Source organism: Mustela erminea, chromosome 7 (genome assembly GCF_009829155.1).
Source record: "Mustela erminea isolate mMusErm1 chromosome 7, mMusErm1.Pri, whole genome shotgun sequence".
Taxonomy (NCBI): Eukaryota; Metazoa; Chordata; class Mammalia; order Carnivora; family Mustelidae; genus Mustela; species Mustela erminea.
The window spans coordinates 35,480,424-35,624,602 of record NC_045620.1 but is presented as its reverse complement, the minus strand read 5'-3'; the positions used below and the strand labels follow the sequence as shown (position 1 = coordinate 35,624,602).

Below are 144,179 nucleotides of genomic sequence, written 5' to 3'. Positions count from 1 at the left end.
TCATTAGCAGATGGGAGGAGGGCAGGTCCTCATCAAGGAAACCCCAAGTGGGTGTGTGTTCAGGCTCCATGGGCCTCTCTTTCCCATTAGGTTACATTCCCATTGGCTCAATTCATTTTTGTGATTTCAAGAATGTAAATAATTCACACTTTTCTTCTCATTTTTACTTCTCCATAAAGTCTTGGTGACCTGAATACATTCCCCAGAATTCACTGACTTCATACGTTCCATTTCTACAACTGACTTCAATAGCTTTCCCTCCTTGGATAAAATAAACTCCCTGACAGATCTACATAGGCTCCTCCTAGTGAAAAGTTCATGAATAGACATGAGACCCTTTATAAGCCTGGTATTGCTGTTGTTAGATTTGTGTTGCTTGTTTCCAACCTAAAACATCGGTAAGGGTAAACCTAAAACATCGTTAAGTTGGAACAATAGTTAGGACTACATTTCATCTTTCTTGTCTCTAGGCTTTTGCTACTGCTCTTCCGCCTCTTTCCATGCCCTCCTAGCATCTGACCCCAAAAGGTTGAAATTCTACCAACCCTGGTATTGAAACTTACCTGTAAACAGTTCTTCAATCTCCTAAACCTGGAATCATTATTCACTGGCATTTGTTAGTGAAACACATTTAGCGATCTGCTCAAGAACTACTCTGCAATATTACTTTGCTTGCTCTCTTTACTGCGTACCTATCTTCCAGTTTAATTTCATGTTAATGTCACTTCTCCTCACCTAGAATTTTAACTCCTTACAGCAAGCACCTGTTAACTTCTAGGTAATCCCACCCTATTCTATCTGATGTCTTCATTTAGGAGGCCCAACCGAGAATGATTGGTTGTATTTGTTGCTTTAAACATATGATTCCTACATTTTGCCAAAGGAAATTAAATTAAGCTGGTGGTCCTTTGACTATTACCACCTCTTCTACCCTGAATTTTTTTTTAGATTTACTTTATCTGAAAAGCTAACAGAGCAGAGTTTTTTGTTGTTGTTGTTGTTGTTTAACACAGAGAGAGATCATGAGTAGGCAAAGAGGCAGACAGAGAAAGAAGGGGAAGCAGGCTCCCCGCAGAACAGAGAGCCCAATGTGGAACTTCATCCCAGGACCCCGAAACCATAATCTGAGCCGAAGGCAGAAACCTATCCCACGGAACCACCCAGGAGCCCCTGAGCAGAGTTTTTATGGGGATTAGATAGCTTCAGGGTGAGGGCCTGGTGGCCTGAAAAACCAAACATGTGATTGGATGGTTGAAACTTTCAGCCTCACCCCCCAACCACTGAGGCAAGGAGAGGGGCTAGAGACCAAGTTTAATCCCCTGGCCTACTGATTTAATCAACCATACATACAACATGAAACCTCAGTAAGAACTCTGAAGAACTAGGCTCGGGAAGTTTCCTTTGAGTGAAAACGATGTACTAGGAGTAGGGAATCTGAGTCCATGGGAACAGAAGCTCCTGTGTTCAGAACGCTTCCACATCTCACATCCTATGTATCTCTTCACCTGGTTTTTCATTCGTATCCTTTCTCATAAAATGGCAATGTATATATAGTGTTTTCCTGAGTTCTGGGAGTTGTTCCAGTGAATGAATAAACTTGCAGGAGTGGGAGAGGCCCTGAATTTGTCGCTTGCCAGGCAGAAGTGGGTGGCTTACATTCACCCAGGACTTGTCGCTGGCGTCGGAAGTGAGGGGCAGTCCTGTGGGACTAAGCAGTTAACCTTGGAGTCTGTGCTAACTCCAGGAACCAGTGTCAGAATTGAGTTGAACCAATTCTGGTTCTGGTGTCAGAAGACTGGTATCAGAATGTACACTGACTGGGCCACGCACTTTCTATTATCTCATCTTGGCCTCACAGTAAACCCTAAAGGTCAGAGTGGCTATCATTATCCTTTGTGCAGATCAGAAGGTTGAAGCACACAGAGAGTGATTTCTCCAAGATCAGAAGCATGGTATTTTGATGTCAAAATCCAATGTTGTGACTTACTAAGTTATACCGCCCCCACGTCTGCCAGGTCTCATAAGCTAAAGAGAACTCCCTTGGCAGTGGGGGACTGAAAATATACTGGGCATCTTTTTTGCTCATCTACAAATCTTCCTGGACCCTCCTCTTACTGGACCTACTTACTGTGGTAACTGGTTCCAGACAGCTTCATGGGGCTACATCTCATTCAGACTAGCCATGCTCCTTTTGCGCAAACACCCTTGGTTTCCCTCAGCCTCTCTACACATGTGCTCCCAGATGAGTGGCAGTGCAGACCACTGACCAATGGGCAAAGGAAGCCAACAGGTACGTAAACACTCTCCTCTTTTGTCTCTGAGACATGTATTATAAAACTCTTCAAACACCAGTTACCACACAGTAGAGCCTCACCTGGCAGTGTAATCCTGTGCTGTTTCTCTCTCTCGCCCTGATGTCCTCCTCCTGTCCTACACTCCTGCTTCCTCACATTATTTCCCAAATAAACTACCGACATTTTTGTGGGCTTGCTTTCTGTGGAACCAGATGAAGACAAAATATGGTTAACTTCAGCCAAAGGTATGTTGATGATACCCTAATGACAAAATGACCCAAAGAAATGGGCTCTCCCTGAATTGAAAGCCCCTGCACAACTCTGGTTTGTGGCAAGACAAAATATGGTGAAACTAATTAAAAGTGTTTCACATCATGGAATTTTTTGAACGGGATGACTTTGAACTAATAACATCTGAAATGATGGATAGTATGGTAAATGAAAAATTAACATCAATGAAGAGTGTTCATTAGAATTTATGGAAAAATTAACATGAAGAGATTTCAGAGTAGATATCTGTTTACGTGAGTTTAAAATTTATTTTTTAAAAAAATTTCAATTTTGTTTTGAATCTGAGGGATTTAGAATAAAAATTTTTATAAGTTACTATCTGCCTCAGAAACTCAGTGGTCATAGCATACTGTTTGTATCCTCACTGTTTAGTGTCAGGCACATAATCAAGACTTAGTAAACATGTGTTGGATGGATAGAATCTGGAAACAGAATCAGAGGTTGTAGTAGGTTGAACTGTGGCCACTAAGGAGATGTGTCTTCATTCTAACCTTGGTACCCATGAATGTTAACTTACTTGGAAATAGGGTCTTCATGGATAGAATTAAGTGAAGGATCTTGAGAGGAGCTCATCTGGGATTGACAGGGTAGACCTTAAGTCCGGGGATAAATGTCCTTAGAAGAGAAGAAGAAACAGACACAGGGGGAAGGCCATGTGACTACAGAGGCAGAAATTGGACTGATGCTGCCAGAAACCAAGGAAGACTTGGAGCCATCAGAAACTAAAAGAGGCAAAGAGGGATTCTCTCCTAAAGGCTTTGGAGTGATAGCCAACATAGAATTTTGTCCTCAAGTATTATTTTTATGATTGGAATAAAACATCCTTCACCATATTCTGCAAAATGTACTTTGGTTTCCAAGTGCTCTAATATTTAACAATTCTGAGTCCTGCTGGGTTAGCATCAGTCAACAAGCACAGCAAAGTTCTGAAATGCTAGAAGGACAAAGCATAAAGTGAGCAATCAAATCCTACAAAACTAATAATTTGGTGCTTACAGATGAACTTAAACAAATTCCACTTGGCAACCCACACACAAGGCACCCCAGGTCTCAGGAAGCTAGCTGAGGAACAAAAATTCTCATCTCACACTGACCATGACACTCACCCTCAATCAGCGGAATGGCAGGCACCATTTTTGTTTTCTTAGCCTCCTAAATTCTGGAATGCCTTGTGTGTATGTGAGTTTCTATAAAACTGAGTTGAATATAATTCTTGTGTTTAAAAGTACGTAACTTTCCATTCAGTATGTCCTCTGATTCCAAGCCAATTAATGTTAATAGCCAGACCTTTGATTTCATTAAATTTCTTGTAAGCAATACAGACGTTAGAGGTAATTTGAAGGGTTTTTCAAAAGAAATTTTATCTCATATAGAACCTAAACTCAAAAAAAAAAAAAAAAAGTGACAGAGAGAGAAAGAGAATCTGTTAAGCATTATATTGAACAAAGACAACAATATGAGAAATGGATGACTGTAGCCCCAGCAAACAGCTTGACTCCAATCTCATGAGAGATTCTGAGCTAGAACCACGCAGGCTATGCTACTTCTGGAGCAATCTGAGAAAATAAATGTTCGTTGTTGTAAGCTGCTCAATTTTGGGATAACTTGTTATGCAAAGCAACAGATTACTAATACATCTAGGCATCATAGATTTGAAGAAGAAAATGTAGGGCTGTTGTTTTTTACTATTTTGAATCGGAGAGATTCATATGCAAAAAGAAACTATGTTTTTAAAACAATGTGAGAAATGCCTTAATTGAAGCAGGTCATTTGTGAGCTAAATAATTTCCAGCAACAAAAATGGAACACTGGGGACTAGTATTAGATAAAAAATCATCTAGTATTAGATAAAGAATCATCCACTCCTCCCCCCCAGATTTCCCTACTTGAAGTCCAAAGCAATGAAAGGAAGAATGGGGGTGGGGTGGGGAGGGAAGCACAAAGGAAAGCTGCTTTTATTAATGATCTACTATGCCTTGTGTACTTTATATAAATGATCTTACTCAGTCTTCACACCAATTGCATGAGCTAGGTATAATTCTCTTCATCTTGGGACACCTGTTATGCCCCAATAATGGGTCCGTAATTAAAGGAGCGTGACTGATATAAAGCAAAGGTCAAGCAAAGTTTTATTTCGCAGCAAGCATCAAGAATCTAACCGAACGTTCAGGGACGCACCTCTTACAAGAGAGGGCGACCCTTCTGTTTCACAGACTAGCTTTTAAGGGCAAAGGCCATGCAGTTGGGCCTGGCCATGCACAGGTGACCAATGAGACTGTAACACACACAGGAAACTCCACAGTGATGCTAGGTGACCAACTGAATTACAATTTACCCTAGTAGACATTTGAACCAGTCTATTACACCTTGATTAGGATTGGTGCCAAAAAGCTCCCAAAGGGCGGGGCCCATGCTCCTTGGTAGCTAGGGAGACAGTATGCAACCCCCCACTGATCGGATGTCTCCACCTGGCCTGACTGGGCTTTGTTACCTGGAGCTGGTTTCTGGGACTTGTTTTTAAGTGAATCCCCTGGGGGAAGGGGAGCAGGGACAGTTTAAGGGTTAAACAACAAGGTTTTTGTTTAACCTCAATGAAAGCCTCTTGCTAAAATATAAAAATATAAAATAGGTCTTTACACACCTAAGGCCCAGTAAGTGGTAGAGCTGAAATGTGAACACATGGGCTGCTGGCTCCCAAAGCGTATTTTTGTTCTACTGCATCAGATTGTTCTCCCTTCCCCCTCAAGTTCTTGTGATGCCCCAGGGAATATCAAAGCATATAAAGCCTTTCCTTTTGGAATATTCCACAGCATTTGGCAAAGTTGAACACGAAGGCTAGGCTGAAAGTCAGACTCTCTGGCCTATCATAGATGGTGACCTAGATCTCCTCCTTAGTCAACTGCCATCAGACCTCTGTTACAATTTCATAGGGTTTGGCAGACAGTTCAGGAAAGGGGAGAATTAAGCAGTAAGTTAAAGTAACTTAACCTAAGATAGATTGTTTTCTTCTCAGTTCCCTAACTTTATAGACAAATACTATTTTCTAATCTTTTTTTTTGAAGAATTTATTTATTTGAGAGAAAGAGAGTGCACGAGTGGGGGAGGGGCAATCTGCTCTGCTGAGCAGAGAGCCCAACATGGGGCTTGATTCCAGGACCCTGAGATCATAACCTGAGCTGAAGGCAAATGCTTAACCGACTGAGCCACCCAGGCACCCCACTACTTTCTAATCTTATTTAACTTTCCCAAAACACTTCAAATGGAAATGTTCACCGAATGTCATCTTTACCTTGAGAGTTATGATTATGCCTAAATTTTTAAAATCTTTTGAATAATCAAGAATAAGCACAAGACATTTATCTCCCAAGAAATCTGTACTGATGGCTGAAATTTCTTTGAGAATATAAACTTCAGCATCACTCTTACTGCTAATGATCTATAATTCTGTGAAATCAGATTTGTAAAACTGAGCAGGAATGAAAATCATTATTACTAAATGAGACATGGTTAGAAGCTGGCCCAGATAATTATCTAGCCAAAGTGGAGAGCCATCTACCTCTGTATTTGGAGAGGTGATGAAAAGGTGACCCTGCCAGTGATTAGTTCATTGTTTTGTTAAAACACCTACAATTCCTGTGGTTAGCTTCACTCTTTTTGTGTTCTGCAAAGCTTAATAAATGTGCATGGGTAAGGGTTACAGGATCAACAAAACAACAACAAAACAGGGGCCTTCAATATAAACAAACCTTTATAAATCAGCCTCCCTTCTTCAATTCCTGAAAACTATGCCAAATCTTCAAGGAAAATGAAAAAGCACCTTCTCGCAGTGATGAGGGAGCAGGAGGCTGGCTGAAGACAGAGCAAAAGCTGGCGCCTTGCACCCCGTCTTCACCCGCTCCCCTCCGTAATATGTGTAGCATTCCTCAGACACCCCTGACTGCCATAAAACGATAAATAATTAACTTGCAGGGATTGCAATCCTGCAGAACAGGAATCTCCCTTGCTCTACAGATGTCCTAGAGATCTAAACAGGGAGGTTACCTTATCAATAGCACAAATTTCCAGAGGCAAATAACTCTCAGTTCCTGAAGCCCTAATGTCTCCCTCCCCACCATAAACTGGAGGAGGCTGAGGTAGAAGGGAATGTAAATGATAGTAGGATCATAACACCCCACCAAGAATCTCCCAGCTATCTTGATGTTAATGCCTGACCTAAAGACGACATTGATCAAGCCATAAGGGCAAGGCCTCCCCTCGCCCCCCTTGTAGGCCCTCCTTAACCTGTGAAAACTCCCCTGGAAACCTACCTTCTCCTCACCTTCCCCCAACCGCAAGGTATATAACGTGCCTACCCTCTTCCTGCCCACGGGTCCTGTCCCCGTGCTTTAATAAACCACCATTTTGCACCAAAGATGTCTCAAGAATTCGTTCTTGGTCATCGGCTCTGGACCTCAGCCCACCGAACCTCACCTAGGTTCTAGAACTTCATCAGCAGATTCCATCTATGTGAAAGAAGGAGGCAAATATGATCCATAAACTGTAAAATCAATAAAGCAGTGGAGTGCAGCAGCAGCTGCAAAAAGAAAGGGAAGGAAAAAAGCAAGAGATTCGTGGAAGAATCCAGGAGAAAAACAGAGTTAAGAAAGCACTGTAAGAAGGCACTTGCTGAAAGGTTACAGGCTGGCCTTGAAGTGACCAGGGACAATATAGAAATGTTACAACTTACACACTGGAGTGAAGGAGGTAAGAGTTAGAAAAGATATGTTGATTATCTCATCTACAATAACTCTGATTTAAATGACATCGTTAACTAATGACTAATCAAGGAACAGACATGTACCTAATTCTTAACGGTATAAAGACAACATTAAGAAAGGCGCTATTAATGATTTAAATTGGGTGGTGGAGAAAAAGGGAATGGAGAAGAAAGAGGAAATGTTATTTTTATTATTTCTCATAGCAGAGGACTATAATGCATTGACTGAATGCATTAATAAAGGTAATCACCAGGACTGAACTTCAAAGCTTCCTAAAACTCAGAGCAAAATATAGAAAACAAACCAAAGGAAATAGACCACATAGAAAAAGGACTTAAAATATATAGACAGAAAATGTGCAACAATATGACGGAACCAAGATCAAACATATATATCATTTTAGTAAATACAAATGAGTTTAACCTCCATATTTAAAGGATTTTGGATTAGACTGGAAGATAAAGAAAACGAAAACTATGCTATATCTAAGGATCACACTGAAGTAACTGAGGATAGTCAAAAATAGAAAGATGGGCAAAGTCTACTAGGAAAAAATATATTTTGAAAAAAATTCTTTTTTAGATTTTTTTTTTTTTAAGTGATCTCTGCTTGCAATGTGAGGCTCAAATTTACAATCCTGAGATCAAGAGTCGCACGCTCCACCAACTGAGCTATCCCGGACCGGGCGCCGTGGAAAAGGTACATTTTTAAACAACCAGGAATTATTAACATAATATCCACAAAGGAATAATTCAGCCCAAACAGCAGTGGGCACTTCATGTTTTCTAAAGGTGCAATGCATGCAGAAATAATATCCCTTACCATTATCTATGCATCGAATTACATAGCAACAACAACCAGAAAGCAGAAATTACAGAAGATAAAAAGACAAAGAGAAGCACTCTGGTAATAGAGGACTTCAAATCAACTCTTTCAGTCTGTGATAGTTTGAGCGGATGAATAGTCAGAAAGCATATGAAAGGTCTATATGACATAATTTAAAAGCAGAACTGATCAATATATACCCGGCTGCACCCTGAAAACAGAGTATATGCATTCTTCCCAGCTGCCCATGAAATACTCATGAAAATTGGCCATATTGAAAAAATTAGGGTGCACAAAGAAGCCTCAATAATTTTCAAAAAGTAGACATACTTAAAAGCTTAGATGAGTGAATGAATGTTTCTGGAACACCTACTGTGTTTTGGGGGGGTACTCCTAGGAAACAGATCCCAAGACAATGATTTGACTATAATTTGGGAGGTGCAGGAAACATAAGGGGCGGGGAGGGGGGTGATGGGGATGATCTAAGAGAGACGGGGGAAGGGAAAGGAGCCAGGGATCATGTGCCTTATTGTGCCAGCTACTGTAATGGATGACTGGAACCCAGTTTTGCTGGGAAACTCTGAAAGCTAATGTAGAACATATCAGGCTTACCCTACCTGAGGATCAAAGGAACCGGGACATTTTACACCAACTAGCAGAGGGTACAAAGCTCTCAGGGAAAAAAATGTGGAGGCTGGCTGCTGAAGTTGAGCCCTTGTACACTGTACTATAAAGAGGAGTGGAAGGGTGCATATGGGACACCAGCAGGATCTGATCTTCAGTGTGCGAGCATAGCTTTTAATAATCGGGGAGAGCTAAAACCAGAAGGGATGAGTTTTTCTGGGCACACAAGTTGGACAGAGCAGAAGTATGAAATCAGAGCTTTTTCTAAAGCTCCGTTATGTTTTTCTATGTTCTTTGTTCTTTCCTACAAGATCCACTTGCCAATGAGTGTATAAATGCCCCAGTTCTTTTGCCTGGGCTAGGCTGTACAGTTCTTCCATAACGTCTTGTCTTGATTATGCCTAGAGACCATTGTTAGAATGGTTTGCACAACCTTTCCTCATTCAGGTAACAGTGATGTCCCGTTCTAGGTTTGTTCCTCCTGTTTTTCCTTCTAGTTTGCCCCTGCTGCTTTTAAAGAGATTTGCATTGGTTTTGTGTGGTGGCTGGTGGGTGTTGGTAGAAACTGGAAAGGGACTGTAAACAATTTGGTAAGATGGAAAACATTACATGGGGTGTGAAATGTAAAACGTTTAGCATACAACATGGTGAGGACACCAGCCAACTGTCCTGAACTCTTGACTGAATGTTGGCTCTCCACTCTGTTCTAGAGTTAACCCTTCAGTAGCTGGTTGATTCTAGGACTTTAAGTGGGGAGAGGCTGGGGATGACTGAGATAACCAGTGGATTCCCTAAGGGTACTGGCTAAAACTTAGCCCTAAATGCAATCTAGGTTAAAACTTTGTCAATATTTACTTTTTTTGAGTTAGATTTAAGACGGCATTTTTCCCTCACCTGCTTTGCAGATGGGGACCAGAGAGTCTATAAATATAATCTCCCAGATTTCTGTAATTCACAATGGTTGTGGTCTAATGATGCAGGAAGACCTCTAAAGAGGCCACATGAACTTGATTAGTCTAGACACGTATCTTAAAATCCTTGCTCCAGTACCATTTCCAAACAATAATCAATTATGTGAGTGTATTTATTTTTGTAAATAAGGTTACCAAGGTGAAATCAGAAGTTACTTTTTTTTTTTTGAAAGTGCAGTCCCCTTATGTGGGCCACATATAACAAATTCCTGAAGGAAAACCAGGATATGGATGAGTTGGCTAGAAAGATCTGGGTTGATTTTTTTAATCAAAGAGAAGTGAGTAATTTGAAACACTGAGGACTTAAATGGGTCATGGCTTTCTTCTTAGAAATAAAGAACTCAGTATTTCTCTGCTTTCAATGTGTGTAATTGATTCTGAAGGAGTTTTTGAGAATCTATAATGCTGTCAAGCAGAATTCATTGTGCAGTGTAGCTGCAAAGCACGCAATTTTCAGGCATATGTCCATGAGCAGAAGGCACATACTTTTCTGATGTGATTTTGCCCTGAAGAAGGTATTCTGATTTCACGCTCATCCTTCCTTTTTTTTTTTTAAAGATTTTATTTATTTATTTGACAGAGAGAGAGATTACAGGGAGGTAGGAAGGCAGGCAGAGAGAGAGGTGGAAGTAGGCTCCCCGCTGAGCAGAGAGCCCAATGCAGGGCTTGATCCCAGGACCCTGAGATCATGACCCAAGCCGAAGGCAGAAGCTTAATCCACTGAGTCACCCAGGTGCTGCTCGCTCTCATGCTTTTTTATTAACATGATTGCAATGAAAAATATCATCCAAAACTTAAAAGGGGAATAAAATGATTGTGCCACTCTTATTTCTGTTGTTAGAAAATGCCTTGTTCCTAGTGTTCCTAAATGAAAGGTTAGCAAGTTGTTTTGTTTTGTTTTCTGTAAAGGGATTGATGGTAAATATTTTAGATTGTCTGACTATCTAGTGTCTGTTGCAGCTATTCAACTCTGCTTGTAGAGAGACCATCTAATACATAAGCAAATGGCTGTGGCAGTGTTCCTATAAAACTTTATTTACAAAAACAGGTGGTAAGCTAGGCCTAGCTATAATTTGTTGACTCCTGCTTTAGAGTCACATGATATACAAATTTGTTTGATTTACCATTACTGTTGATTAGGGCTCATACAATTGTCAACTCTGTAAAGCTAGATGTTCCTTCATTATTAACTGATAAGATCTAAATTATTTTTGCCCAATATTATGCAAATAATTTTGTCCAGGAGCAGTGAAAATTATTTTTGTCTGATAGTAATATAATGATTTTCCTTGTGTCAAAAAGTTAACCCCAAAGGCTATGGACATATTATTGATACAACAATAGGACAATAACCAGTTTTGCAACTAACCTTGTGACTTATTGCTGCATTCTTCCTTTCTTTCACTGACAATATAATCATTAATTACATGTATTCTTTCTTGAACTAACTTCCTTCACTGATGAGTTTAATAAAACTTCAGAGCAACCATTCAACCTAAATGCCAGGATGTAGCTACAGGCTTTACAACAGAAAGTGCAGGAGACCAGAATGTACCACCCCCCAAAAAATGCCTTTTTGGTATAAGTACAATTTAGAGCTGGTTGTTATTGTTGTTATTTAGAGCTGATTATTTTAAGAAACAGCAGATGCAGAAAAAGTTCTGCAGACAGAGTAGAAGTTACTCTTGTGTAAGAGAAATTTGCATTTATAAAGGAAATCTTCGTTTGTAAAGGTGTCTCTCTCTTTGTACCAAAAGTGAAGTCTGACTCCAAATCCCAAGAGTCTCTTATTAGCAGAGAAGGTACAGACTCAAATCTGCATAACAGACCTTACCCTTCTTTCCTATACTTTTTCTGTTCACCTTCCCATCCTTCTTCATTTGTTTTAGCTAAAGACAGTGTTTAGGCTCAAGTTCTAGCCACCTCTTTGAGTTACTCATTCCTGAGTTTTTCCCATGTGATGGAAGATATACTTTTTAATAAACTTCTGTTTCCCTTGTTATTCTCTGTTGTTACAGGTGCCCAGTGGAGAACCTGGAAGAGTAGAAGGAATTTTTTTCCTCCCCTCTGAAAATATGGCATGTACTTCTAATTCTGATAGGTTAAGGTGCACAGGGCAGACCTCTTGTATCATTTTCTATTTTCCAGCAACATTTGTCTCAGTTGGCAGATACTTTACCCACTGGAAGTTGTCAGCACACTTTTCTAATACTACTTTTACTCTGATACATAAAAATGAAGCAAAACTAAAGTAACGTTTCAGTGTAAGCTAAAACCATTTGCCAAATACATTCTCCCCCACCAAACCAAAACCCCCACCAACCCAAAAACAATCCTCAGGGGAATCTGAGAATTTTAATTCTTGTTCTCCCTTCGGCTCACAGCAATGCCTGGACCTGTGTACAAGAGGATAAAACTTTGAAGGACAGTTGAGTTCATGCCAATCAGCAGGCAGTGGCAAAATGAAATGGATTTTCTTTCACACTAGACTAGATGGTATAGTGGAAAGCTGAAAACTATTCTGTTTCATTTTGGATTCATGGCTTTTTTTTTTTTTTCCCTACTCTATGATACTTGAAAGTCAAACTGAATGTCAGAGATAAAAATGTCATGCAGATCATGGCTCAGTTCCCCTGGGTTCACTAGAGATGTATGCAATCGAGACTTTTGACAGAGGTATAGAGAGGTCAGTTCAGCTACACTGCTTCTCAGCCATCCCCTGCTATTCCTCACTCCAAAAGAGTAATTCAGTATTGTGTCCAGTTGAAACTCAGGTAAGACTAATATTCAGCTGGGCTTCTGGAGGCTGAAAGACAGTCAATTTATAAAATTATTAAAGAATAATTTTTTTAGAAAAGATAAATCCACATCTCTCATACATATATAAAATGGCATGTCAAAGATTTTACTTAACTCAGAAAAAAAATATTAGAAATTTTGCAATGAATTTGAATTTGCTTAATTTGTGCCATAATGGCTTCTTCTACAGAGAGGGAGGTAAATTAATCAGACCTCCTCCAAATTCATTTGCATATTTTTAGACAAGAATCATTTGCATCTCTTTCACACATTTGTGAACATCAATATAATGAAAACTGCAAAGATGCCATAGAACCAGGTAACCTGGAGAGGGATATTAGACAATGTCTAGCTTTCCTTTGAAAACGTCCAGTAATTTTTTTTCCTGATGTATTTCAGTACTTTTCAATTTTTCCCTACAAAAGAAAACCTGACTAACGTTTTGTTTTTATCGCTAGGGTTATATAAAACACAAAAATGCAATAGTGTTCTCCTCCTGCATCTGTTTGCCAAAAACAATCAAAATAGGACAACAGATGGGCTGAGTAGCAAATACTTGAAAGCTGGAGAAATCAAGTGGAAAGAAAAGTAAACTTTAAAATATCCTTTGCTTAATCATGCCTTTATAGCACATTACTTTGTGTTTCACAATGGGGAAAATTTTAAGGGAAACATACTAAATGGATGAGCTATCTTTTAAGTTACCCTGTTTTCATTTCACAATTTTTTCAACATTTTGGAATGTCAGGAAAAGCCCCATGAATTCTGGGGCCTTGAATCAAAAGCCCTGAAGAATAATGTGAAAGTCTAATGACAATTGTTCTTTGAAGAACAAGGAGACACACCTCTTCTCCCACCCAAATCTCCTCTTTCTTGCTTGTTCTTCCAGAGTCTCCACTTGTGCTAGGTTTCCTCCCTACCTCCTCTATCTTCTCTTTTTCAGTTTTCATGAAAAATAATTTCATCATCTCAACTCTTCAGGTCTTCTTTTCTTCCACCTCTCAGCATAAAGTTCTGAAAACCTAAGCAAATACTATGTCCTTTATTCTTTGAATGGAGTGGAGAGAGCTATCACAAAAGCATAATTTGATACATTCCTCCATGCCACAGTTTATTTTAAACTTAAAAGGAAAATATTGGGGGTGCCTGGGTGGCTCAGTGGGTTAAAGCTTCTGCCTTTGACTCCGGTCATGATCCCAGGGTCCTGGGATCGAGCCCTGCATTGGGCTCCCTGCTCAGCAGTGAGCCTGCTTCCCCCCCTCCCCTGCCTGCCTCTCTGCCTCCTTGTGATCTCTGTTAAATAAATACATAAAATATTTTTTAAAAAAGGAAAATATTGTTGCTATATATCTTGGAATATAAGTAGCTTCCATGTCATAATTTTAAGTATAGGTACACCATGGATGATAATAATTTTATCAGATCTTTGTAAAAAAAGATTTCACAGCTTTTTTTACATGTCATTCAGTTCTTTCCAACACCTCAAATTCAGACAGGCAAAAAGACTGTATTTGTTTGCTAGGGCTGCCATAACAGAGTACTCTAGATTGGATAACTTAAACAACAGAAATTTATTTTCTCACAATTCTGAAGTCTGGTGTCCAAGGTCAAAGTGTCAGTAGGGTTGGTTTCTTCTAAAGTTTCTCTCTTTGACTTGCAGGTGGCCATCTTCTCCCTGTGACTCACATGGTCTTCCCTTTGTTTATGTTTATGTCCTAGTCTCTCTCTCTCTCTCTTTTTATATTTTATTTATTTATTTGACACAGAGAGAGAGATCACAAGTAGGCAGAGAGGCAGGCAGAGAGAGAGAGGTGGAAGCAGGCTCCCTGTTGAGCAGAGAGCCGGACGCAGGGCTCCATCCCAGGATCCTGAGACCACTACCCAAGCCGAAGGCAGAGTCTTAACCCACAGAGCCACCCAGGTGCCCCTCTTTTTTTTTTTTTTTAAATAAGGATACCAGTCATATTGGATTAGGGCCCACTCTAATGACCTCATTTTAACTTAATTACCTCTTCAAAGACCCTATCTCTAAATAACAGTCACATTCTAAGGTCCTGAAGGTTAAGATTTCAACATATAAATTGGGGGAGGGGCAGATATAATTCATTTCATAATAAGGGCCATTCTTTTTATTTCAGTAGCAGAAAAATGTCAGGTGTTCAGGGATAAAGTGATCTCTGAAAAATCCATCAAGGAACAGAGCCAGCACCTATAATTGATAGCTTATACTATTGATTTCTTTAAGTCATTCTTAGAAGAAAGCATTGTTAGAATGCAGATCTTGGGATGTCTGAGTGGCTCAGTGGGTTAAGTGTCTGCCTTATCCCAGGTGGTGATCCCAGGGTTCTGAGATGAGCCCTCATCAGGCTCCTTCCTCAGCAGGAAGCCTGCATCTCTCTCTGCCTGCTTTTCTCTCTCTCTCTTTCTCTCTGACAAAAAAAAAAAATGCAGATCTTCTTGGAATTTCAGTTGGCATTATGGAACAAGCTTGAAGAAAGTAAAACTTTCTTTTTTTTTTTTTCTTTTTCTTAAGATTTTATTTATTTATTTGAGAGAGAGTATACATGAGAGCAGGGTGAGGGGCAGAGGGAGTAGCCCATGGATCCTGTCCCTGTGCTTTAATAAAACCACCTTTTCTGCACCAAAAATAAATAAAAAATTTAAAAAATATAGTGTAAAATTATCATAAGTATCTGAGTGTGTAATTACGTGGCAAACTACTCTGCACTCTTTATGTAGATTAATTATAATCTCTATAACTCTACAAAGTTGACATGATTGGCACTTACAGACAAAGACATAAGGCTTAGAAATGTAAATGACTTTCTCAAATTCACCCATCATATAAGTCAAAGTGCTAGTAATTCACACCCAGGTCGATGTGCATCTAACACCCAGGTCTATATAGCATACCACTTTCATCTCTCCTTCCCCATTTTCCCACAGGTAATATGTTCTCGTTGCATGGAAATTAAAGAGCACAGGTAAATAAAAAGAAAATAAGAATCACTTATAATCCCATCACTCAAAATTCACCACCTGTCCTTACTTTGGCATGTACTCTTTAGTTGTTTTCCATTTTTATGTATCAAAAATATATATGACTTCCTACACATAAACTCAGTTTTCTAAGGAATATCACACGTCTACATTTTCTTCAAATCAAATTAAATTTGCCTCTGACCTTCGTCCCCCCAGGTTGCCAGAAGTCTCTTATAAGTACTGGGGCTTCTGATCTTTCTTGGGGTCAAAGAGAAAAATGGGAGGCTTATACACTGCTAGTAAAGTGGGGCGATGCCTTTGATTTTCAACCCAACGTGGCAGGCTTTATCACTATCTAATGTCCAGCAATTTGGGAGGGAAGGGACTCCACAGCTTCAGGGCCCAGAAGAGCGGAGTCTTGCTGTGGATCGGAGGCTAAGTAGCAGACTGAGATTCCCTCTCAGGACTCACCACCACCTACAGGTACTAAGAGGCATGAGTCCTGGGACCTCCAGCTCCTGTGCACCTCCCCCCAACCCCTGGAACTTTAAGGAATGCTCCCTTCTATCTGTCCATCTCTCCTGCAATTCCTTCTCCCACTATATGTATAATCCCTTTTGTTCAGTTAAAAAAACTAAGAGCTGAGAAAGGAAATGTTTATAGTTAACAACTCCCTTTCCAAAAAAAGGGAGAATAAAATATGTGACTATTGAGGAATTATTTATTCATTCATTTATTATGATTACTGCTTACCAAATCAAAGTCACATTCTACCTGCTGTTTTTTAAATCTAATTTGACAATCTTTACCATTTTTTTAGCTCATTTTTGTCTTACTATTGAGTTTTAAGAATTCTTTGTATATTTTGGATACAAGTGCTTTATCAAATACATGTTTTGCAATTAGTTCCTCCTGTTCTCTCATTTTCTTAACTGTCTTTTGCAGGAAAGATGTTTGAAATTTTAACAAAACCCAATATCAATTTTTCCTTCTTTAGACTGTGTTTTCAGTATTGTATCTAAAAATTCATCTCTCAATCCAAGGTTATATTTGATTTTCTCCTATATTTTCTTCCTAAGCTTTTATAGTTTTACACTTTACATTTAGGTCTATGATTCATTTTGGGTTAATTTTTGTGAAAAGTATACGGTATGTATCCCAAGGTCCAGGACCATTTATTTAAAAAATTGTCTTTTCTCCACTGAATTGCCTTTGAGTCTTTGTCAAAGATAAATTGACTATATTTGTGTGGGTCTATTTCTAGGCTCTCTATTCTGTTCCAATGTTCTTCTCCACCCCCCTCCCCATTCTATGCGGTCTTGATCATTGCTGCTTTATAATAAAACTTGACATTCGGTAGTATAAGTCTCCCAACTCCATTCTTCATTTTAGTATTGTGCTAGTTTTCTAGGTCTTCTGCTTTTCAATATACACATTAGAATCAGTTTGTTGGTATCTACGAAATAACTGCTGGGCTTTTGACTGGGATTGCACTGAGTCTGTAGGGGAAGCTAGAAAGAACTGACATCTCTCATCAGGACTGTCAAGCAATGACAGATGGGAGGGAGTTGATTGATAGTACCCAAGCTTTCCCAACCTTCAGGTAGACATGTCTGTGCATGTTCTGCAGCATTTCCCAGAGTCCTCAGCAGGACCAAGCACCTACTTGATTGCCCACCATGGCAACTTCTCATTAAAACACCGTTTATGGGCTTTTTCTCTCCTCTGCTGACTTCCACATCTTCTCAGTGTCACTAGCTAGACCCTAAGACCCAACCTTTACTTGTCTTGCTTGTACTCACTAACCTTTGCCTTACATTCTTCCTTAAGCTCTTCTTTACAGGGTTTACCTTTTAACTCAGGCAAATGAAACCCGGAACTACCCCTCAGTGGTGGCAACAGCCCTGACAAGACCTTCCACTGGCCCAGACCACCCAGATCATCTAAAAGTCTCACCCCTGCACAGGTGGGCCATGATGTGACCTCCTGGAAGGCCTGGTAATTGTCTGTACCTCATTGTAACACTGAAATCTCCACCCAAAGAGAAGCCTCAGCCTCATTTACATAACATACAATTTATGTAGAGGAAGTTTCCCTAAGGCACATGGGCGAGCTTATGCCCACCTCTACATATAATGACATGGCTTCCCTATCTGAATAGTCATCATAACCTAAACAAAAGGAACCCATTAACCCTCTCTTGGGGAGTCATGGCTTTGGAAGCCATTTTTCCGGGATCTCCTTATTTGCTACAAATGCGACTCACCTGGTGCAGTTTTCCAGACTAACCAGGGAACGAACTCACATGGTTCAGTTACATGACCAGTGGTTCCTGGAATCATTTACCGGAGAAAATATGTTCCCTCAAAACCTCATCTGAGGGTTTGCCTCTGGAGAGATCCAAACTAACAGCTGTGACAACACAGGATACTAAACGGCAGGCTCAAGTAGGACAACTCCCATTTCCTAAATGCATCCAGGTTCCAAAGTAGTACCAGCTTTATCCGATCTAGACAGAAAATGTACAGATTTAGGTAACTTAATACCTAACTCTGGGTATTCAAATTTAGTCTTTAATTTAAGATGCAGAAAGCAAGCGCCTCTCAAACCTGCTATCTATCTCCAGAAGGAAAAAAAGATACAAATGAAACACATTTAATTTCAACAAGCATGCCCGTGCATGAAAATCTACCTTAAAATAGCTAAAATGGTAAAAGATGTGTTGCTATTTTAAAGCCAGATTTGGATTTGCCTCAGGCAGCTTTTAGCTTCTAGAGTTTTATGGCTCACTAGTTTCAGGTTAGAAAAGTGGAGTTGCAAAGGCATGCTGTGGTTTGTCTCCACCATTCTTTCACAATTTCGTGGCATGAGGGTTTTTCCAGGGAAGGAGAGAAGGATGGGGTGGAGAGGTACCAAGAGAATGGATCCAACTATTTGTCTTTATTTTTAACAGTCTTCAAAGCAAGTCATGCACGGTGAGCACTGCAGAAGCACCAGACATTTGTTAGGGGGAAAAAAAAATCTCTGCGGATGCGCTCCTTGATGGGAGAAAATGGCTTCATAAAGAAAGGATACAAACCCTGGGCTCTCTTTATTTGCAATTGCAGAAGGAAATAGCCACTATACCCAATCCTCTGTCAGCTGCAAAAACAATGTGTTGTAATTGGATATTTATTTTTGCTGAAATGGAGCTGCAGCTCTGCCATTCTCTATCCTGCAGCCTTGCAAAGAGCCCAGAGAGCCTTTGTGGGCCTTGGGGAGTGAAGAGAATGAAACATTCTCACTTCTGCAATGTGATTTTTCTTTTTCCTCAAGAACCCAAGGCAAAGTTGGAGGAGTTTCTCTCCAGCTTCTGGAGCAAAAAACAAAAATGAATTAATTAAGCTTATCAGACGGCCTTTAGCAAATGTAGTATCAGCCCTCTATTGTGATACAGTATCGGCCATCATTTGCTTCATTTTTCCTGGGAGGAACTGGATTGGGGCTGGTGATCATGAAAGAAGCCCTTCATTGTCTCAGTCCACACACTCGAGCGAATTCAATCTGGTCTCCAGGAGACTTGACATCATAAAGGGAAATTGTATTCAGACCTTCGAATCTATGAAACATTACCTCAACGCTGCTTGATTTCTGTCACTACCACTGTTTCTCTCCCCATATCTCCAAACTTCATGGGAAAGAAATCATTGCCTTATTACTTCACCATCTATTATTTCCTTAACTCTAAGATCCGTTGCCATAGAACCCTTGAATGACGCTATTCTTTTGAAGGTCACCAAGGACTTTACCTTCTCCAATCCCATAAGCATGTTTCAGTCCTCATGGCTGCACCATTGGATGCTGCCCACCCACTTCTCCTTCCATCCAAGCCTTGTGTTTCCTTGCCTTTTGTTGACATGGTCCTTCCCTCTTCCTTATGCCTCCTCCTGGCCCTTCCTTGTGGTCTTTCTCCAAGTTTCTTTCTTGCAGCCTCCTATTCTTTACATTTACTCTCTCAAAAAGCATCCATTCCCATACTTTCAAACATCACCTCCTTGGTGGCTGGAGCTTCAGCAGCAATCTTGAATGATGAAGTACCTGGAAGAAGGAATTCCCCAGGGGAGGATGCTAAAGCAGGACATTAGAAGGAATCTGGTCCCCTGATGATTTTGCTGAAACCACCGTATTTATCCTGCCCTGCCTACTTCCCGATTCCTTCTACATGCTAGAATAAACCCTGTGTGTTTAAGCCATTGTTATTTTGGATTTTCTATTATATGCAACAGAATCTAGTTTTCTTTTATTTGACAGAGGGAGAGATCACAAGTAGGCACAGAGGCAGGCAGAGAGATTGGGGGAAGCAGGCTTCCTGATGAGCAGAGAGCCCTATGTGGGGCTTGATCCCAGGACCCTGATATTATGACCACATCTGAAGGCAAAGCCACCCAGGCACCCAACAGTATCTAATTTAAATAATAAAAATGGGTATAACGATGCCATCTCATAAAGGTAGTGTAAGCTTTACATGATATAAGGCATGTGCCTAGCTCGTGTCCCTAGCCAGGCATGGCCTCTTTGGTCAAATATTATAGATATTGTTATAAACTCTATGCTTGTGTTCCCAACTTCATGGTGCATTGTATCACAGAATGTCGACTATGCTGAAAACAAATCCCTCCCCAAACCAACTCTTCCTCTGATTGTCTTATTCTTTGGTTTATGACATGACTAATCTAATGACTAAAAGAATCAAAGTTTTGATTCTTTTTTTTTTTTTTGCTCCAAATATTGAGTCAATCACTGAATGCTATTGATCTAGTCCTTCAAATTTCCTCCAAATAATTCCCTTACATTTTCCCTGTAAACTCCCTAGCTGAAACTTTCATTACTTATTCAAACTATTATAATCATCGACTCAATTGATTCCCCACTTCCTATATATCTTCCTACTCCAAGTTATCCTACTGAAACGTTGAGATAAGTTTTCCAAAAGCACAGCTCTAATTTCCTTATTCCTCTGATTAAAAACCTTAGTGGCTGCCCACAGAGTTAGACAACATGCTCTTCAACTTGGTGCCTGAGACCCCAGTCTGTATCTTCTGATTCTCATCTCTTATCTCCTTCCATGTCCATCAGTCTAGACTCTTTGATTTGCCTTCTGCTTTCTTAATTCTGCTGCCTGGCTCACATTTCACTCACCTAGAGCGTCCTCTTATTACTCCGCTCCCTACATTTCAATATTTCAGCTAACATTCAAAGCTTCATGGAAGAACTATCACTCCTAGAAGGAAGTTCAACTTTCAAATCAAATGTGATTTTCCCTTTACACAAAGCACTTTGTGCTCAATTGCTTTAGCGTAGTAGTGCTCAAATTTTAGAGGGTCTGGGGAGGGGTCTGATATCTGCATTTCTTCCTTCCTTCCTTCCTCTTCTTTTTCTTTCTTTTCTTCAGATTTTTGTTTATTCATTTGACAGTGAGAGAGCACAAGCAGGGAGAGCAGAAGAGAGGGAGAGGGAGAAGCAGGCTCCCTATTGAGCAGGGAGTCCAATGTGGGTTTCCATCCTAGGACCCCAGACTCATGACCTGAACTGAAGGCAGACACCTAACTGACTGAGCCACCCAAGCCTCCCAGAGATCTGCATTTCTAACAAAGCCCCCAGTGATGCTGCTGCTGCTGGTCTGGGGATCACATATTGAACACTGCTTTCTAGTTATCTGGATCTCATTCTCTCATTTGCAGTATAAACTTCTTGAGATCAGACAACATGGCTCATTCCAATCTTTGTATCTCCTGATGCTCCCAACACACAGTAGATAATAAGTATTTATTAAAATGGACCTGGGGCGCCTAAATGGCTCAGTGGGTTAAAGCCTCTGCCTTCGGCTCAGGTCATGATCTCAGGGTCCTGGGATTGAGACCCGCATCGGGCTCTCTGCTCAGCAGGGAGCCTGCTTCCTCCTCTCTCTCTCTCTCTCTCTGCCTGCCTCTCTGCCTACTTGTGATCTCTGTCTGTCAAATAAATAAATAAAATCTTTAAAATAAAATAAAATGGAACTGAATAGAACAAGAAGCCAAGCAAAGCAGGCAAGGACCCTTTGAAGCTATGTTCAGATGTTGATTTCCATCATACAGAAAGAAAGCATTTAAGTGCTTTTGCTAAGAGCATAACCAAATTCTTCCTGGTCTCAGTTGTTGTTCTTGGTCTGGGGAAGTGAGCTCACAGCATGTGCTTAGAAGAATGTTAGATATTAAAGGCAAGAACACGACATGAATTCAGGGAAAGCAGGAGCCGAAGGGCTCCCCCAAGGAATAGGACAACAAAAGTTCAACATTTGGGAAATTAAGTATGAAGGTTGCCATGGTAAGGTGATTTCAAATCTGTAATTGTACCTGGAGAGAGGCATGTTAGAGTCCCTTCCATATACCTTTGTTTCCTTCTTATGCTTTTAATGTTTCAGAAACAAGTCACTCTTAATTCAAGTTGTGCTTCTAATTGCCCTTATTATTATTCTCAGAATGTTCTTCAGAACCAATGTGAGTTTTGGGGAAAGCGAATTAATTGCAGCTTTTCTTGATTTGGAAATGTGGGCAACTGGGTATTCTGGTGGCTCCGTGTCCTGTTTTCCTTCTGTGTGTGGATAACAGACTGATACTCACCTTCTGCCTGTCTATCCAGTTCTCACGTCGTGGCTTTTTTTCACGAGGGTGAGAGGATATTTTGCATATGGAAAGTGTTTTTGAAATGACGAGAAAATGAAGAACAAGTCAGCCAAGAAAATAAAACGCGCCGCAGTCATCCCCCAAAGACCTTTGTTCTTACTTTTTTTTGTATTTCATGTCATACCTCTCACGAAATAAATCCTACAGAAATAACAAAAGATAGATGGAGACCATTACAAGAAAGGATGTATATCCAGTATGGATATTTTTTATTTTAAAGAGGCAATTCAATTAGACCCAGATGGAACATTAAAAAAGTCACATCTATGCATCATCGTCTCTCAGCAGCGGCACAGATGGTCCCTCTCCATTTGCACCACATGCCAACACGGTCCGTGTGTTCAGCTGTCTGCCCCACCCCCATTGCGATTCCAAGTTTACATGTAAGAGGACATGTTGCTTGAGTTAACTCAGAGACCCTTGGGAAACTGCCTTGCCTGGAGCCCTGACATTACTATTTTATAATATTTCCTTCTTCAAGGAAGCAGATGGGATTGCCAGACCGTGACTTTTATCTACTGTTCTTGAGTAAGGAGCCCTAAGGCTTCCTGCCCCTTCCCAGAGACAGGCCACAGATCTCCAGTGATGAAGAGAAGCAGGCAACAGCTGTGGACCTTCTGTTAAAAGCCCTTATTTGTTTAAACATCCTGTTTCCTCGCTGTTTATGTTTCTAGAAATTAGGGAGATGCTTATCCCTTCTTGTCCCAATACCGTTAAAAATTACAACCGATGTCATCAAGGGTCCACAATTTCTGTCCTGAGTGAAGACACAAAACAAAACAAAAAACCAGAAAACAAAAACAGAGTGAAAATACACCACCACTCTCACCGCCACCATCACCACCCACATCTGAGTGCTGGAATGGTTTGCCTGGGGACGGTAGCAGATTTCTGCCTTCTCTCGGGAAATGACTATGGTGTTCTAGGGGAATATACCAGCTCAGGGCTTGCAGGAGAAACCCACTCAGGGAAGATCCTGCATCACTAATGTCTGAGAAGAACTTACAATTAAACTAAAGGGAGAGTGAAATTGTCTGTCCGTCTATCTCAAGCTGTCCCACAATGTCAGCTTCACTGAGATAAAACAGAGCCGGCCAGAGAGCAGAAAACCCCTCATCTGGGCATATATTGAGGCCCTAGCACATTTCACAGTCTAGCATTTAGGTATCACTTAAATTCTTAGCTTTCTGAGCTCACTGATTTCACAGACAGTGAAAGGCATTTCTCATTTTCAACATTTCACAACTGTGTTAACTTCTGCTGTATCCAGTCCCCGGTTGGCAATGGAGAGCTGCCCGTCCTTCTGCAAAGCCCTGTCTTCCCATTCTTCAGCCCCTCCTGTATCTGTACCCTTTGCCACGTGGCCTTAGAGTGTTCCGTTTGTCCTGGGTAAAGACAGTCTGGATCAACCAACAGTCAACTGACTCCTGTACCAATTCTCTACCATTCAATTCACTGTTGAAATCTGGTTTTATGTTTTCTCATCTCTCTCCACCTCCACTGTCATTGCCTTAGTCCGTATACACCTGTACCATATTTCACCAGGATTCTGTAATGTCCTCTTAGATGGGGCCCTGGCGTTCCCTCATGTTCCCCTGGAAGCATATTCCCACCCAGCAGCCAAGGAACCTTTTAAAGACATAAATCGGATGGTGTTAGTCTCATGGATAAACCTTGTGATGGGTTCTCTTTGCTCTTGCAATAAAATCCAGTATGTCCACATAGTTCTCAAGGTTCGCATACCGGGCTTCCTCACTGGAATGGATACCAGTCTTCCTATTCTCCTACTGCAGTGGTCTGCTCTTTGTCTCCTCAGATAAGCCAAGCCCACTTCCATCTTAGAGCCTTCATCCCAGTTACTCCCTCTGCTGGGGACCCCCTTTCCCCAGCGATGTGGATCATCAGCTCCATGTCCTCTGTCAGTGGTTGCTTCAATATCACCTCCTCCTGGAGCTCCTTTCGGAGCTTCTCCTTGTCCTCTGCTAACAGGTCTCTTCCAAGTTGCAATCAGAGCAGCTAGAGGGTTTCTTCCCTAACATTAATCACAATCTGTAATTATCCTATTTATTTCCTTTTTTGTTGGCAGCCTTCCTAGTTAGAATATAAGTTTCCCATAGACAAGATCTTATTTTCTTATTTTCACCGATCTTTCTAGTACCTCACCCATAGTCAGTGCTCTGTGTATGTGTATGAGAGATTAAAACCGGAGGACTCTTACATACACACACACACATATATATATATTATAATATATATACACATATTTGTTTCCTATGGGAAACTCATATATTATACATACATATGTAATGACTACCTGCACATATATGTTAATGGGCCCTTTATCTGTAAGTTCATAGAACATACTAATGCATATTTGAAACACACATGTTTGTAATCTATGTATATGTATAATGTACACATATATGTAATGAGTCTTTTATTTTTAACCTGACACAGATCTATGCAATTTACTCTTTAGAGTCCTGCATTACAGACAAAACTGGAACATTTTTTTATAACAGCAGATACAAGCCTACCTCATTAAATTTTCAGAGTATTCCTTTGTATGAATGTACCATAATTTATTTAGTCAATAAGACTGTTCCCATTCTAGGGTTGAGGAAACAAAGGCTGAGGGAAAGAAATCCTTGACCCAAGCCAGCCAGGGCTGGACCTGCTGGCTGAGTCCCCGTGGTGGGATGGGGTAGGATGGGCCTGACCTTGCACTTGCAAGGCACATGCATGAATGGAGGCAAGTCTGTGGGGGCTCGGTTTCTGCTGATGTTGCACTTCTTTGTCTATGGCTTTCTGTCGACCTTCCTCCCTCCCATGAATCCTTCTTCCAACAAGTTGAATGAGATGACACACATTAGTGGTTTTCAAATATTAGTGCCCATAAAATCACCCAGGTATCTTGTTAAAACACAGATTTCTGGACCCTGCCCCCAGAGATTCTCACCCAGCAGATCTGTCTGGGGGCTGAAATTCTGCATTTCTAACAAATTCTTAGATGATGCAGATGCTACCAGTCCACTGAGCCCGCTGTAGGTACGCGAGGTGCTCCACAAACAGCAAAGCCCATGCAAACTCCGGACAACATGAACTTTAAGTTTTTAGTAAGCCCCTACCGAATGCCAGCTATGGTGACAGACGTTTTGGCGAAAACCCCGTAACGTGGGGCCTCGTCCGTGAAGATTTAAGAATTCAGTTGGTGAAAACAAAATATGTGTCACAAAAACATAAACTTTCAGTGCCTTAAAGAGTGAGATAAGTGACAAAGGCATAGTCTTTAATTAGAAACCAGCTCTGGGCGTACAAAACACTCAGCGCCGACCACTGGGTTTGGGCACGTACTTATCAAACAGCCATTCTGCTGATAAGCCTTCTTCCCTCATTTTAGCTGTGTGCCAAATTAGCTTCCTCACAGAACTCATCCACGACTGGTTTGAACCTCTGCTTGCTGCCCCCTAGCTTAGCTAAGCCGGTCCTAAGAGGTGCAGCATTTTAGAAAGGGCGGCTGTGTTCGGTTGGGTTCCCTAGAGCAAGAGCGTGAGATGAGGGTTCTTGTGCATGTGAGTTATTTACAGAGAACTCTGGGGACGACCCTGTGGCCAGGTGAGGTGGGTAGGGCAGGATGGAAAAGGGATGTGGTCTCACCTGAAACCTCACCGGACTCCACAGGGCACCCGACTCCAAGGCACCAAGAACTGTCTCACTTTAGGGGGCTGGCCTTTGTATCCCAATATTAGTCACTGTGGCCTGGGCCTCTGTGGCATCATCTCCCATGTGCTGTGCCTCCCATCAGCACTGGCACGTTCAGTAGGCCCTTGCAGGCCAAGGGGTCCTAATCCGGGGGTTCACAGAACCCCAGCCTTTCCCCCATTTCCACACAGATGCCCATAATCTTTGTAGAAATTCACTTTTCTTATTTTATTTAACAAGCATGCATGGCCTATTGTAGGCACCAGGTGTTTGTAAGGTCAGGGCCTTCACTGGTAGGGCCTGAACTTCTGTCTCACAGCCCACAGTGATGTCATTTAATACCGAAATCTGACCTCATGCCTGCAGATAGAGCTCAGGTGCACTCTCACTCGGGACTGCACATATGGAACTCACCCGGCAGAAAAGGGAATGGCCTGCCTTTAATGTAGTCCTCTTCTACCCTGCTTCCTACGGCAGCCTGAGGAGCCTCCAGTAAAGCCAGTCTGTTACTGCCCTCTCACAGAAAATCTTTAATGGGTGCCCTATTGCCCTCAGAGTAAAATCCAGACTCACTGTTCTGGTCTGCAGGGTCCTTCATCCTCTCTTAACTGCCTGCCTCACCTCTCATCTTTCCGTTAAACCTGAGGAATGCTGAAATACCTGCTCACCAGGATGTCCACCGTCCAGGTCTTAGGCTGTGGTAATACAATGAGTATCCCCAAGATATCAGTTCCTAATCCCTGAAAACTATTGATCTTACTTTATATGGAAGGGTGCCTGGGTGGCTCAATCGGGTAAGCATCTGCCTTTGCCTCAGGTCATGGTCCTGGTGTCCTGGGATCGAGTCCTGCATTAGGCTCCCTGCCCAGCAGGGAGATCCAAGCTCGTGCTCTCTGTCTTTCATGGTCTCCCTCTCTTTCTCTCTCAAATAAATAAATAAAATCTTTGAAAAAAAAATCTTACTTTATACAAAAAAATCTTTGCAGATCGGATTAAGAATCTTGAGAAGGAGAGATTATTCTAGACTATCTAAATGGGCCTTAAATGCAATCACAAGTGCCTTATAAGACAAAGGCAAAGGACAATCTGACAGGGCAGTAGGTGATATGAAGACAGAGGCAGAGACTGAGTGATGTAGCCACACCAAAGCATGCCAGCAGACCCCAGAAGCTGGAAGAGGCAAGAACAGATTCTCCCCTTGAGTCTCCACAGGGAGAATGGCTCTGTCGGCCCCTTGATTTCAGACTTCTAACCCCCAGAGCTGTGAGAGAATAAAACTCTGTTGTTTAAAGACGCCCAGTTGTGGTAATTTGTGGGAGTGGCCCTAGAAAACAAGTACAATTATGATATTACCCGTTTCTGGAATTACCTGGGCGCCCTACTCTCTCCCACAAGACATACTTCATCAGGATGACTGTTTCTGCAGCTCACGGGTTGCCCTCTCCAGGCAGCCTGCTAGGTCTTTCCGCTTACCACCTCCAGGCTCTGGTCTGAGTAGACACCCCTCCTCTTCTCCCACGTTCCAGTGAACAATACTCTTCCTTGCTTTTTGCCTCATTCTTTTGTATGACCTTCCAGGGTCAATCTCCCTGTGAAATGCTAAATCCCTCGGGCCTTATTCCTTTTTATAGTTCCTAGACCTGGCACAGTGCTGAGGGCAAAGTGACTTTTTGGTATTTGTTTCTTGACAGGAAGAGGGGGTGGATGCTGCTGTTCAGTGGCTGAAGGGGTCTCACATCACTGGCTAAATCTCACTGGATGTGGGTAGATGGTGGCTCCATGCACAGGCTTCTCCCCTGTGAAGCCCTGTCACTGCAGCCTTCCAGGTTTCCCCACCCGAAGCTTTCTGAGGTCTCAGGCCTGGGTGCTCCCTTCAGCTTTGCGTCTGCAGAGCTCGGCGTTTACTTTCTGCTTGGCTCTTCCTATGTTCTTCTCCTCTCTCTGCTCTCACTCTCCTGGCTCCCAATCAGCCGTGACTCACCACCTCAGACACTGCTCCCTTTTGTCATTATTTTGAGGAGTAGCATGATTTTGCTCATTATCGCCTTCGGGCTAGAACAGGAGCTGGCCTGCAGTGTTTTAATTCCCAGGGCCAAGCTGGGGGGTGTAAAGCAACTGACAAGTTCAATAAGCTGGGGGTCACATCAGGGTTCTGGTAATCTAGTTGCTCCGAAGAGGTGGCGGCTAAACCTGGACTCAGAAAATCAGCGACGGGGCTTCAGTCAAGAAGACGATGTTAGAGTCTTTTGAATTCTTCATCTATAAATTTGCTTTCCAACTTCCTGGACAATATTTATAGTCAAATTTTAATCTCTCCCAAAACCTGACAGTTTTGTCTCTTTTAGCCTCCAAGGAAGACAGATAATGATTTTGTCCTTTTTTTTTTTTTTTTTTTTAAACATTAGGTAGGGGGACTCCCAAATACAGGGGTGGTGTGTGTGTGGTTTTATTCTCTCTTTTTTATGCTGTTGAGAAGCCACTATGGTGTTGTAACTATGGAACCTGTGCTCTGGGGGAGGTTTTAATAATTTATTCAAAAAATGGCTCAATTATTTATTTATTGTTGCTTAACAAAATATCCCAAAACTTAGATGCTTAACACAACAAGCATGTGTTAATTCACAGAGTTTCTGAGAATTAGGATAAAGCAGCAGCATGTTCTGGCTCAGGGTGTCTCATGAAGTTGCAGTCACAATGTTGGTTGAGGCTCCTACAATTTTCAGAAGGGCCTGGAGTAGCTGCTTCCAGAAAGTCTTATTCATACACCAGTTGGCTGGAGACCTCAGTTCCTTGTCACACAGACCTCTCTACAGGGTTGTTTGAGTGCCTTTATGATAGCATAGCTGGCTTCTCCCAGAGCAAGTGATCCCAGAGAAAGAAAGGAAGAAGGCACAAGGCCTTTGATTACCTCGTCTCAGAAGTTACACACTGTCTTTCTACCTTATTCTATTCCTTAGAAGTGAGTCACTGTGCCCACACTTAAGAGGAAGAGAATTAGGCTTCACCTGTTGGAGGAAGTGTTAAAGAATCTGCAGGTATGTTTTAAACCACTTGGGGAGCCTTTCCTTCGAATAGCTCCCGAGAATGCAAACAAATCATTGTTACCACCTGGTATTTGAATGTTTTGCTGGGAGGTTGCAAGAAACATAATCATCTTACATTATAATCATTAGAATAGGGAAAAAATAATAGCATTAATAGTGAAAAAATAATGTTTATGAGGATCTGTGAGAGGATACTGTACTATCTTATCTTAGATCTGGATAGGTGATAGGATTTGAGAAGAATAGTGGATACCACTGGCTTTGATCTCAAACTTTCTGTTTAATATATACAATATTAACTACCTATCTAATTGTGTTCTTTGATTCAACAATTCAACACCAAGTACCATGATAAATGAGCCAAAATCCTTGCTTTCAAGGCTGAGAGATGGAAGAGAACTATCCTAGAAACAGCCAAGCCCAGCACCGATAGAAAACCCCACCTGACCACAGATGAACCTAGCAGAGACCAGGAGAACCACAGGGCTCAGATATGTTGAACTCTACAGAAACACGAGACATTAATATTTATTGTTGTATACCTCTGAGCTTATGTGACTATTTGTTACATAGCAGTAGTAACCGATACAAGTTCTCTGTCTAGTGGAAAAGACCAACAGAAAGGCAGATTTTATAATGTAATATGATATTTATCATACTCTAAGACTGGATAGTGTCTTCTGACAAGAGTGAGAGGGGAGGGCCTACATCTACCTCAGGGTGATCAGGGAAGCTGAAGACTTCTGGTGTGCCTGAATGAAGTCCTAAGGATGATTGCCAGTGTGGGCTAGAAGACTAAGGCTGGAGTGTGGGCCCCATCCTTTTCAGGTAAGTGCAAGGTCTTAGTATGCTAGTAAATAGTTGTAAAGGATGGGTCCGAACTGCTGGCAGCCACTGGATCATGAATCACTTCATATGTCCTGCTGAAGAGTTTGCTCTTCATCCCAAAGGTAACCACTGAAGGACTAAAGAGGCATAACATAATCAGATTGATGGTTTATTAAGCCCATTCTGGGAGTTGTGTGGACCCAGGCGGGAACTGGGGTGGCTGGTCTTGAATCTGTGCTCCTCCAGATATGGCCATGGGAAAGAAGGGGGCAGAGGAGGGAAATATTAGGAGGTGGTTCACACAAGGCTTGGCAACTGGCAGAGTGAGGGGGTGGTACTTGGCTTCAGCTCCAAGGCAGAGAAGTTTGGAAGGGGGCGGTGGTAAGCATTTCCATGTGGGTCATGATGTGTTTGAAATGCCTGTGGGTGAGCTGAAAGGAGGTGTTTAGTAGGCAGGGGAAAAGCAGTTCTGTGCCTCGGAAGAGGTGCCTGCATCAGGCAGCAGGCATAGACTCTGGAGCATCAGCCACAGGGAGGCAGTAACCAAAGCTATTATAGGCAAGGTTGGGTTTACATAGCATGAGAAGCAAACCAAATTTAATACCTTAGGGAAACACTGACACCTAAATGATGGGCAGAGGAAGAGAAACCAAAGGAGACTGAGAAAGAGAAGCCAGAGAGTGCGAGAAGACACAGAGGAAAGTGGGTGCACATAAAACAAAGGGTTTTGAAGTTGAAGGTTAACAGTATTACATATCACCATATCATGGGGAGGTAGGAGCATTGAGGACTGAAGAGTGTTTTGTTTGTTTGTTTTGTACCCAGAAACTATGATGAGTTTCATGGCGACTTGAGCAAGGAGTGAATCAAAAGTCAAGAGGGATGAGAGATGTATCGCCACAAGTACACAAGGACATGCAGACAACAATGGATATTAACTACTGCTCAATAGGAAAACCATCCGTGGTCTCTTGGCTGCAGCTCTAACGTCAGCCATGGATAGGGAGAGAGTTCTGTGCAGGCAGGCTTTGACTCACTTCGAGCGGACAGCATCTTGCCTCTGGTATGTCCTCTGAATTTTCCTTTCTGTCCCAGGCTTTTCCAATACCATGGACACTAGTGAGAGCTGGCTCGGCCCCATATATCTAAGCTTGGAAGTATGGGGGAATTAACACTTCTGTGGGAGAATTAATAATTACCCACCCATGGGGATGCAAGCTAGTGAATAAACTCTTCTACCTTGCATTTATTGACAACAGTCAAGATATGGAAATAACCAAAATGTCCACTGACGGACAAAAGGATAAAGAAAATGTGGTATATGTATGCAATGAAATATTATTCAGCCATAAAAAAGAAGGAAATTCTGCCCATTTGTGACAACGGGCAAGGAGCTTGAGAACATTATGTCAAGTGAAATAAATCAGACAGAGGAAAACAAATACTGTATGATCTCATTTATATGTAGAATCTGAAAAAAGCCAAATTCAGAGTAACAGGGAGGAGTAAAATGATGGTTGCCAAGGGGTGTGGGAAATGGGGAAATCTGGTCAAGGGTACAAATTTCCAGTTATAAAATGGGTAAGTTCTGTGGATCTAACATTCAGCCTATAGTTAATGATTCCTCATTTTCTATCTGAAAGTTGCTAAAGAAGCAAATCCTAAACGTTCTTACTGTAACAGCACTCCAACTGATCTTAAGGGTTAACTTGCTTTAAGCTATGGACTCCTTGCATTGAGTCACTAAGACTGAAATTCCTTGATCTATGTCAGAACTGACCTTCTTTCCTCAAAGCTTCATTCCTTGAAGCCTAGAGGAGTGAAGAACCAACTTTCCCAGAAGATGAGGTCTGACCACATTCAGAAACAGCTGCCCCAGAGGCCAGCAGGTCTGTGTGGAGTCTGATCAACTTATGACTAATGACCTGGGCACCTGTTTCTCTTACATGTAGCTCCCCTCCCTTTTCCTGTGCCTTCCCCCTTTAAAACCCTTGGTCTTTTGAGATGTTGGTCCACCGTCTTCCCAGGTGGCCACCTTCCTGAATCAAGCAACCTCTTCTTTCCCACCCTCACTAGTCTCTCGAGTACTGATTTTTTTTTCTTAAAGATTTTATTTATTTATTTGACAGAGAGAGAGAGATCACAAGTAGGCAGAGAGTGAGAGAAGCAGGTTCCCCGCTGAGCAAAGAGCCTGATGCGGGGCTCGATCCCAGGACACTGAGATCATGACCTGAGCTGAAGGCAGTGGCTTAATCCATTGAGCCACCCAGGCACCCCACGAGTACTGATTTTTAAGCATTGAGCAGCGGAACCTGAGTTCAGAGCCAGTTCTCTGGTAACATTACCACACACACAAAAACTGTAATTATGAGAGGGGACAATGTTAACTAACCGTATTGTGGTAATCATTCTGCAATATAAATATGCAGCAAATCATCTCCTTGTGTGCTTTAACACAGTGTTTTATGTTAATTATGATTGAATAAAGTTGGGGGAAAAAATGCCTGCCTCTTATCTTTAAAGTGGACAGTTCTGAGAGGGATTCTGTAAACTTCTCACAGCTCACATGGAACTGAGCTCAATCACAAGAGCAGTGCTACTGACAACACATGCTCATATTGGCCTCTCCTCCTCAGCTCCTTCACTTAGGCTCCCTGGCATCACCACTCAAATAAACTACTTGAATCTAAGCTCATATCTCAGGCTCTGTTTGGGGTACAATCTAAATTAAGAATAAAATTTTTTACACTAAAGATGTAAGATAACTACATAGGTATCAACAGGTACTCAGCCACTGCACTCTCTCTCCTTTGCTGCTTTAAGTGGCCATGTTTTGCATCACATGACCTTACTCTCCAAAAATAGCTAATTGAACCAGGAGCAGGTGACTCAGTCCAGCCAATCCAAAAACACTCTGGTCAGTAACCTATGATGTTGCTGTTGTGAACATGGGGGAGGAGCTATTGACTAAAAAGAAAATGTCTTCAGCATGCAGATGTAAGCAATGAGAGCGAAGCTGAAAGGTGGAGATGGGTAGAGGGAATGGAGGAAATACCATAGCCACATTATGAGAGAACAAAAGCAGTGAGTTAGGGCTGCTTCGGTGGCTCAGTCGGCTAAAGGTCCGTCTCCTGGTTTTGGCTCAGGTCATGAACTTAAAGTCATGTGGTGGAGCCCCGCTCTCTCGGGTGTCTGCTTATCTCTGTCTCCCTCTGACCCTTCCCCACCTCCCTTTCAATGCTCACTCTATCTCTAAAATAAATAAATAAGTAAATAAATAAATCTATCTTAAGAAAAAAAAAAGGCAGTGAGTGAGTTACCAAAAGAATGTAAAGAGACAGGGTGCCTGGTATAGATATGCAATGAAATATTATTTCATTGACTGTGGATCAGTCCCTAAGCCTCTGCTTTCAGCTCAGGTCATGATCTCAGGGTCCTGGGGTGGAGCCCCACATCAGGCTCACTGCTCTTTGGAGAGCCTGCTTCTCCCTTTCCCTCTGCTATTGCCTCTGCTGTGCTCTCTCTGTCTCTCTCTATCAAAGAAATTAATTAATTAAATCTTAAAAAAAAAAAAGAATATAAAGAGACAAGTGGAATTTCTATGGGGCTCATAAACAAGAAGAAGAGAGGAGTCCTGCATGCTCCTTGCCTTTTTTTTTTTTTTTTTGGATTTATTTATTGATTTGAGACAGAGAGCAATAGTGAGTGCATGTGCAAGTGCAAGGACAGAGGAAGAGGGAGAAGAGGACTCCCCACTGAGCAGACACGAGGCTTGATCCCAGGACCCCAAGACTGTGACCTAAGCTGAAGGTCGATGCATACCAGAGCCACCCAGGAACCCCTGTCTCCTTGATTTTTAATTCCATTTCCAGCCTTGTGACTCTGAACCCCTTCCCCCCTCCTTTTGTCCACAGGACTGTTAATGAGACCATTCCCTGCAGCCACAACAGCCTCCATAGTCAGAGTGGCCAGAGGGAGATGCCTGAGGGGAGAAAATTGATGTCATCATTTCCTCCTCCAAACCAATGCCCTTCCCTTCTCTGCCCTTGTGTTTCATGGGGGCTTTTGGTACCAAAGGGGGGTTTTATTAAAGCACAGGGATGAGACCACTGGGCAGAAAGTGCTGTCTCGCAGGGCAGCTTGTGTGAACTTCACCTCCTCCCTTCTGCTGGCTTCTGGTGAGGTTCAGCATATGGGAAACATCAGAAAGGCCAGGGTTGGGAAGGTGGGAGGGGAGGGAAACTCTGGTGTTTTATCTCCTGTTTCCTTCTACCACGTTGATGTAAGTTAGCGCCATCTTCACCCCGGCAGTCTTCTCTATCTAATCCAGCCACCCTTTCCAGATTCAGGGAACTGGTCCCTCCCCTCCTATCTTTGGAACTAGGGTTGGGAAGGACCCCTTACTGATGCTAGCCCCAGGGGGCTGCACTCTCCCTCCTCGTTTCCCTAAACCTGCTCACACCTTCATAAATAGTCCCTGTTATTAATATTCCCTCTAGGATCCTGACTGTTGTGGGAAGACAGTACACCAGAAGAGAGGGATGATCTTGAACCCTGAACTGGAAGGACAGGAACTGCAAATTTGTGCCTGATAATTACAGACTGCCAAGCTCCACTACTCCCAAAAACATTTTTCACATCGGGATGGAATTGTGTGAACTATGCTCCCACTGACAACTGCACTTTTCCCCTTAAAATATAAGGTAAAGTCATGCTAAGAGAGATGGAGATAAAAGGGTGGTGTAGGAGGAGTTCTTTTAGATCTGAAAGACCCCAGCAGTGAAAGGGAGAGCCTGATGAAGCTGGGGACTATAGCTGGTTGTTTTTACAATCATTTCAAAACTTCTTGTTGTGGTACAACGTATATGCCGTAAAGTGCACACATATCCTATTACATAGTTCTGTGAATTTTTGCAAACTGAACACACTCGTGTAATCAGTACGCATGTCAAGAAACAGGACATTTCCCATGCCCTAGAAACTTCCCTCGTGTCCTGGTTAACTCACTAACCCTTAACCCCACGGTTAAGGTAACCACTATCCTAAACTCCAACACTATTGATTAATTTATCCTGTCCTTAAATTTTATATTCATGGAATCAAATAATACAGTCTTCGTATTTCACTTCTTGCATTCTACATTGAATTGGTAAGGTTTACACATGTTATTTCAGCATGTAGTTGTGGTTTCCTCATTTTTTTTTTTTTTAAGGATTTTATTCATTTATTTGACAGACACAGCGAGAGAGGGGACAGAGCAGGGGAAGTGGGAGAGAGAGATGCATGTTTCCCTCGGAGCAGGAAGCCCTATGTGAGGCTCGATCCCAGGACCCTGGAATCATAACCTGAGCCGAAGGCAGATGCTTAATGACTGAGCTACCCAGGCGCCCCAGTTTCCTCCTGCTTGTTGCTGTATGTACTACATGTATAAGCAACCATAATAGATTTCTTCATTCTATTGGTAATGGGGATTTACCTAAATTTCAGTTTGGAACTATAATGAATATTTCCACTGTGAACATCCTAGTACGTATGTGTCTTTTGGTGAACAAAAATGCACATTTCTGTTAGGTAGATACTTAGGAACAGAACCGTAAGTCTGTACACATTGAGTTTTGTAGATGCTGCCAAATGGTTTTCCAGAATGGTAGTACCAATATACATTGTCACCTGCTGGGCATGAGAGTTCCAATGGGACCATATGTTTTTATTGGTGACAGTCCAAGTAATTGTGTGATTTTTAAGCTGTGTTCCCAAGAATCCCAGGTACGGGGGTAATCAGGCAGTTTGGGGTTTATAGTCCAAGGCTGAAAGGTAGAAAATTGAAGCTGCCAACATGAGAGTGGAAAGAGTCATGCCCTGGGGCTCTTGCCAATCTTGGAAGCTGGAGTTATTTCTAGAGAGCTTAGAAGAGGGAACTAGAAGTTTAGATGAATTTGAAGGACACAGGGAGAGATGTAAGCCCGAGAGAGAAGAGAGGTGTGAAATATTCTGTTCAAAGAATGAGTTTAGAGAAATGTTGGATGAGTTGAGACTGAAGATGAACAGCTTGAAAGAGAGTAGCCTCAGGCTGGAGGAACTTGTAATCAAGGTCACCTTGATGCCAGCCATGAGAGAAGAGAGGAGGGCCAAGGAACACAGGTAGGATTATTTCGAGATGATGAAAGAGAAGGAGCCTGCAAGTGGCTTGCCCCATGTCCTCCAGTCTTTTCAGTCACTATTTCTATTTAAAAGTTTCCTTTTATATTTCTTTCTTGTTCCCTTTTAACTAGTTGTGTCAATTCCGCCTGCATTTTCTTCTGTTACGACTTTGCTGGAATTGCTCAACCTTATCTTCTTTGGTGTTCCTTTTTCCCTTTCTTTCTCCTCATGCTGAACTTTCTAGCCCTCTGCCTCTGGGTCTTCAGGACTCAAAACGACAACAACAAAAAATGAAAACAAGTCTTCCTTATTACTCTTCTGCTATCATCTGAAACCTTGGCTCTGCCACCAGTATTTAGAACTTTATCTTTTCCATCTATTCTACAGTTGGCCTTAGCTATTTGTCCTCCAACTTATTCTGAAATGGTGGCTTTTAAAGGTTTTATTTTATTTTTTGTTGTTTTGTTTTGTATTTTCTTTTTTATCATTGGAAGGTCTTTCAAACAAAATCTCAGTTGAAACCCTATATAGGGAGCAGGAGAATGTGGAACTGTTTTTATGATGTGAATGATGCTCCCTAGGGTTGAGCAGTATGCAATCTGTACAACTGTATGCAGTGCATGTAAGACATTTCTTTCTTCTCTTTTTTTTTTTTTAAAGATTTTATTTATTTATTTTTCAGACAGAGATCACAAATAGGCAGAGAGACAGGCAGAGAGAGAGAGAGGAGGAAGCAGGCTCCCTATGGAGCAGAAAGCCCAATATGGGGCTCGATTCCAGGACCCTGGAATCGTGACCCGAGCCGAAGGCAGAGGCTTTAACCTGCTGATTGGGAACCAGTTTTATGCAGACTTCAGCCAGCTTCATACAAGTGTGAACTGATGGTGCCTTACCTCAGCCCCACTTCTCACTTCTGCCCTAGAACTTCTTTTTCCTTGAGAAGAACCCCTTGACTTATGTGTGCACAACCCAGAAATACAGGGCTGTCCCATGACTGAGCTTGACCAAAGGGAGATGAAAGTGGCTGGGTAAATCTCCCTTTTTTGCCCCCTGGAAAATTGTCCTGATGTGCATTTCTCAAGATTTATCAGTTGCTTCACAGGAATTAATCACCCAGGTGCCTATAACATTGGCTAATTCATGCATTCTTGCATTAGCTCTCCCTCCTTCGGCACTTCCCTCTCCTGCCACTCATTCCTGCTCCCTGAAATCACACTCTCAAATTAACTCCTTTGACTTCTTCCTCTGTCTGAGGCTTTGTTTTCTGAGGAACCAGCTGGTAACACCTCCTAACTCAACCTGCTGGGGGAGGAGAAAAGTACTTCCAAGGCACTCTGGTGATTCTTCTTCGTTTGAAATGAGTGTTCTGGAAGAAAGTTATATTGAGACAGTTAGTAGGGATATCCTGACTGAAGAACTGCTCATTATTCTTGGAGCTGGACACATTATTTATATTTAGGTGCATACATGAAAGTTCAGCAGGCAGAAATGGAAATGGGCCATTGTCATGGTCAGATCAATAGGTGTGGAAAACAAAGTGGATTTATAGTGGGAAGGTATAAAAGCTCTAGTCCCTTAGAGAATCTGCTTGGCCTAGATTGGAATTTTGCCTTTAATAACAGATGAGAATAAGGGTTTAGGTCTCTAGGGCTTTCTATCTGCACAGCCTCTGAAAGTTTAAAAACACACACCATTAGCACTTGCCTCATCTTTCCTAAACTGGCGGTTGTCACAGTTCCTTTAAAGAAGTAAGACAGTGCCTCGGAAGACAGCAGTCACCTCCCACACCCCCACTCCCCCAGACACCCAGGATACATCTTGTGTATACTTAAGCTGTCTCTGACACACATAATTTCTTTTTCATCCCTGAGTAATCAGTCTTCTTTATCCTCTTAGCAAAGAGAATGGTGTATTTTTGTATAGAAAAGATTGGGAGGAAAGGAAAATAAAAGAAAGCCCTTTCCCCCAAGAAACACCAGTATAAATTCCCATAAGGTAGCAACAAATAAAAGATGGCAAGGAAAAGCCACAGAAGCTTCTCGAATGAGGGTGTTTGTCAAGTGCTGGTTGAGGATCCAGTTCTATTTTGAACATTTTGAAATTGTTTTTTTCAAATTCTGTTGTTTAGGGGTTAATGACGGTACTGAAACCCTACTGCTGTGAATAGGAGGGATTAGTTTCTCTATTTCAGGATTAAGGTCAGTCTTATCATCCACAGGCTGCCACATCCTGTCAGCAATCCTCAATCCTACGATCATTCTGCTCACAGTTCTCAAATCCTCCCTTGGGCTGCTGGCCTTGCAGGGCCCTAGACTTTTTCTTTTGAATATTACTAAAAGGGAAGATTATTGGCATGAGTCCACTCTAAGACACATGGGGGGCTCACCCTAACCTTTCATTTCCATGAGATTCTTCTTCTTCTTCTTCTTCTTCTTTTTTTTTTTAATATTTATTTATTTATTTCAGAGAGAGAGAGAGAAAGAGAGCACACAAGCAGGAGGGGTAGAGGGAGAGGGAGAATCTCCAGCAGACTTTGCACTGAGAGCAGAGACCGATGTGGCGCTCGATCTCATGACCCTGAGATCATGACCTGAAAGGAATCCAAAAGTCTGATGCTTAACTGACAGCCCCACTCAGATGCCCCATTTCCATGAGATTCTAAAGACGCAGAGGAGAGTAGAATTTCACAGGCCTCTTTGAGATAGCGGTTGATTGACCGTGAAGATAGCCATATTATTCACCCTTCTCTTTGCACTAGGACTTTGAAAATTTCCCCAATAAGAAGTGGAGTATATTTCCCTATATCTTGAATTTGAACTGGTCCTGTCACCAGCTTTGGCCGACAGACTGTGGTAGAAGCAATAACCATTTCCACTCTTTCTGACTTTGTCATGCGAAAAAGTCCCAGCTGACCTCCTGGAGAACATGATACTACACCATCTGCCAACTTCCAGAGGCTGAGCTGCCCAGGTGACCTGTAGTTGACCGTAGTCATGTGCAGAACCCAGCCAAGACCAGAAGAACTCAGAGCCAAACCTAGCTCAAAATGCCAAACTGCAGAACTGCAAACTAAATAAATATTTATTTTAAGTCATCATGTTCTGGGGGCAGTCAGTTACAAAGCAGTAGAAAACTACTACGGAGGGGTCCACCATATTTTATGGATCCTTTGTCCAGTTTGCCTTATTATCATTAATGGTATTGGCAGCCATGAAAACAATACATAATATGAGGAGTAAAACTGTAGCGTGTACAACTCATTTGGGAATAATTCCCATTTTGGACATGAGCAATTGCAAAATCAGTATTAATGTTCTTGACTTTAATGACCTACTAGATGTCAGAAAGACTGGTTGAACTTCAGTTGTGAAAAATTTAAAGCACATTTATCTACAGCAGCATCTTGGGGGAGACACTCAGAAGCTGGCATGTATCATAATGAGAATATATTGCCTGAGGTAGGGCTTCCCCAGGAGCAGACCTGAGACAAGGATTTCAGGGGAAGTAGTTTATTTGAGAAGAGATTCCAGGAAACATAGGTGGTGAGGTGGGAAAGAGAGAAGAAAAGACAGCCAATAAAGAGTGATAAGTACCAGGCAAGGTATCACGTGAAGAACTGGAGATTGAGTCTGCTGGGGAACTCTGGTAGATAGGGTAGAACACACAGCTCAAGGCTACCCCAATCTGGGGCCAAGGAAACTGGGCATCCATCTACTCACCAATCCCCATCCACCCTTGGTTAAGGACTGCTTCCCAGGGCATTAAAACTTTAGTGGTTCTGATGTTCTCTGCCCCAAGACAGAGAATTTGCTGTGTTCTTCACTGCAAACAACCTTTTGTGAGTAGAGGTAAGTGCTCAAGGGGATATGGGCAAGGCACAAGCAGTGTCTAGTAGAAGGACGATGGGCCACATTTTTCTGAATTGCTTGTGGAGAGAGGATCATGAACTTAAGACAGGAAGTCCGCTGAACAGAGTGGTCTTGAAGCTGTGTTATGGCAAGCAGCTGCAGGAGCTAAGGATGGTGAGATGGTGGGTGGGAAACATCAGTTAGGGCTCCCCACCTGGGATTGGGACTCCTGAGTAGATACCTGGAGCTTTGGTAACTCATCCTGGAAGTAGCTGTGGGCATTGGAGTTCATTGACTTGTTAATGGTTTACTTTTCTTTAGTTTCCTTGTTTCCCAAAGTCTCCTACATTCTAGGAGATGGATTTGAGTTTCAAATCCTAGATGGACAACTTGAGATATATGACTAACTTGCTTGAAGGTAAACTAGTATGTCAATGACTGTATGAAGAGCACCCAGAGCAAGGACCTTAAAGTCAACAATTTCTCCTCTCCTAAGAGAAATTAACTTGATGTTCATCCCTTGTACACTGTTTGCTACATCCTCTGGTTTGCATCCTTCCTCTCTGAGCCAAGGATTTTTCAAGTTTCTTCCAGACAGTGTGGGAAATAGTTAAAACTGGTGTTGACTGAGTTGCAGAGGAGGAACTCCAGGATTATTAAATGACTAGGTATAGTCTTTATGTTTGTTTTCTCACTCCCAACCCCTGCCTCTCAAATGAGTTCACTCTGGACATATTGCTCTGGTTACTCCAAACCTTGAAGAATTCTCTACTTAAACTTCACTTATCTGTGAGGTCTTCCCCAATCATTCCATCTTAAAATAACACCCTGTACACCTTCTGCCCTCTTTTTACCCTTCACTGCTTACATTTCTGTGTGACACGTACCATCTGATACACTTCATACTTGATTTGTTGGTTTATCTATCTCCCTTAGCTTGAATATAAATTCAATGAATGCTTGAGAATTTTCCCTGTTGCTTCTGCTGCCTCTTCCCCTCCCACTGCCCTGTGTACTCCCACATACTCAGAACAGGATCTGGCCTAAAATATCAATAAATATTACATGAATGAATGAAGGAATGAATCAAAGGTGTTCGCTATGACTTTTGACTAAGAAATCCAGCTTATTTGTCTTTGCTGCTCTTTGTGAAGTCAAATAACTCCTGAAGTTCCCTGGCTGGTTGAATTGAGAGAGGCACAATCCTGGATTTCTCTTCCAAGCTTCCCTATAGCTTTGAAAGTACACATCTGGTTTGAGTCACATCTACATCACTTACTAGCTGAAAGGTCTTGTTCAAATAAACTATTAATTTCTTCTTCCACACAATGGGCTAATAATCCCCACTTTGCAACATTTTTAGGAGTGTTTAATTAAGTTGACATAAATAAGGCACTTAACACAGTACCTGGGATGTAGTAGATGATCACCAAGTATGAATCTTCTTCCTTTTCTCTTAATTTCAAGGGCAGTCATCAATTGGCTGCCCAATCAGTGACACAAAGATTGGTAAAGTTGATCAAAGGAGAGGATGAGGGAGGATGTGAAAGAAGGAAAACAAATTAGAAATGGGAGAGGCTCCATCCTAGGCTGCTCCTAGGATCTGGGACCACCTTTTTCCTTTCGGTTGTTTGTAGAAGGGCCATGGATGAGGAGGGCAGATTTAGCCTTTCCCTAATATGTTTCTAATGTACTTCCTGAGTTGGTTCCTACCCAGAGCAGATTCATTCCCAGGGAGTATGTCCTCTTTTAGCCAAAAGGAACTGACTGCATAAGAGTTGAGGCTAGACAAACACAATTATTCAAGGAAATGGTTTTCAGAATGAATTATGTGATGGGCCTTAAAGCAAAATGCTTATATCTCAACTTTCATGTATCCAGTAGGGGGTTTTCATTACTCATACAATGTGGGAAGACACCTGAGAGGAGAAGAAATTTAGGACAGGATTTTCTAATATGACTCATACATTGACCCCTTAGCAGCTCTGACATATGTAAAGAATACTTATCTACTTTATCTTCTAGCAGTCTCTCTCTGACTTTAATTTTCAGCAAGAAATGTATTGTTATAGTCGTTCCTCAGAATAACTTCCCTGAGCATCTGGTTATGTCTAGAACTTCTTCTGAGACTTGAGAAGAGGGTGAGGAACTGCAAACAGTTATTGAGAGTGATGAGTTTGTCATCACTGTTTCCACTAACTTTTCTAGCAACCCCCCAGAACTGCTTTCAAGGGTGAAATTATCTGGTGGCCGATCAAGGCAACCAGAACAAATTCATCTGTATCACTATTATGGGGTAAAAGAGGGAGGCAGAGGAGGAGATGGAGGTGAGGGAGATGAAGGTGGTGATGGTGAAGGTGGTGGAGAAGGTGGAGGTGAGGGCATTGGTGGTGGTGGCAGGTGATGAGGTGATGCTGGTGACTGGGAAGATGGCAGTGATAAAGATGAAGATGCTGAAGATATTAGGTAAGATGAGGTAGAGGAAGTGGAGATGGTAATCGAGGTAATCGAGGTAGTAGTGGCAGTGGTGTTGGTAGGGCTGGTACAGGTACTGGTGGAGATGATGGCAGGGGAAATAGTGACAGAGGCAGTGATGGAAAAAATGGTGATGTCAAAAGAATTGAAAACATGCCTGTACAAAAACTTGCACATGAATGTTCACAGCAGCGTAACTCATAATAGCTAAAGAGTGGAAACCATCCAAATGTCCATCAATGGATGAATAGATAAATAAAATATGGCATCCACACCATGGACATTATTTTGCCATAAAAGGGAATGAAGCTCTGTTACACGCTACAACATGGATGGCCCTTGAAAACAGGCTAAGTAAAAGAAGCCAGACACAAATCCATCACATACTGTATAATTCCATTTTTATGAAATGCTCAAGAAGACAAATCTATAGACAGACATAAATGAGTGGTTGCCTATGGCTGGAGGAAGTGGGATGGGAGTGACTGCTAATTGGTATGGGGTTTCTTTTGGAGGTATTAGAAATATTCTAAAATTTGATCACACAACTCTGCCAGTATACTAACAACCATTTAAGTGGGTGAATTATATGGTACATCAATAAAGCTGTCAAACAAGTGGGGGCAGCAGTGGTGTGGTTGTGAAGGGTTCACTTTTGGTGCTGGGATTGGATTTTGGAGAGAGGAAGGAAGAGTTGATCGATACCTGATAAACCTAAATCTATGTAGGGTCAAGCCTGAGTACCACAGATTTTTTTCCATAGCTGTTTTCTTCTATCTTCTGGAAAACTATATTTTCTCCCATAGCCAAAACTGAATCCACACACAGATATTTCTGAATGAAGCCAAGTGTCACCTGCCATTGGACTTGTGTCTAAAAGAGACATCTTTTGTTTTTTCCACACAGTGTTCTTAGCACACAGAACTGGCTTCTCAGGAGCAATGGGAGGGAGTGGCCAGACTTCCTCTTTTCACGTGAATGCGAAATCAGACGGAGTCCATGAAGAAATTAAAGCAGACATCTGGGGTCTATAATTTTTAATAATTTTAAACTAGCTACAAAATGTCAATCACTTCACAAACCGACAGAGGAGACAGGAGGAATTTAATATTACATGCTGTAATGATATTTATCTCAGAGTTTATCTATATTTCATTCATTTATATTATTTTTTTTTAAAGATTTCTTTATCAGCTACTAAATATCTCAGCAATTTGGTGTGCATAGCTCTAGATTAAGCAACAGAGAATTGTACTGATAACAAACCACAGGGGGAAATGGTGATTAGTAAGAGTCAGCCTTATAAAATTTACATCTCCACACGGTTTCACAGCAAGATTGCTTTCTCTGAAACATAGCCTTCAAAAGCAGCAAACAAACCCTGTATTACATTCATTTGACATAGTTCAGCCAAACGTCTACTTTGCTGGAAATGATTAAATGGTGAGTGTGTCAAATCCATCTTTTTTTTAAAATTCTTTTTTTTAAAAAAAGGATGATCATGATTAGTAAGTCTATATATTGACAGAAAGAAAGTGACACTACTTCAGTTTTGCTGGTAGAACTTAATCTTGACAGTGTCTCAATACTGAGCATGCTTTGTTGTTGTTTTGTTGTTTCTGTTGTTGTTGTTGTTGTTGTTGTGTGTGTGTGTGTTTTCTCATCAGTATGCTACTGTCATGGAAAGATTTTGTTAAAGTAGGAATCTAAAAATCTATTTAGTTCTCATGCATAAATGCATAAATCACATCACTTTTAGTGCAATGCCTGTAATGTAATTCCACATTGTCTAATCATGAAATCATAAAGACAGATGACAGCCATGAGGAACCAAGGACAGCAAATTTTGGGAGTTTCAGAGCCTGACACCCAAAGAAAGGACAGTGGCAGTAGCTCTGTGGAATGTCACAGTTTTACAAGAAAAATACTGTGTATTGAAAGAATCAACAGCACATTGAGCATTCCTAAATTGTTGTCATTCAGCAAACAACACTGAGGAGAGAAAAGGAAAAATGAAACCCAAGACATCTTATGTAGGGAGTTAGAGCCACCAAATGACTATTATATATAACTTTTGGAAAGAAAGAGACTCAGAAGGAACAAAAGACACATAATAGTTTGGGGAAGCTGATAATGACACAAGACAACATTCACAATGGGGGTGAACTGATGTGTGTATGTGTGCAGACCTACTAGGTAATACGATGAGAAAAGCCTGAAGGTGCTATCTTGCCCAACAGCATTTGGAAGAGAACACAGGTGGACACATTTAACCACTCCCCAGCATCTTTGTTGCACGTTGGTTGGCCTCATCAATTCTGGTTTTGTTGGAATCAGCCTAGAAAAAAGGGAAGAAAACAGAACTCAGGTTACCTTTGGACATTCTGTTCTTCCTTCTGGGTCTGTTCAAATGCCCCCTTCTTGAGTGAAGGTATCTTTAAACTTCTGCCAGAATTGACACTCTCTTCTTCTGTGATCCCAGAAACATTGCTTGTGGTTCTATTTGGACATGGTCCTACATCTCAGTACTCATGACTGTTTCACCCTACCAGAGAGCACCCTTTTGAGGACAGGGTTATATCATTTACCCTTCTGTCCTGGAATGACACCCAGTGATGTCTCTGGAAGGCATTCACATCTGTGGATTGAGTTGAATTACCACCATTTATGCAGTTGGGTTTGAGTCATGGCTAACTTATTACCAGTGTCACGTTGGGTCATTTACATAACATCTTGGGGCCTTGGCTTGCTTTTCTCGTGGCTGGGACAAAAAAGAATCCTGCTAACAAGCACAAATGTCTATTATATCCCATTCAATCAACCTTGACATCAAGATTGATATTAACTATGCGGTGTATATTATTATTAATTCCTTTGTCCAAATGAGGAAACCAGGCAGTATGGAGTCAGAGTCCACCTAGTAATCACAATGTTAATTATTATAGTATTGACGTCTGCTGTGAAAATGAAATGAGTCTGTACAAATAATGTGCTTGGAATATTTTTTTGCAAAGATTAAGTGCTCAATATATTTTAAGTTGCAATTACTGTTATTGAGTGAAAACTCGACTTGTTTTCAGGATGTTTAATAATTTTAAGCTCCATTTCTAAAGACTCACTCCCATGAGTTTGAGAATTGGCTTATTTGTTTGCTTACTTACTTGCTTGCTTATTTAGTTTTAAGGAGGCTCCATAACGAACTGGGGGCTTGAACTCACAAATCCAAGATCAAGAGCCACATGCCCTACTGACAGAGCCAGCCAGGTGCCACTTACCATTTGCACTTTTACCATAATTTTGTGCCTTGACTGATCTCACTCTTTCAGTCACCTTTTTCTGTATATGCAGCGTGAAACCCAGAGCTGCTACCAGGATAGACTTTCAAACCCCAGAAAATGAACTATTCCCAACACCACTGAGAAAGGTATGAGTGAGCAAGCAGAGACAAAGATGAAGATTCTGTGTATGCTGTTGTTTTTGTCTTATCAAGACTTGTAATGGTGTCTGCCCCTCTCTAGCCTGGAAAGAGGAACACGAAGCTGAGAGCCAGGACAGGGAAACTGAACTGCTTTTTTATCCACCTGCATTTGTTAATGATTACTGATTTTGCATTTACTAGGGTGCTTGGTGCTTTCCAATCTCCACCAAGCTGGATATACTTTATTTAGTTTAATTGTGAATTCCCAGCACATTTAGAATTATCTATATTCAACTAGAAATTTGCCAAGTTAAAATAGAAATATTGCTATATTATTCATTATTCTGAATTATCTGGCAATGGTTTCCTACCATCTGTTTGGATAATCAAAAGTTGACTTTCAAAACAAGTTAAGATAGAGCATAATTTTCCTTGATTGTTTTGATCTATGGATTCATATTTTGGACTCTAGGTTCCTGATTTGGAAAATAAGTATTCTCTCCAATTTTATGTGGTTCTTAAATCTTCCCTCTTTAGCTATAAAGTCTATCAGAAATAAGGATACTTTGGTGCAAAGGAAAATTCTAGGCTCAGACCAATGTGAAATGTTTCTGCAGATTTAATTATGCTATTTTTCCAGGCTGACTACTAAGGAAAGTTCAAATGGGAAGAAATCATTAATTTAAAAATGGATGGCACATCTAGAAATGAGAATTCTAGAAACTTTTGCATTAAGAATACACTGGTGAGCATTCACCTGGTGGTAGAAGGGGATATTTTGAAGCAGAGCACGAGATTATTCTCTGGACATCGTCAAAGGATCTAAAACAGACCTATGTCCACTGAAGATCTGTGATTTCCACCTAAATTTTCTCTGAAGCATATAAAAACTCAAGCCCATATACCTTATGCAATAGGTACTACATCTTTATTATGTAACAGAAATCGCATCTTTTAGGAAAGAATCCTGAGGTAAGCTCCTTTTAGATGTCTCCCTGGTATTTGGAGAATGCCACTGTGTTCATTCTTTTTATATGCTTTAGGACTGTATTTATGGAATATACCCCACCCCAGTTTCCATATTTCTATTTGGAGAATCTTAAGCTCATTGGCATACCCGAGATATGCCACATGATTTGCCCTTGTGAGAAAGCAAGGATGATCCCCACAGAGCCACTAAGAGAGTTAGAAGGAGATCATTAGCCCATCCTTCTGAACACTCTGGAAATCTCAACTTCAGACCATTGCAGTTAGCTTTTAGGCCCCTGCTCAGAATTCCAGAAGTGGCTGCTTGTTACCCTACATAGTAGCCCCATTCTCATCTGAGGTTTGAATTGTTCCCTTATTATCTTTCAGATGAAGAAATCAGGTCATGAAGCTCGTAACCAGGAGGAAATGCCACTGGAACTGAAGACCTTGGTTTTCAGACGCTAGGTTTCCTCATTGATAGAATTCAAAGGAAGGCTAAATCTTCAGCCTCACTGTATTTCAACATGTGTGTGGCATCTACCACTGACAGCTTTAAAATTGAAGTTTGAACATGACTACTTCCTGAACAACATAAAGCAGCTAATACAACTTTCCCCATTTTAGTTTTCTGAAATTATACCATTTCAACCTTAGAAGACTGTACATATATACACCTTAAAGCAGAAAGCAAGACTTTTAAATAGACAAAGTAATTTCTGGACAGTCCATGGGGATGTATTAAAAATTACATTGTTTTGGACTTACAAAACTTTACTATCAATCCAAGTGATGAGAGAGGATGATGATTGATGAGGTAGGTTGAAGATTATTGTCGGGGGCCATGAGAGAATATGGGAGAAACATCAGAACATTTGCTTTCTTTGGTTTTGTTTTTTAATTTTTTAGTCATTTATTTATTTTAGAGAGAGAGAGACAGACAGAGAGAGAGAGAGACAGAGATGATGGCCTGAGCTGAAACCAAGAGTTGGATACTCAACAGACTGAGCCACCCAGGTGCCCCAAGATTCTTTTTATTCTTAGACTGTAAGCCTAATTTACTGTTAGAGATGCAAGAGAAGTTTTATCACTGTTTCCTATTATCACAAGTGAGAACCTACATGAGAAGTTCGAAATCTATTAAAAACTGGGCAGCTCATAGGACATGTATCATTTGGGCCAATGCTGGGTTGAAACTGACTCTATCCAATCATGTTCAGATTCTGATTTTGGAGCTACGACAAAGGCTAGTTATTCAAAGGCAACTAGACCCCCCTCTCTCACTTCTTAAACAATTCAGCACTTAAAGAATGACACAAACCATAACGGCTATTTCCAAACCACTTGCCTGACTTCCAATTACACATCATAGCTGCATACGTTTTTGCCCTTGTCGTAAATTGGGCCCCTCTAAAAGCTCTCTTCCCCAGAGAAGAGAAGTAGAAATGCGAAGTGGCAGAATTAAGATGCCACTTGCCTTTCCAGGAACACTTTTTTGTGCTGAAAGTCCTACTCTATCAATAAAGATTTGACCCCTCTCTCTTAGTAAAATTACTCCTTCTGGAACTCTAATTGAGTTAGAGGTACATTATCTTTCTACATCTGTGAGTAAATTGGGTTCATTGACAGAAAGTGAGTACTTCTTGTTTTTTCAGATCATTTTCCTGATGGAAGATGGTTCTCCCATTGTTTCTTAGCTCATTTTTCTGGGCCGTAATGGGTTAGGTCAGCTTGTGTTGGCTCCAGCCCTTTTTGAAACTCTCAATACTGTCCTACAATCTATTGATTTGTACAGCTTTAAAAGCTTTAGCATATCAAAGGCTCTTAACAATGATAAGTGTGTCATGACTTGTAAAAGTAAGCAAAGCACAAGCTTTTTGCCAGCAAACACTGACATTTGTGTAACTCCGTATCGATCAGGCAAAATATTATGCGATCAGATATTTTTAATAGGGAGCACATAGAACACAATAGGGCAAAGCGTTTCCTTTATGTTTGCTCTTTCTGTTTTCAACTCAGTGGAGCATTCTTGGGTACCAAGAAACCCAGTGTTTGCCCTTAGGATTCAAAGCATCCTTCTCTGCTTACTAAAGTGGAATGAATTGTTAAAAAAGAAACTCAGGGTTTTAGGCTCAGAACTTCAGTATCTCCCAGGGCATAAACTCATACAATGTAAGATTAGCCAACTAGAATTGATTATAGATGCATAATTACCAATAAAGCTATAATGTATCTATTTCTTCCTGTTAGCATTTTGACATCTTAGATTATAAGCAATATTCAGGACTCTACTGATTGGGGAGGTGGCAGAATACAAGATCATAGCAAGTATGTCAGATTTGTATAATGTGGAATATTGGGTTTTGGTGTCCCAAATCTTTTTATAAAGGCTATCCAGTGTTTCTTTCGGTTCCCTTCCAGTCTCAAGCCCCTAAACCCACCCCTTCGCATTCTGTCCTCTTCACTTTTCCTTGTGCCTCTTGTTGACACCAGGGGGTTTTGTCTTCGAGCCACATCTGGTGTCCTTGTGTGAACTCAACTTCATCAGACTACGCTTTCTATTTTGAGATCTGGACATGTGAACTGTTGAACTGGAAATGGAATCCGGGCCTTTTTGAACTATCATTAAAGCGCTGGCATTTATAAAATCAAAGCTTATATTCATCTTCTGGTGAAACTAAAATAAGTATTCTTTCCCTTATTTCCTGATTCTATTCCTACATCATCTCTTGACAAGCTCCTAACCGATCTTCAAGACTGGATTTGATTTTTTTGGGAGATTTTCCCATTGCTTAACTCTTGAAATCTTTCCTCCTCTAACCCTACTTAGATTTTGTGTGTGGCTCTCTTGGCAAATTATCTTTCGTGTGGTAGTAAATTCAGCTGGAGGCTCACTGCCTCCTGTAGGCTGTGAGTTTCTTAGCAGTGGGGATGATGTCTTTCTCATCTTCATGTCCTTTGGAGCCTAGCACCAGTCCCGAAACAGAGGTGCCTCTGAAGAAAACCTGCTAGATTAAATTCTACCTTCTTACGTACTTATATGTTGTAAATTTTTGTCTAAAAAAATAAAGGGGGAAATTTCCACCTATCAGGATGCCTGAATCCCATGTCACAGTTTGAGGGACTTACTATGCTGTTTATCCCAGTGGTATTTCAGAAGAAGTAAGGAACAATGGAAGCTTACTGACTGCCACAAGCTTACCTTCTCCATGATCCTGTCGATCTGGCGATTCTGTGTATCGATCTCATTGCCCATGTCCAGGGCCATGTGACGGAGGTTTCCAATGATACCGCTCACCTGCTCCAGATTCTCATCCATTTCATTTTCTCGGGCATCATTTGTTACCCTGGTAGTCAAAATGCAATTTTTTAGCAGATAGAAAATGTGAAAAAATTAAAATACTATGGACCCAAAGCTCAGGGAAACTCTAGAGACTCATAGGTATCAATCCCATGCACCTTTAATTTCTGTTCAAAATGAGTACATTTTGGCTTTTATACATTAGAAAATAATTTTTATTTATTTAATCATTTATTTAGTAGGCTCCAACACAGTACTTGAAGTCATGACCCTAACATCAAGACCTGAACTGAGATCAAGTCAAACCCTTAACTGACTGAGCCAACCAGGTGCCCCTAGAATATAATTTTAATATCTATCTATCTATCCATTTATTTATTTATTTTTGGTAGGCAGTGAAGCAAAATTTACTGAGAGATAGCAAAATAATAGTACAGAGTTCCCAGGGAGGAATGGGACCTGAAGGGGTTTGCCCTTGGAAAAGAATTTTTAAATATCATTTCTGAACCCTTGCCTTTCTATTTTTAAAGAAGGTGGATTAAATAGATTAATTTATCTATTTCTCTCACTTGCACCAGCATGTCATTTCCTCTCTGTGATCATATGTTTATCCCAATTTTCATTTTTTAAGAAAAAAATTATTTTAGTTGAGAGGATTGGGTCAGAGAATGAAGATGGGACTACTTAGAAACTGTATTTTTCTTTCTGAAATGTCAACCAAAGTCTCCAAGAGTTAAATTGAGAATCAAAGAAAAGGCTTCCTGTGTTAAGTCAGAGAATTTCTCTGCTCATTTTCTTTCCCATTTGAGACCAAAATCGCTGGGAAGAGTAAGGATAATTACAGTCTGCCCCTTAATCCTGCTTGCTCCCAAGAAACCCAAATGGAGCTATTTATTCAAGATGATTTCTACTTGCTCCAATTTCATTGCAGTGGGGGTGGGTTGGTGGCATTGTGAATAGGTGATTTTGTAGGGAAAAAAAAATGTGACGATTATTTTTCCAGTTTGGCAAGGAAGGGGTGGGCTCTCGAAGTGCCTTACCACCTCGCCATTTTTTTCACAGCTCAGCTTAAAAGTTAAGAAGGTAGTGACCCTTTATTGCAAATAGTAAGTATTCATTCTAGGATGTTCTGGCTAAGTGACGTTTCCCACTGCAGATGGTGATAGGCTAAAAATGTTCAGAGGGGTTAAATCCCATCCCCCATGGTAACTCCCAGTGTAGACTGGCCCACAAAGGTTTTAAAGCAGCCTAAACCAGGAGAAATTAAACGGGAACTTCCTAGCTTGCTTACCTGCAAAAGAAGCTTATTTAAATGACTATCAACAGCTAAGGCATACTTCTGGTTCCATGATTCTCAATGCTGATTATATATTAGAATCACCTGAGAAGCTTAAAGAGCCCAGATGCTTGGGTCTCACTTTTTTTTTTTTTAAAGATTTTATTTTTTATTTACGAGAGGGAGAGAGAGAGAGCAAGCGAGCAAGTGAGTGGGAGGAGGAACAGAGGGAGAGGGAGAAGCAGACTCCCCACTGAGCAGGGAGCCCAATGTGGGATTGTGGGGCACGCCAGGACCTCTGGATCCCAGGATTATGACCTGAGCCAAAGGCAGACATTTAATTGACCAAGCCACCCAGGTGCCCCCTCAGTACTGATGTTTTTTTAAAAACAGCCTCAGGTCATTCTAATGTGCATCCAGGATTGAGAACCCTTGGTCTAGTTTCCCTGGGAGCAGATAGAAACAAGAATAGAATTGTCATCTGTGAGGCTTTATGTAGCTATCTGGACTTAATACCTAAGTGACCATGATCTGTTACTTGAATCTGGCTTATTGGCTCGTAACATCAGCTACAATGACCCAGGCATAGATAGATATACATCTCTGTACTACTCAAGCCACTAGGCACCCTAATCACTGCTGAGCCATAGTAGTGGCCTCGAAAAAAAGAGGTTTTTTACATTTTCTTTTCTTTTTAACAGGAATATTTGTCATTATTTCCTCTGTTTTCTAGTTTCCCGAAAGCTGATTTTTAGAAAGGCAGATTTGTGTAATTTGAGATTTTTAAATAGGTCCTTAAGTTGGGTTTTGCTTCCAGGTCCCACAGGAAATCAGAAGTCAGGGATGCTTGTTATTCTGTATTTGTCTTTGCAGGTCCATTCTCTGACCTGTTTTGCTCTCTGCCAAAAGATGCTGACCTCTCTCAACTGCATCACTCAGATTCTCTTGATGCTCAGGCTTCCAGTAGGCTTTGGCAGATGTCCAGTGACATATTGGAGGGCAAGAGGAAAGAGGAATGGGGGCATTTATTTCCCTTTCTCATTTCCTGCTATTTTGCAACAGCTGCATTTCTCTGTAGTGGTAACTACTGTTGGGTTCTGATAACAGAAACTTCAAGAGTTTTCCTGCTATTGCTAGTCCACAAATGCTTTACCATCGCTTGTTATCAACCTGGCCCACACCTCTGTAAACAATGTCTTTAATAAGTTCTGTTCAATTCCATCTGTGGAACGAGACACCTGTTTACTGCCACATTGATGCCGGTCACGGTCATGTGACTCCCTTTGTCTGATGAAACTGCCAAACCCGACAAGGCTTGATAAGTGCTTGTACGTTGGAGCCTGCCCCTTTGGAATGCTGCCACCAACATGGAAGCCAGGGTTCTGCTGGAGGAACCACACGGGGGAGAGTGGAGGCGCCCTGCCCTAGAGACGAGTGCCTGAGACCATCTAGTGCCATCGTGCACCCACCTGCATGAAATGAGGGAGCCCAGGAGGGGCTCGTGGCAGAACTGCTCATCCAACATACACATTCATAAGTGACCAGTAAAATGGTTGTTGCTTTAAGAACCACCCAGCTAGGGGTGATTTGTTACTTAACCATGGACAACGGCTATGGAGCTGGCTGCATGTGGCTCACCTCCGAATGAAGCCACCACTGATGGCCATCTGCTCCCGTTCATCCACCACACGAGCAGGCTGGCTGGCCACCACGCCGTCCTGATTGTTGCCCCAGGCTTTTTTGTAAGCATCACTTGATTTAAGCCTATGCAAAAAAGAGGGTGAGTGACAAGGCAAGGGAGTGGAGCATCAAGCTCACAACAATGGTCACCTCTTCAAGCGAAGAACCGAACCAAGCAAATGGGTTTTAATTCGAGGCATCAGAGAATACCGATATATCATGATCTGGACCCAAACAGTTGGCCACCACCATGCCTCAGCTACTTAGCATTTCATTTCCAATCGAGCCAATTGCAATTGTCAAGACTGCAACCTTTGCCCAAAGGTTGTTCTTGTTTTGGTCTGTTTTTGCAGTTTAGTTGGATTTAAGACAAGGATTAAGGTAGCTGGAGGACATTCAGTTCTATTTCAGTGACATGGTTATATTTTGAGACACAAAACACACAGAAAAACATACTGGCAGACAGACACATAACAAGACTGCCAAGTAGAGTGTGTACATCACACCACAGCAACACACTGTTACCAAGAAAAACATACTCGACCAAGTTTTGACACACCATCATGCAAAGATTCCCTGTTTTAATTCTTCCCCCAAAGCATGTGTGGAACTAACTCTTCCAACTCTGCATGAAGGACATAAAGGGTTGGCGGTTGGCCAAGGGTGGTGGTCTTTGAGTTGCCTCGAGAGTGATTTGAATTAGATAATATATCGGTACTTCCAAACAGTTACCATACATCTAGTTGATGTACAAACCTTTGTCCACAGAGACAAAAAGTAAAAGAGGCATAGTGAAATGAATGCAGGAAAATAGAAGAGAGAACAAGCCATCTAGCACCAGAAAAGGAAATCCCTCTACGTCTTCTTCATGCACCAGCTACAGGCATGAGTAGAAAGTGAAGCATTCTCATTTAAGCCAAACTACTCCAGAAGTTGGCCATTCTTGAGAAAGGCACTAGCAGGACAGTAATAGCCTTCATGTGGGTTTGAAACGCAGTTCAATAGCTTCTTTGTCAGGCTGGGGGACGGGGTGGGAGCGTTTACCAACTCCTATTTCAAGCTATCCTGGGATGTGGCAGGGGAGAGTGGTCTGGAACTGCTGTGGTCTCCACGGGCCATATTTCACTGAGCTGCCTTGGAGACAAACTTAAAATCCAGGCATACCTGTTGTGCCCAATAGAAACATGTGCAGCATATTTTGGTGGGTGTGTTGTAATTTAAGGCAATCAAAGATGTTTTTAGGTTCTTTGCATAGTAGAAACCACATGCTTTTCAGTCCAAAAACAAGAGAACTTCCTGTGGTCCCATTTTCCTATTTTCTCTTATAAGACACCAGAATTTATGCCCACCCCCCCTCTCCTTTTTTTTTCTTACACCGGAGGATCACAGCCATCTATTATAAACTGGCTCTAATACTAATATTTGCAGATTGGGGACCAAGTAACCCTGGAATAAGCCGGAAAATTGTACAAATGGAATTTCAGCAACTCCCACAATCTAGTGTATTATGCCATAGCCCTTGGAGCTGTCAGAAGTGACTCTGCTAAAGAGCCACAGGGCCACTCCGTGGGACAGGATCCAAAAACTAATTTAATAGAGCTTAGAGTCTGGCTTTGTTTTCTTTCCGACTCCCCATTCCCTCCCTTCTCACATTACAAGAAGTTATATGGACCTCGTGAGGTTTTCTGCTATGTAAGATATCTGGTATACCATCTTTGGCAAAGTCAAGGGGGGTGGGAAAGTTTGCGTTTCTGAAAGAAGGCGAATCACTGCACCCACAATGCTGCACATAGACTCACAGAACTGCCGTACATCTACCATAGTCCTTTGAAACATGCCGAGACAGGGCGAAGCCCTCACAGAGTCTGGGGCACCACCAGCCACTGCATTGTGACACATGGTTTTTAAAGCATTATTTACACACAATAGGGAACACTTCACTCAAGCTTTGAAGCTCAGTTAGGGTCTCTTGTGCCAACTACTATGTGGAATGCACAGGGGCCATGATTTCATCTGAACTTTAGAATTCATCCTGGGGCGGGGCCTGCCTCCATGCTTTCTCCACACAGTAGATGAATGGGGAAATCGTGTCTGTGGGAATTCATCACAAGACAGGTGGAAATCTCACCTGGGGGGCAAGAGGCCACGGAAAAGGATATACAGTTAAGTCTTGACTAACTGGAATGTGTAGCCATGAGTCATTTTGGTGAATGGCACGACTTTCTTAATTAACAGGGGGCCATGGAAGAAAATTAGGTTTCAGGGGTGATTGTTGAACATCTGTTAGATTCTCAAGACACTTTCTTGCCTTAGAGTCTTAGGGTAGTGAACATGACCGAATTTTTCCTTGATTATGGTTTCACTTGATGTGCCCGATGGCCTTTCCTCTGAGGATCAACCCTTATTGTTTGGTCCCCATAGGTGTGGAAGTTACAGGATGTAGACTGAGTGATAGAAAGTGAACTGCCTAGATTGCCCTTCAAGAGAAACCATTTTAAGTCCCCGACATGATCCCCAGCCATTTGTTCAACTGTCTCTTTTTACTAACCGTGGAAGGAAGCAAACGTATAAATACGTTTGAGAGTTTCAGTCAGCTGGATTCCAGTTAATCAGGCTTTACTGTAGATCATTCTTTTAAAACAGTTTTAAATTTATTTGTACATCGAGCCCCTCCCCCTCCTAAACAGGAAGTGGGATATTTTAAATCAGCCTCAAAGTTTCAAGGATGTGAACGGTCGTATAATCAGCTAGAAATGACATCAGTTGCTGTTCTAAAAGCTAGGATCAGGAGAGCTTTTAGGAAAAAGGCTTCTGTTCAAAGGGAAGTGGGAGGGGTGAGGGAGGCTGGGTAACGGGTTTAATTTTCCAAATGCATGTTGGACAATCCACTCATGCATTTTTTTTTTTTCCACTGCTAGTCAAATAAGACTATCTTCCAGAACCTACATTTTCAGGTTCCTTCTGTTGTAAACCTTTATAACCACATGTCACATTTCTGCTACATTCCAAAAAAGCGTTGCAGAACCTTGAGAACAGTTGAATGTTTTGTGATGTTCGTGCATGCAAAATCTACACATTTCAACATTTTGGTCAGTGTACAGGTAGATCTTCCAAGAGGAAGAATTTCAGAGGGATGGGTCCAATTTGAGTAAGGCTTGAGCACCTCTTGTTGAAGTGCTCACGGCCTCTGTGCTGGGTGCAGTTGGGGCATCTACAGTCTAATCGCTGGGCAGATTTGGCAACTGGTGGGGCAATCTCTGTCATACTCTCTGTCTTAAGGATGCTCGCTTAGGCCAAATTACCTGTCTCTTTTGCTTCTGGAAAAATCCAATCTTGAACATAGGTGTTTCTCGACTTCCAAACTTACCCCCACAATCTTTTCTAGCTCTGCAATTTTGGCTTTTGGGATGGTAGGAAAATAAAATTTCCTGGGTGCCTCTTTCTTGAGGCTCATCTCTGTCTCAAGGTACACTTTCTGGAAAATGTTGAAACGTTTGTCAATAAAAGTTGCTGACAGTGAAGCTTTCACTGTAGTATGCCTGATTTTTAATGCATCAACAGTAACTCCCACTAATATCATCTATGCTATGAGATGAATGCATTGGATACGGTATTGATCTGTTGTTCTGCATGCCACATACTCATCCTGCCTTTGTGCTTGGCAGGAATGAGCTTGTCAAGGCTTGGAGATGGGCCTTGGGAAACCAAAGCTTCAGGCAGGCAGGCAGCACCTACTTGTTACAGGGACACACACAAAGCCCGCAGAATTTTCCTAGGTCCGTCAAATTCTTTTCTGCTTCTTTCATGTCCTTATTGATTTGGTCCATCCCTTCCTCAATGCGTTCCAGTTGTTCTGATTAAACACAAGTATTTTATCCCCACAGAATGAAGCAGATGGAAAAGGACAAAGAAAAAAAAGACAAAACTTCAGACATTCACTTTGACATTAAAAAAGAAAAAAATCAAAAGAAAGAAGAAAAGAAAGAAAACTGGACGCCACAGATTAGAGCTGGTACCCAGTACCTACTTGTTACAAGGACATATGAAAAGGCCACAGCATTTCCCTAAATCTTTTAAATTTTTCTCGGCCTCCTTCATGTCTTGGTTGATATGGTTCATGCCTTCTTCGACACGATCGAGTTGTTCTGGTTAGGACAAAGGGATGACAGTGTGGAATGAATTTTTTGGGGGTTTCCAACAGAACATGAGAAATGACTATGTGGAGCAGAATTTGAAAGAGAAAGATTTTACAATGCATGGTCCCAGAGGATGCATTGCTGGAACCTGCTGCCGCCCTACCAGGCACAGGTGGAAGGAAATGAACAAAAACAATGCTTGAAATAGTTTGTAATTCAGACATGATGGGATGGGGTACGTGAGCCTGTTGGATTCTGAGTGTCCAGGAAAGCAACACAACCTATTCACTTATTCAGACACCAGCGAAACCCAAGAGAAAGAAAAACATGGTGTTAGTGTTTTAGGAATTCAAGATGTCATGTTACTAGAGAAGGTACCTGCTTCAACTTTAAATATCTCTGTCTTTTGGTTTTAAGTATCCTCCACCAGGTAAGGGTAGTAAATAGAGTCAATCTTCTTTGGGGAAAATAACAACAATTAAGGTGATAATTAGCAATGGGTACCAGATCTTTTTTTTTTTTTTTTCCCCCTAGCGGTGGGCTGTTCCCTAGCCCAGGGACAGTTCTTGGTTTTGAATCCTTAACTCATAGACACTGCTTTAAAAAAAAAACAGGAAAAAAAAAAAAAAAGCAACATCAGCAGAGTCATGTTACAAGCACTGGGACATTTAAATTCCTCTCTTCATCCTATGATTTACTTGTTATGAAAGTTCTGGAAGGCATTTCACTTCTCTGCTCTCTGATTTCCCAGGCTCTACAGTGGAGGAGGGGGGCGTGTTAGATTCCAACCCCAGGCAGACAGCAGGGAGAACAAACACATGGGTGTCTGGAGGAGGGGTGACAGGCTGGAACACAGAACAGTTACCGAGTCATCTCTTCCAGCAAAGAGTGCATCTGAGACGTAGATCGATAGCCATAAAACCAGCTCATGCTTCTACGTTGCCATGGTTACGTTCACTAACTTGATTAATTTTTCAAAAGTTATGGCACCACATTGAGTAAATTACAAGTTCAATGAAGGGGTTTTTAGAATAGGTTTTAAGACCCTTAAAGGAAAGCAGCAATGTGATGTGTTGGCTGTCAAGTTACAGAACCTAATTACACTTCCATCCCTCTTTTCATCTACATTTCTATGCACACCTGCCTGTGCCTCTGGGAATAAAGTCTTGATTGGAATAAAACTGATAAATCTATTTCCAGTCTAAGGGCAGACATAATCACTTAGAAGAATTTCACATTAAATTGTCCAGTGGAAATTATCATTACAAACTAAGATAGGTTCCTTATTGACCCAAACTGGGGAGACTGTCCATTTGGAAAACAAGAGCCCACTGTGTTTCTCTTTAAGGGGGCTAAAGAATAGAATCCAGTTTAGAGAATCTGCTACCAGTGCTGTGCCCTTCAAATAATGGATGAAGGCAAGATTTAAGTGTCTCTCCAGCATTGGATAGCTGGGGAGAAAAACGGTGTTGTGCCAGTGAACTTCTGCTGGGTAAGCATAGTAATGTCTTTAAGAAAATCTTTAAAAGGACAAAATAAAATAAAATAGAAAGGATGGCAAGTCTTTACATCCCAGAAGATTTTGTGTCTTTATGAAGACTTCTTTCCAGTTCCCTTTAAAGAATGTAATAAATTAGCCTGCAGATAAAATTAACTATTGACTAGGGGGACTGATAGAGAGAGAAGGAGCTCAACATCGTCAAAAGGAAGAACCATGTTAAGTACAGACCGAAATCCCAATGGAATAATTGCTAATAGCTTCCTGGAGTGCTGGGTGGAGATGGGATTGAAGGAGCATCTGGAGTCAGGGAAAACACGCTGCACTCCACTAATGACCGCTGAAATACACAGAATATGGCATGGGGGTACATATTCAGGCCTTTGTCCTTTCTGGGGAATTTTTCTGACAACATTTCAGGAGCACCACCTACTGTAGGCCCAGGGATTAGGAGGTAATAAAAATAAAATAAAAAATGTAAATTGATCCACAAGTGCTGTGTTTCTGAACCAGTGAATTCAAATTAAAATATAAAAACAAACAAGCTGGTTGCAATCGGAATTTCTGTGAGCTGGGTTCTATCACAGGTTGACAGACTATTAGGCAAAGGTCATAGCTAAGAAAGGGATGCTGAAGCTCTTTCAGAAAACAATTTTATAGCTACCAATATTGGTTGAATTTATCACTTCAACACAATTATGAGCCAAGCCCTTAATATAAAAACTATTGTGGCGCCATTTTGTCATTGGTATTCTCACTATTCATCTTTAGAGGATACCGTGTTAGGTTTGTGGGTGTTTGGTACATGGAGACTTCATGGCTTTTCAATGGAATTCTGTGAGGACATCTCTCAGGAAATGCTTGAAAATAACCAATATCTTCATTCCGTCCTGGTGTGACCAGCAGCATCTCACCGGCTGATGCAATGTACTGCCCATAGTTGACTGCTTCTTACCTCTCTAGGGTGGTTTCTGGCTGTTTTCTGTCTATCCTTGGAGACTCAGGAGGACAATAATATTTTGAGTTAGGAGAGGCATTCCAGTATGATGATGACACTATATGTTGAGGCAAGAGATTGTACTTTCTTTTGCCGTGTTTGGATGACTGGTTATTTATGAGAGATCCACCAATGTGAGGATAGTAAGGGATCTAAGTTTAGACATTTTTTTTCCTACTAATCTTACTTAAGGAAGACAACATGAGGCCCTTAGAATCCCCAACCTGGCTAAAAAACAAACAGTAAAAGAGTAGCAAGATGTCAAAGTTAATGACCCAGTGTACAAGACTTCATGAGTATAGTCAGTTACCAGATGCCACCTGTGTGATAGCCATTATCCTTAGCATTATTGAACATTTGGAAATTCATTATATAAATTTAAATAGTCACATGTGGCTAGTGGCTATCACACTGGACATTGCAGCTTTCATCATTTGTAACAGATACTAGTGTGTAGACTTTAGCAAGAGGAATGTTTTCTCAAATGCTACCTTGCAGTGCCATGAACCTTTTAAGAAAGTCAGCAGGCACTCTGGAAGAGGCCTTACTTTGCCCTTCCTCTGTAGAAGTCAAAGCTTTCACTGTTTAGCTTGAAGTAGATCCCATGGGATTTTCCCAAGGGCTGCATCTTCAGCATTGAAACAAACACATAACCCAGTAAAGACCAAAAGGAACAAGAGATATGGAGATGAAAGATTAAATCATCCCACATTAGTGATAAGGTGGTTTCATGGTGATTTCACTTCGAAACAAATTTTCTGGAAGGAATAAAAGTCCCAGGACTCAGTACATTTCCAGGGCCATCTGTCATGCTCAGTGCTCCTTGGTGTCTCCTGATACCTGGGTATAAAACAAGAATCCCATAAAGAATTTCTGAATGCAACCATTTAGCTGGACAACCTGGAATGGTTCTTTGGAAGGATGTCTGTTTCTTGAAACTCCTGTGCAGCTGCAGGAGAGAAGCAATCAACATTTTTGGTGCTGAGGCATAGACAAAATTAGGAGAGCATAACTGGAGAGAAATTTTAAAGCATCTAAACACAGCATATGCAGAATGAAAATGCATTTATCATGACAATGAAGACAGTTGTTGACTTAGGCTCATCCATCATTTTAAAAGGTCCTAATCACCTTATAGTATAAATGGAACATGTACCACTTAAGACCAGGCAGAAGCCACTCACTTTGTGGGGTTTTCCAGTTGTGTGTTTTTTCTCAGTATCATTGGGATCACCATGAATCTGGTAAAACCAAGGCTAGCCTACAAAATACGTTTACTGAGGGATTCAGCATTTACCGTGGTGTGGCCACAAATGAAATGTTTTAGCTGAGAATATTAACTATCTTTTGGGGGAAATCTATTCTTTTGCTTCCTTTCTCGGAAAAATAATATATAGATGTTCCTGAGAATCATTTGCGCTTAAGAATATATTTTTGTATGGAGATTCTGACAAATTTTATCTCGAGATTCTCTTCATCAAAGTGCAATGAAATTTGCAACTCAATTTAAGCATGTTATTCACTTTCTCTCTTTTTCATTCCACATTTGTATATATTATTTTCCAAGTCTTTATGTCAATGTTTTATGGTATTGGGAAGAAAGCATTACTTTGAATCTTTCTCAGAACTTTCCTGCAATTACCTTTCTCCCTTTTCTGTCCCCTTCACATGAAAATTAATAAGGTGGAATTCCTAATTATTTGAGTGTATATGTATCAGTTTAACTCTGGAAATGAGGTACTACTCTTCCACACGGGCACCTGTGGGTTAATTTTCAAAAGTTATTTGCTATGTCCACAGTTTCAAAATCTGGGACATTGTTACATGGATCAAACCAGCAACTATTACAACATAGCAAATTTATTTGGGGAGTTCTGAAGACTGCCACTGCTATTATAATTCCTTCAAAACACAACTACGTCACTAGGCTCAGTTATTTGTGTCTAAATCGTTAACAATTTGTATTTTAAAAATTGTGGGTAAGTGTTGGGGTTGATGTTCAATTATTTAAAAAAGCTTTTTTCTCTTGATTTTTTAATTGGTTGGCATATATTTATGGACAAAGCTCAATACAAATAAATAATACAGAAACAAAAGTCTATATATGACAGCCATGATGATGTTCCCCTTTAAGAGGGAATTTGTAGTTACCTCACATGTCCAGTTGCTACACCTAAGGGATCCACCAAAGTATTTTCATGGAGACCATGCTGTCACTGGGATGCTTCTAGCCATGAGCTCAGCCATATGGCTCAGCCATAGCCATAAGCACAATGGCATCACTACATTCCTTTCTATGGTGGGGCTGCTCCATTGGGTTTTCTTAGCCCCTGGACTCCCCATCAGCAAGGCTGACATATTCTCAGAGCAGGACTGGAGTCTGAGGCACTTCCTCCCAAATCCTCTCTGCTCTGTTCCTCTTAACAAGTTGTTAGACCTGCATCAGTCAACAGCTTTCCCCACCTACTCCTACTCCTCTTCCCTTAACCCATCACAGGCATCCAAAAGAGATCTCATACACTTCTGACTCAGCATTTACTCCCAGAGGACCCCAAATGACACCTTTTCCCAGTTCCTCCCTGCCTTGCCCTAACTCATCAGAAGGTGGTAAAGATTTATCTCATTTAGTGTAATGGTTGAAGAATATTTCTTTTATGGCTAGTCCATAATTCATTTGGTTGGTCTCCCCACTGACAGATATTTAGGCTGTTTCCAGTTTTACACTCTTAAACATAATAGCTGTCAATATATTTCTGCAGCATATAATTCCAGGAGTAGAATGTCTTGGTTAAAGATGGGTGCATATCATAATTTGAAAATATTAACCAATCATTCTTCAAACATACATATCAGTCTAAAGAGCCTATCTGTACATTGAAGATCTCTGTTTTCCCAAAATACTCACAGCATTGGTGATTATCAATTTAAAAATTTTGTATTGGTCTGCTAAAGACATTATTGTCAGTTGAAACATGGTTTCATATGTCTGTTTATAAACTGATGATTTATATCTTACATCAATTTGCTTGTAGGTTGTTGCCCTTTTCTCTGATCACTTGCAAGGTCTCTCTGTATTTTAGGAAAATGCCTTATGTCTGTTATCTGTATGGCAATTCCCATGCCCCCACCACATTTGAGGTGTCTTTATTTTTGAAGTTTGTTTGTGGTATCCTATGTTGTGAATACATTTTACATTTTTATCTTTGACATTAAAAATTTCTGATGACTTCTAAGAATTTTCTAAAGTTTTCAACAACATAAATAAAGAGAAAAAATTCTCAACAATTTGCTTGTTATGATAAGAATTCAGAATAGAATCAGCTAGCTAACTTGTGGCTAGAATTAAATAAGCATCACCATACCACAAGATATACTGAGACAGAAAATATGATCCTTCTAGATTCCACTTCAGAGTATAAAGATGCTTTTCATGGGTTTTCTGATTTTCGTTGCTTTTAGCAGTTCCATAATAATTACAAAACAATTTAAATATTTTAAATGGTTCAATTCCCCATTTTCCAATGATCTCCCTCAGCTTATATCCTGTTGAAGACCTAAAAGGACCTAGTTTGGTTACTTAAGGAATCCTCATGATGACTTAGAAATTGAAACTGTCAGATACTGAAATAGGATGGTCACAAGAAATGGAAGTGATATATTATTCTCTCATTCTATCTAGGAATTACTATAAGAAGACTAATTTTATGGGGAAAATTAGGGGAAAGGAGGATCAGAGAATTCTCAAACTGTCCAAAATACTATCATTAAAAGAAAAAAAATGACTTTTGCCTTAAAAATTCTCTTACTCGAACATATTTAACAGGGAGAGTAGTGACATTCAATCAGTCATGAAGGCTTTAACATTCCCAAACATCTATCAATCTTTTCAAGAGAAAGGGAAAAAGCAAGATGGTGAAAACTCTAGTACCCTTATACTCATACTCATATATGCATATAAATATGTTCGAAGGACTACCTGTGTGTACACAAATAATTTTTTTAAATGCACTTTATTCAGATGAAGAATTGTTCTTACTGAAGAAATCTCAACTTACCTCCTTGTTCATCCAACATAACCAAAGTCCTGATACCAGCATCTTTACTCTACATTCCAATAATGGTAGCAAAGTTGAATAAAGAGTTAGAGAGAGAAAAGAGAGAAAGAGAAATCAGTAAGGGGACAATTAGCCCTAGAAATGGAAAATGAAGAAGGACCAAAGGAAAAAGAGGGAGGAAACAGGGCAAGCGTACTAAGGGTACAGGAGGGACTCAGAGGAAGTGGTCATCTGTGGACTTGCCCTATCAGTGAATCTTAGGATAGATGAGGGGGATGTGGCTCAATTTCCATGGGGGTAGGGCTGGGGTTGGGGCTTGGCATGGAATTGGAACACACAACTTAATATTATAGTGTGGTTTTATATTTGCAAAACAAAAATGCCCTGTAGTTTCTATAACACCAACTATAAAAAGCAAACCTTTCAAAATCTTCTAAACTAAATCTTTGCTGGCATGATGGATCAGGAAGTTTCCCTTAGTGAATTGGGACTGGATGCCCCATTGGTAAGTAAAAAACTTTGGGGGTGAGGTGACTGCCTCAAAATGGTTGAGAAATACAGCCCCAAACCGAACTCACCCTCCCATTTTCCCTCTACGCGGAAAAGTTCTGTGAGATTTAGAAAACCAATGGCCAGATGAGAAATAAAGGCTCTCTATTCTGAAATCTAAAATTCTGCACAATAATAGAGTACGAGAAAATAATTCACCCACAAGCTTTACTGCACTTCTTTTATGCAGAAGTCTGGAAAAGGCAATCCTCATCTCACGCCACATGATCTAAACAAACCAAACACCACCTGAAATATTTGGTGATCGGAGTAGGATGTGGTGGGTAGGGGAAAAGATATTTGAATGGCTCATTCTTAAAAATCATCATTGCTGGGAGCTCAAACTGGTGAAGTAAAGACTTTTCATTTTACAGGGTGATTGTTACTAAGTATGAATTGGTATTGCTAACAGTTTGGATTAATTGGTTTTTCAAGGAATACTCATGGTGGTCCCTAGAATAAACTTGAATGGAAGACATTTCTCATGGCCCCATATATTTTCCACTGACTTATTTTAAACTGAGAAAGAAAGAGAGAGATGTTAGTGGAAGTCCCCAGAAAGATTTAGCTTTGTTTTGTTCTGTTTTGAAATAGTATTTTAACAACTCAATAGAGCTTCTAAAATACAGAGCACTGAAAATGTTTTCTGTGAGTTTTATAAACTCACTATTTCAGAGAATGGTCCAGAAAGGAAAAACCAAGTTTCCTCTGAACACATTTTGATAGGCTTCAGTTAGTGAAATTAGGAAGTCGTTTGGAGAGCTTAGGTTGGCTTCCAGAGTTACCAACAGTACAAATTCTGGAGCCAGACTCTGCCCTGGGATCCTGATGATTTCATTTCCTAGCTGTGGAACCTCAGGTAAATGTCTTAATTATTCTGTGCCTCAGTTCCCTCATTTGTAAGACAGCAATAATAATAGTTAATACCTCAGGAGTTGTCATGGGAATTAAATGAAATAGTATGTGGCACATGCTAGAATGGTGCCTGGCCTAGAGTTAGAATGACATAAGGGTTTATAAAATAAATATCTTCAGAAAATGCATCTATAGCAGGATATTTGGCAAATGAAAAATATTGTCATTACCTACTATGGTCAGAAGCTTCCAGAACACTATCTCCCAAACCTTAATATGCAGGCAAATCCCCTGCACAGGAAACATCTTATTAAAATGTGGACCCTGATTCAGTAGGATTGAGACAGACCCTGAGTTTTTGCTTTCTGAATAAGCTCTACCATCTAATGATATTGCTGGTGCCGGGATACCTCTGGAGCAGCAAGATTCCAGACCCCAGGACACGTTTCAAAATCTTTTCTTTACGTGTGCTGTAAATAGACATTTGTTTACACTGGCCTGTGTTTCAACCATTTCTGTGCCCAGACAGACACAGAAACAGCTCCCTCACTTCCCAGAGTATGTATAAGGACAAAACGAACTACAGAATGTAAAGACTTCTAAAAGTTCAATTCCAGGGGAGGCTATGGTTCCAAAAAGCAATTAAGATAAAGGATTTAATTTGTATAAAATCTCGATCAGTTTGGAATGGGCTGCTGTGTTTGCTTCCTCAGAGCCTTCCGCTTTTTGCAGAATTCTCAAATAAAAAGGAAATATGGTAGGAGTTGCTGAGGTTAGGGAAGTGTTACGCATAAGTTCACACTCTGGGATCAGGAACACCTGGGTTTTAAGTTCATCTCTGCCATTTGTAGCTGAGAGTCTCAAGCAAGTTCCTTAATCACTGTGTACTTCAATTTCCCCCTTGGTAAGATGGAGATCAGAGTAGTAGTAAAAGGTAGGGACCTACAAGGGTTAAGTTAGGTTATATATGTTTGACGAAGATAGCTCTGGGTATAGTACCCAGCATATAGTAGGCTCTTGATAAATATTAGAACTTACATTCAATTCCATTGTGTTGCTGACAGTTTTTATCAAAATAACTGGACTGTTCTTTGGGGAAACTAGAAATGTAAGGGAGGAGAAGGGCGGGGATGAGGACAGTATTTCCGGGAAGGCAGAATCTTACTTTCTCTTATCTTAAGTATTATGTTTTAATGGCTGGAAATGAGAGGAGGTGGTTCCATTTTTGTCTTAGCTTAATTGTTTGAGATGTTTAATTCTGTTTGAGATTGCTGGGAAAACGGTCACCTAAAAACCAGAGGATTGGTTTCATTTCTTTCTTTTTTCTTTTCATTTCTCTCTTTTTATTTTTCCTTCCTTGCAGATGAATCAAGACCATATCTAGAACATTTTTAAGTCTTTCTTTTGTCATTCTGAGATGCTTTCCCCCAAGTCCAACACATCTGAACTAAAACCAGGACTCTTCCGGCATTTCCTTAACTGAGAGAATTCCCAAAGGCTCCACATCTACCTATGTGAAAAGAACTACCCTGCTTCAAGTTTCCAGTTTTAGTAGAAAGTCTGGCATAACAAAGGCATGGCTTTAGAATGCTTATTCTCTTCTCATCGCCAAGGTGCCTTGAAAGATAAGTTGGGATGAAAAGAAAATACGCTTATAACATCCATGCAATGTTGAAGAACCTCAGTAACTATTACTCCGTGAAAGCTCTAGGTGGTGCTTCTGGTCTGGCCTGCCCTCAAGCAGTGAGGCTTTCTGGGGTGACTTTCCATAGCCCAAGACATTCATGTGTAGACTTCATTCCCAGTATGTAGTGTCCACAAAGTCAACTTTTTTGCCTGGACCAAATATTCCCTTCTTGAGGAAACATTCATGACTCTGTTACCAGAATTAATTACATGCTCCAAGGACAGGACTTGACTTTGGAGAGCTATGTTCATTCCTGTTTTCCCACATGATACCAATTTATATCTTCCCTCCCGCTCCCAAAGGGAGGCCTTCCATACACGTTTGTTGAAGTGCAGCCATCAAAAGAGCCAACGGGAAACTCGAAACTGGGAACCAAGTACTATATGATTTCTAATCTTTTTGCCTATGTGTGGTATCCAGTTTTTCTGATCTTTCCCAACTAACTTCTGTAAAACCTTACATTATCCTTGAGATGCCAATAATGGCACCTATTAAAAAGCAAGTTTCTACACCTGCCACTCTGTTACACCCTAATGTCTGTGAGGACTGGCACAAAGTCCTATACTGAGCTGAAAGTAGTATTGTCTGCCTTAGGGAGACTCTACAAATTTAGTATACTTTCCCGTCTTTGAGACTAAATTTCAGTAAGAATTCAACTCAATTCAAATGATATAGCACTGATATAGCACTTGGGATCCTGAGCAAGATCCTGGTATTTCAGTGCTCATATTTGCCAAATGATTTCTGCCCTTAATGAATATTTAATGCTGATTCCTTTAAAGAGAATTTCTTTTTTGATTGAAAATCAGACTACCTTCTGAATAACCAATGCCCTAGACCTAAGGGGTATTTGACCATCAATATAAAATAACCCAGGGGGAAGTAAAAGCAATCAACCTATGCTAATAATGCCTTGCTCATAAGTTCCGAAGGCTACAAAGTCTAATAGCGTCTTCTCATTTATGAGAGGTAGGAACTAGCTTCCATCTGTTTCACCCCTTGTTCTAAGATGCAACCTCATGCTTGATCAAGAAATCCTTCAGGAGAAACAAAAATGTATGATTCAAGTATCTTACTTCAATAAATAGAGCTTTTGAGAGTTTCTCCTCCCCCAGAATAAATTAGAACAAACACCACTTACTCAAGACTGGTCGACACTGTCTGCCATTTAAGAAGAGGCAAAAAAGAAGTTCATTGGCCCACTGACTCTGATGGATGAGGAACCAGTTCAAAGTAATGCATCCTAATGCATTTGTTCCACCACTTCGCACATTCTAAGCAGGGTTTCAACACTGCACGGGTGGACCAAATGGTGATAGTTCTGATATTTTAGAAATTTACTTCACGTGGGCACACACATAAATGAAAATGAAAAATGAGCCTGGAGTCTATGGTTGAAGGTCATAAAGACATATAACATGTCAGTTGACATGTGAGTTCCCTTCAGGTCAATGTGAGAACTCACGTGGGAATGTTAAGAAGATCTGCCCCTTTTGTTTGTTCTCATTATGGGCTGAGGGACAATAAGCCAACTCTGAAAGCCTCGCCAGCACTCAGATTTTGAATACCTGCCTTCTCTTTGGGGGTCCTCAAGTATTTCTGCATGAGTGTTCCCAGAATAGAGCAACAACAACATTTCTCTTCATTTAGAGAAGGAAAGCTGCTTTCTGTGCTGCCAAGGGCTGCTGTGTTGGCCTGCCTTCCTGTGGGAGCCAATTTGTGCTACATGGCAGGCTCAAGTACTCATTTTTTGTGATAACAGGTTTCAGTAAGTGTACCTCCCACCTTTCCCTTGTGTCCTGGGGAGCTTACGGTGCCCCTTCTCCCCACTCCTCTTGTGGCAAGTCACATTTAGCCAATATTTCATTTCTGGATATGAAGCTGAAGCTGCAGAAATAAAGGAAGATGTTGACTTCCCCCGCTTGAGGGACAGCCGAACTTCCTGTTAGCCTTATAACAGTGATCTTTCTTTCCTTTCATGTCATTGCATAAGCAATTTACAGTAGCATGAGGCAAGTAGACTCATTTAATCATTCTGCTCGAGAACACGCAAGATCTCTAAAAATGATAACCACACATGAATTGATAAGCAGTTTTAAAGCATACCTAAAATAGCATTTCACTGAATAAAAACTATTAGGCTTGTTTTATTCAGTTAAGATAAATATAGCCCATCCCATTCTTTTTCCACTTCATCTCTCCCAATGGGCAAGTTCAATTAATCCACTTATTCCTCCTGGTTGACTACTGCTCTCCCCAACTGGAATGAGCAAGCTTTATTGTAAATGCCCTTTTGATTCCATTATTGCTATCTGCCCTATTTTACCCATTTAAGAGTAGTTTGGGATTCATTAACGATGCCTTGCAAATGGATGTTCAATCCAGAGTCGGGAATATAAAAGAGCTTCTATATTTGTGTTATGGCCTTGAAATTCCTTTTATCAAAGAATTTTCCCATTACTTCATGAATTTTAGTGCCTGACTCTCAATATTACAATTTCTGAAAACATTGTGTCTACGGGGATATATATTTTTAAAAGTCATATGTGTGGCTAAGTCAAAACAGAATGTCAAGATTAGATGTGACTTAGAGGCATCAAAAGCATTACAAATGAAGTTTTTATGTAAGTAATGACTTTATATTAGCTTAAAGTGATTCAATGTTCTACGATTTCTTAGGAGCATTTACTTGGAAATACCATCCTTCTCTACTTCCCCGACTATAAAGGTAGCCAGGGCTGGGAGGGAGAGAGGATCCTTTGATGGTTTTCTGACATCTCCTTCATTAATGTGAATTCCAGGTAGGCTATAATGGAATCAATGGAATCAATAGGATCATGGCCTAGGAAAAGGCAGTAGGGTCTAGGAAAAGAATATGCCAGCAAAAGGGATTAGTTTATTTTGAAACATGGCCACTCCTTACCTCTTCAACCAGTTGCAGCATACGACGGGTGCTTTCCAGTGACTGAGATTTAAAAAAAAAAAAAAAAAAAATTATGAATGCAGGAATCAGAGGTCTGGGAAAATCTAAACTATTTTCTTCACTTGAGAGACACAAAGGGTTACTATCACATATTCTTTTAAGTTTGTAACTGAACACATTTTCAATCTATTTCCTATCAGTCTTTCTACATAATAAGATTCCCTAAAGCAATTACATTAAAGCTGATCTTCTAAAATCAAAACCATATGATGAAGCTGATCTTGATATCAAAGACAAAGTAATCTGGAAAAGATAATTTTGCATGTGCAGGATGCATGAAAAATTATCTCAAATACTCAGAGGATTAATTTGGCCTCCTTGGACCAGGAATATTGAATTTTAAACACAAACATAATTTCTCATGAATTGAGATGAATCTAACATCAAGTTTCTTATAAGGCTCCTAGAAACACAATTGGAAGTTCTTATTAATACAAATTAAGCTGTCGCCTTAGGGTGAAAAAAAAAAATCAAGCATGTTTGAAATAACCAGCCTATAGGAGACAGCTACAATCATTATCTTCAGCCTTAGATAAGACAAAGTGAGATGGAAAGTCTGAAGTCAGCACTGGTCCCTCAGGCACATCATTGTCACTTTTTTCTCAGTTCCTTTGAAGCTAACTACTAGACTCCAGAACGAGTGTGATTTCTCAAGGCTTTGTTTTTAAGTGACAAACTTATTTTGGACAAGATTCTGCAGGAGCAGGAAGAATGTTAAGTTTCCAGGAAGAGCTGTCAGGAGGCTGCTTGTTGAAATAAGATGGCGATAAGCCGTGGTAGGCTGGTAAATGCTAAAATAAATGAATATGAATATGTGAATATAAAACAGATATGAATATACATATATGTATAGTTGTTATTTTTTTATTTTTTTTTTTGAAGATTTTATTTATTTATTTGTCAGAGAGAGAGAGAGGAGTGAGAGTGAGCACAAGCAGACAGAGTGGCAGGCAGAGGCAGAGGGAGAAGCAGGCTCCCTGCTGAGCAAGGAGCCCGATGTGGGACTCGATCCCAGGACGCTGGGATCATGACCTGAGCCGAAGGCAGCCGCTTAACCAGCTGAGCCACCCAGGCGTCCCTATAGTTGTTATTTAAACTTATTATTTTCCTGATAGAAGGGATTGAGATCATAAAATTTATAGATAATACAATACACAAAGCCCTTTATTATAAATTTCAAGTAGCAAATTGATTCTCACAGAAAGCTTTTGTCAAGTTTTGCTGAACTCTTGTGTCCACTGCTAAGCAGGCAAAGAACAAGTATAGTTCTGACATGAATGTCATTTGCATTAATGAGTAAGAGAAAAGTGAGACAATAAAGAAATGTTGGGACTTTGCTACTTTGTCAATGATGCAAGTGACTTCTTTGCTGAAGAGAAAAAATTTTTCAAATACTAGATTTTCTCCATTTTTTGGTGTTAATTAAAGAATAATGGCTAGAGACATGCACACTTTGAAGTTCAATCTATGTTATTAATATTTTCTCCACTTAAGTCTAGACAGTCAACAAAACAGTAAATCAAATCCTGATTGGGAGCATTTGCAGATTCCTGTGCTATAAACATCCTTAACCTGTCTGATTTTTGACTACAGCATGGCATCCCTGAAGGTGAATTTGGGAAGATGTACAGTAACACGCTGTTATATGGTATTCCTGCACTATAGTTGTAACACAAATCAAAAACTTTGAGAACATAGGTAATAGGGAAATATTTAAAAACTGATTGAGTTTTGAGTATTTATTGCCCTTGGTTTTTAATATAATCTATTTAATTATCAATTTGTATAAGTCAATTTTAACACCAGCTTGAAAGATTCTGGAAAATGTAACAATCAGCTCTCAGAATCAGGCCAGCTCCAGACAGCCAAAGACAGCTTTTCTTAGGGGATCTTGACTTCTCTAGATTTCTAGGAATTGGGAGTTTCGGCTAAGATATTAGTTATATGTAGGTTTATCCACCCATTCCTATCTGTAGAGGTGTTAGGTGTATAGAAAATCAAAGTCCTACTCCTCCGTTTTTAAAATTGAGATGTTAGTAGACATTTTCCACCTGAACCTGAATAAGACAAACTACTCAGCTCCCCATGTTTTGCTCCTTTCTCACGTCCCATTCCTCACCTCATCAGCCAGCTGGTCAGCCCGTCGCTGCATCTCCTCCAGCTCATTGCGCATGTCCGCGTCTTCGGCCATGGTAGTGGTTGGGGGGTGGCTGGGTCCTTGGCCTGGGGGTCAGTGATGGCTTTGGACACAGAACCTAGAAAAAGCAGATTTGAACATGTGAGAGTTTATGTAAGTGCGTGTCGTATGTGCAAATAGGAGAGCTAAATAGCCTATACTCTGTCTCCATGACTCAGTCATCTTCTGAAAGACAGAAGCCATACTCAGGGTTCAGTAGAATCTTGCCATTTCTCTAAAAGGTGCATTATACATACATACTTGCCAGCTTTACAAAGGAGACAGATACCTGTCTACATATGAAGCATTTTTAAGGCACACCACCCAAGAGTTTGGAATGGTGGTGTCGAGGGATGTGGTTCTGGGTTAGTATACTTTTTAAAAAAATATTTTATTTATTATTTGACAGAGAGAGACACAGTGAAAGAGGGAACACAAGCAGGAGGAGTGGGAGAGGAAGAAGCAGGCCCCCCACCCAGCAGGGAGCCTGATGTGAGGCTCGATCCCAGGACCCTGGGATCATAACCCGAGCCAAAGGCAGATGCCTAATGACTGAGCCACCTAGGTGCCCCTGGGTTAGTATACTTTTAACCTCACATTTATTTTCTATTTTTATTTTATTTTTAAGACCTTTATTGAGGTATGATTGACATATAATAAATCCCACATATTTGAAGTGTATAGTTTGAAAAATTTTGACATATGTACACACACAGGAAAACCATGACCACAATTAGGAAAACATATTCATCACACCCAAAGTTTTTACAGACTCTTTGTAATCCTACACACCCAGTCTTCGCATCTCATCTTACCCCTGTGTTGAGACTACTGCTTATCTGCTTTCTGTTACTATAAATTAGTTTGCATTTCCTACAATTTTATATAACTGGATGATACAGTCTCTACTATTTTTTGTCTCTTTTTTTTTTACTTAGCATAATGATTTTGAGATTTATTGTGTTGTAGCATGTATTAATAGTTAGTTCCTTTTTGATGTTGAGTCGTACTTCACCGCATTTAGAAGCATTTAGACTGTAGAGGCTAAGGGCAGGCCCTAAGTGCCTACAAGAATTTAGATAGAGAAACTCCTCCAGGAAAGGAGCAAGCGCCATAGATAACTACAGTATAACAAGAATTTGGGATGGGAGACACAGAAGGATTTAGCAAAGTCTGATTATTACAATTCCTCCCTATGTTGCATTGTTTCTCTACAGTCCAGCAAACATTTGTTTACCAACCATTTACTCTTTCTTAATCTTTCTGTGAATTTTTTTCCTTTCCTTTGAAGTTCCAGACTCCTACCCTCTTCTCCTTAGTCCAGGATGACATATAGACCTCATTTTGCCTGACTGCCTTTGGCACTCATATCTATGTGGATTCCCCATTTACATGTAATTAAATTTGATTTTTCTCCTGTTAATCTGTCTCATGTCAGTTTAAGTCTAAGACCAGCTAAAAGAATCTTAAAGGATAGAGGTAAATTTTCTCTCCCCAGCAAGGAAGCTAAAGGTAGAAAATTTTTAGTCTCCTTCAGTTGTTATCAGAGGTTGCCGAGAAGGCTTATGTGAGTATGCATAGCTATTTTTCCAGAAAGGGATGGATTCTTGTTTCTGAAATGTGACCAGCCCTTTCTTGGTTATACACCTGAAATTCCATATGATGCAAATTACAGGTAGCTCCCTCTGGAGCCAACCAGCCCCGTTCCCCTCTTCCTTTTTCCTTTCTTTCTTTCTCCTGTCTTCCCTTCTTTCGCAAATATTTATTGAGTATTTTTAAGATGCCAGGGCAGTGTTAGGCACTAAGGATACAGTGATGCATGAGACCGGTAAATTCACTGTTGTCATGGAGCAACAGCTTAATTAGGAATTTGGGAGTCAAATAAGGAAATTCAATTATTCAGGATGAAGCTAATTTTTTGGGTCACACCATACCTGCCTATGGGTCATAGCAGGCCTCCCTGAGGAAGTCATGTCCCCAGGAAAGGCCATCAGAGGTAACAAGATAAAGAGCCCAAGGAAGGGTTGGAGATGATAAATATTTGATACACTAAAACCTTCTCTGTGAGTAGCACAACTGTAGAAGGCCTGGGCTCTTGCTTTGTGGCTGAGATGGTTAAGTGGGCACTGGAATTCTCCCTCCCTCTTCCATGGTAGTGCACGGTCACAGGGAAATGGCTGCCCAGGTGGAATTAAATTTCCAGTTCTCCCTGCATGGAGGTGGTACAGTTGGTAGAGATGGCACATGAGTTACAGTGGAAATGATGTGCATCCCTGCCACGCGAAGGCCGTTCAGAAGCAGGCATTCTTTCTGTGTCCTCTCTTTCCCTCTCTACCAAAAAAGCCAGAGCCCTAGAGGATGGCCAGGCCATGAGACAGCAAGAACTTGGGCCTTGGAAGCCCTGCAAGGAGGCAAGTTGAGAGTTAACCACAAAGACCTGAACCTTCATATGAAAGGACAGTGCACTTCTACTGTACTGCACTACTGAAAAGGTGAGCACTTTATTTTGTTACAGCAGTGGGTGTTACAATAACAAAGGCAGGCCAGAAGAAACATAGATCGGAATAAAAATACTGCGCAGGAGCATGAATTCCCAACTGAAAAACATATCTGTGTATGTTCTTCTATTTAAAATTGAAGATGGGATGGGACGCCTGGGTGACTCAATTGGTTAAGCAGCTGCCTTCGGCTCAGGTCACGATCCCAGCCTCCTGGGATCGAGTCCCACATCGGGCTCCTTGCTCAGCAGGGAGCCTGCTTCTCCCTCTGCCTCTGTCTGCCACTCTGTCTGCCTGTGCTTGCTCTCTCCCCCCTCTCTGATAAATAAATAAAATCTTTAAAAATAAATAAATAAATAAAATTGAAGATGGGAAAGGAACTTAGACTGAGGGCCTTGGAGCAATACCATGTTTAATTATTATTCATTTTTTAAAGACTTTATTTATTTGAGAGAAAGAGAGAGCATGAGAGAGAGCATGGGCAGGGGAGAGGAGCAGAGGGAGAAGGAGAAACAGACTCCCCATGGGAGCAGGGAGCCCCTGATGTGGGGCTCGATCCCAGGATCCCCAGATCATGACCTGACCCGAAGGCAGATGCTTAACTGACTGAGCCCCCAGGTGCCCCCATATTTAGTTATTATTCTAATAATTATTGTTATTATTACTTGTAGGAGAAGGTTTTTTTTTTTCCCCAAAAATAAAATGAAAAGTCTTCATCAAATATAATCAGGTTCTGAGTCAGGCCCTCAATGAACTCATCTCCTAGGTCCGCTGCTATACTGCTTTCTCAACAGTTAAGGTTAAAGTCCTCTGGGATTTTAATTTGGCACATATTATTAGACTCTTCCACATGTATTACTCTTATGAAGTAACTCAGACTATTCAGGGTTCCTCAATAGGAGGAGTCCTAGAGTGAACCTTCTTTGGAGATAATAGATTTCACAGTTCTTTTATACCCAGTGGTTCTTGGGCAAAGTGACAAATGTGGAATCACAGTAAAAAAAAAAAAAAAAAAAAAAAAGAAGAAGGAAAAAGCTTCAGAACTACCTTCTACTTACCAGCATTTTTTAAAAAAAGGTAGTAAGCTTATATTAGGTTAGTTCTGTGTGCAGCCATTTAAAATGTCAGCAGAGCATCATACCATGAGCCTGCTGATTTTTATTTTTATTTTTTAAAAGACTTTTATTTATTTATTTGACAGAGAGAGAGAGAGAGAGATGGAATACAAGCAAGGGGAGCTAGAGAGGGAGAAGCAGGCTTCCCGCTGAGTAGGGAGTCCCATGTGGGGCTCCATCCCAGAACCCTGGGATCATGACCTGAGTTGAAGGCAGATACTTAATGACTGAGCCACCCAGGTGCCCCAAGCTGAGTGGGGGAAGGGGGAGACAGAGGGAGAGAATCTCAAGCAGACTTCCCTCTGAGTATGGAGCCCAACATGGAGCTCAATCCCATGACCCTGAGATCATGACCTGAGCTGAAATCAAGAGTGCCATGCTTAACCAACTGAGCCACCCAGGTGCCCTGAGCCAGGTAATTTTTGAACACCAGATCTGGCCACCATAATATGTACTCATGATATAGAGCTCTATATGCTTCGTGTTTTATTTAAATACATGTCTGCACTTTGGAAATTAGGGATCTAGAAAGCAGAAACTGGAAGGAATTTACATTAAGCCGTTTCTGAACCTTGAACTAGGCAGAAACAAAATTCCTGTGTTCTTCTGGGTGGCTGGGATCTACACTTCAGAATAAATGGTGCATCCACGGAAATGTGGAGTAGATTGTGAGCCCTAGCTTAGTGGAGTGGATAAGAGCTTGCATAGATGGTTGACTTGAGCACTAGGTTGCAGGCTCACTCTGGGTAAGTTTATCACCATCTCTGAGCCTCAGTTTTTTTCAACAGGGCACATAATCCTAGTGTCATAGGCTTTCTGAGAGGAATTTAGTATATATTTTTTTACTTTTATTTAAAAAAAGTTTTTTCCCTTGGGGAGAGACTTTTATTTTTAAATTTTTACTTTTTACTAACATATAATGTATCATTTGCTTCAGGGGTACAGATCTGTGAATTGTCAGACTTACACAATTCACAAAACTTACCATGGCACATCCTCTCCCCGATGTCCATAACCCAGCCACCCTATCCCTCCCATCCCATTTACCTCCAGCAACCCTCGGTTTGTTTCCTGAGATTAAGAGTCTTACGGTTTGCCTCCCTCCCTGGTCCCATCTTGTTCCATTTTTTCCCTCCCTTCCCCCCACAACCCCCTGCCCTGACTCTCAAATCCTTCATATCAGAGAGATCATATGATAATTGTCTTTGATTGACTTATTTTGCTTAGCATAATACCCTTTAGTTCCATCCATGTCATTGTAAATGGCAAGATTTGGGGTTTTTTGATGGCTGCATAGTATTCCATTGTATGTATATATATATATATATATATATATATATATATATATATATATATATATATATATACCACATCTTATTATCCATTTATCTAGGAAGGAACCTAGATCCTTTCCATAGTTTGACTATTGTGGACATTGTCACCAAAAACATTTGGGTGCACGTGACCCTTCAGATCACTACACTTGTATCTTTAGGGTAAATACCCAGCAGTGTGATTGCTGGGTTGTAGGGTAGCTCCATTTTCAGCTTTTGGAGGAACCTCCACACTGTTTTCCAGAGTGGCTGCACCAGCTTGCATTCCTACCAACAGTGTAGGAGAGATGAGGGGAATATATCATAGAAAGTTCTGATCAACCTTGTTCGTAACGACCTGGGGGCTTCATATTTGGAAAGCCTTGCTTGTTTGGGATACGCCTGTACCCTTTGCAAAGAGTGGAGGAAATCCAGTATTTGTTAACTAGGTTTCCTTTCTAACGGCTGGCCAGGAGACACGTTGCTGAGGTGCTGAGCCCTACAGCAGCCTGAAACCAGGGAAACCAGCAGAGTGCCCGAGCCTGCAGTCCTGAAGCAACACCTCTCACAGGATTGCCATGTGGAGACAAATAAAAGCATCTTCTCTCCCTGTTCTCTATCTTTGTATTTTGCTGCTGGGTTCCTTGGGGGATCATCTTCGTTCACTCTAAGCAAGCAACTGACCTTTCCTCCTAATAAGTTAGTTTATTAGAAGGCGGGTCCTGTTTTTTCCAAACTAGAGTCTGATTGTTAGTTCTCTCTTCCAGGTCTATTTCCCGAAGGTGCTCTCCCTTTGTCTCTCTTTGTTTCTGTCTCTTTATCTTTCTCTGTCTCTGTCTTTCTCTCTCTCTCTCTCTCTCTCTCTCTCACACACACACACACACACACACACACACTCAGGTCTCATGGGTTTCCTTGGCAATTTCCTCCCAAAGTTGCTATTCTCAACCCCTGAAAAACAGCTGTAGGGCCCTCCCCACCCCCCACCCTGCCCCAGCTTCAAGTTGACAGCAGCTGACAAGGATCTGGCTGATGGGCTGTTGGTGTGATGGCAGAGAAGCCATCCGGTGGATATCTTTGTTTTCAGCCCTTCCACGGTCTCCCCAGGAGCTCCCGCACCTTAGTCCTGCTCTAAGAGGTGAGGGATGTCTGATCTGGGAGGAGGGCCAAGGCACGTAACGATCTCAAGTGCACAGCATTTTCAAGCTGAAAAAGCAGCGTCCACACCCCTGAAAAGACTAGAGGGAGAGAAGGCATTGGGTATGTCTCCAGATCTTCTGTTGGGATACGTAATGCTAGTGTTGGATAAATTTGCCCCACAAGCCCCAAACCCAGGCACACTAACCTTCTAAGAGATAGCACCTGCAGAGGCCTACTGATGTTGATGAACCCCAAACAGATCAGCTGAAAGGATGGTCCTAGAGAAATGGTTTTTTGTGTCCAGGTGGGATAGCACAGTCACTCATATTATTAGCACATTGAATCTTCATCATGCATGTAGCTTGGGCTAATGGTGCGGTCCAGGCCAACAAAGCCTGCTGCTCAGTTAAATGAATTAGGAACAGAGCCACTCCAAACTATTCCCTGGGCCTCTGCTATAAGATAATCTCCCATTCTATTAAGGGTCCAACCGTATCCTATTATCTCAAACCACCGGTGTTTAGTAAAGGATCTGCCCCCTAGTAGGTGTTTAATTCATGTTAATTGATTCATTGAGTGAATGAACACACTGTTCTGATGCACACTCCCCCCCCCCCCACCCAACACACAGGTGGCATTTAATGTTCCCAAGTCAGCAGTTTTCCAGGTATGGTCTAGAGCAGTGCTTCTAACACTTCAGCGGGCTTCAGAGTCTCTCAAAACCTGGTTAAAACGGACTGCTAGGTCCCACGCTCAGAAATTTTGAATCAGTTGGTCCGAGATGCCTTCCCAGATTCTGCATTCCCAACAAGTCCCAGGCGATGCTGCTGTCACTGGCCCACAGACAGCACTTTTGCACAGCTCTGATACCTAGGACGCTATCTCCTGGAGTGTTAGCGAGTGTCACTGGGTGAGCGGCGAGCGGGCAGGTTCTGCAGGTAACCAGACTCTGGGGGAGACCAGAGGCTCAACCAGGGGCTTCAGGGAATTATGGCTAAATCCAGTTCATTGTCTATTTTTGTACTGGCTGTATGCAAGGATAATTTTATATTTTAAATGGTTAAAAAGACTCAAAGAAGCATAACTTACACATGTAAAAAGAGTATGAAATTCAAGTTTTAGGGCACCTGGGTGGCTCAAATGGTTAAGCGTCTGCCTTTGGCTAAGGTCATGATCCCGGGGTCCTGGGATCAAGTCTCGCATCGGTTGCCTGCTCAGTAGGGAGCTTGCTTCTCCCTCTGCCTCTCTCTCTGTGTCTCTCTCTTCAATAAATAAATAAAATCTTGTAATTTTTAAAAAATGTTTTATTTATTTATTTGAAAGAGAGAAACAGTGAGAGAAGGAACACAAGTAGAGGAAGCAAGAGAGGGAGAAGCAGGCTTCCAGCTGAGGAGGGAGCCCAATTTGGGGATCGATCACAGGACCCTAGGATCATGACCTGAGCCGAAGGCAGACCCTTAACCACTGGCTACCCAGGTTCCCCATTAAATAAATAAAATCTTTTTTTTTAAAATTCAAGTTTTAGGGTCTATAAATACGGTTTTATGGACACACCCATGCCCACTGGGTTCCCTGATGTCAATGGTCCTTTCAGGGTACAAAGGCAGAGCTGGATGGTGGCAAGAGACCATGTGTCTCTCACTGTTGAAAATATTTATTCTCTGGTGCTATACAGAAAACATGGGCTGATCCCTGGGTTAAATCAAGTTAAACAAAAAATCCTTAAAGCATTCCCTCTCAGTCTTTATACCCACAGAGCACTGTACATTTCTTGTAGAAAGACACATTGTCTATATTTGTCTGAAGAAGCCCCTTCTTGTGCAATTGGTTTGTATTTCCTGGACCATTTATTTTTTTATTTTTTGTTTGTTTCTTTATTTTTTAAAGATTTATTTATTTGAGAGACACAGAGAGAGACAAAGAGAGCACATAGGGGCAGAGAGAGAGAGAGTTCCAAACAGACTGCACCAAGCACAGAGCCCAATGCAGGGCTCAATTCCAGGACCCCGAGATCATGACCTGAGCCAAAGCCAAAAGTCGGACGCTCAACCGACTGGCGCCCCTGGACCATTTTTTAATTTAACATGTAACATGAATTTGCTTTTGACTGATGATTTCTACAGGGTTTTAGGACTACAAATTAGAGTTAATCCATGTAATTCACACAAGGTCCTGGGATGCCTGTGCAGACCTCACAGAGATTCCTAACTCCCATGACCACCTGCAGGCCAAGGTTCCCGGCCCCAGCAACAGCACTGGACTGCATTAGAGACAGAAACACCTGAGAAGCTGTTGCTGTCACTGTACATGGTACAAAGTAAGCAGGGTGCTGCTATTCCTTGATGTCAAGTATAATTTGGAAAGTTCTGTTTTCTCATGTGGCACATAAGTCTATAAGACTAGCATTAGACATGGGGCAAGTAAAAGGCAGAGACAACCCTTACTTCCTTGTCAAGAGGGTTACTTATTTTCATGCACTAGGCTAAAGCTGTTCTCTCCATGCAGAGTCTGGGACTCAAAAATGGGATTAGGACCCAGGAAAAGAGATGAGCGTGGAAATAAGGGATGTGTGTTTTTAGCACATTTGGCTATTAGAGATATGGATAGCTATTATTCTGGGGACACTGGCCATTAACCTAAGCATGATAGGGCAGGAACATATTGGAAAAAAATGTAATGAGAGTATGAACATATTGGAAAAAAATGTAATGAGAGTATGCCATTAGCTGACATCTATTTCTCTTCATGCTTTATCTTTTAATTAATACAACAAATCAACAAACCCACACACATCAACACCTACTGGCTGAAATCATCCCCAAGCTGAAACCTACAACTTGGTGTCTTCTCACACTGCTGATAATTGGAATGAAGCCTCTTCGGGGTCATCTCTTTCTCCTCCTGCAGAACCTGCCTGCTTTCTAATGGAGATACACTTTAAAATTCAACAAAAGTTTACCGAAGACTCACTGTGTTCAACCAAGCCCAGAGAAGAACAAAGGGACTTTATAAATTAAATTGGACAACTCTCTTTAGTTATCGATAAAATTGCACTAACCGGTACTGAGGGCTCTTCGCTGGACCCTGTTTCAAGTGCTTTTCATATAATAATTTACATGATCCTTCAATGCCATATGGTGCGCATACTATTACTATCCCCACTTTCCAGATTAGAAAACACGTTTAGAGGAAATTCTCTATTAACCACACAGCTAAATTTCTATCAGAAACCTAGGTCATTTTCTTTTCTTTTTTTTTAAAAAAGATTTTATTTATTTATTTGACAGAGAGAGATCACTAGTAGGCAGAGAGGCAGGCAGAGAGAGAGGAGGAAGCAGGCTCCCTGCTGAGCAGAGAGCCCAATGCGGGACTCGATCCCAGGACCCTGAGATCATGACCTGAGCTGAAGGCAGAGGCTCAACCCACTGAGCCACCCAGGCGCCCCTGGGTCATTTTCAAAAGTATAATTTCAAAGCATATTTATTCTGAAAGCACATTGTGTGGTTATTTTTGTCTTCTAATCAAAAACTAAAAACTATTTTATTTTTAGTTTCATTTATATGCTGAAAAATAACATAGAGTGGTTTGACAGGTATATCTCAGGATACCCCAGGTTTCGAAATCATTTATCATCTCTACCTATGCTTTTACTCTCCAGTTCTTCCCCTCCCCATTTTTAGCTTATTTTAATTCTCTTTTCCTCCTAGGATATGACTGTGTTCTCTTTATATCTTCTTGAATTGACAAGAGATTCATTTATTTCACATTTTTTGGTACAGCATACTTATTGCTGTAAAATTGTTCTCTATGTGTTATTGTGGCTCTATCCTAAAAATTTGGGAATATAGTACAGCCTTTGTTATTTATTTCTAAATAGCTTTAAATTTGAATGTTAATTTCCTCTATTCTCGGGACGCCTGGGTGGCTCAGTTGGTTGGACGACTGCCTTCGGCTCAGGTCATGATCCCGGAGTCCCGGGATCGAGTCCCACATCAGGCTCCCAGCTCCATGGGGAGTCTGCTTCGCTCTCTGACCTTCTCCTCGCTCATGCTCTCTCTCACTGTTTCTCTCTCAAATAAATAAATAAAATCTTTAAAAAAAAAAAATTTCCTCTATTCTCATTTCTTCTGTTTCAAGTTTAATTTGAAATAACTCAAGAGTTATTTGAAAGTATGGTTTTAAAATTTAATAGAAAAAAAATTAAATAATAGAGGTTTTTTGCTTGTCATTTCTAATTTTATTTTCATCATGGTCATTGACGGTGGCCCATATGATTTGGTTTTTGAAATCAGGTGAGATTTCCTTTGTACCCCAGTGCATGGTCAATTTCTGGTAATGTTTGATTTGTGTTTAAAAAGAAATTCTAGGGATGCCTGGGAGGCTCCGTCTGTTAAACGTCTGTCTTGGTCTCAGGTCATGATCCAGGGGTCCTGGGATTGAGCGCCATGTTGGACTCCCTGCTCAGTGGGGAGCCTGCTTCTTCCTCACTCTCTAATCTCTGCTGCTCCCCCTGCTTGTGTTCAATCTCTCTCTGTCAGGTAAATGGATAAAACCTTAAAAATAAATAAAGAAATAAATTAGTAAAAAGAAAGTCTGTTCTATCTCTGACTCTCTCTTGCTATCTCTACATCAAATCAAGCTGAAAAGGCAGGTTTGTTATCAGATGCCCTGAAATCTTTAGTCAACTTGATCTACTGTTTTCCATGTAGTTAATCCCTTTATCAATTTCTTCTTCCATTTCAGCTCATTTCTTGCTTTTTGTATTTTGCAGCTGCATTGTCACATAACAGTCCCATGATCGCTACTGTTTCATAATAAATTGTAGTTTTTATGAATATTAAGTAATAGAATTGCACCCATCTACCCCATTTCACCACATTATTGATTGATTGACTGAAGTAAAGTTGACACATATGTTACATGAGTTTCAGGTGTATGGCATAGTAACTTGGTAAGTCTGTACGTTATACAGTGCTGACCACAAGTATAACTACCCTCTGTGACCACACGGCACTACAATAATATCCCCGACTATCCATACCGTACCTTTCATCCCCATGACTTATTCATTCCATGATAGGAAGCCCGTGTCTCCTATTCCCCTTCACTATGTTATTTATGCTGACAACCTTGGTCAGACTCAAGGGTCAGGAATAAACGAACTGGCCCTATTCCTTTCATCGTCTAAAACAAACCCAAACAACAGCAATAACAAAGCGGCATCACCCCTCTAAGATGGGGGATCTCTCATATGGTGCATGACTCAGAATCAAACAGTAGAGCAGTCACCTGTTTTCTTTGGCTTCTTGTCCTCACTCGAGAAGGACCTCGTACTTGGATATGTTTGGAGGCAAGATCTCTTTCCCCAACTACAACGATAGGAGAATGCAATCAAGGATGAGCCTACTGCCATTATTTTTACTGGATGGAATTTCTTTTGAAGATAATGGAACCACAAGACCCAAAGTGCCCATTCTAAGGGAACAGTGAAGTGCAGTTATGGCTGCTGGGACAAGTCCCCAAGATTCCTCAAGGGCATCAGGAGCATCATTTACTCTGAACAATCAGAATTTGACCCAGGTTCGAACCAGCCTTTCTCAAATAAGAAAAATCAGCTGCATTTATTCCAACATTCTATGTCATTATAACTATTGTTGTCTAAATATTATGCATAATAATCATCATTTACTGAGAACTTGCTATGTGCTAAGAAATCTATATAAAGCTGGGGGTGTTTCATATAGGAATCCCCAAACCTTTGCTACTCCAATGGCAGTCCCCAGACAAGCCACATCAGCTTCATGTGGGAGTTTGTTAGAAACGCAGAATCACAGTGGTGCCTGGGTGGTTCAGTGTATTAGTGTCTGCCTTTGGCTGAGGTCATGATCCCTGGGTCCTGAGATGGAGCCCCGCATTGGCTCCCTGTTTAGCAGGGAGTCGGCTTCTCCCTCTGTCCCTCTTCCCCTCCCCCCACCTGCTTATGCACTCCGTCAAATAAGTAAATAAAATCTTAAAAAGAAAAAAAAAAAGAAATGCAGGATCATAGTCTCCACCCCAGACCTCCTGAATGAAATCACCTTCTGAACAAGGTCATCAAGTATCAGAAGTTTGAGAAGTGCTGCCCCAAACCATGTTATCTCCATATTAAACAAGAAAAGATGAAGTACAAGTTGGCTCAATAACCAGCTAATATCAGAAAGTTAGTGGGAGAGCCTGAGAAGTCCCCAGTTCGGGAGCCAGACTTTGGGGGAGCCAGACTCTGGGCCTGTCTGTGCTTCCACTGCTGCACCAAATCCCATGATTTCACTTTGCCCCCATTCTACATGACCTGCAGACTTTCAGCAGCATTTGCTTCCCAGCAGATGGAAAGCTCCATGGGCCATGGGTTCCAAATGTCCCCCAACAGTGTCTTGTACTCAAAGGATGGCCACACTGGCTAATTTCCATGAGACAGTCTTTCCTTCAGATAACAAAGTGTAGATGCTTATCAGAAAAAGCACATGGAGACTTTCCTTCAAATAAGAGTCCATGGGGGTGCCTGGGTGGCTCAGTGGGTTGGGCCTCTGCCTTCGGCCCGGGTCATGATCTCAGGGTCCTGGGATCAAGCCCCGCATTGGGCTCTCTCCTCAGCAGGGAACCTGCTTCCCCCTGCTCTGCCTGCCTCTTTACCTACTTGTGATCTGTCTTCCAAATAAATAAAATCTTAAAAAAAAAAAAAAGAAAGAAAGAGTCCATGAAGGCTAAGACTCATTTAAGATGATTAGAGCTGGACAGTCCTGATAAATGCTTCCTCTAAAATTGATAATAATTAAATTATGTGTCTTAATGCCAAACTAAGGATCAGAGGAAATCATAATTTTTAGCAAGGTTCTATTCATATTTCTGTAATTTAAAATGGTCAGTTCTTAAATCTATGTTCATGGTTATATAAGTTCTTCAAAGTGTGGACTGGACTCAGTTCCCTGTTCTTCTATGTTGGATATTCTTGTACAGGAAATTCAATTTCCCTCTCTCTTCATAGTGGGCACTACTGATTTTCACAAATTGCTTAGTTGAATAAAAAAAAAAAATCTTTCAAATATGAAGAACAAGGGGCTCATAAATAAATGGATTTACCACCTTCCTTCCATTTTATGACCATGATCTGGCTCACTGATAAGTCACAGTGCTCACAATAGCACTTTTCTGTAGCATGGTCTAAGGTCTCCTTGCATCTAAACCTTTTTGGATGCTTGTAAAAATGCTGACTGCCATTCATACCGCCTATGGAAGGAGACAGATGAAGATGGGGCTATAATTTGCATCTTCTACCACAATAGGTCCTTCTTATGTCCGATAGAATGGGAGGATTCATGTATAGCTTTGAGGTAGCACTAAAGGGCTTTGCAAGTGTCCAGTGGGAAACTCTGGTAATTCTATAATAAAACCATCTAGAAAGGCAAATATGAGGCTATTGTGATCTGAGAAAAGGTGGCCTCCTTTTCTCCCCACCACGTTCTTCTCAATATCTGACGACACAGAACGGGCTAGGTTAAACACTATGAATGCATTCGTCCCAGGAAAATTTGTCATAAGAACCATCTCATGTGAACAGCTCACAGTTATGTCGCTGTTTCCCCAGTATCTCCAGGGGAAGCCAATGACCACCATTACCACTCAGTGCCTTTCAAACTCAGCTTCCTTATTTTCCAAACCACTGCACCCCGCCCCATTTCTACATGGGATTCCGTGTCTGTACATCTTGGTATATAAAGAAATACAGTCCTGAACTGGTTTCTTTGCAAAAGAAAAGTCTGACTTCCCGGTGAGACCCCTCCCTGAGCTATTCTGGGCATAAGGACAGCATGGTGGGTAGGCGGCATCAGCTTGGTTTTTGTTTTTTAGGGTCCTGCTCTAGGACCCTAAAGCAGCCAGCTCCCATGCAGCCAGCTTTTGGCATCTCTTAATTGCAACAGAGCTGCCAGCCACAACCAACATTGACTACGCCTAAATCTCTCTTTTTCAAAAGTGCCAATGTTTCCTTTGTTTTGCAAACGCAGCCAAATGGGTATTTAGCAGCGGAGGTTTGTATTATGCTACAGTTCTGGATTGTTTACTTGGGAGCCAAGCACTGAGGACTCACTGACGGGGAGAGAGGGAAGGGCAGAATGGTATTTCATCACTAACTCTGATCCTACTCAAAGCAAACCACAGTAATTGGTTCAGCCATTTAACCAATGTTTATTAAGTGCGACCCCAGCACACCACATTCAATTCAGTGTGCAGCTGGAGTAGAATGGCCACCTGGAAGGGTTGACTCTAGGAGCCTTGTTAGCGGCCTTTTGCTTCCAGGTCTCTTCCTCCATCTTGCCTAGGAGGAAACTGAAGATGTTTGTATTCCAAGGGACCTGGCTGGTTCCTGGGAGAACAGTGATATCCATGCAGGACTAAGCAGATCCAAAAGCACAAAACCTTAATTCTAATCAAAACCAACTATTTCTGTGCCCACAGGACCAAATCAACAGTTGTTGGCTGCTATTATGTTTCCGTTCACTGATAGTCTTGCCTTCAGTAAGGGATGTTGGTGCTCTGTTTGGCCCCCTGGGATCCCCCTCACTTGTTCCATACGGGCATCCCTTAATTTTGGTATATTTCACTCCTGATGCCCCGCTAGGACCCTTTTTCTAAGAAGCCCGCTAAGGCTGCTTCACCTGATCCGCTGAGAACTATCAGTGCCTGGGTCTTGCCAGGGCAGACCTATAGCTGGTGACCCAAGGGCACAGCAGAACAGAAGCCCAACTGCTTTGACCTTAAGGTGAGGCACGAGGTATAATGGACCATCCAAAGTTTCTCTTGGAGGTTATGCCACATCTAAGACCTCTCCTGAAATTGTTCCACAGCCTGCTTCCTCTCCATCTCGCTGTCCTGCTTCCTCCTCTCCTTTCTTTGTTTCTCCTGGTGCCACTTCCTTAATAAATCTTGCACATACATACTTGTCTAAGGGTCTGCTTCTGGGGACCCCAGCCTAAGACAGCTTCCATCGGCTTGAGAGTTCTATTTCATGAAGTATGGATGACTGTAGACCAGGTACAGAAAAGAATGAACACATCATTGCATCAGGAAAGGAGCAAAGGCAGGAGCAGAACAGAAACTGCCTCTATTCCCAACCATGCCAAAGAATATGGTAAGTTCCAGCTGGACTTACTTGGATTTGAAGACACTACAACCAAAATACCACAGAGTGGCTAAAACTTGAAGGTTACTAGACCATCGTCATTACAGGAGGAAGGAAAGCTCAGAGAGGTAGAGTAGCTTTTTGGTGGTCATATCATCATCTGGAACCCACATCTTTTTTTTTTTTTTTTTTTTTTTTTTTTTTTAATTTCCAGCATAACAGTATTCATTATTTTTGCACCACACCCCGTGCTCCATGCAATCCGTGCCCTCTATAATACCCACCACCTGGTACCCCAACCTCCCACCCCCCGTCCCTTCAAGACCCTCAGATTGTTTTTCAGAGTCCATAGTCTCTCATGGTTCACCTCCCCTTCCAATTTCCCCCAACTCCCTTCTCCACTCTAAGTCCCCATGTCCTCCATGCTTTTTGTTATGCTCCACAAATAAGTGAAACCATATGATAATTGACTCTCTCTGCTTGACTTATTTCACTCAGCATAATCTCTTCCAGTCCTGTATCTTTTAACTCCCCTTCTAGGCCTCATCTTAAGGTACTACTGAAACTGCACATATCAGGAAACTCGGAGGGAAGGGACTAGACTGATGTGGGCTCATTGAAGGTCTTCAGAATGTATAAAAATACCACAACTAATGCCCATGTGGCCTGTGCTCTTTTCTGCCTGTTAAGTTGAGGCAACTGCTCTATCTGCCATCATATCATCTCTCTACTAACAAAACCAAAACTGTAGTTTCTGCTAGCTTAGATCTCTTCTGGTGGCACTGATCTTGGTATAGAATGTTTTCTCTACTGAATTTAAAAGGAGGCATATGAGCTCCACGGGTTTTCTCTAAGAATCAGTAGTATTTATGTTGTTAAACTAACTGAATTTTGGCATTTTCCTTTTGGAGACATAAACAGCTTGACAGATGAATGACGCTGATTACCACCATCTGCTTTCCTAGGAAAGGTACTCATGGTGAAGACTCCCAAAGCCGGGTCCTCCACATCCTAGACCTGTTATCTATGTGAATAGTTTGTTCAACTCTTATGTTTTCTGCACAATTAAAGCATAAATGCACACCAGATTGTTAATTTCATCCTTTTTAAAAATTGGCTCTAATGGACTCATGTTTCAAACTTGACCTCATTCTAAGTAATAATACCTATACAACCAGATGTTTGATGTGTTAGGTATGTTTTCCTACTATATACTGAAATAGACACATCACTACTCAAATTTTTTAAAAGAAACTTTATCAGACACTTTCAGAAGCCATTTTGTGTGTGTGTGACAGAGAGAGAGAGAGATAGATACCTGGGAGTTCATTGCTTTACAAATGTAAAGGGAAGGGCCACCCACCCATATTCTTGCCTACATTTGCACATGTTTGACCCACGTAGAGAGGACAAAGATAGGCAAAGGAGTTTGGCAAATAGTGGCTCTGAGTTTGAGCAAAATCTAGGGTGTGGTGGCCAGGGCACAGTAGTGGAACATTAGTGTATGCATGTGTGTGAATGTGTGTGTGTGTGTGTGTGTGTGTGCACGAGCGCACGCACGCGTGCGCACAGTTGGTCTGGATCTATGCTCTTGGCTTAAAGTTTAAAATTGGTCCTTTATTCTATTTTAATTAAGCAATTCTCTTGCTCACTGGCTCTCCCACCTGAAGAACTTGTTAAAGCTGAGATCACTCATGTAGTAAGTGGTTCTGTAACGGTGTCTGATAATTTGCACTTCTAAGAAATTCTCAGGTGATGCCACTGTGGATGGTACGGGGAACACACTTTAAGAACCATTTCTCCTTAAGTCAATCAGAGAAAGACAATTATCATATGATCTCCCTGATATGAGGAATTTGAGAGGCAACGTGGGGGGTTTGGAGGGTAGGGAAGGAAAAAATGAAACAAGATGGGATCAGGAGGGAGACAAACCATAAGAGATTCTTAATCTCACAAAACAAACTGAGGGTTGCTGGGGGGTGAGGTTATGGACATTGGGGAAGGTATGTGCTATGGTGAGTGCTGTGAAGTGTATAAACCTGGCGATTCACAGACCTGTGCCCCTGGGGATAATAATACATTATATGTTAAAAAAAAAATAAAATCCCCCCCCCCCAAAGGAACTATTTCTCTTAACTGATCTGACTACAAGGTCACCTGAGCCCTGTTACTAGAATATCCTTGCATCACCCTGGATAAGCCTTTTAGGCAAAGTGCTAATTGGAGTGCCCAAAAAGAAAGCTGGGGTATCATGCAGGTAGAACAGGCTGTTCAACTAGGATTGTGTCCTCCTTCCCAATAAATACGTGCATGAAGTAAAGAATTCATCCTGAGGCTTGTTTTCCTTGAACATAATACCTACTCTCAAAGTCATGGGAAAGGAGACTACAAACTTCACCTACTCTAACTACTAAAGGCTTCAGATATCTATTAAATAACTACAGACAAATACCAAATTGGCAGAGATCAATTTACTACAGACACTGAGGAAATAAATAATAATAATTTAAAAAATAAAAAATAAAAATAAAAATAAATAGAAACATCAGCACTGGGAAGTAGTTATAGGCGAATAAAGTTTGTCTCAATAAAGAATACTGAAGAAATCTGTCCAAAGTTTAGGTTGCAAGCCTTCAATGAAGGGAATTCCTGCTTCTTGGAAATATATGAGGAAAGGCTAGTGGCCGGTGGTGGTCAAGATTCAGTTAAGAGGGCGCCTGGGTGGCTCAGTGGGTTAAGCTGCCTTCGGCTCAGGTCATGGCCTCAGGGTCCTGGGATCGAGCCCCGCATAGGACTCTGCTCAACAGGGAGCCTGCTTCCCTCTGTCTCTCTGCCTGCTGCTCTGCCTACTTGTGATCTCTCTCTCTCTCTGTCAAATAAATAAAGAAAATATTTTAAAAAATTTTAAAAGTTAAAAACAAAAGATTCAGTTAAGAGAGAGACACTGGGTTTCGTTGCAAACCTGAAGTTGCTGGATCCATGAAAGAAGTTAAGGTGTAGTCATGATATTGATGCCACAAGCATGGATCCCCACAAAAGAGTAGGTTCTTTATAGCCAGGGGAATTGGGGTTCGTTGATTAGTCAGAGCAAAATCCTTTAACATGCCTCTCAGTATCTACTTCTTCCATAGGCAGTCTTGAAGAGGCAGACTTAGATGGACCTAATTCTACCCTCTTGTCCTTTGGGGAAAGGTTTGCCATGCAGGAGCGGACACCATCCACTTCTGGGTATTGAAGGATCCACTGTGGTTGTAAACAAGGAAGATATGCCCTAAGTGGACAAATTCCAGGGAGGAGCTGGCTCACTTGCAAAGTGGCTTCACGGAGATGAGAGGACCAAAAAATGGTGATTTTTTTAGTGATTATTTCCCAGATGAATCTGACAATATCATATCCAAGAATATAGGCATTCACCCCGGACGTTATCATTTTGACCTTTGATGGAAATTATTATTATTATTATTATTATTATTGCCTTAAATAACAGTTCTGCTATGTCTCCCCTTGAAGCAACCAGGAGCCACAAGCACACTCCCACTCTAAAAAAACTCATCATGCACCAACTTACTAACGGATTAAGCTAAGAGACTCATGGAAAATTATTTGGTCTAAAAACAAATTCACAGGAATGACTGGGTGGCTCAGTTAGGCGGCTGCCTTCAGCTCGGGTCATGATCCTGGGTTCCTTGCTTGGCGGGGAGCCTGCTTCCCCCTCTGCTTCTGCCTGCCACTCTCTCCGCTTGTGCTCTCTCTCTGACAAATAAATAAATTTGTTAAAAAATCTTTAAAAATGAATTCACAGCAAGATTTCTTTAAAATAGCAAAGCTCTGGGCTTGCATTCTAGTATGTTTCATACTGTTAAGTACTTGACAGAAAGAATAGGACCAAAAAAATAAAAAAGTCCTACCAAAGTGTGAGGAGCCCCAGCTGACCTCAGAAGAGCTCCAAATGATGATAAAGTGTTTCTGAAGTGATTGTGTTAAGTCACTGGGAACAGAAGACTGATTTATAAAATTAAATCTACCCAAATCTCCAGTTGCTTAAGATAGGTAACTAATGTGACTATAATTACCCCAGTCTATAAATTTGACTTCTTCAGTTACTCTATCTGGCACTCACTATCATTAATATGGAGTGGATTTAAGAAACACTTTAGATGAGACCTTGTGGGCAGAGGGTCTGGGGACTATTTTTTTTTTTTTTTAATGAACCAAGAATATCCAAGGGAAGGAATCTTTCTGTGGTTAAATGATAAGATTTTCATGCTGGATAAATCTCTACTCTATGAGTATCCCATGTTCACTTCCATCATTCAATGTGTGTTTGATTATTGTTATTTCAAGATACAATTTCAACAAGTTAAAAACACAATTCTTATAAAAAATATAGAATGAATATGTGTCAATGATTTACTTAACTCATTAATGAGGGAACCAACTGATGATAATTGGGTTCAAGGATAACTCATATACAATAATGCTGGAATGAGATTTTTGAAAATCTCATTTTTGAGAAAAACTTTTATCTTTTCTACTAGACAGAAACATTTACATTTTTAGCACATAAAAAAATCTTCAAGTTAGGGAACATGTAACTTCACAGAGTAGGGAACCTGATCAAAAGTCAATACAGGTTAAACCAAGAGAGTTACATAATCTGTGAGTGGGTCCCTGAGACCACCATCCTTTGCCTTATTCCCTAGTTTAGGATAACTTTTTTTAATAATAGAAATGGGTGAGTTTTTCCTTGGGCACAATGCCATTATATGTGGTGGCAGTCACCAGATGAACTTCCTGCTTTGGAAGGCTCAGTGGTTAGTCATGCTTTCTCCCAGTGCACTTGGTGAAGAATCTTAAACATCTTGTGCCCACGGTTCTCAAATCTGGTGGGGGAGGAGTGGGGCACATCAAAATCTCTTGAGGAGCTTAAAAAACTCCACATGCCAAGCCAACACCCCAGACCAATTCAGTGCGAATCTCTTTAGAATGGGTCACAGGCAGCAGTATATTTTAAAGCTCTTCTGGTGATTCCCTTTTTTTTTTTTTGCTCTTCTTCAAAAAATTGATTGATTGATTTTTTAATTAACAGATAGTATATTTGTTTCAGGGGTACAGGTCTATAATTCAGTCTTATATAACACCCACTGCTCATCACATCACATGCCCTCCCCAATGTCCATCACCTAGTTACTTCATCCCCCCAACCCCCTCCAGCAACCCCTAGTTTGTTTCCTAAGATTAAGAGTCTCTTAGGGTCTTCCAGTGATTCTAATATACACCAAGACTGAGAACCACTGTATTAGAATCAATATGTGTGTGTACATGTATATACATAAATTATTTTAAAATTAGGATCATACTAACATTTATTTATACTGTTTTTAAACTAGTAATTATATCCTCAGAATTTTCATGAAAAACATTGCTCGAATACCATTTGATTATTTTTATTTATTTTTTCAAATGCCATTTTAAAAGACTGTATTGTGTTTCATCGTATAAATGTATTATGATTTATTTGGCTATCTCTTATTCCTGGATGTTTAAAGCAATTTTTTCTTTTCTGTCTCTCTCTTCTTTTCTTTTTTTGCCATTATAAATTAGACTGCCATGAACATATTTATATAAAAATTTTATCTACATCTTGGATTATTTCCTTACAATGGATTCTGGGAGTGGATTTACAGGCCAAAGAAAATAAATGTTTAAAGACGTCTGAGACATGTCACCAAAATGCTTTCTACAAAGGCTTATTAATGAATACTTTTAAAAGGGTAATTTCCTCCATAATTTATTTAGAAAATGCTTGCATATTCCAAGAAGAGTTAAAAATTCTTTTTTTTTTTTTAAAAAAGATTTTATTTATTTATTTATTTGACACAAGTAGGCAAAGATCACAAGTAGGGAAAGCGGCATGTAGAGAGAAAGGGAAGCAGGCTCCCTGCTGAGCAGAGAGCCTGATGCAGGGCTGGATCCCAGGACCCTGGGATCATGACCCGAGCCGAAGGCAGAGGCTTTAACCCACTGAGACACCCAGGTGCCCCAAAAATTCATTTTTAAAAGTATTTCTTAATGGACATTTTAAATTTAAGTTTAATTTAATTCAGCTAAAATTTATTTTAGTGTGTATATGGAAAGAGTTAAAACCCCAGTTTGATATTTTCTCCAAACAGCTCCTTTTCCCAATGCTATTTGTGGAATAATTCATTCTTTCTCCATTAGTTTATGTAACATAACATACGTAGGTTAGTACTCTTAACCACAGAGAACAAACTGACAGCTACTAGAGGGGAAGTGGGTGGGGGGATGGGGGCAATCGGAGTTGGGGATTAAAGACTGCACTTATCATGATGAGCACCGAGTAACGTACAGAACTGTTATATCACTACATTGTATACCTGAAACTAACACTCTATGTTAACTATACCGGAATTAAAATTTTAAAAAATATGTAGGTTGGTGAACTGTACTTTGTAATGGTGGATAGACTCACAGATGCACATGAAAGAGACTGACACTTGTAACAAACTATTTTGAGTACATTCTTTTCTCAATTTTAACCGTTAGTATATTTTAGAGTGATCTAGTTGTGGTTTTAACTCTCACTCCCTTACAGAAGTCTTAGGTGTTGAAAAACAACTCGAAAGCTCATCCTCTCTAAGATGGCTTTAATCTGTCTACAAGCAGCTTGTCGCTTTGCCAATAACAGACCTGCCTAAATCCATCTGTTCTACTTCAAATATTCTCCCTCTGCAATATTGGTTATATCCCTGCATCGCCTATGAAGAAAAGGTTTTTTCCATGGAATGTCCCAGATCAACATATTATCAATTCTGAATTGAGTGGAATCCGTTTTTACGTATTTTTGTTTGTATTTATTTATTTTTAAATATTATTTCTATAATCATCAGAGTCTCATTATCCTATGCTTAGTAGCCCCATTGAAAATCAATAAAGGAAGCCTAAAGTCATCAAAGACAAATCACACAACAGAAAAGGAAGCCAGAATTACACTCAAGAAAGCAGGAATACTTTCAGTGAATTCAGGACACAAATCTTTTCCTTCCTTACCCACAAGATTCCTCTGTTAGATCATAAGAAGTAGACTTGTCTACTAAGTTTTTTAATGAGTGTACCTCATCAGCTATTGTTCTTTTTTAGCTTTGTGGTGTCTAAATTCAAAGAAAATAAATTTATTTTATTGCATCTCTCCTACAGACAGGCAATATACAGACCACTAGTGATTGCCTATTACAAAGCAGAACAACGGACTTCAGTAAATTTCTACCCACAAACCTCTGAAGGTGGAGGAAGGCATAACATCACCCCTCTCTTCCAAAAAGAGGAGGGGGGGGGTCTGTGTGTTGCTGTTCCAGAAGCTGGGAAGAGCTTACGGGGACCAATTCACCTTCACCCACCCAAACTCTGTCGTCATCAAGAAATTATTTGCACTTTGGAAGGGTACACTCCCAGATGGTGGACAAGAATTAAGGGTGTCATCTGTGGTCCTTTAAGTGATCAAACTTTGAAGTGCTTTCCAGCGACAGGCTCCTTGTCAGACCATCTCAACTTTTGGAACTCTAGCATGTTGGCAGCTATGGTCATTACATTCACGCAAGGGCCCACTGGGACTCCATAACCTGACCAACTCAAAAAGGCAAACTTTCAGGTTTTTCTTTTACCAAAGGCCTGGCTATGGGCTGCCCTGACACCTTCTAGGGAAGGGATCCCTCCATGTCACTTCAAGTACTTCCGGCCAGCAGGGGCTGTGCTACAGAGTTCCAAGGTGCCTCAGCAACCTTTTCACTTCAAGTGAGGAAACAGAAGCCTCAGACACCCTGATGTGGCTGAGCTGAAGGAGGAAAGCTGAGGGAAGTTTCCTGAGGTCAGTGAAGCACAGATCAGGCTGATCTTTTTCAGAAGTTTCTGAGGTTCTGGGGCTGCCCAGAGCATGGGAACATCTTTCAGTAGGGCAGGCCTGACTAACCCTTGGGAACATGAGTTTTCTCTTTGGAGGATTCTGAATGGCTGCTTTCCCCCACCCACTCAGAGCTCCATGCCTTCCTTTCCTTTTCCTCCAACCCTCAGAGTGCTTATAGAGCAAGCAGCTTAGGATGAGGCCAACGGCTCAAAGCAAGCCCTAGCTTTGTAAAAACTTCCTCAAGTTCTTGCAAAGATACTTCCCTACTGGAAGTGAGGGTAAGGGGAGGAGGTGGTCCTGGGCTGGCTTCTTCCAGGAGTCAACCTGAGCCAAGAATCTGTATCTAAGAAGTTTACTAGGTAAGCCCCCCACTGCTGTCCTGGGAGACCAGGGAGGGAGTGGAGGAAGTAAACCTAGAAAGGGATAGAAGCCTAGCAAGACAAGATCATCCTGTGGGAGCTCTGATGTGTAAAACATACCTTCAAGTATGTCCCACCTCAGGGCCAAGGTGCTGGGCTTTTGGAGTTGTTGGTGAAAGTCACTGAATGCGGCAGGGAGACGAAAATTCCCAGGCATTTCTGGAACTCTATAAGGATGAGGCAATCCTCTATGGGGTTATACACAGGCAATCCTTTGCATGGGGAAAGTCATAGGTTGCCTTTAGCAGCAAAACCTGCAGCAGAAGCTCTCAAGTGGGGTGATAAGAAGGATCCAAGGTGAACTTATGTGGCGGGGGGCTACAATGTCCACTGTCAGAACCCTCTGGAGATAGATCTTGCAGCTCTGGGCTGAGCAGTACCCCAGAACTAGAGAGAAGCATCTTGCCAAAAGCAGGTGGTAAGCCATCTGTGGTCTCTGTGGGAACATGAGGGTACATCCTGCTTAGGGAACCTTGCCAGTCAGCAGGGTGGAAGGCCTGGCCAGGTCGCCCTGAAACCTCCTGGCCAGCCTCTTTGTGGGTGTCAACACCTTTTTTTTTTTTTTTTAAAGATTTTATTTATTTATTTGACAGAGAGAGATCACAAGTAGGCAGAGAGGCAGGCAGAGAGAGAGGGGGATGCAGGCTCCCTGCTGAGCAGAGTGCCTGATGCGGGACTCGATCCCAGCACCCTGAGATCATGACCTGAGCCGAAGGCAGCGGCTTAACCCACTGAGCCACCCAGGCGCCCCGTGTCAACACCTTTTTGCTAGTCCCACGGTGTGAGTGATATGTAGATCACAGAAGGTTTTTGTGTCATTCAACTGCATTTGCTTCTGCCAGACAACCCCAAATATTGGAGTTATTCTTGAATGATCCCCCCCAAAAGGAGAATTGCCCTGCATATGAAAATTACATTTCAACCCTCACCACTCTGAGAAATTCAACAACACTCCTTGGTCTTGCTTAGCATCCAGGACCCATAGCTACTCAGCCACTCATCCAAAGGCCCTAATAAAAGGGACGATCACTGAGTTCTTAGTGTCTGTCAAGCCCTGTTTAGAGCCTTGGATGTGAAAACTCAGTGTAAAAGTTCCAGTAACTCTGTATGAGATGGGGGCCTTTACTTGTTTCCATTTTATACATAGGAAACCAAGGCACAGAGGGGTCAAGCCGATAGCATGGGGTTCCACAGCTAGTGAATGGCAAAGGTAGGATTTGAAGCTAGAGGGCCTGAGTCCAGAGTCTTTGCCACTGACCACTGAGTTACAGTATGGTGAACATACAGCCCTAACCTAAGTGCATATGAATAGTTTCTGGATGTGAAGAAGTCAGAATTCCATCAGGATTCAGTTCAAGGCCTGGTGAGTGAATTCCAATTCAAAAGTTAGATCCCACTCTGACCATTGTTTACGCTTCTTATAGTTCAATTGGTGTGAAATGAGAGGTAAGAGGAAGGGGAAGGACTTGGTCAAGATCATGCAGTTCGTAGTGTCCAAAGAGCCTTATTCTTGGTCTACAGTCTTTCTATCCAACATATTGTCTCATTCAGACTCTTCATTGAGATACTTCATTCCTTTGAAACAATGACTAAGAACAGTTAACATTTACTAAGTCCTTAATGTAATATATACCAGGTGCTTTGCTAAGTACTCCACATGTGTCATTTTATTTAGTCCTAGTTATATGCCTATGACATAGGCATGTATTAATATATTCATTTTTTTTCAGATGGAAAATCTGAGCCTTACGTGGGTTTAAATATTTTGCCCAAGGTTATACAATTAGCAAGTAACCAAACCCTAAATCACTTTTATTATAGAATCAATTGCTTTAATTAGTGTCAAGAGAAATTATCCAAAACTTGGAAATAAAGCAAAAGGATCATAGCATCTTTTTAAATCATACTGAGACCCTGTCTAACAGACTCACCCAACGGATCATCTATTTTCCTAAGGGAATGTGCCTTTGTTTTGTTTACTACTTTTTCTCTCTCTCTTTTAACTGCTTTATTAGGATATAATTGAGGTATAATAAATGCACATATTTAAAGCCTATAATGTGATATATTTTGTCATATCTACATTGCCATGAAACCATCACCACGATCAAAGTAATAAATAAATCCATTGCTCCCCAAATTTTTTACTATTGGCCTCAGTGGGAAACCAGACTATCAAGTTCCATGTTCCTTTACAGAAGACTGGGCAAATGACTTTCATCCAGTAAAGATGCAAATGATTTCTCTTTGGTAGAAAAGATAATCCCAAGTGTTACAGTTTTACTGCCCTATAGGACATTAATCAGTCTCCTACTTAGCTAAGAAATTTATTTTAATGCACCTTTCCTGACTGTCTATATAAATCTTTGTTCCTCAAATGCTCTGTGAATGGACTTGCAGCCTCCTGTTACGTTAATGATGTGAAGGAACCTTTGGCATAAAGCCATTGTACGTTGGTAGGGGAAAGTCATGTTTTAACTCTGGAAATTGTATTTTGCCACTCCTGAGTTTGCGGGTGTGCATCTCAAAAGCAGTTGTTGTATTCTTGTTTCCACAGGCCCTTCCAGAGAGCAAATCCGGGCATATGTAACGATGGTAGAGCTCTACATGGTTTAAGAAGACCATGTCTGCCATGTTAGAGAGCAAGTTTGCAGTTCTCACTCATTCTTATTTGGTATATACTGGTGGAGTGACTTGGCCAACACGGTGTCCACAGAATTCGTGCCTTGAGTCTGTCTGAGTTTCCGTTCCTTCCATTCCACCAGATTTGAGACTTCTTTTTTCTGTAGCTACACAAATATCTAAAATCTCCATAAATTTGCTTTCCAGGAGGCAGGTATCACAGGCAGACAGGCTTTCTGGAGCCTGCAATCCCCAGAGCTAGACCCTCAGGGGGATGTGAAGAAAATAGAAGATTTCATGAATAACAAAATGTTAAGACGAAAGCCACCAGGAAAGGTTAGTCTGCTTTAATCACAAGTGCAAACACGGCTTCCTTCAAATAGATTTATGTGTTGCTTTTTGGAGGTAGCAGCAGGCTTGTTTAACATTTTCTAAGGAATCAGATCTCATGCTTATTAATCATTTGCTCCCTCAGGAGCAGAACTGATGAAAATGCTTACCGTTTTCACTTTGACTGTAATTCTCCAAACCCCTGTCATTTTGCTTGCCATAACCTCACCCCTCAACCTTGCCCTGCCTCTTTTAGCTGTCCGGCTTCCATCCCACTTCCAAAATTCAGCACAAAGGGCATCTCCTGGAGGAGTCTGGTAGCTGTAAGGCCCCTCTAGCCTGCCAGGCACTCTTAGGAGTCCTGTCCTGGTATGGTTGACCGTGTGCCACAGTGGTCTCTTCATGTCATCTCCATCTCCCACTACCCTAGGACAGTTCTCAAAGGATACCCTCTTAGTGCCAGTGGCTAGCAGACAGAAATCATTGAGTAAGTATTTTTGAGGACAACAATCATAGCTCACACTTCTTTTTAACATTTTTGACATGATGCTGCATCTCAAACTTGAGCAGGCACTCACATATATGTTGCTTAATTCTTTCCTGCAGCTTTCCGGCACCAATCTCTCTTTGACCATTTAAGGCAAGATGTTCTCAACTATTTTGAACATGTTAGTATTTATGAGATAGTCCAATAAGCAACTTAAGAAATTACACACACACACACCCACGCACACTCATTCACCAGCTTCAGTATCATAGAAGGGGAAGTACTGAGGGCTTAGCAGAGATTCAGGTGTTAGAGAAACACATTCAGGTTTCTTTCCTAGAGAATTTCGAGACCATTCTTGGCCATTTGGATGTTATTTTTGTGGGCCCTGATTAATGCACCCAGAAAAATGTAGCCCCATGCAATATTTATCAGCGGCTCTGGGTCTAAGCAGATCGAGGTTTATCAAAGTCTCCCACACATGGAGTCATGAAGCTCTGTCTTGCCCTCTTCAACTTACTTAGACTCGACCGGCTCCTTCAGAACTGCCTGGGACACCAGACTCGGCACTATTTCAAACACAGTTTGTGGGCTTTGGTTGAAAAATAAATTTTAGACGTAAACAGTTTTCTGAAGAAAATGAATTCCCTAATTAAGAAAATGGCATTTTTACTTTATTTTATTTTTGTTAGTATTTTATTTAAAGTTTTTATTTATTAATTTGACAGCGAGAGAGAGAGAGAGAGTGCACAAGCAGAGGGAGCGGCAGACAGAGGGAGAGGGAGAAGCAGACTCTCTGCTGAGCAGAGAGCCTGATGTGAGGCTCGATCCCAGGACCCTGGGATCATATTCTGAGCTGAAGACAGATATGTAACCAACTGAACCCACCAAGATACCCCAAGAAAATATCATTTTTTAAAATGTAAGTATAGACTCAGAGATCTTAAAAAGGTCTTAAAAGTTAAAGTCAGGTTATTTTTTTTTTTTTCTTATGAAGAATGTTGGCTGAAGGACTGCTAAATTGGCATATGGTTAAATTAAAAAAAAAGAAAGCTATACTCCATCTAGCTAGAACATCATGAAGGCTTGGTGATCACAGTTCCCTATTTTGTTTTTGTTTTGTTGTTGTTGCTGTTGTCATTGTTGTTGTTTTCTCCCCCTTGTAAGAAACCTGGCAAAATATTACCAGGCTCTTAGATATTTAAAAATAGCACAGAAGCTTTTGGAGCAGGTTCCTTTCTGTAGTCTCAAAAGGCAACATCTTTGTGCATTTTTTCTCCCTTTCAGATCTTTTTTGATCCGAACAGTCCATTAGATGCCCGTACATGGAGGATGCTGGGGGCAGAGCTCATAGCACTACCCATCCCAGGACTTCCCAGCGGGACCCCCTCACCAAGGAAATGAATAATAAAGAAGGAATGAGTGTAATCTCTGCATCTCACAGGACAGCCTGGCTGTCACAGAGGCTGCATCTAAGTTCTGAATCATCTCCTTGAGTGCTAGAGCCATAACAGAAGAAAAGCATGAGCCATAAAATTCAGTGAAAATTGCCCATTCATTGTTTTCCATGAGAGTAAACTGGACGTAGGAAATAACATAGAGTTAACCAGCTGTGTGTCTATGGGTTGTTTACTGAACCTCTCTGAACTTCTACCTTTCCATCTATGAAGCAGAATTAATAGGACATACCTAACTGCTGCCACGAACAAAACTATACAGTGTGGTTCGTGGACCAGTAGCCTCAGCATCACCAGGGAGTCTGTTAGAAATGCAGGATCTGGACACCTGGGTGGCTCAGTGCGTTAAGCATCTGCCTTCAGCTCAGGTCATGAGCTTGGGGTCCTAGGATTGAGTCCAGCATCAGGCCCCTTGCTCAGTGAGGAGGCTACTTTTCCCTCCATCTGTCGCTCCCCTGCTTGTGCTCTCCCTCTCTCTCTGACAAATAAAATCTTGAAAAGAAAAGAAATGCAGCATCTCAGGCCCCACCCCAGACCACCTGAGTCATAACATCTGGGGGTGGGGCTTCGTAATCTGTTTTAACAAGCCCTCTAGGAGATTCTGATGCACACTGCAGTTTGAGTAACAGTGAATATGACTGACAGTAGATTCTAATGGTTAAGAATGGTTTAAGGCATAAACAATGAATCTTGGAACACTGAAAAAAATACAATACAATATAATACAATACAATACAATAATGGTTTAAGGAGTGAGGTTTCAGTGTTTCAAATGTTGACTCTACTACTTACTTTCTGTGTGAGCTCAGGCAAGATGTTTGGGCTCTCTGAGCCTTATTTTCCTCATGACAGAAATGATGGCTATTGTAAGAATTAAATGAGATAATACAGGTAAAACAGCAGAAAGCCTGAAACACAGGGCTCAACAGATGCTATCATAGATACTTAAATACAGAAAAGAACAAAGCCAGTGTTATACCACTGAACCAGGGGATCATGAGTGAATATTTTTTTTCTTTATTTCTAAACTTCTCTTACATGTTTATTTTCCGCAATTGCCATGAATTGCTTTCATAAGCAGAAGAAGAACCATAAAATGATTTGTGTTGAAGGAAGACAAACATTAACAACTGAAGTAGATGAGGTATTGGGTTTGGCTAAGGAATATTTCATGGGTTGTTATGTACACATACCCAGACCCTTATCTGTACAGCCAAGCATAACTTTTACTGGCTTCTGAACATACATGTGTGAGTTTGATCATTCCCATGCAATCAGTTAGGAAGAACATCTTAGGCCTCATTACCCATAGGCATGGGCTCAAGATAGACTACAATGAGCTGTCCTCCATCCCTCTTTGTATGCATGCAACCATTAGGTAAACAAACCAGGCAAGCCCAGCAGATCACAACATAGACCATCATGCGATAAGCCAACTTAGCTAAGGCCACTCTAGACCAAGAAGTTCCCAGTTGACTCACCCGCTGAGCACAGAGTGAGCTCAACCAAGACTAAAAAAAGGAGCCCCACTGAACTCAGCCCAAACTGCTGTCTTGTAGAATCAAGAGTTAAATAAACGAATGATGTCTGAAGCTACTATATTTGGGGATTATTTGTTACCCAGGGAAAGCTAACCAAAATACCGGGTATATCTCAAGAGTTTGCTACAGTGTCATCATCCATACCCAGCAGTCAAAGTTCTTTCCACTCTTTTATGTTAGGAGTTTTACAGGCAGTTGAACGAGCAGTATGAGTAAGTAGCAGGCGGCAAGTAGAGCAGAAATAAAGCATGCTTGGAAGGCAAGTCAGTAATGGAAGGTGCTGTCTTCACATCCTTTAATGAAAGAAAATAGGCCAAGAGGAAAGAAAAAGAAGACTGACTTAATATAAATTTTTCATATGGCATATCAGGAACAACCGGTAATTCTATTCTTAGCCTTTTCCTCTATTGAAGCTGAAATTTATTTTCAGGGTAATGTCTATCTTGGTCTGAAAAAGAATACTGAAGTCGTGGCCAGGATAGGAAGAATGTAGTTGGCAAAATAAAATGTTGTCATCCCCTTTCATTGCAGGAAGCTAAAATAAAAAAGTCAATGCAGGGCTGGACCCAGATGTCACCACCAATCTGCCCAAGTGATTCTTGGTGACACATCTTTACTGATCTGCTGATGGCTGACAATTAATGAATCCTCAGGAGCAGCAATCTGGGCAGAAGTAGGGTGTTCTCTGAAGCTTTAGGGAGAAAGAAAATCCTTGCCTTAGCTGTTGAGATACTGCCTAGTGTTTTCTAGCTTTTGGGTCACAGATTTTAATTAGACGAATTAATCCATCTTGAGTACCTAGAAGCACCACAGTTGACACACAGTTGACTCACTGTGTGCCAGGCAGCATCTAACCTCTCTGTGTGTGTTAATCCTTACAACAACCCTATTATCCTCACTCCTATTTTACACATAAAGAAACAGGAACAGAGAGATTAATTAGCTTCCCCTTTCATCCAAGGCCAGAGTGCCCACCATTAACCAGATCGCGACCAGATAGCAGCACAGTGCAAGAACGCTGCAGAGGTTTGATAAACACTGTGTTTGACTTAGCACAGAAGCCCTAACAGGGATGCTGTGCCTGGGGGGACGGGTGAACACTCATAGCACATCCATTCTTTCTGGATTTCAAAGGGACACTGAAACTCTTTACAGTTTAAAAGGTGGCAATTTAGTAGATTTGTCTGGAAAGTGACTTATCCCCCACAAGCAAGCAGTTTTCACTTGGGTTCTGTGTGTAGATGATGACAGAAGTACCCCCTATACACACCCATCACGGTCAAGGTAGCTTGCCTCTATTCTTTCTTCTCTGTAAAGTGTTTTAACCAAACATCAACATTTCCTGGGCTTGGCATCTTTCAGTCTTTATTGCTAAGGAGAATCTCGCAAGTGCAGTTTTCTCTCCTTCTCAATAAATGGGTCAGCCCCCTTTAACTCCTCCCATCTTCGACTCCCAGCCCACATACCCTTACAGACATGCACAGAACATGCATGCCTATCATTCTTTCTTTTGCTCCAAACCAGGAAAATTCAATGTGAGACTGTTCTTTAAAGTATAATGGCCAAGAATCCATTCAGAATCAATATGGCCCCAGCAAAACCACCAGAATTCTGAGTTTTCCCAGCAGGCTTCAGACAGAAATGGAACCAACATATTCAAGCATAAAATGAATTCCAAATTGCTCCACTAAATAACACCAGAGCAGGAGAGTGCTCTTTACCTGGGCTGAAGGACATGCTGCTTTGAAGTCTTAGATGTCAGTAAAGATACGTTCAAAATTTCAACCATGATATGAATGAACGTACTTTTATTCCTTGCCAATTTTGGAAGCAGGAAGTTGATTTTATATGGGGATAAGATGGAACAAAGGAAGAGACATAGCTTGTGATTTACATGTACTCCTGAGATTTCAAATATAGATACAGCTTCCAATATGGAAAATATAAGCAAGTCATAGCACCTTCTCCTAAGTTTAATTATAAATCCATTTAAAAGAACATATTGAGGGGCACCTGGGTGGCTCAGTGGGTTAAAGCCTCTGCCCTCAGCTCACGTCATGATCCTAGGTTCCTGGGTTTGAGCCCTGAATCAGGCTCTCTATTTAGCAAGGACCCTGCTTCCCTTCCTCTCTCTCTGCCTGCCCCTCTGCCCATTTGTGATCTCTATCAAATAAATAAATAAAATCTTTTTAAAAAATAAAAAATAAATAAAAGCACATATTGAGGGACACTTGGGTGGCTTTATTGGTTAAGTGTTTCAGGCTCTTGAGGTCAAGCCCCATGTGGGGCTCTGTGCTCAGCAGGGAGTCTGCTTGAGATTCTCTCTCTCTCCACCTCTTTGCTCCCTCTGCCCCCTCCCATCCCACGCTCAGGATGCACACTTTTTCTCTATTAAAAAAAAAAAAAGATCAAAACATTAATGTGTGGAATTTTTTTGTGTGTATATATGTAAAAGATAGATAAGATGGCATTCTTGTCACCATTTAGGGTGCAAGAATACGGGTCTGGGACATACCCAGGGTGAGGACTTAAATGCAATACTTTGAAATCCAGAGAAACAGCCTTTTTTTTTAAAACTCAAAGATTCAAATGAATATTCGTTTTCCCGGAACACATTTTGATAGCTCATCTAAGTTCTCCCAATCAGGAATTTCCTTTGCATTACTAAACTCTCGACATAAAAATGAAGTAGGGTGGGTTGATTTCCTTAAGTGTAGAAGACAAAGCATGAGGGGGATGTGGTTTGAACGGTCCAGATTCTTTGACGCCAACCATCAGTTCCAGTTCCTGAAAGTGATGTCCTGCGCACTCTGATCTCCCTAAAATCAAAGACATGCCAGATTTCCCCATTAAAGAAGAAATCAAGAGAGGTGAGAGAGGAGACTTCTTAGGGAAAGGATGTCTAACATCAGCTGGTTTTGGGGGAGAATCAGAATGTTCCTTAATCTTTCCAAACACCTCCACTCTCCTTCCATTACCCCACCCCCACTTGCCTGGTATGTCCCGACTGAAGATTTCACAGATATTTTCCCTGACTGGATTCCCTTCCCTAATGCAGCCAACCCCCCCCCCCCCACCCTTTTAAGCAGCATCACTACACTCACTCATACACTACACTCAACATACTTATTGTAGCATCTGATTGTGGTTACCAACATGGACCTGAGAGTCAGACTGTCTCAATTCAAATCCTGGCTCTGCTACTCACTTTCCATGTGTGTCAGTTAGCCAAGCTCCTTCACCTCACTGAGCCTCATTTTATCAGTAAAATGAGTACATAAAAATACTCATTTTATCAGTAAAATTGTTACCTCATAGGATTTTTATGAAGACGAAGTGAGGCAATATTTATGAAAATGATCAGTGCGATGCCTCGTGTATGGTAAGTGTTAAAGAAGTGTTCATTTAAGAGGTAAACATTCCAGAATGAGTTGTGTAATATCTCCCTCTCACATGTAAGTTTCAACATAGTGTTTCACGTCACTGAGGTGCACTAGATATCTCATTCACAAGGCTGGAGTGGGGAAGGTATTACTAGTATTATTACTACTGTCAATAGTTAACACTTACCAAATGCTTGCTCTATGTCCAGCACTACAGTCAGAACTATATGGATTATCTAATTCATCTTTGCAATAACTCTTAGAAATAGATACTCCATTGACACCTGTTTGTCAGATGAGAAAACTGAGGCTCAGTAGGAACTAATCACCTGCCCAAGGTAATAAGGCCAGGAAGTACTGGCTCATTCATAGGGAGTTGGAGGAGTATGCCAAGTTCTGGATCATTTGAGAAAGTTCGCACAGTAATGATTGGGAACCAAGCCAAGAGATCAGGACAGTATGGTGGCCATGAAAATGTGCCCTTTAGATTTTTGCCTGGAGGTAGGGCTTGATTACCACCTCCTCCCACCCCACACACATAAACACATAAACCTTGATGTTGGACTAGACTCAGTGACAGGTTTCCAAAGATTAGAATAAGAGAAGGGAAAAAGACTAACTTGACAGTACAGTCACCTGGCAAACGCTATCCTGGGTAAATAATGAATTTTAACGTCACCCTTGACATCATATGGATTTGCTAAATGTGAGATGATGGGTGAGGCACTTTACTTCCGCCATATTCTTTCCCAAAACCCACAACCCCAGTCTAATAATGAGAAGAAGAAACAAACCCAGATTGGATGACATTCTGTGGGTACCTGGCCAATTCTTCTCAACACTATCAAGGTCATGAAGAACAAAGAAAGATGGAGAAACTATCACAGGAAGGAAACGGGGAGACACAACTAAATGCAGTGTGGTACCTGGACTGGACTCCAGAATAGGAAGAGAACATTAATAGAAAACCTGGTGGAATCCATCTAAAATCTGGAGTTCGCTTAATGTCAATTTTCTAGTTGTGACAAAAGGTACCATGACAACGGCAGGTGTTAACAGTGGGAGAAACTGGATGAAGAGTATTCCTTCGTCAGGGGAGAGGTATGCCATCTTCACAACTTTTCTGCAAATCTAAAACTATTCCAAAACAAAAAGTTTATTTAAAACTGCCCCCAGAAGTTGTGATTTGATCGGTTTAGGATATGGCCTGGCTTTGGAACTTTTATAAGATCTTAAGCAATTCTGATGTGCAGATAAGTTTTGGAAACTCCTGGTCTACATTCTTAAGAGCTACACAGTTGAGCACTGAAAGCAGTTTTTAAGTAATGCCATGTCAAGGTGGTCCCACTCCCGAGCTACTGGCACTTTCCTGTGATCATAGTGCAGGGGTTCCTCCTAGACCTATACTCCTTGTGAACAGGCCACATCTACTCTCAGAAGCAGATTTAGATCTCTCTGGTGGGAGACTCTGGGGGTACTGGGTAGGTGGGCCTACTCCTAATCTTCTTCTACGTTAGCTAAATGGATATTTAGGTGTAACCTTTGTAGAACCAAACTAAAATGGAGTTACTTATGTCAAGGACAAAATGGAGCTGGTTAACACAGGTGAGTGAAGGAAACTTAACCTGACCTTACAGGAATTAACAGTTCTTCTCAGAAGTCAGCAGAGGATCTAGCCAATCCCCCAAATTCCGAGTCTGTTCATGTCATCTCCGGACTCATTGTTCCCCTGACTCAGCTCCCCAGGTAAACTAGACCACGAGGCAACCAATCAGCTGAAAAAGCCAAACAGCTTCTGTATTTATCCCATAAAAATCCCTCAGTGTGTGGGGAACTTGGAACTCGCTGTTCCCACAGCCTTGGGTTTCCTGGCTTGCAGGTCACAAGCCTTTGAGATTCGCTCATCTCTCTGCTTTGTTTTATTCTGTATGCAGCTTGGTTTTTGACACTTTCCAGCATGGGCTGAATTTATTCCTGAGAAGTTGGGTGAATGGAACACCAGTAAATCAATTCGTATTTTAAATGCATAGTGGGAGCTGACTGTTTAAAGGTTTTTTGAAGAGAACCTGTGGGTAACGAGAGCTTCCTTCTGTAACAGGTCTCCCATGTTAGCTCAACTCATTTATTTTGGAAAATTTGGGCTCTAAAGTTTTCTTGCAGCGAATGCTTCATGGCCTGGTTATCCCCCCCTCCCCTCCCCACGGTCCACGGGGGAAGTCATGGCTGCAGGAGGCACCTGCCCAGATCCTTGTTACCCCTACCGGCAGGGGCACCAGACCCCCAGATGTGCAAATACCTGCCTGGCTCCTGCCTCAGGACTTTGCACCAACCTTTGGAAATACTCTCCCCACCATCATGGATCCCTCCTCCTCTGCAGCTTAGCTGCCATCTCCTTGGAGGGGCCTTCCCACCTTACCCAATTTTAACCTCCTGCCTCGCATGTGACAAACACGTGGTGGACGACAGAGGAAGAAGGGAGGTCGGATGGCTGCTAATGAGAAGCCATCTGGTTGAACCCACCACAGGCCCACTGGGGCTCTGGAGGCATTGCCAGGTCGCCTGTAGGTCACTGAACAGAGAGACCACCCTGGCCCTGACTGTAGGCCCCTCCCCCCGCCAGCCTGCCCCTGGAGACCCGTCCCAGGCCCTGACTTTCTGGACAAGGCCTCCACCACTCTTTCTGGCTCAAAGCAGCCCAGCTTTTGCAGGGTTCAGAATGCCGAGGACCCCACAGGCACGCTGACCTCCCGTGAATGGGGTGGGCAGGCCCAGACCTCTTGTTTGGCCCTGTGGAAGCTCAGCAAGGCTGCGGGACATCCCTAGAACCCCCAGCGGCTGCTTTGCACAGGCGTTTCCATAGCTCATGCCGGGGACACCCCCCGCCGCAAGCCTGCCGTGATTGCTGGCTCCACAGAGCGATCGGAGCCATTGGCATCACTCTCCAGGACGCTGACAGTGAACACTGAAAGTCAAATCCTCTAGAGCCCCCTGCCTGCTTTTCCAGGGCTCTGCGAGCCTCGCCTCTTCTGGAGCGATGATTGTGGATAGAGGCAATCAAGGTCAGGAAAGTGCACGCAGGCCCTAACTCAGGCCAGCAGGCAGGTCTGCAAACATCAAAATTACCCGGTTCAAAAAAACGAGGCCCGGCCGCTGAGAAACGGTCGTTTGGGAGGCCCCTGACTGTGTGACGTGCATCCAGGTGCCCTCTGGAGTAGGAGCACGTGGCTGACTGATGGAAGAAGAACAGGGCTTCTCCTGGTGTGGAGGGCGGAATTCTAAGATGGCTTTTGCAATTCCTACTCCCGCCACACAGACTCTGCGTGGAAACTCCTCCCGTTGATGTGGGTGGCTTCTGTGAATAGGACGGGATGTCACTCTGTAACCAGGTTAGGTAATATGGAGAAGGTAAAGGAATTCTGCATGTGTGATCAAGGTTCCCAAACAGTTGACTTTGAGATCACTGGTGGGCCTGGCCTGATCAGGTGAAAGCCCTCCCAAGAGGGCTTGGCGGGCCTTCTAACGAAATCCTTCTAAGGATATCCTGCCGCTGACCTGGAAAAGGTAAATTGCAATGTGGTGAGAGGTCCTGCGGGGGGACCAGGTGGTGAGGACCTGAGAAGGATTCCAGCCTGACAGCCAGCCAGGAAACCGGGCCCTGGGTCCTACCAGGCAAGGAACTGAATTCCACCAACAACCTGAATGAGCTTGGAAGCGGACCTCAGGCTCCTGATGAGAATGCAGCTCTGGCAGCTTGTGAGAATCTGAGCAGAGCCCAACCATGTCATGCCCACAATCATGACCAGTGGAAACTGTGAGATAATAAATGCTGCTTGAAGCCTCTGGGTTTGCTGTCATATGACACAGCAGGAAATAAGAAATGCTTCTGGGGGCGCCTGGGTGGCTCAGTGGGTTAAGCCGCTGCCTTCGGCTCAGGTCATGATCTCAGGGTCCTGGAATCGAGTCCCGCATCGGGCTCTCTGCTCAGCGGGGAGCCTGCTTCCTCCTCTCTCTCTCTGCCTACTTGTAATCTCTCTCTGTCAAATAAATAAAATCTTTAAAAAAAAAAAAAAAGAAATGCTTCTTGGTTCCAGAAAGGCCTCTGTGCATTCCTGGTGTAGTCTCCTGATATCAGAGTGCTTCTACCCCCTCCTATCTCCCTCTTTTGCTCCACTTAGGGAAGCCTTGTGGGTGTTGTGGTATAGGGTGGGGGTCTAGTTAACAGGTGTTTATTTAACAAAGTCACTAGAGTATCTTTACTTGTTAGTGAGGGTTTTGGGGTTGAAGGCTTCCCAATATTTCTTCCAGCTTGACCGTCCCTGATTCTGCGATGTAACCCCCACACGGGGTCATAGATTTGGCACAGCACACCATGCATTCCAAAGGGCCTAGTGAGTTGCGGCCCAAGATGGGGTTCAAAACTACCCTAAATGCCAAAGGCCCCTATTTTTCCTTCTCTGCTAAAACACTTTGGATTTTAAAATGGTCATTTAAAAATGATCTATTTGGGGGCAACTTGGTGGCTCAGTCCATTATATGTCTGCCTCCTGATTTCGGCTCAGGTCATGATCTCAGGGTGGTGAGATCGAGCCTCACATCAGGCTCTGTGCTGAGCATGGAGCCTGCATGGGATTCTCTCTCCCTCTCCCTCTGTCCCCCCACCCACCTGTTCATGCTCTCTCTCTCAAAAAATAAAAAAAAATTAAAATTAAAAATTAAAATGGTCTATTTGGATCCATGGTATACAATTTGCACTCACAGGTCTACAACAAGCCATTTTCCATCACAGACCTCAGCCCCATTCTTTCACTTCTTGTAGTTTCAACTTTATCTTCTGGTTGGTTCTGGGAGAGGTGGACAGAATGGGCTGCTCCCCAGTACTGGCCCCTGAGCACCAGAGATAGTACTGGCGCTGATGCTCTAGGATATTGTTTCTCAAAAAGATCGTATGTGTTTCATGAAGTCAGACATACTCTCTCCGAAATGGTGCCGTGCAGCATTGTTTTGCACCCCACCTGCCCCCTTTATGTTCCTTTGCCACCTGGAGGCTGAAGCTCTGTGTTTACTGCAGAGTGTCCTCCCCAAGACAGCAAAAGCTGCCGCCTTCCTCCCACTCCCCTGCTGGCAGGCTGGAATTAATTATTCCCTCTCTTGGTCCTCACCTCATGCCATTCTATTTTTAAAATATTAACAACAGTAAATTGGGACTTGCATTTTGGTCCGATGCTCAAAAACAAGCCATTTGCTGCCTGTTTGCATGGAGTCCCCGGGGTGAAAACTGAAATCAGCCCTCAAGTCACGAGATGTCAAAAAGAGATGGTTCCCTGATTCCTTCGGCAGGATATCGGAAACAGCAGGACCTGCCAAAGTGCCGACACGTGCTGGTTGAAGGAGAACAGATCACGGGTGGATGTAAGTTGGGGGTTGTTAAAAGACCTAGAGAGTCAAAGACGTAATGAGGTTGGAGAAAGAGGTCACCATGGCCAGGGTCAGGGGGTCTGGAGGATGGGAGTGACAGCCCCCTGCCCTGAGAGAGGGTTTGCAACACCAAAGAGGTTGGAGGTAATTCCCTGGAACCAGCTTGAGAACTAGAGATGAAAGAACAGGACAGACAAAGAAGAGAGAGGGGAGAGATTCTGGAAGATGGTGGCACAGGGGCTGGGTGGGGTTGAGGCTTCTCTCAAATGAGGAGAATCATACCCTGACCTAATTGGGTGGTGGTTTACCATGGAATGGAGTTGAGACTTGAAGGTGGACCAGGATGGGGATCTTGGCTCTGCCATTTCAGGCTGAGGGACTAGAGGTAATTTATTAACCTCACTGAACCTCACTTTCCTCATCTGTAGAATGAAACCAATAATCCCTCCTTGCAGTTTGTTGTGGCAAGCAAATGAGATGATGTTCCCCCAAACCTTAGCTTACTGCCTAGCCTATGGGTGTGAGTGAATGGTACCCAGTAGGAGCCCAATGAATATGTGTTAAATAAACACAGGACTAAATCATCAATGCACCAAAGCTCGAGACAGGTGTTGTGATGCTTGGGGTGTCTGGAGGTGACAGTTGACACAGTGGTACCAGCCATTCTTAATGCCTCACCTGTATCTCCTTGGCCCCCACCTTTCCTGTACATTCCGAGGGCTACTCAAGCTATGACTCCCTGCTGTGGGGATTTCTCCAGTCTCAGGAGGAGGCTGGGCTTCCCACAGGGCTGGAGGCAAGTTTACAGCCCTTAGCCAATGAAGGATGGGAGTGCTTCGCAAAAAATCCTGGCCTTTCAGATGAAGCATTCTGGGACTGAGGCCTAGCAGGTGGTAACCTGCCCATACCCACCTCTGCGCTGACTGCCTCCTTATTCTCTTACTTTCCTGCTCACCTACCAGCCTCCCCTAGGATCGCCTCTCGAATACGATATGCGTACTAACACTCTTCAGAGTCTGCTTCTGGGAGGACCCAACGTGAGATAGCACTCTGACTCAAGAATTTAGAAACCTTTAAGTTGTGCGTGTGTGGTGGGAGAGCTCAGTAAAGACGCGGGTGCAGGATCTAAAAGAGAGAACAATTCTTCTGCTCGGGGTCTGAGCTTCAGGAGTCTGCCGTCTGATATGTGAAGTGAGCTGAGAAAATGTACAGCAGGACTCAGAATGCTCTTTGAAGTGTGGGACTAGACAGCTGGGTGAGTCAGACATCCCCTGCTCATCTACGGAATAACTAAGACGAGGGCTCCGGTGGGACCTGCTGGGAGGCCCAGCGCAGGTGCCTGGCTGGTTTTCCATGACGCAGCAGCACAGTTGAAAAGCCTTCAGGGTTTTTTCCACTGCCTCCTCCCTTGGGTTCCCATTTTCAAAGTGCTCATTGGGCAGAGGACGGGCTGAGAATTGTTTCTACCGTTATGGGGAGCTCTTGCAATTAGAGCAGAAAGAAGAGTTTACTTAAACAGGGGAGGGCTTCTGGAAGGAAAGGAAAAAACAAAAACAAAAAAACAAAACAAAAACCCTTCAAATACAACTGCCCTCACCAAGGCCAGCCCAGGCAAAATTTCAGATAAAGAAATGTTGGGCACCTGGGTGGTTCAGTTGTTAAGCGTCTGCCTTTGGCTCAGGTCATGATCCCAGAGTTCTGGGATTGAGCCCTGCATCTGGAGTCTGCTTCTACCTCTCCTACTCGCCCTGCTTGTGTTTCCTCCCTCGCTGTGTCTCTCTCTGTCAAATAAATAAATAAAATCTTTAAAAAAGAAAGAAAGAAACGTCATCACCAAACAATAAGGAGGTGATATTTTTTTTTCCAGTCTGAATCCAGAAAGGCTTACTCATCCTCAGTGTTCAGAGGAGAAAATTTTCCTTTTGCCTACCCCGTGAATTTACCGGACATCTGGGGCTGTGGTTGTTTGGTCAACTTGGAGAGATGTAGCAAGATGTTCCAGGTGCCTTCTTGACCCAAGGATATCTAAAACTTACGCCCAGGGGCTCTAAGTTTGGCAGGTTAATAATAAACCATGCCTAAATTCCCTGATTTTAGTGGCATTTGGTGGGAGTTGTCTAGCCCCAGGATGGACAGGCAGAGCCTGGTGCCTAACCTGTGGCAGATGGAGGGCTTTCCTCTGTCTAATGCTCCCAAGTTTGCTGGGAGCTGTGGTAGATAATTTTGTAAAAATGGTTGGAAGAACTCCCCTCTCGGTGTCTGTAGTTTCTCCCATACTGACTCTGTGCTTGGCCATGAGACTTTCTTTGGCCAATGGGACAATAGCAAATGTGACCTAAACAGACTTGAAAAGTGCTTCCATATTGGTGCTCACCCTTTCTGTTTTCAGATGATGAGAGATATGTGGTCTAGTTACCTGCCACTCAAGCCCACACCCAGTACCAACCTCCAGGAACCTCCAGGCAGTACCAATTCATGGAAGTGAGGATGGTACAGACCGACAAGACCCCAGAAGTCTACCAGCTGACTGAAGAAGCACCTGGCTAACCCAGAGGCCCAAGAACAATAAGAAATTGCTGTTTTAGGTTTGGGGATAATTTGTTACACAGCAAAAAATAACTGCTTTGGGGAACCCTAGGTATCGCCTGTGCCCACATGACATGTAGATCAACCCTTCTTTCCTCTCCATTGGCTTACTCCCACCCCCACACTGGGAGTACTGGAGGGGGTCCTGAACCCTGATGTGGTTCTCGAACCCAGTAGAAATCTCAGATGTCTTCTAGGATTATGCCATGGTTGTTACAGATATCTCAAAATATATATTCTCATCACCACTTGAAATTGTGGTTGTTGTTAGACTCTCCACCAAATATTGCTATTTTATGCTGTACTTTTTAAAAGATCATGTATTACTATATCACAAATTATAAAAAAAATTTTGATAATTGTATTTCAATACAACTTGTTTCTTAGGAGATCTTACATATTCTATTTTATACATTGAAACAATGTCACTCTGCAAAGGGATTCATAGCTGTCACCAGACTGCCAGCAGGGTCAGTGGGAAAAGCAAAAAGCTAATTGTATTCAGATTTTTAAAAAGTAAAAAAAATTGGTTGGTCTATTTAGTGCAATTTATTTGCCCCATCTTAGCTCTCAAAATATTGATTTAACTTATGAAGACATCTTGAGGGAAAAATTGTGGCAAAAGAATTTTGCCACAATTTGCCAACAAACTTCTTGTATTTGGTTCTGGCAGGTCACAGAACCACCACAAATGCCATAACTTTGGCAGGCCGCAGAAGAAACTCAAATGTCTCTAGGATAGAGGAAGATAACAGAACCAAGTGGACAACAAGGTATAAAAAGTTTTGTAGTGTTAGGCTCTATGGCAAATTGGAGGGGACATATGCTGCCTTAAGGCATTCATATTTAAGATATCTGCAAATCCAGCACTGGGCAAGTAAAGTAAGTTTTGGGGTCACATTAAGCCTAAGGCCACTAGTTCGCCATCCATGAATTAGGAACAGAACTGGACATCTGGCTAATCTTCATCCTTGAGCTGGCCCTGCCTTTGACTAATTTGACTGATTCTTCTTCTTCTTCTTCTTCTTCTTTTTTTTTTTTTTTTAAGATTTTATTTTTATTTATTTTACAGAGATCATAAGTAGTCAGAGAGGCAGGCGCAGAGAGAGAGGGGGGTGGGAAACAAGCTCCCTGCTGAGCAGAGAGCCCATGCAGGGCTCTATCCCAGGATCCTGAGATCATGACCTGAGCCAAAGGCAGAGGCTTTACCACTGAGCCACCCAGGTGCCCCCAGGGCAGTCAGATTCTTAGGCCCCAGTCTTCAGATCTGAGAAATGGTTATTTTTGTTTTCTTTTACCATCTTTCCTGCCAGAGATGCCATGAAGTTTTAAAAATTAGGTCATAGCAGGAGAAACAATTTGGAAAAAAGAAGCAAGTGTCACTAAACACTTACAGGGTGAATTAAGACAAGTGTTTGGTAAGTGACCTGATAAAAATTATGTCTGTGTATATAGGACCCATAATATGACTTACTATGTCTGCCAAGAAACTGGTTCTTCCTCCAATCAAATCATGTGGTTAAGCTTCCAAGTCCTATTCTCCTTAACACTTCACATTCACAGCTGAGGGGTGTAGGTGAGCTCTTGCCCCGAGCTGGATCAACCAGGGTCTTTCCCCAAGATTTCTGAACATGGGGTACAGGAAACAAATGGCAGTGCCTTTTCCATAGTGGATGTATAGGAAGAACAAATTGGGAGCCACGTTTCTGGTACGTGGAAGGAGGAACTGGGTTTTTCAAAGAGAAAGCAGAATCAGTACTCAGAAGGAATCAAGGACAGGAGGGAAAAGCGTGAACCTCCATAGTAAACCTCTGCTTTTCCCATGGTTTGGCTGTTCAACATTTACTTGCATTCTCTGAGCCAGTCAATCCCCATTTTTGCCCAAACCACTTATATTTGGGTTTTTGTTATGTGCAAAACCAAAAAGACATAAGCCATACAGCCATCCTTTTCAGGAAGCTCTGCCTGGCAGCTGAGGATCATAAGAATGTTCCTTCCTTGCTTTTATAGACGTTGGGTCACCATCCGAGGCTGAAGGCCTCAGAGGGTAACAACAGACTGAGAGATTTCCAGCCTGGAGTGTGGCCCCGTGCTGGCGAGAAAACGTGAAGAGGTGAAGGCAGAAGTGGCAAGGCAGGCCAGGGCAGCGGAAGCAGCACTCAACTGTGAGCCGACAGCCCTGGCTGCAAACACTTAAGCTGCGACTCTGGTAAGTCATTTATCTCTGGGCCTGGTCATGTGTCATTTTTAAAAATGCCATTTGTGAAGTCTGCCCCAGCAACCCCAATGTGTGATTCTACACAGAAAAGAAGGGCAATGTGAGCCAGCAGGATCCTTTCCTTCCTCAAGGGCAGTTGGAGCTGGGGTCCAGAGCAGAAAATAAGAAACTGCAGGGATGTATGAAAAGCGGTCATGTCGCCTCCTTGTACCTGTGACAGTTTATGGAGGAGACCAAAAGAGGAATGGGAATTCCTTCATGGGAATGGCTGTATCGCTTGCACAGTGGGTACATTTTCCTCTCTGGTATCCTTCAGGCTGGTGCCGCAGAAAGAAGAAAGGGGCTCTCTAGTCATCTGGTGCAATTTTACATTTTGAGAGGTTTTGGGGGGCAGATTCTAGGAGCAAGAGATTGAGCCATTGTTGTAGGGGGAGAAAAGCATAAAAAGGAGCCCTGCATCCCCCACCTAAGACTCTTGTCCTCAGTAAGTAGAGACTTCTAGCCAGTGGCCCAGGATAGCTCGCTCCTCTCTAAGTTCCTGGTCACAGCTTTTGTGAGGCAGAGACAGTGAAAATACCTCATCCTCATCGGACCCCGTTTAAGATGAATGTGAACCCTTGAGGAGCTCCTAAGGTCGCTAGCACGTTAGTTCTCAAACTTGAGCCTGCCTCAGAATCCCCCGGAGGGGATGAAAACACAGACTCCAGCGCACTGGAGTTTCCGATTGTGTAGGTGTGGACTGGGGCCTCAGAACAGCATTTCTAACAGCCTCTCCGGTGACGACGATGATGATGATGCTGGTCCGAAGACCCTCGCCTAAGAACCAGTGTCCTCATGTAATGGGTCACTGATTGTGGAGGGTCAGTAATACTGCACTTAGGATCTTAAGTTCAAACTCAAGTTTTCTCTCGTACTAGCCAGGTGGAAGAAAGAGGAACTTTTCTGATGTTCAAAGACTCATCAACTCCTACTTTGTCCCTTAAAATGGGAACCTCCTCTCTTTGGGAAGACCAGTACAGGGAAGAGACCTTCTACCACCCCCTCCAACCCTTTTCTTATTCACCCCAGCTCAAGCACTCTGTGAGATAGGAAATGGGCAGTGAGCAATCAGAGCTCATGATGGCTCCCAACTTTCTCTCTCCCAACTTGGTTTTTTTCTCTCAGATTTGTCGGCTCCAAGCTGCAAACCTCCTGAGAAAGATTCTGTGCTTTGGGAAGGATGGATGGAGAAGGAAGGTAGGACCTTAGGTTTCTAGATGTTCTGATTACACATATCTCTGCAGCCCTTTCTCCCTTAGTGGGTCCCAGTGTGGACTTGGAGCAGAACTCATCTGATTCCAGCTGCTGGTCCTAACCATTTTTTTCCCTAGTCAGGCTAAAACAGAAAGCCTGATATTTGGATCACTAAACCCAGTTAATGTATCCACTGGTTCATGGAGAGGGGACGGGCATCACTTAGCACCTTGAAAGGCCCTTTATCAAACAGTATCCTCTCTAAGTATAGAAAATAACACCTACCACGTAGAAGATTGCTGTACAAATTAAGTATAATACTAGCTACAGTAGGGAGTGCCTGGGTGGCTCATTTGGTTAACTGTCAGACCCTTGATTGTGGCTCAGGTCATGATCTCAGGGTCCCAGGATCTAGCCTCTTGTGAGGCTGTGTTCAGCACTGAGTGTGCTTGAGATTCTCTCTCTTTCCGCCCCTCCCCCTACTTGCACACATGCGCTCTCTCTCTCTCTCTCTCTCTAAAATAAACACATAAAATATTTAAAAAAAAACTAGCTACTAGTATACTAGACCATCCTATACCTGTAGTATACTAGTACTATACCAGTATAATAGACTAAAATATAGTAACTAGTACATAGTAGATGCTCAAAAGACAATGTGAGTTTCAAAAATTTTCCCCCAAATCTCTCCTATCCTCAAGGTCTAGATGCACAGGCTGCTCCCAAAAGCAGAACTGAGGTCATGGCCATAGGCAGGGTTGCTTTGGGGGATCTGGAACTTGGAAGAGAAATCATTCTGTGAATGCGACATAGCAGCATCCATTTTGCAGCTCATGTAACTCACCTATGCAGGTTTTATATTTATTGGCTTATGAATAAAACTAAAGCTTTTGACAATGAGGTGAGATAGGCCGGAATCTTGTGCCCAAGGCCGCCTCCCAGAAAACATCTGTGTTTGCACCTCTCTGCTTGCGTATTGTGTACACACACAAAACACACACGCACGCACACAATATTTAGTAAGGAATCCAACCCTCCCCAACAAAAAACCTCACAGAAAGCTGAATACAAAATGAAGCCAACAGATGTAGCTTCGGTAACGATTCACAAAATAGCTTACAGCAAATTTCTTTTTCTCAAGCTAAAGAAGAGCAGGAAATTTTGCATACCATCTCTTTTTAACTCATTAAGGGCCTTAAGTCTCCAGGCACCAAGCAAATGGGGACCAGTGTTTAAACCATAACTGAGCCTCTTGTATCTCCAAACACTATCCGGAGACTCACAAGTCCACTCCGGAAGCAGAAATGCTCTTCAAAGGCATTTTTAAAAATCCTCCCCCAAGTAGAAAAACCAGACTGTTGACACATTTTCCCATTTTATCATGCATGCTGCGCAAACTAAGATATAATGATACCAAGACATAGCTATGTCTTTAAGCAAACTCAACATTATAAAGAGGAAAAGAAGCATACAGCCTTCACATCATCTGCAGTAAAGAACACTGAAAATCTGGCATGGCAAATGATGGCTACTAGAGCACGGTAATAACAGTTTCCTCCTCGATTGCAGAGTGATGGAAGGAATAGACCTTGACAAGCATTAGCTCCTTTATGTCTCATGACAACCACGTGACATACGTAAGGCAGCTATTGCTTGCTTTTTATAGACGTGAAAATTGAGGCTCAATTCAGGTTACATAAATTGGTCCGGGTCCTATAATTGCAGTGGCAGAAATGGGCCAAGTATGCAGCCATTTCTCTCCATGCAGTGCTCAAGGAGCTTGCTGGATACTTTGTTTCTCCTGCTTCCCCATACTACCATATCTCGCCTGACTTTCTAGCCCAGAGGACTGAGTTTTTTTGGATTTTGCTGACTCATGTTCTACATGTCCAGAGCATGCTTTCTGGTAGATCTCAACGGATTGTATGCAACTGATAGGAAAATTCATAGTTGGGAAAAAACACAGGCTTTGCAGTCAGAGATGAGAATTTTAAGCCCTTTTAAGGTTGCCATAGAGATTCAATGAGAAAATGTATGCGAATGGTCTAGAGTACCATACCACAGTTATTCCATAAGTTAGTCAGCTTTTTCTTATGTTCGTCAAGTGGTAGCCTTGTTTGCAGCTGGAGAAAGTAGGGTGCAGGGTAACTGACCCATGGTTTTAGACTTGTTTCATGAGAAGGGCTGGGGAAAAAGAAATGCAAAATTCAATCCTTAGCTGGTAACAGCTTTTTTTTTTTTTTTTAAAGATAAATGGGAGTGATTTACCACATCATGCCTCAGTTTATTTTTCTCTCCTAGGCAAGAGAACACTGGATGTTTGAAAGGAAAAGTTACCATTTTCTGGGAAGCCAACTCAACCATGCCGCCATTCTAACAGAGAAGCAGCAAATACGTAACAGGGAAATCAAAGTTGGCTGAAGAACCACTCTATCCCCCAGTGACTATGATATGTGTGGACAGCAGAATCAAAAACATCTTTTTCATCTTAGTAAAAAGTAAAGAATTTTAGCTATGTATTTTATATATGTCAAATAACTTGGCTCTGTATGTAATTTGACTTAAATCACTCATAGGCAATGGCTTTTCATCCCTGAATACAAACCTGCTTTTGGCCACACTTTCCTTGAGAATCACCTGAATCTTCATTAGCATTTTAACCCCTGACTTATAGGTGATAAAAGAGCAGGTCAGAAAAAAGAAATTATTGGCCAAAGTTTGGCAGCTAGTTGAGGTGAACACAAGAGCTTCGTTGGCACCAAACTTCATTCCAACAGTTAGGGTGAATATGCATTCCTGAGTTGTTCTGATCGTAACATTTGGTTAATAAAAGGAGGAATTACTTACAGTAGTAGAATTCTTTTTTCTGCAAAGGGGTGGTTGGTAATCCCATTCACTCATTCATGTCCTGTATACCTGGTGTGTGACAGGCACTGTTACCAAGGATTCAAAAATGGTTAACATATTGCCCTTGCTCTCAAAAATTTTATAGTCTGTTAAGGAAGAAAAATGCATATGTAATTACAAAGCTATGTGAGAAATCATATAAGGGAGATGGGAGCATTGCTCATTGGGAAGAAAAGGTACATTTCTAAAGGCAAGAGTTGGGAGACTAATACATACTTCTACTTGATCCTGAATCTTTGAAACCTTGTTTCACGACAGGAAGTTCCCAGAGGAGGTAAGTGGATTGGCTTGGGAAGTAGTCATCAAAAAATGCTGCTCTTTCTCTCAGTCACCCTATTCTTACATTGTTCCATGACCTTTATAGTCAGGGCTAGATTTTCTGACTGAGGAGGTACCATGTTCTTCAAAGCTTGACCTGTTTCCCCCATGACTGGTGGGAAGGATCTATAGAGATAGGTGCCAAAAGACTGGGATATATGCACTTAAAGGAAATGTTAGTGATATCTTAGTTGATTGCCATGTTCATAGAGACAAATTTATGTAAGGGTATATCTTAGACATTTACTGAATTCCTTGATGACTGAGGGTGTTAATACATATTCTGTTTATGATGTAGCAATCCCTCTATGGATACTGACCACTCAGTAGAAACCTTCAATCAATTGCGCATGTTGAATAGAGAAGCACGTTCTTTTCTAAGTTGGGTTAATATCTTAGATTTAAAAAGGGATCCTATGTGAAACACGTCTTCTAAAATAATAACATGTCAAAAGGGGATGCCCAGAAAAATGCAATGAAGGCAGAAACATGCATGCTTTATTTACTGCTCTATCTTCGGTAATCAGTACAGTGTTTTCTGGCACATGACAGATGCTCAATAAATATTTGTTGAATTAATTAATTAATGAAAAGTGCCATGATGACGGCTGATTTAAGTTTGAGGAATACTAGGGAGAGTCATCTTAGAATTGGAAAAATTGGGTATGTTCAGCAATTTCCCTGGCCTAAATCAGGAATGCTATCTTGATTTCTAGTGTTACAGTGAGTTTAAAATAGGATTTTCCAATAAAATAAAAAATTCACTTGACAGGACTATTGCATAGTCTTCCTAGCAGACACATGGGCATGTATGTCCCTCTAATTTCTGTTTATCAATGGATAAGTCACAGTCTGATTTACTTGGAGCTGTCAGACGGATCTGGGACTAACTGCAGAGAAATTCAAGAAATGCATGGCTTAGCAACTTTTCAGTCATTACTTTTTTGAAATTGTACAAAAGATGAATATAAAGAAAGGAAATCAGCAATTTGGTCTGAGAGTCCCCATCGCAAAGGAATTCTGTCCAACTTGCAGAATTCTCAGAACTACACAAATGGATTTGTCTGAAATAGGAGCAGGGCCAGAGTGCAGTGCAAATCTGGCCTCAGGGGGGCACCTCTGAGGCTTTCATTTTCAGAAGTGCTGAGGACCGTAAAGAACAGAAGCCACTGGCTCAAGCCTGCAGGCATGAAGAGTCATCTCCCAAGTTCAAAACCTGTGACTGGTGGGATATGGTTATAGGAAGCGATGGGGAAGTGATGAGACCAGGTGGTCATTTTGTAGAACCTACCATTTTAGTGGGAATAGAATCTTGTTCTTCAAGTATAAAATGGACTGTTTTGGAGGATGGAGGAGGGGAGGGAGCCGAAAGCACAAACACGAGACGCGAGAGCATTAACCATCTCTGGGTACTAGGAAACAAATCAGGTCAACAACAACAAAAACCCCAAAGCAGGAGAAAAGATTAGTGAGTCATTTGAGTTCCCACTTCACAGGAAACACAATTTGGCTTCCTTTACTAGCTAAGAGGATCATGTGTATTTTTCCACGACCACGGAAAGCCCATCCATAAAGCCAGTGCTGCTGTCATACAGCGTCAATCTGGTAATGACACTGTCATTTACTTTCAATTTCTCTAGAGTGATCACTGAGCATTTAAAAGGAAACACGAACCCTTCCACAGGATTGTCCCCCATCTCTTTTAGGGGATACAGATCTGTTCTTATCATCGGTTAAATTGCTGCCGAGGCTAACCTCTGAGAGACAGCAGTGAAGAAATCAGTTAAGATCTCCTCTTGTCATGCCATGCTTTACTCTGGTAAAACATTGCAGGAGGAATGGGATTTTAGCAACAAGGGGAAAACACAGCTTTTCGGGAGCATGGGACTTCAATTCACATGTGACTGAGTTTAATTAATAAACATTGTACTGCCAGCTGCTAGCCTCTGAACTATAAATCTCAGAGGCTTTAAGGCTTCACCTTTTCTTTGTCCCTTGACCTTTAAGGTTTTTTTTTTTTTTTAAGATTTTATTTATTTATTTGACAGACAGTGATGACAAGTAGGCAGAGAGGCAGGCAGAGAGAGAGGAGGAGGCAGGCTCCCTGCCCAGCAGAGAGCCCCATGCAGGGCTTGATCCCAGGACCCTGAGATCATGACCCTGAGATCATGACCGGAGCCAAAGGCAGAGGCTTTACCCCACGGAGCCACCCAGGCACCCTCTTAAAGCTTTTTTAAATGTTATTTTCCCTTTCCACCCTTAACCCATCCATCAAACTTGATTAGTTTTTGAACTAGCTACTAATATTACGTGATTCAAATCACAGGGAATTGTTATGGTTTAAGTACTTAAGAGCTCACAGATTCTAGGAAAGTATTTTCCTTTTTTCCAAGTGGCAGAGGAAGAAAGAGGAGAAATGAAGCAATAGTAGCTAATAAATTGCTTTAGGTCTAGAAAGGGATAAAAAAAAAAAAAAAAACAGCAACCGCCAGTTAATTAGGCTGGGAAAAGAATTATAAAAAGTTTAGGCAGGTTGTAGGAAACAGTCTGTGCCAGAGAACAATAAATCTGATTGAGAAGGGTGAAAGGTCCCCAAAACACTGATGGCTCAGATCAGGGCCTTGAGGAAAAAGCCAGGATTTCTGAAGTCTGACCATAAGACTTCAGAAAGATGATGCGAAAGAAATTCCTGGGAGAGGGGGAAAGAGAAAGAGAGAGGGGGAATGAGAAATTGAAGAGGAGGGAGACTGGATGTAAATTAATCTCATAATGGGGGTGGGAGTCAGGTCAGGTACTGAAGCAATGTTAAGGCAGGGCCTGCTGAGATCAACAGGTCACTGGAACCAGACCTACTATCCAGAGTTTGCAGCACCAATTTCATTAACTTCTGAATGGTACAGATATTGGAAAATATTAGTCCAGATCTGCCATTCTATAGATAAACAAACTGAGTTCAATGGTGGTTGAGTGACTTATGTAAAGATAGGGGGACTCCCAAACAGGAAATTACAAGCAGATGCTTCAGGGCTAGAACTGGGTCTCCTGGCTCCTGATCAGCATCTTTGCCATCATGCCCTGCAGCCCAATCTAGGGGAAAAGATATTGGAAAAGAAATCCTGTACATTCTCTGGGCCTGATTTGGCCGATACGAAAAATGTGGATGATGCAAGAGGTCGCATAATAGACAGTTAATGGCTTAGTCTCTGGACTCTGCTCTGTGATCTTAAGCAAGTTTCTCAGCCTTCCGTTGCCTCAGTTTGCTCATCTGTAAAATGGAAATAGTAACGATACCGTGAATACAGGGTTGTTATGCAGATTTACTGAACTGGTACAGGTAAAAGCTTTTAGAATTAGTGGCTCACTCTTCTCCCCCATAAACCTATTCTGATTAATCATGGCTTTGGGTATCTCTGTTCTTCTACATGAGAGCTATGGCTTACTAAATGTTATCTAATATCATATATAAACTCATCCTATAACTGTGGTTTGCAGTATTCATTTAGAAATCAGAAACTGGTGGTACATTTATATTGGGTGAAATGCTTTGAAATCCTTGTGAAGAAAATTATGTAGCAGTGAGGAGCTATTATCATTAGAGCAGTGATAGTAATTCTGACACTGCAGCTAGAGTTCTCTGGAAATTTCCCTGAAATCTCTTCCTCCTTTTACAACTAATTATACTTTAAAACCCTTTCTGCACTCATCATGTTCTGCTTCCTCAATGCTATACAGTGTCTTCTCCCTCCCTCTTGATACTTGGAAGGCCCTCTGCATTCACTTTAATAACCACCAGTTTGACCTCCTCTGAAACGTCACTATTTCCAAATTCCCCCCCAGGGAATCGTCTTGGAAATCAACATGTTATCCTAAGGATGTCTCACCTGCCAGTGTTTCGGTGAAGAACAGATGAGCATAGTCCCTCGACACTTCCGCGTGAGAATTGAAAGAGCAACAAGATCTACGTCTGCAACTGCCACTTATTCGTCTGCATGGAGTCTCTGACTATTTCAGTTCAGCAGTTCTGACAGCATTTGTAATTCTGAAGCTCTGCTGTGAGAGTGGTAACCACAAGATTAAAAATGAAATAGGTATAGTTCAGACTTTGAGGTAGTCCTGGAGTAAGGAGACTCAGCAGAGTCCGCTAGGATGGTAAGGAAAGAAATAGGCTATCTGTCCACCTCACCTCAGTTTTCCAAAATTTTACTATAGATTTTTTTTTCTTCAGGTTTTAGCTACTTGGGACTGGTTGTATATGTCAGGCAGCCTGAAACATGCACAGAAAAACTGGCCTCTATTTTCATTCAGCCAGCCAGTGTTATGTTACAAGGCAGAATGCTCCAAGGATGCAAGAGAATGCTCTACAAGTCTATTGTGCATGTGTACCTTCTGGGTGCCTCTCATTCCCGGTTTCTTGACCTGGTTTGCAATCTTTCTGGTAGGTGCTCATCTTGAATAATTTGTTCTAGTCAAGAATGAAAATTTGAACCTTATCATTAACTTCTAGGCAGACTCATAAGTCCACGTATATCCTGAGAAGGGATCTTAAAGGATGCCTAACTGAGGACTGATTTTTTTTTTCCTTCTAATTAATCATCCTTTATACCAATTTACTCCCCTCTATTTCTGGAGGAAGGCAAATGTAATCCATTCTGGAAATAGCAGTTCCCAGATGTTAAGAAGGATCTGGTTACTTTATTATATCAGCTTCTCCTCTGAAATTAACTTTAGAAAATAAAGCACTAAATCATCAACTTGGTATTCCATAGAAAGCTTCAAGTCTCTGTTCCAGCATATTCCCAAACATAAGAGACTCACTACCCAAATGGATGGAAATTTGCTGTCCATAACTTGGGTCTGCCTTATTTGTAGTTTTGCCTGTGCTGTAACTTTTACTCAGCAGATCTCCCCCACTTCTCCAACCTCCAAAAATCAGCTGATGTACTGCCTTCTTGCACAGATCATTCTAGTCCAATGCAATATTGTCCTCCTTAGAATTTACCTTCTTTATTTCTGGTCACACTCAGTGGGCAAATCATTATATATTCCCTTCATGGATTTTCTTCCACTATTTTATTGTATTTTATTCTGGTATTATTTATTAATTTTTGTTGTTTATTATTTTTACTAAGATTATTACATGATAAACTTATTGAGGTCAAAGACCATATAAGCATGAGATTTTATATCCTCCATGGGGTTCATTTATGTATCTGGTGCTCATTGATTGGTCAATATCTTCCTATCACGTCGGTCCTTGCTGACAAGGGATGACACTGCAGAAATGTATCTACGCTGAGGCTGACAACACCAATTTTCTTACCTTTATAGAATTGAGAAGCAGCTTCGTAATGTGAGAGAAATGGTTTTTTCATAGTACATCATATAAAAGAGCAGATTTATCTATTTTTATCCTTCATGTCTCCACTCTCAATCTCTTTCTCAAGTTATCTTTTATTTCTACTAATCATCAAAACCTACACGTTCTGCTGAAGGCTGGCTGCTATGGGAAGAGGTGCCACTGGCAGAAATATCAGTCTTCTGGTTGATAAACACCACTCTGGGGCTAACACTTAGAGTTTAGGAATTCCATTAGACAAGCTAATTAAGGGGCAGTTTATTGTGTTTGTGCATGTGTGGTTGTGCATGTTTAACAAAGTAGGAATAAAACTGTAAATTCTTGGGAGATTTTTACCATGGAGAGGTTAAGAAGATTATAAACTGTTTCGCATTCTGAATGCCAAGGTGATAATGCAGAAAATGCCAATGAACAAACAAGCAGCTACCATCGGAGGGTCTGCATGAATGTTTCCTGGCACATCCTGATGTCCATCTGCTCCAGCCTCTTCTTGCCGTATTGCCCTGGATGTTTAAAATTTAAAATAGAAAATCTCTTCATTTTTTTTCTGAAGCTTATCAATAATATAAATGTTAAATTCATGCTTCAATTATGTTTTTCTTTAATTTCTCAGTACGCTGTTCTAGAATTAGCTCCATAATTGTGCACATCGCCACTTCTTTCCAGATCTTTGCCCTTTGCCAGCTCCACTGCGGTCTTCTACCTCCACCCCCCCAATCCCCCCAGTCTTCCACTAGCAAACAAACCCAGCAGTAATTACTAATGTCCAAGCACGTAATTCTGGCAGCGTTAGGCTTTTTCATTTGACGCAACTACGCAGAGCTGTCTGGACATGCAGCATGAAGTCAAAGCATTTTTAAAGACTCCTACTCATCTTTTCTCATCTTTTCTCCCCTCCTCCCATCACTAAAACACAGTTGTTTATTTCGCTTGCAGATTGCAGAGTTATAAAATTTTTTCATGCACTTACGTACCACTGAATATTAATTTTACAACTATACACAGTAATAGATCAGTATATACTCATATGGAAACACATGGTTATCCATGAAATAGAAAAACATTAGGAAATAAATAGCCGGCAGTGAAAGTACCTCCTCTATATTGACAGAGCATTTTAGGAGCTCTAGTATAGAAATGATTGGAGTTATGACTTACAAAAACAATCCAAGATCTTACTGTGAGGATTTTCAAAGATTCATGACATGTTTCTTTTAATGCGCTGCATAGATTCCTACCTATGACGCTGTTACTCTTATTTAACAACTATTCAAATAGTACAGTTTTGCTCCTGGTCATTTTATGCCAATTTTAGTTATATCAAACAGCAGGAAATATCCCAGTGGTAATTTTTTTCACTCAGAGGCCCCAATCCTCAGAATAGAAAATGGTTAAAGTACTTATCACTGTCTCAGCAAAATCCCGCAGTGCCGTAATAGAAATTGCAGTAGATCTTTAGGTCAGAGTCTGGTTTCAATCTAACACCTGCATTACCCTGAAGGACACAGTTGGATTTTCCTGAGGAAAACCAGTCTTAATGATGTTCAAATCAGAAACTCTCAGCTTGAGATAACTAAGGTCCATAGGAAACACTTCCACTCACTCTGAAACCATGGCCAAAGAGATTAAATCTATACCCTGGAGGACCTGTAATATTTCTCAGAGATGTATTTTTGTGAGTATGTGCTTATGTTCATGCCTAATTACAAGGATGGGGGAGAAAGAAGGGGAAGAAGGATTTGTTCTTAAAGTTGATTCTGCTTAGTTCAACTACCCCCTCTTTTTTTAATCAAATAAAAATTTATATGGAAATATCATGTTGATGGTACCTACATATATACCTCATTCATGCCCACTGAAGGTCTGCAGACAAACTCTGTGTTAAAAACAAAACCCTTGATATCCAACTGGAGGATGAGTGCATATTTTTTTTTTAATTTAAGAAATGTGTTTATTTTTGACCTAAAGGGGGGAAGGGGTAACATGAAAATTTCCATAAGTAGACTTATTTTTCTGAAGCTATGAAGGAGCTGAGGATGGAAGAGGTAATTAATTGCCTGCAAAGGAGTCCTGTGGGCAGGATTTATTTTTTTCTTTTTTAAAATTGTTAACCTACTATGCCTTCTCTATTAGGGAGTCTCTGTGAGACCGGGATCTCAGAGAGGCAATTTGGTCTCCAGCCCTAAACACCCAGCTCTGGCCGGGCATCTCTGCTGCGGGTAGATGCGGCGCTGCTGCTGCCGGACCGCTGTCCGCGGTGCTGAAAGGTCGCGGGCGCCCTCGAGGGCCCTCGGTATTGCTGTCCAGGGTGCTGACTGCGGCCCGCCGCAGTCCCCAAGGCGAGCCCACCCCCGCCAGCCCTCCGCAGAGCCCTCCCACACAGCACGACCCGCCCGCCTTCCGCCAGCCTGCAGTTGACGTGAAGCAGGCGGCATAAATCAAGTCCGCGGGGCATGGAGGCTGCAGCTCAGCTTGCCCGGGGCGGGAACTCCCCCTTCTGCTTTCGCCTCCCCAGCGCCCACAACCTGCCTGTTCCCTAATTCTTCCCTGGATAATAGCGCCTTAACGACAACAGTCAAAATAACAGGGTCAGAACGACAGGGTTTGTTTGTTTTGGTCGATAGAAAACAAAATAAAAAACCTAGCAGCCTAAACATCTCTGAAAACTGCATCGCAAAATGGAAGAGAGAGAGAGTCCCACTACTGTTTCGAAAGAGTAAGTTATTATTCGGTACGTATCCTTGCGCTTCCTTCCCATCGCTCCATCTGCAATGTCCCCATTCCTCCTTTCCCCAAGCAGCTCACCTAGAAAATACTTTATAAAGCCCCAGACCGGAGCTATCCCAACGCGCACACACGGAATACCGCACCCTAGGTGCACAAATACTTGTATTTGCCCAAGCTCACTTGGTCTCCCTGGCTGTGGTCCCCTCTGGGTATGCAGCCATCCAAAACCAGAACCACGACCCGAGGTGGAGGCTCCTTACCTTGGCTTCTTCAGAGGGTGGTGTTCGCCCGGCCCCTTGCAGGTTGCAAGTGTGGAGGAGCCGCCAAGCAGGGAGGGAAGGAGAGACAGCGCCTGACCTCCCCGAGGTTTCGTCTTCAATGCAACGTGAGCTCTGCCCTCATCAAAGATGGCCGTCCCTTTTGACGTCAGCAGCTTTTAATAGCCCTCTCTCGGAGGGGCGGGGAGGAAGTGTGTTGAGGGGAGGGCGGAGGGAGGATGGAGGCCGGCGGTGGGAGGGGAGGAGCCGAGTTGTGCGGAGCGCTTGACTCAGCTCCCGGTGCGCTATACTGCAAACCTTCGTATTTCAGGGTTTATTATAAACACCTGAACGGGACGATTCTTAAATGACTCCATTTTCACACCCGGTGTCAGGCAAATACATTTATCTCGCGACTGGTTTTCTGATATTCTTTGTGTGTCTATGTATATGTATATATGTATCTCTCTGTTATATTGTGTTAATATGCGACATATATGCGATTATATATAATCCCTCCACCCCCCGCTGAATTGTCTTTGGTTGAGTCATAGAAGGGGAGGGGAAGGCAGAGGAGTAGAAAGAGGGGGAGGAGGGAGCCGAGGGGACTTCAGCTGCAATGTGTTTTTTTCTAAAGAAGCGGCTCCGAAGGGGCATCCCTGTCAACCCTCACCAGCTCCATATATGGCAAGGCTACGTGGGCTGCTATTTTTATGAGTGATTTCTTCATTTTATCAAAGCAGCATCGAGCGCTTGGAGTTTGCATTAATGTGGTCAGTTGGGGAGACAGATTCGTACACGTTATTTTAAAGTACGTCAGAGCAATTATCTCTGAGAGATACAAAATGAATTGGGCGAAGGGGGAGGGAAGGGTAGTTAACCCGACCAGCGTGGGTTTCCTGGAGTTCACGGCTTGGAGTTGAGAGTTGTTTGCTGAGGGCAAAATAGATGACGCTGTTTTCAGTTGAATATGCAACCGGAGCCTGGGGTTTTATGTTGGGTTTCTTAGGAATAGTTCGCGGAAGCGCGTACACACCTTTTAGAACCGTCCGGACTTTCAAGGGGAGTTTGGAGGGCTGAGGATTCAAGGATCTCTGGGACGCTACAAAAATTCTGGTGGTTCATTCAGTGCGCAAACCTAGGTACCAGTCGAGGCCGGGGGTGGGCGGGGAGGGGGGGTTGCTGACGCTCGAAACAGCGTGAGCGAGAAAGGCTATTTGGCGCTGGTCATATGAGAGATTAAAAATAATAATCGTAAAGAAATAATCCTAACTGTCCTCCTTTGTTGTGCTTTAGGCACCGAGGGAGAGCGGGTGGTGGGATATGCAAATGGTTTCGCGGTGGCAGCCTCTCGGATGATTCACAGGTGTTGGGGAGGCTGTCGCGGGGTTCTCCGCGGGAAGGGCGAGCTGGAGAGTGCGTGGGAGGTGGGGGACCTCGGCTGAGGAACTGTTTGTACTTTTCCGGGAAGGATGCGATTAGAAGTCGTGCCTTGCAATGTTAAAACTTGATGGCCTCTTTCAGGCGGTAGAAAATCCTTCTCTCGGATCCGGAAAAACAACACACAATCCCCAACCCTGCCACCACATCCACACACCCACCTCGCGCTCTGGCCTCAGGGCCAAGCTCAAGTTTTTAATGGCAAGCTATTGGAGAGAGAATCCCAGGAAAAGAAGGAAAGGAGGAAAGCAGAGTTGTAAAGGGGACGTTCATAACTAGCAGAGCTGTAAGAATTTAATAAAGGTTGTTTTTAGTTGAAATAAGTACAAGTCATTGTTTCTTAACGATTCCCTGACCCAAAGGGTATTTTGAAATATTAATGTTATTAATAAAAATGAACAAATAGTGCTTTGATTTTTATTAAAGCAGGATTCCCAAAACAAGGCATGTTGCTGAAATTTGTCTACTTAAATATTCATTAAACAATAAAGATTCTTATACAATAAAGAAGAAGATCTGCATGGTCCTTAGACCCTTAGTTGCCAATAAAACTGCTAGTTATGGTTCTCACTTTCATGATGAAGCAAGCTGGAATGGACTGGGAGAAAGTGGTGACAAAGGCAAAGTCACTACAAAATCCTTTATAGTCAGGATTACCCCCTGCCCCCCCAAAATGTGACGCTAATTTAGCATGTGGAAGTTTCTTGGAGAAAAGCCTACAGTGGAGAGAAAGGAAATATATATATGGCCCTCAGACTGAAAGTCATTCATGCAGAAAGTTTTGTGAAAGAATGGAGGAGGTGGGGGATTTTCCAGATTTAATAAATAAATAGAGGAAGTTTGGCAACATGTAGACTCATACGCAGGCAAACGTTATGTGGCAGTCACAGGGGAGGACTGGCTTTGTATTCTGAATTTTCAACTGCTAATGCCCCACATTGACATCTTTAAATATTACACCTATGAGGAGAGAGTCAGACTGATTCAGAGCTTCACAGAAAATTCCACAGGCCCACAGGATTAACTTGTGGTGGTAGCATTTTCCTCTCTCCTGTGCTTATGAATGATACTGTTTAGGATTTTCTTCATCTTGCTCTGGGAAAGGTAACAGAGTCTAATTTAAGAAACAAACACTGGATAAATTTAAGTCTATTAAGAATGACCAGATAGCCCTAAATGTATTTTTAATATAATAATGAGATTTTCCCCCTAGGATTTACTCATTGCTTGATTTAAAAAAAAAAAAAAAATCCGTTGTCTTCCTTGCCAGTAGGGAACCAGCAGATTCAAATTATTATTCAGGGTCTATAAAGGCCTAAACCACACAGAGAAGGAAGGTGATGGAAAATTTGCTTTGAAATGATTCAGCTGCCTGTGAGTTATTTCCACAAAGAACCAATAGGTAGGGTAACTAATGCTTAGGAACTCATTTGATGAGTAATGAGAAAATTACCTGTTCTGCTGGATGGATATTTACACACTATGTTAATTCAGTCTCTGAAAGCTTTTTCTGGTACATCATGCCCCCAAAGTTTTCTAGTTTGTAATAGCTCTACATCCAGGTAGCTAGCTTATATTTGTCAGGTAAGGAGCAAGATGCATGATTGACTAAAAAATGACTTCAAAAAGTATCATAATGAAAGTTTCTTTTTAAAGACTTATTTTTATTTATTTGAAGTGGGGAGGGGCAGAGGGAGAGGGAAAGAGAAACCCAGGCAGATCCTAAGCTCCATGAGGAGCCCCACATAAGGGCTCTGTTTCACAACCCTGAAATCATGGCTTGAGCCAAAACCAAGAGTCAGATGCTTAACCGACTGTGCCACCCAGATGCCCTAATAATAAAAGTTTTCATAAAACTTCCTATCATATGCTCTTTCCAAAGTCAATTCACAAGTAGGTTAGCTACTTGCTCAGCTCAGAAACCCCCTCTCCAAGGTCTACCTTTGGGATATGTCTATCACCCCATGATAATATTTGAAAGGACCGCAAGGGCACAAGGCTTGGGCACAGGAATATACAATTTAACAGATCAACTGTTTTGATTCCTTGATTTGTTTTCCACATGGCTTATTTACCGCTTTTTCTTCATATGTCCTTCTAGCCCTTACCCCAGCCCCCACCCCATTTACAGGTAGTGAATGAATAGTACCTAGTGAAATTTCTCAGTCTAAACTCCCCATGATTTTCTTGTTCCCTAAAGCCACTGAGGTAGGGACAGAGCCAGGAATAGTGGTTTCTGTTTCTGGCTTGCCATGTAGAGAAGGAATAAGACCGTATACCCAGAGTTTTAAATCACATTTTGGTTTTTTACTAAGAAAAGGAAAAGAATGAGAGTGCTCATTAGCCAAAGGCTAGGCGCTTCCACACTTCTATCCCTTAATGTATCAAAATTATAGGCTCTATTTTGTACATGAAGGCATCCTAGAACCCTCTCTAATGCCAACACATGCCTGTGGTCAAGTAGGAAGGAAGAACCTTGTGTCATTTTGGGACAGAAGAAAGCAGAACAGAGTCAAAGTAATGAAACCTTAAAAAGGCTCTTTGAGAGGGATCACAGTATTCCTTCTGTCAATCTTTTAAGAATATTGTTCCATCAGCTCTCTGTACCTCAATTATCTCATAGGTAAAATGGGGACAATAATCATAGCCAACTCACAAGGAAATTGTGAAGCACTTAGACTCATTACATAGGACACCATGGAGCATTGGTTAAATAAAATAAATTGATCAATTGATGAGACTTTTAAGTTTCTCTAAGTAATGACACATACCTCAGCTGCTTTAATATGGAGCGTTTTGTGTTTTTTTTCCATTAGCTGCTAATTAGATATGTATAATCCTCTGGGCCTTGGTTTCTTCATCTGTATTCATTCATTCATTTACTCAACATCTAAAACCATCCACATGATTGGCACTGGAACATACTCAGGTTTAGGTAAAACAGAGGAAGGAATCAAGGATTAGAGAGGTTGAATAACCTGACTAAGGGCACAGTTAATGAATGGTACAGCTGGAATTTGAACCTCATGGCCCGAGTTCATAATCATCATGTTTATTACAAACTCTTCCAGCTCCATCAGATTCATTCCCTCTGTATTAGGGTTCTCTGGAGAAAGAGAAACAGAACCAATAGAAAGTATACACACATGCTTACACAGAGGTATTCTCTCTCCCCTGCCCCTCTCTGTATATATGAAGAAAAAGACTTACTATAAGCTCATATGATTATGGAGGCTGGTAAGCCTCAAGATTTGCAGGATGAGTCACAGGCTGGAGATCCAATAGGGCCAATGGTGTGGTACCTGTCCAAAGGCCAGCAAGTTTGAGACTCAGCAAGAGCTGTTGTTTCAGTTTGAATCTGAAGGCAAGAAAAAGCCAATGTCCCAGTTTAAGGGCATTCAGGCCGAATAAACTCTGTTACTCAGGGGCAATTCAGACTTTTTATTCAATTTAGGCTTTTAGCTGATTGGATGAGGACCACCACATTAGGGAGGGTAATCTGCTTTAGTCAGTCTACTGATATAAATGTTAATCTCATCCAAAGATACTTTCACAGAAACACCCAGAATAATGTTTGACCAAATATCTAGGCATCCTGTGGCTCAGCTGACCCATAAAATTAACTATCACATTCTCCCTTTATAGCTAACCTCTCTGCCTCAACATACTGTGGCTTGTGTATGACATTTTTCATTAGCAGCCTCAGGGGTCCATTTGCGGATGGAATGAGTCTATGGATTACCCGCCACAAGGCTTGGTTGGGGTGAATTCCAAGAAAGGGATCTAAGCTGGCAAGATGATTACTTGGAGTAAACAGAGACAATATAGTCAAAGGAAGAGTGCCAAGTATAATCAAGGAAGAAATTCAGAGATCAATACCAAATAAGGAGCATAAATAAGAATTGGGTCAAGATGATGCATTCAAAATATAATTGAAAGAGTCAGCGAGGGAGATCAGAACAGAACAGCCCGGTTTGATCACTGGTTTTCAGGGAATGATAAAAGATCTTAAATCGGAAATTACTCTAGGAGCCAGGAACTCCGGTAGTAAAAATAAGGTTGAGATGGGTATAGGTGAATAATTCAGGATATGTTTTGGAAGGGACGAATGATATCTGGAACTATTCTGTCAGTCTTGGCATGAAAGGCAGTGACATTCTGTCTGCTAACACACACCAGAGCGTTTTTTCACTTTAATATCTCAGCAGGTAGCATCAGTGATCTCCTGGTCAAATCCAATGGACTTCCCATGTTTCTTAACCTCTGCCTTCACCTGGTACTCTCTAACACTCATTCCATTTCTGAAAGTGTTTATGAAGTGGCTTCACCTCTGGTCCTCTCCCTTGTCCTCATTTTCCATAACAGATGAGTTGAAGTAGCAAAATTGTGATGCCCAGCAGGTTAAGCTGTATATTTCCCTGAGCTCTACACAAGCCCTTTGGGAGCTCCAGTTGTCATGGAATGTGTCCTGACTCTCCACTATGAAAACTTCCGTACTCTAAAGCAAAGAGTAGAAAACTCAGCAGCTCACATTTATATACCCTGGTACAAATTATAAAGCACTATCACACACATGATCTCATTTTATTCTCACAATTCTCTGAGATATTTATAAAAGCAATTATTATTTTATTTCTAAATGAATACATGAGAATTCTTATTGATTTTTTTCCAGACTCCTGGAAAGTACAGACTTCTGTATTTTCCATGGTACATCAAGAGAACCCAATGTCCTATTCCTTCCTTCACATCTTGTCTTAAAAGAATATGATTCATACCCCTGATTTTAACCATTGTTTTTATGTGTATGACTGTTAATTTTATATTACCAGTCCCATCTTCTCTCATGAGCTTCAGAGTCATATTCCTAGCTTCTTACTGAATACTCTCATCTGCAGGATCAAGGCATCCTCAACCTGAACGTATATATTCATCAGTTGATTTCCTCCACTCTTCTTCATCTCTTACATTCTTAATTAACAATCTCAGCAGGTGTCCTGTTTGCTAAATTAGCATTCAGAAGTATCTTCATTTCATTCTCCTTTTTTCTAGATGAAAATCTTGTCTTATTTCACTGATCTGTTTCCTATGCACATCTCACCTATGAGAAATGTTTCTCTATTTTCAAAACATTTTCTAAATCCAACCACTTCTCAACTTCCACGGTTGAAGCCACCATCATCTTTCACTTGGGCTACTACAGTAGCCTTCTGATTTGCTTTCTTGTCCTGATTTCTTCACATAGCTACCACAATGGCACTTTCAAAAAATAAATCTTTCTTAAAAAGGTTAAATAGCTCCTATCACATTTAGAAGTCCTTCTGCTAACCTACAATATCAGGCTCCTGGTCACCTCTCCAAATTCATTTCCCAACACTCTCCCTTTACTTACTCTATTACAATCACATTAGCCTTCTTGTTCATAAGGCAAACACACACAGTTCCAACTCAGGACCTTTGCATTTACTATTACCCTTACCTGAAACACTCTTCCCTGGATCTTCTCATATCTAATTTCCTCAAATGCTACTTTTTCAAAGGAATTTTCTCTGACAATGCAAACTAGCTAACCTTGCTAACCTCCAATTCACTATCATTATTTCTCTTACCTTGAATTATTTTTTTTCATAGCACTTCTCTCCCCTTGACATTACATATTTGTAACAATTTTCAATGACATTAGCTTTTCCTTTGAGTAGAGTATTTTTGTTTCTAAATAGTATGCAGACATTGTTAATTCTTTATTCATAAAATAGACTATCATTTTACTTTTACTTATTACTATGACCAATGATAATCAAGCTCTCTTACATTGCTTTTTTTCTTCTCCCCAACCTCTCAATACCATGACTTTTTATTAATCACTCAATTATTAAAATGAATAGGTTAGCATTGTTCACTGATAAATTAATCCCACACAATGAATATGGTTCTTCTTTTGCATAATTTCCCACTTACTTGGAGAAGATTTTAAGAACTTCTATAGAGGACAAAAAGATGGTTGCTTACAAAGAATCATGACTCACATCGACATCCAACCTCTCATCCGCAAATGTAAATGGTAGGGGACAATGGGATAAATCTTGAAGTGTTAGAAACAATAGTAAGTTGCAATCTATACACCTTATTAAGCCAAAATGTTGATAAAGAATTAAGGTCAAAATGAAGACATTTCCAGACATATATGGAATCAGGAAGTCTACAAATGAAAATATTTTATGAGGATTGCACCCCAGCAAAACAATCCACAAAAAAAAAAAAAAAAAAAAAAAAAAAAACCACAAAACGCAGGAAGCCTATGGATTTAGTAAATGTTAGAACTAATGTAGGCTTTCTTTCCTAGGATCAAAGCTAGGAAGCAAGCATAGAAATAAATCATTAAAAATTAGATCATTTAACAAATAGTGTCATTTAAAAGGTGTATTAATCTGACATTGATCTCTTTGAACAACAATAAAAATAAAACTGTCTTATAAATGCCGGGAAAAACACGCTATCCCAAATATTTTTTGTCCAAATGTGACATAATTTTGAGCAATTTTTGATGGAGCTTAAGGAAGGAGCTTCCATCTATCTCTTTTGTTTGATTATTTTCTTTGTGTGAAGATTTGGTGTCATAGGAATATTGAAAGACTCACTACTTGGTTCTGCAGTGAATAGTATTAATATCATCATGATGCTGTAAATACTACATATTGGTTTTAAAGTTTATATTCAAGCTGTAGATCAAGCACAAGAGACTTCACTATGTTTGCCTAACAGAATATAAATATTATGAGCCCTGTCCTATAAAAATGTTGGTAGTACTGTCAGAATGTTGTAGTTAAAGGAGGGAGCTGAGGAAGAGACAAGGTAAAGAGGTGTTACTTAATATATAAGCTCCAACTTACTCATTTTCTGTGGTAAAGGGTTAAGAGAATTACTATAAAGTTGATAGAAGAAAGAAATAAAGTCTAATATATTATGTGATTATATATAAAGTTATATACAAAATTATAAAATTAATCAACAGAAAACCAAACTTTAATAAAAGAAACAAGTTTTGAGTGTTTGAATGAGAGAAAGAGCCAATTAGATCTAATCTTTAGATCTTATCTTTTTTTTTTTAAAGATTTTATTTATTTATTTGACAGAGATCACAAGTAGACAGAGAGGCTGGCAGAGAGAGAGAGAGAGAGAGGGAAGCAGGCTCCCCGCTGAGCAGAGAGCCCGATGCGGGACTTGATCCCAGGACCCTGAGATCATGACCTGAACCAAAGGCAGCAGCTTAACCCACTGAGCCACCCAGGTGCCCCAGATCTTATCTTTAATAAAAGAGAATTAATACTTATTATTCAAAGTTCATAAATCAAGTAATAGAAGTACATAATTTAAAATTAAAGTTATAAACATGAAGAAAATTTTAAACTGACACATTTAAAGATGATTACTTTGGGGAAGAATAAAAACAAAGATGTGTGATTTTATTTATTTTTTTAAATTTTTCATTTTTTAAAATGTGACTATTACTCTTCTTAATAGAGATGGCAAAATTATAAAATTCTTTCAAAATGCTTTTTTTAAAGATTTTATTTATTTGAGAGAGACAACATGAGTTGGGGAGGGGCAAGAGAGGAAGGAGAAACAAACTGAGCAGGAAACCAGACAGATGTGGGGCCTGATAACTGGACCATGACCTAAGCCGAAGGAAGGTGCTTAACCAGCTGAGCCACCCAGGTGCTCCTTTCACAATGGTTTTAAGGAGACACTTGGTTTGGATGGCCTGCAATGTTCTACCTAGAGTGACTATCTTATAATGCCTTAGAAGTTCTAAAAACTTTTTTGCTCAGTCTGTTAAAATGCTATCCACTTTTGTAGTGGAGAACAAAAAGAATACTGAAATGTATTTTTAACTCTTTTGTTTTTCTGGGTAATGCTAGAGAAAGAGTCTGGATTAAAATTGAAAAGCAAGATGTAAGAGCTAACATCTGGGCAAGAGACCTGTTTGAGTCAACATCTCAATAATGTAATTGTGTTTATGGGAGAGCCACTTTTGTGATGGTGGAGTAAGACCACAAAATTTGTTCCTCTACAAAAGCAATGAACTCACTGGCAAAAACAGTCAAAACCAAATTTTTTTATTGCACCTCATTAATAGCTTTTTTTATTTCAACTTGGTTAGATTGTAGTTCTCTTATTTCTCCAGAAAGGGCTTTTATATCTCCTGAGAGGTTTCTCTAATATCTTCCATGCCTTTTTCGAGCCCGGCTAGAACCTTGAGAATCGTCATTCTGAATTCTAGATCTGACATATTTTCAATGTCTGTATCGATTGGGTCCCTAGCCTTCGGTACTGCCTCTTGTTCTTTTTTTCTGAAGTGAATTTTTCCGTCTTGTCATTTTGTACAGATAAAAGTATATGAAGGAGGAAGTAAAATACTAAAAGGGTGGCAAAGGCCCCAGGAAAATATGCTTTAACCAAATCAGAAGAGATCCCAAATTGTGGGAGGGGAGAAAGGGGATAAAAAGAGGTTCAGAATAAAAAAAAGAAACAATTAAAAAAAGAAAACAAATAAAGAAAAAATATAAAAAAGAAAAATATATATATTAGATAAACTAGTTAAAAATGTTAAAAAAAAGAAAAGGGTAGAAGTTAAAAAAAATTTAGCAGAAGAAGGAAAAAAAATAGAAAAAAAATTAAATTAACTGCAAGACTAAAGAATCATGGGGAGAAAGCCATGAATTCCGTGCTTTGCTTTCTCCTTCTCTGGAATTCGCTGCTCTCCTTGGCACTGAAACTGCACTCCTTGGTAGGTGAACGTGGTCCTGGCTGAATTTCTTGTTGATCTTCTGGGGGAGGGGCCTGTTGTAGTGATTCTCAAGTGTCTTTGCCCCAGGTGGATTTGCACCGTCCTACCAGTGGCTGGGCTGAGTATTCAGCTCGGGTTTGCTTTCAGGAGCTTTTGTTCCCTGAATGCTTTCCGTAGAGTTCTGGAGGATGGGAATGAAAATGGCGGCCTCCCAGTTTCTGGCCCGGAGGAGATGAGAGCTTGGGGCCCCACTCCTCAGTGTGCCCTGAGAGAATAGCGCCTAATTACTCCCATCTCCCTGGCCTCCGGCCGCACTCCGAGCTCACTGAGCCTGTGACCGGTTCAAGGTAACCCCGAGCTGAGAGCTTACTCCTTGGCTCTGTCTCCGTAGCCGGCTTCCCTGTTCTAATACCTGCAAGCTCTGTGACACTCAGACACCCCTGGTCCTTCTGTGACCCTGCGGGACCTGGGGCCATGCTGACCTTGCGTGGGCTTCACCCAGGTTTAGCCTCTGGAGAGATGTCCTTCAGCAGAACAGACTTTTAAAAGTCCTGATTTTGTGCTCCATTGCTCCACCGCTTGCCGGGAGCTGGCCCCTACCCCCGTGGTCTATCTTCCCGTTGCTTTGGATTCACTTCTCCGCCAGTCCTATCTTTCAGAAAGTGGTTGATTTTCTGTTTCTAGAATTGCTGTTCTTCTTCTCTTCAATCTCCCATTGGATTTGTAGGTGTTTGCAATCTTTAGATAAGCTATCTAGCTGATCTCCTGCTACCTGATATAGTCTCAGACTTCTACTTCTCCGCCATCTTGACTCCTCCTCAAAACCAAATTTTTTTAAAAGTCTGGAAATTAACTAAAGGTTTACAACAACTTGAGAGCATTTATTTGAGAAAGATGGCTAGATCTACGTAAGATCAGCAAAATTTGTACCACTTAACTTTCTCTATTCCCACTTCTCTTTCTTCAGTTCTGTGGTAGCCTTGAAAACCTAGAGGCCTAGAAGAAAATGGAGGGGGGTATAATTGGTTTGGAGCTTCCTAGAAGCCCTATCCAAAGAGAATTGTCACTGTTTTACCTGTGCAAAATTTCTCCGGAATTTACCACTCTCCATGCTTGTCTTAGATGTGACTAAGAACTCAGTGTGAACAGTGTTTTCCCCATGGCACTTGTCAAAAACAATCAGCAGCAAATGTTTAACATAGCAGCTCCCTGAGGCAATGATGATCATTGGGGCAAACAAGGTGCTGAAAAAACACTTGAAAGGAAATCCTGAGAAATGAAATGTATGTAGGGGCTTTGTAAAACTTCAGTATATTCCTTGGAATCTAGAAATTCATAGAGATGCATAGGGATGTACACATGCCCAAGAAAGATCTGAGAAGGCCCTATTCTCTACATAACCTTGAGATTCTGCAAAATTGGGAAGTAGAGACTAAGGCAGTGTTGTAAACTGCCCACTGGAGTATTGAAACACCACTCTAGCACACAGACAGAAGTTCTCTGCAAAGATTGTGAGAAGTTTTGGTTCCAGGCATTTGAGGAAATCTGTCCATTCCGTAGCTGATCACTAAGTTAGCTGAGCAAAGACTTCAGACCACACACAACAAAGAATACACACTTTACACAAGTAGTTTGGAAAATCACCAAACTAACAAACAGTGGCTGTTATAAATGCTGTGGGTAGTGGTGACAGCAGAATCTGATCTCAAGTTTCTACATTACACTATTTTAAATGTACAGTTTTTAACTAAATATTGAAACATGCAAAGATATATGGCCCATAAGCAGAAGAAAAACTATCAGTAGAACTTTCCATAAGGACACCTAGACATTGGAATAACTGGACAAAAAATTTAAATTAGTGATTATCAATATGTCAAGAACTTAAAGAAATTTTATCTAAGGAACTAAAGAGAAGTATTAGAAAAATGACTTAATCAAATATAAAATATCAAGAAAGAGGTAGATATTATTTTTAAAAAGAAACAACTAGAAATTCTTAGAGTTTAAAAGTATGAAAATTGAAATGAAAAATTCACTAGAGAAAGACAAGTGTACATTTGAGCTGGTTGAAGAAAGAACTAGCAAATTTAAAAGAAGGTCAATTAAAATTATTCAGTCTGAGAAACAGAAAGAAGAAGACTTTAAAAAATTAACAGAGAGGTGCCTGGGTGGCTCAGTCGGTTAAACATCAGCCTTTGGCTCAGGTCATGATTCCAGAGTCTTGGGTTGGAACCCCTTGTGAGACTCCCTTCTCAGTGGGGAGTCTGCTTATCCCTGCCCCTCCCCACACCCCTACTTGTGGTCTCTCTATCTCTCTCTCAAATAGATAAAAAGAATCATGAAAAATTAACAGAGCCTCAGAGACAAGTGGGACACCATCAAACATACCAAATATGCATAAAGGGAGTAAAGAAAGTAAGGAGAGAAAGGGGTGGAAAGAATATTTGAAGGAATAATGGTCAAAACTTCCCAAATTTGGGAAATTACATTAATATAAATATTTAAGCAACTTATTGAACTCCAAGCAAGAAAACTCAAGGAGATCCCCACTTACATATAGCATGGCCAAACTATCAAAAGGCACAGACAAAGAAAAAAAAAATCTTAAAAATTGTAAGACAGAAATTATTCATAACATACAAGGATCCTGGATAAGATTAAGAGCTGATTTTTCATCATGAAGTGTAGAGGCAATGATATGATATATTCAAAGTGATGAAAGAAAATTCTTTCAACAAAGAATTCTATATGAGCAAAACTGTCTCTCAAAAAGCAATTAAGACATTCTTAGATAATAACAACAACAACAACTGAGAAAATTTGTTGCTAGCATAACTGCCTTACATGAAATACTCAGCCACAGGGAAACCACTAAGAAAACAACTAGAAAAATATAGTATAAGAAATGACAATGAAATTTAAATTGTACATTAGAAAATATCTAATAAGGCAGTTGGAGGAATAGAGGAAAAAATATATAAGACATATAGAAAACAAATATCAAAATGGCAGACATAAATCCTACCTTATCAGTTGTATTAAATGTAAGTGGATAAAGCCCTCCAATCAAAAGGCAGGGATCAAATTGGTCAAATATCTAACTATATGCTGCCTATAAGAGACACAGTTTGTAGTCAAATATACAAATAGGTTGAAAATTAAAAAGACAGAAAGAAAATAAGCAATGCAAACAAACATAAGAGAAACTGGACTGATCATACTAATAAAAGATAAAATAGATTTTCAGACAAAAGTTGTTACTAAAGAGACAAGGAAGGACATTTTATAATAATAAAAGTGTCTGGGGCACCTGGGTGGCTCAGTGGGTTGAGACCTCTGCTTTCAGCTTGGGTCGTGATCCCAGGGTCCTGGGATCAAACCCCACAACAGGCTCTCTGCTCGGCGGGGAGCCTGCTTCCCCCTCTCTCTCTGCCTGCCTCTGCCTACTTGTGACTCTGTCTGTCAAATAAATAAATAAATAAAATCTTTTTTTAAAAAAAGTGTCAGTTGGTCAAGAAGACATAATAATATATAAATCACAGCAGAACCACAAATAGATTGAAGGGAGAAATAGATAATTCAACAATAATTGTAGACCTCAATTCCCCCCACTTTAAATATAGACAGGAGTGCTTAAGAGAAGATAATAAGGTTCAAGGACTTGAACAACACTAAAACACACTAGACCCTGACAGACTTCCATATAACGTTCCACCAAACAACAGCAGAATACACATTCTTCTCAAGTATGCATCACCTCTTCTGAGCACATATTACAGATATTTCTTTGCCTCCCTTTTATAAAGATATATGAACCCTGATTTCATTTAAGCCTTACCCCAGATAATCTAGGATAATCTCATCTCAAGGCCTTTAACGTAATCACATCTGAAGATGTAATTTCTAAGTGAAATCATATTTACAGATTCCAGAAATTAGAAACTGGTATCACTGGGAGACATCATTCAGCCCACTAGTGGAAGCTTTTAAAAAATATGTATGCTTGGGTATCATTTCTAGAAACTGATTTCTTTGGGTTGAAGTGAGCCCTCAGCATTTATAATGTTTTTAAAACTTTCCAAATGTATCCAGTATTTCAAACTATTGCTGTGGGTACGTCATAGATAAGCTGATGAATAGGAGTTAACTTGTTTATTTCTTTTTGGTTTGCTCTGCCCACTCTGTCCTTTAATAAAATCTCCTTCTCCTTTCAACATGGCAGTGGAGTTAACCTGTTGCCTTGGTAGCTTCAACTAAGAATGGATTGTCAGGTAACTAATTAGTATTAAATTCATATTAAGTTAATTCATGTTTACCATGCTAAAAAAAATCAAATTAATTTTAAAAAGAACTAAGGTGGGATTTCAGGCACATTGCCTGGTGTGTCTTAGAAGAAATCTTATGGGGAAAGAGGTGACATTTTCTGGTATAGAGGAGTTGCAGTGTACCATGGAAATCACTCCAGACAGGGATCAAGACTTATTTTTATTTATTTAACAGAAATATATAAAATTTTATATGTTGCTGGCATAATTTAAACACTTTACAAATTTAATTCCCCTACAACATCAGGAAGCTTGTATTATTATAATGCCCACTGAACAAATGAGTAAACTGAGACACAGAACAGTTAAGGATCTTCCCAAGGACACCCAGTAATAAGTGCCTGTGCAGCCCAGCTCCAGAGCAACAGTGTTCAAACACTACCCACTATTCTTTTGTACCTTTTCAGTTCTATTGTGTCCGCTCATGTCTGCTCTGCTATAGCCTCACTGTGTGGTTTTTTGAAAACCTGTTAACCTCTCTGGGCTTGTTTTTTCATTTTTAAAATAAAAATTCTTTCCAGTTGGAGGTGGATATTATTCTATACATAGGGTCCAACCAACTGCTTTCTGACTGATAGAGGCATTCTTTTCTTTTTCTGCCCCCTGCTTTTTCTATTAATCCATATGCTAGGCTGTCACATTCTGTGAGCCAAGGACTGAAAAACATGAGTATCTTAGAAATTCCAGGCTGGAGTAAATCTCTGAAATAGTCTGGTCTGCTCTTTTCACAGGTGAAAAAAGCTGAGACAGAAGAAGAACTAAAGACCGGTCTTCTAACTTCCAGGCAGCAACTGTTACCATTTATGTACATGAATTACAGGTAGGGATTTTTTTTTAAAAAAGATTTTATTTATTTTGAGTGACAAAGAGAGAGAGAGAAAGCATGGACAAGTTGGGGAGGGGGGCATACGGCCAGAGGGAGAAGCCGACTCCCTGTTGAACAGGGAGCCTCATGCAGGACTTGATCCCATGACCCTGGGATCATGACCTGAGCTGAAGGCGGATGCTCAACTAACTGTTCCACACAGGCACCCTAGGGAGATGCAAAGCCTCACATCCTGCATTTTTAACAAGCTCCTAAGTGATACTGATACTCTTGGTCCATACTTTGAATAGTGAAACTCTAGATAGAACTCAGCACTTTCAGGTCTATGTTACACTTGGAAAAAAATTATGTCTTCCCAAATCTCTAGGGACGTGACCAGTATTATCTTAGGAAACTCCATTAGGCTTGTGACCATGGCAACAAGTACAATTACAAACATTATGGAATTTGGAAGTTGGGAAATGATCATGTCACAGGTGGTGAAGAACAGAAGAGACCATGGAAGCTGAAAGTTGAGGACTTATTTGGGGTTAGCAATCTT

At 41.4% G+C, this 144,179-nt stretch overlaps 1 protein-coding gene and 1 long non-coding RNA gene across 4 annotated transcripts; one reads left to right on the top strand and one right to left on the bottom strand.

Moving 5' to 3' along the window:
- Positions 1-43,302: 43,302 nt before the first annotated feature.
- On the bottom strand, positions 43,303-128,435 carry SNAP25 (synaptosome associated protein 25). 3 transcript variants are annotated; one of them, XM_032351412.1, is made up of 9 exons: positions 128,260-128,411; positions 119,539-119,607; positions 71,803-71,938; positions 69,624-69,665; positions 63,610-63,658; positions 56,659-56,776; positions 52,882-53,007; positions 49,869-50,013; positions 43,303-44,620 (listed from the first exon to the last, which is right to left on the bottom strand). In XM_032351412.1, exons 3-9 carry the CDS (start codon positions 71,872-71,874, stop codon positions 44,552-44,554), a joined length of 621 nt encoding a protein of 206 aa, XP_032207303.1. In that variant the 5' UTR covers positions 71,875-71,938; positions 119,539-119,607; positions 128,260-128,411; the 3' UTR covers positions 43,303-44,551. The 3 variants fall into 3 exon arrangements, with proteins under 3 accessions (XP_032207303.1, XP_032207304.1, XP_032207302.1); XM_032351413.1 differs by lacking the exons at positions 56,659-56,776; positions 119,539-119,607 and adding an exon at positions 56,951-57,068 and having other exon boundaries at positions 128,260-128,435; XM_032351411.1 differs by lacking the exon at positions 119,539-119,607 and having other exon boundaries at positions 128,260-128,434.
- Positions 54,888-57,659, top strand: LOC116595257. The gene is made up of 2 exons (XR_004287584.1): positions 54,888-55,085; positions 56,808-57,659. It is a non-coding gene; the product is annotated as an uncharacterized LOC116595257 (long non-coding RNA).
- Positions 128,436-144,179: the final 15,744 nt, after the last annotated feature.

Coding starts and splice junctions, on each gene's coding strand:
- SNAP25 (XM_032351413.1), bottom strand. CDS start 71,874: ATGGCCGAAGACGCGGACATGCGCAATGAGCTGGAGGAGATGCAGCGA. Junction 50,014..52,881: donor AGTGGTGGCTTCATTCGGAG/GTGAGCCACATG, acceptor TTTGACTACCAG/GGTAACAAATGATGCCCGAG. Junction 44,621..49,868: donor TCGACAGGATCATGGAGAAG/GTAAGCTTGTGG, acceptor CCTTTTTTCTAG/GCTGATTCCAACAAAACCAG.